This window comes from Myxocyprinus asiaticus, unplaced genomic scaffold (genome assembly GCF_019703515.2).
Source record: "Myxocyprinus asiaticus isolate MX2 ecotype Aquarium Trade unplaced genomic scaffold, UBuf_Myxa_2 HiC_scaffold_52, whole genome shotgun sequence".
NCBI classification, from domain to species: domain Eukaryota; kingdom Metazoa; phylum Chordata; class Actinopteri; order Cypriniformes; family Catostomidae; genus Myxocyprinus; species Myxocyprinus asiaticus.
This window is the reverse complement of record NW_026249802.1, coordinates 1-133,001: the sequence shown is the minus strand read 5'-3', so window position 1 is coordinate 133,001 and position 133,001 is coordinate 1. Positions and strand designations below refer to the sequence as shown.

The 133,001-nt window shown below is 43.1% G+C and overlaps 2 protein-coding genes across 14 annotated transcripts; one reads left to right on the top strand and one right to left on the bottom strand.

The window, feature by feature from the left end:
• Positions 1-20,406: 20,406 nt before the first annotated feature.
• On the bottom strand, positions 20,407-82,218 carry LOC127439454 (uncharacterized). 6 transcript variants are annotated; one of them, XM_051695664.1, is made up of 4 exons: positions 72,681-82,218; positions 38,803-38,935; positions 37,437-37,523; positions 20,407-21,418 (listed from the first exon to the last, which is right to left on the bottom strand). In XM_051695664.1, exon 1 carries the CDS (start codon positions 79,140-79,142, stop codon positions 77,913-77,915), a length of 1,230 nt encoding a protein of 409 aa, XP_051551624.1. In that variant the 5' UTR covers positions 79,143-82,218; the 3' UTR covers positions 20,407-21,418; positions 37,437-37,523; positions 38,803-38,935; positions 72,681-77,912. The 6 variants fall into 5 exon arrangements, with proteins under 6 accessions (XP_051551624.1, XP_051551625.1, XP_051551621.1 ...); XM_051695665.1 differs by lacking the exons at positions 37,437-37,523; positions 38,803-38,935 and adding an exon at positions 54,423-54,579; XM_051695661.1 differs by lacking the exon at positions 37,437-37,523.
• LOC127439453 (zinc finger protein 883-like) lies at positions 38,931-119,747 on the top strand. Of its 8 annotated transcripts, XM_051695658.1 has the most exons (5): positions 38,931-44,932; positions 57,599-57,712; positions 57,958-59,945; positions 114,976-115,501; positions 116,942-119,747. In XM_051695658.1, the coding sequence occupies exons 3-5, from the start codon at positions 59,892-59,894 to the stop codon at positions 118,252-118,254; spliced, it is 1,893 nt and encodes a 630-aa protein (XP_051551618.1). In that variant the 5' UTR covers positions 38,931-44,932; positions 57,599-57,712; positions 57,958-59,891; the 3' UTR covers positions 118,255-119,747. The 8 variants fall into 8 exon arrangements, 3 of the variants coding, with proteins under 3 accessions (XP_051551618.1, XP_051551619.1, XP_051551620.1); XR_007896945.1 differs by lacking the exons at positions 114,976-115,501; positions 116,942-119,747 and adding exons at positions 104,940-105,149; positions 105,243-105,922 and having other exon boundaries at positions 57,599-59,945; XR_007896942.1 differs by lacking the exons at positions 57,599-57,712; positions 57,958-59,945; positions 114,976-115,501; positions 116,942-119,747 and adding exons at positions 46,581-47,115; positions 84,134-84,230; positions 84,530-85,103 and having other exon boundaries at positions 44,918-44,932.
• Positions 119,748-133,001: the final 13,254 nt, after the last annotated feature.

Sequence of the window (133,001 nt, the reverse complement as noted above, 5' to 3'; positions counted from 1 at the left end):
CTCCATTTGTGTCCCCTGGTCCTTGTTTCTTTTTTTCAGGTCACAAAATTCCTCTAGGTCGACATTGTCAATACCTTTTAGGATTTTGAATGCTTGAATCAGATCACCGCGTAGTCTTCTTGTTCAAGACTGAATAGATTCCATTCTTTTAGCCTGTCTACATACGACATGCCTTTTAAACCTGGGATAATTCTGGTTGCTATCCTTTGCACTCTTTCTAGAGCAGCAATATCCTTTTTGTAACGAGGTGACCAGAACTGAACAAAACATTCCAGGTGAAGTCTTACTAATGCATTGTAAATTTTTAACATTACTTTCCTTGATTTAAATTCAACACTTCTCACAGTATATCCAAGCATCTTGTTGGCCTTTTTTACAGCTTCCCCACATTGTCTAGATGAAGACATTTCTGAGTCAACATAAACTTCTAGGTCTTTTTCACAGGTCTCTTCTTCAATTTCAGTATCTCCCATATGATATTTATAATGCACATTTTTATTGCCTGCATGCAATACGTTACACTTTTCTCTATTAAATGTAATTTGCCATGTGTCTACCCAGTACTGAATACTGTCTAGATCATTTTGAATGACATTTGCTGCTACAACAGTGTTTGCCACGCCTCCTATTTTTGTGTCATCTGCAAATTTAACGAGTTTGCTGACTATACCAGAATTTAAATCATTAATGTAGAATAGGAATAGCAGAGGACCTAATACTGATCCCTGTGGTACACCACTAGTTACCTCACTGCATTTTGAGGTTTCTCCTCTAATCAGTACTTTCTGTTTTCTACATGTTAACCACTCCCTAATCCATGTGCATGCATTTCCTTGAATCCCTACTGCTTTCAGTTTGAGAATTAATCTTTTATGCGGTACTTTATCAAAAGCTTTTTGGAAATCTAAATCCAATTGTGTAATTCTTCAGTAAATTCATCGTCTCAGCTGATACACAGCACTGTATCCAGCCCCTCCTCTCTCTGGCTCTTTAATGAGTTCAGAGTGAGGGGGAGATCAGTGATGTGCCCAGCCTGGGCTCTGGGAGAAGCTTGGAGCTTCAGCCCCTTTTGTGTTGGTCTGGTGGAGGTTCAGCACCAGACAGCTCCCTCTGACTCATTCCCTGGGAGAAGCTCAGGGAGGAGAGGAAGGATGAATGATAAGATTGAAGCCCTTCAGCATGTGTATCTAACACTAACCGACAAATAAATAAGATCAACAACAGATTAAAAGAGAATATTTAAAAGAAAAACAGCTAGCTGTATCATCTTTTTATCTATAAACAAAGGACATCTATGCCTAATAATTATGGAATCCAGTCTCAGAATCCCAGACCTTTTTCTAATACAGAAATCATAAAATACGGTGAATTAGGGAGTCAGGATATTCTGGCACTGTAATTTATTGTGCAGTATCAAATGAAACATAACAATGAATCACAATACAATACATATCTGTTTGATCGCTATACAATCAATATGTTGTGTAGGCTAAATTGTATAAATAAATGTCTGGAAACATTCAAATCCAAACACGTAAAAAAAATTAAATAGAGCGGAATAGAAACAAAGAAGGTTTTGTCCTCGATGTAATTGGAACACGCAACCGTCTGATCTGGAGACAGAGGCACTACCATTGCGGCACAAGGTCCTGGCATACTGTGTGTCTGTTATGCAATGCTAGAGTGCAAGCATGCCAAACATGACGCTGATACTAGGAAAACACTCCGTATCACCAGGGTCATAGGAAACAGCTGACTCAATACGTGTTCATAGCCAGCAGGGCTAGTGTGTTTGATTCTCAGCTTTAAAAGTAAAGAAAACATAAAACAATGCGATTTGCTTTTAGAATGTTCATTATTTGAAACGTGGGCATACATTTGCCTCATTCTGTTTAACAATAAAGACTAAACAAGTCTCAAATGTTCTAGATATGTCTAAGCTGTCAATTTAATTACAGTGGTGTGAAAAAGTGTTTGCCCCCTTCCTGATTTCTTATTTTTTTGCATGTTTGTCACACTTAAATGTTTCAGATCATCAAACAAGTTTAAATATTAGTCAAAGATAACACAAGTAAACACAAAATGCAGTTTTTAAATGAAGGTTGTTATTATTAAGGGAAAACAAAATCCAAACCTACATGGCCCTATGTGAAAAAGTGATTGCCCCCTAAACCTAATAACTGGTTGGGCCACCCTTAGCAGCAACAACTGCAATCAAGCGTTTGCGATAACTTGCAATGAGTTTTTACCGTGCTGTGGAGGAATTTTGGCCCACTCATCTTTGCAGAATTGTTGTAATTCAGCCACATTGGAGGGTTTTCGAGCATGAACTGCCTTTTTAAGGTCATGCCACAGCATCTCAATAGGATTCAGGTCAGGACTTTGACTAGGCCACTCCAAAGTCTTCATTTTGTTTTTCTTCAGCCATTCAGAGGTGGACTTGCTGGTGTGTTTTGGATCATTGTCCTGCTGCAGAACCCAAGTTCGCTTCAGCTTGAGGTCACGAACAGATGGCCGGACATTCTCCTTCAGGATTTTTTGGTAGACAGCAGAATTCATGGTTCCATTTATCACAGCAAGTCTTCCAGGTCCTGAAGCAGCAAAACAGCCCCAGACCATCACACTACCACCACCATATTTTACTGTTGGTATGATGTTCTTTTTCTGAAATGCGGTGTTACTTTTACGCCAGATGTAATGGGACACACACCTTCCAAAAAGTTCAACTTTTGTCTCGTCAGTCCACAGAGTATTTTCCCAAAAGTCTTGGGGATCATCAAGATGTTTTCTGGCAAAAATGAGACGAGCCTTAATGTTCTTTTTGCTCAGCAGTGGTTTTCATCTTGGAACTCTGCCATGCAGGCCATTTTTGCCCAGTCTCTTTCTTATGGTGGAGTCATGAACACTGACCTTAACTGAGGCAAGTGAGGCCTGCAGTTCTTTGGATGTTGTTGTGGGGTCTTTTGTGACCTCTTGGATGAGTCGTCGCTGCGCTCTTGGGGTAATTTTGGTCGGCTGGCCACTCCTGGGAAGGTTCACCACTGTTCCATGTTTTCGCCATTTGTGGATAATGGCTCTCACTGTGGTTCTCTGGAGTCCCAAAGCTTTAGAAATGGCTTTATAACCTTTTCCAGACTGATAGATCTCAATTACTTTCTTTCTCATTTGTTCCTGAATTTCTTTGGATCTCGGCATGATGTCTAGCTTTTGAAGATCTTTTGGTCTACTTCACTTTGTCAGGCAGGTCCTATTTAAGTGATTTCTTGATTGAGAACAGGTGTGGCAGTAATCAGGCCTGGGTGTGGCTAGAGAAATTGAACTCAGGTGTGATAAACCACAGTTAAGTTATGTTTTAACAGGTGGGGCAAACACTTTTTCACACAGGGCCATGTAGGTTTGGATTTTGTTTTCCCTTAATAATAATAACCTTCATTTAAAAACTGCATTTTGTGTTTACTTGTGTTATCTTTGACTAATATTTAAACTTGTTTGATGATCTGTAACATTTAAGTGTGACAAACATGCAAAAAAATACAAAATCAGGAAGGGGGCAAACACTTTTTCACACCACTGTATATATAGCACATACAGTAATAAGTAGTGGTCAATCCAGGGGCTACAGTGTTATACGTTATTAATAAGATAATGTAATCAGTATTTGTTTAACAATAAAGACTAAACAAGTTTAAAATGTTCCAGACATGTCTAAGCCAAAGTCACACACACATTGGGGATGATGAGTGGATGTACCGTCTTTGGCAGCTTGCCAGCACAGGGGTTTGGCCTTCTGAAGCTGGCAACAGACCTGCCCCCCATCAGAAGAAATGGTTTGACCTCTTTCAGAGGGTATGTGTTGACAAAATTTAATAAGAAAATGTGCATAAAGCCATGTAACATAACCTAGAGGTCTTTTTTGTTACAGATAGATAAATGTCCAATGCAGGTCTGTGGCCAGGCAGCGTTTTTGGTGGACCTCAGAAATGCATTTATGGATCCACCCTCCTAAGGTATGCATTTCAGACTTTCAGGTAATTATCTGTTTCATGTGATGTCAATGTGCTGTGGGATGCGGCAATAGTGGTTGGCATTTTTATTTCTATTTATAAAGCTTCAAACTAGACGCATCCTCAGATTATGATGCACTGCTTTTATTTATGACCTCATAATACATGTAAATACAGCAAGTAAGAAACAAAAATGATTGAATTGGACACATTTTTTTAAAATTGCCTTTAAAACCCAAAGAGACAAGTTATTACTGATATTATATTTTTTGAGCGGTATATTTATACAGGTTCTCCCTAATACTTCTGCCCTCAGACCCTCGCTGGTGTACAGAGATGGATTAAATATATATAAATGGCCATGAATGTTACATTTTGTAATGTCTGTTCTTACTTTAGATCTGCACAAATATTTTCATGGACTTGGTATGGTATGGATCAAAACCAATGATAGACGTTTTTACTTTTTGGATATTTTTTTATTCACTACCATTACTTTCCCCCGCTGATGGTCATAAAGATGGCAGATGCACAGAAAAAGTCACGTGACTGAAACCGATATAAATAAAGCAGGTTTTTCTCATTCTTGATTATTCATTTACCAGGCCACAAGTGCTTCAACTGCCTCCAGTCCTGCCCCTGTCCCGGCCTCTACCTCTGTCCAGACCTCTACCTCTGCCCCGGTCATTAGATGGCCTGCAATTAATGTATCAATGGTAACACATTATTTTAATTTGAGTAGATTACCTACCCCTGCAGCCCTTTAGTGGTTTGGTATAGCAGAGATGTGTAATTCACCACAGTTTGGGGAGTGACAGTGCGCATGGGGGATTTCTATCTTCATTTGTTCATGAATATTTATATCTTCAACTTTCCAACATATATATGATTTTACATGAATGCCAATCTGTTCTGTAATCCCCCACTTTTAGTTTACAAAGCCACGGTTTGGAGGGTCACTTAGTACTGCTGCCAAACCCAACCTAAATGTACCAAGGCGGGTTCAGGTAATTTAAAAAGACCTTAACATGTTTTATTATCATCATCATGATGTTTATGTTAATTATGTACAATATGTGTCTGTAGAGCCGAGGAGGGCGGGGCCGGGCTGGAATGATGCATGCCCGGTCCCCAATCAGCCTGTTGGGGTGCGCGAGGGATAAAGGCGGCCGGGGCCGACAGTTTGAGAGAGAGAGAATTACAGGCAGCTGTACTGTGTGTGTTTACGGTTGTGTGTTTTTGTTTAAGTTGTTCATTAAATTATTATTTAAGTTGTCAAGCCGGTTCTCGCCTCCTCCTTTCCACTGAACCCCATTACAGTGTCCTTACAGCCTGGTAGTCACAATCCTTCTCCTGAAGCCAGTCCCGCTCTTACGGCCTCTGTGAGTGCCAGACTCTCTTTTGCGGCATCTGTAAGTACCTGTGTGTGTAGTATAAATGCAAACTTGAGAGAAATAAAATTGCAATGGTTATATTACATCTCTAATCTTTCATTGCTTTAGAATCAGGAGCATGTTGCCTCTTCTGTGCCCGGCCCTACTCTTACACATGCACCCAGCCCTGCTCCTGCACATGTATCATCCCTGTTCCTGCACCTGAGCCAGATCAGTTTTGGCTGCTCTTTCATGAGGCCAGACTTCAGCCAGACTTGAAGCTCTGGTATGAGCCACCAGTCCCTTCCTGCATCTACCACCAGGCTCCATCACCAGACCGGTTTTTCAACCACAGGCTTCTGGTATGGATGCCCTACCACTTGTGGAAGTTTAGAATGTTCTGTCCTGCATGTGGGAAGCAGCTCACTGGCTATGGCATTCACAAGAGGGCACGGAAGGTCCTGGACTTCGACAGGTACTACCTTATGGTTACAGAGACTCTCAGGTGTACTGTTTGCCGCCTCTTTAAAAAGACATTCCGTGTGTGCGCTCTTTTAGAGAAATATACTCTTTTAGAGGGGAAAAATGCTCTTTCAGAAAATATACTCTCTAGTTTTTCTGCCGAAGCGCCCAGGGGCGTTCTCTGCAGTTCACCAGTGCAGAGGAGGGAGAAGCCGCTGAAATGCACCGTCAGATCCAGCAGAGGTGAATGAACAGTGATATTCAGCTCAATGAGCATGACCGCTCGGCTCCGAAGAGAAAATCTGAATGAGTGGTTGCATACCAGCTCCTTTTATATCCGTATGTCCGGGGGAGTGGCATGCAAATACCACTCGCCAATTTTCATTGGCCTTTTATCAAAGACCAGAGGTGTCTCGGGCTCCCAAGAGTGACCCCTAGTGTCACTACATCGACACAGTGTCGAGTGAGTGACAGATAGGGAACCAGATCTATGTAGGACTGTACCCGGATCCTAAGTACTTACCTAAGTACCTAAGTACTAAGTACCAGATGATGGCCAAAGACCGTCAGGATTTTTATGCATGGTATGTGACCATTAAGGATGGAGTGTTTGATTTAAAAAAGGAGACGGTGTTTTACTGTAAGAATGATGTTGAGATTTTAAAAGAAGCATATATTCAATTCAAAACAGAAGTTTACAAAGTAGGCGAGATTGACCCCTTACAATGCACTACAATTGCCTTCTTGTGCATGGCTATGTACAGGACAGTACAAATTCCTGCCTCAGAAAGCAATAGGTATTGTACCTGCTGATAATTATGCAAAGCAGCAGAAGAGTTTTTCAAATGCTTCAATACAGTGGCTGTTGTATGTTGCTGAAACAGATTGAGACACCCCTCCTGAAAAAATCTTGATCGAAGGGACTCAAATTCACAAAAATAAAAAAGAGTTTCAGCTAGAAAATAGACCACATTGGAAAACTTTTCAGACTGTGTACAAAAAGAGAGTATTGAAGTCTGACTACACCACATTGCCCTATGGATACTGAAGGAGGTTTCAATGTACGTCTTCCATTCCCTTTTGCAGCAATCGTATCAGGACCCTCTAGTTCAGGGAAAAGCTTTTTTGTGAAAAAACTTTTAGAAAACTCTTCACAGATTCTGTCACAAATTCCTGAGAATATAATATACTGTTATAGTGGCTTGCAAAAATTATACAATGAATTAGCTTGTAAATTTCCCAATTTAAAATTTGTTGAAGGTATACCTGCCTCTCTCTGTGATGATTACTTACTCCCCCCTAACAAAGTCAATTTAATCATTATTGAATACAGTATACTGGATAATGTAGCAGCAAAATTAACAGTAATTCCAGTATAAGTTATCAGTAGAAAAGAAGCTTTTTTTTTTTTTTTTTTTTTTTTTTTTTGCTAAATTTTTTTCAACTTGTATCTGGACTTTAAAGGATTCAGATCTCTTTTTTTGTTCAATTTAGTTGTAGGATATCAGCTCACTTTTCATTCACAGTTATTTTTTGGAACCCATTCAACTTAAATATTATTATCATTTGTAAACAAATGATAATAATCATATATTATAATAGTAATATATCTCAATCATGCACCTTTTGTCACGGATCCACCGGTCTCTCTCTCTCTTTCTTCCTCCCTGCCATCACAGCGCTCATGCTCCCCGGATTTCTGATTACACACACCTGCATATCATTAGTGGCTAATCAAGGACTGCATATATACTTCATCTATAGTATCTCTGAGACTCCAGACCTTTCTACTATGTCAAACATACATGTGTCTTCATTATTGCCTGCAAGTATCATAAGACTGTTGTGAGTTATCTGTTCATCGTGTCTATACTCTGTCTGGATATTACTCACCTGCTGTTTGCCACTCTGCTCAGCTGGATTTACTCACAATGTTTACATCACTGTTTCAATCATCTGTTCAATAAACCCTGCTACTGAGTTCATATCTCTGCCTCCGTGAGTCTCTCTGTGACACCTTTAACTTTTAAACCCTCACGCTTTTATTTTGACATTTTGAACTCACCAGGAAGTCCTGTATGTGTCTGTTAGTATGAAAGTTCACAGTAGTTTAATTCACTTCTTATTCAAATTCTGGTAAAAATGCTCCACCGGTGCCGTTCTAAATGCATATAAGTGAACCAAACTACTGAGCATCTACATCTGAGATGTTGTTCGTGAGAAGCGCTCAAATATTGCACACCATGTGAAGGCTAAAAATAGCCGCAGATGTGTGTAAACAGAGCAGTGCCATTCAATAACGCACTGGAGCAGCATTTGATATATTTACTTATAAAACACAGCCTTTTGTGATTCACAGAGCTATCGCACGTCTTCAAGTGACTTTGAATAAAATGCATGAGTCTTATGAACTACTTTGTGTTTTAATGGTTCTTTTATGTCATTTTTTTTTTTTTAGCTTCACCGTAACAAACCTGACTAACACACAGTATCGGATTTGGATCGGGCTTGTCGGACCGATACCCGATCCGTTTAAAAACGTCAGTATCGGAGCCGATACCGATCCAGGTATCGGATCAGTGCATCCCTAATTATATCTAGTACAAAATTTGTTTTTTCAGGGTAAAATGAGTCATATTTAAACTTAAATGCTAATTACATGATTCTTTTTAAAAATCCCAGAGACAAGCTGCAGATTAACACCCTAGCGAGACAGATGTACCTACGAAAGTCTAATTTATTTTTCAAAGCTTTTGAAGATGCAACAAAACAACTGTACCGCTATCTCTTGGTAGTTTTAAAAGCACAGACCCCTGAAGATTATTGGTTACAAATAGGTTGTTCTAATCTGATTGGCCTGCTACCTATATTATGAAAAAACCTAAGGCCAAGAGGTTATAAAGGGCTGTAGATGTTTAAAAAATATTATTTTATCAACAGCTGACATGTCAGCTAGAATAAAAAGGAACCTCCCCCTCTTAAAAAGTTTAGTCAGCGGCTCTTCTCCCCAGAGAAGAATCATTTTACAAGAGGCCACTGATGATTTTATCAAATCTATAGTTGAAATAGCCATAAACACTTTAAGGGGTAATATTCCTTTGACCAAGGCCCAATTAAAAGGACCTAAAAAAGAAAAGTTGTAATAAAGAAGTTATGAAATACGAAACAACCTCCAAAAAGGAAGGCAAAAACAGTAAACCAAAAAGGAGGTTTTAAAGGTTATTTGTTAGGCATTGCCATCCCTTTTTTATCAGATCTTTTAACAGCAAGACGTTAAATGTATGGAGTATGCTCAGAAAATGTACCTCGTACCCCAACAACAGATTGACAGACTACGACAAGCCCCTCTCCTGAACCTATTAGAAAAGCAGTGTAAAGTTGCCTTGATAACGATATGAAAAGTGTGTTACTGAGAACTGATATTAGCGATTATGAATTTTTTTTTACTATATACTGCTTTTTTACAAAGATATCTGACCTTGATTAAACAGGATGAAAAAGAAACTTCTACTTTAACATTGTTAACCCCTCCTAATAATGCCGTCACTGATAATACAACTGGGCCCCAGGCCCTTCCTCAAGAGGGACAGAGTCAGGCCTGGTTCCAGATCAAAATCACTGAGGGTGCTTCTGAAAATAGTGGGGGTGCTCTGTATAAAGTGGAGATGTATCATAATTTCACATTTTTTAATAGATTAAATCATGTTTAAATGCTACTTACGTAAAGAAAAGTTTGTTTTTTTAATGTACAAAACATTTATTGCTTCATTTTTTTCACCATGATCTGTCACTGAAAATGACAGCAAAATTCTGCGCCTGCAGATTAGGACATACTGATTTGCACAATCATACACGTTTATAAGTTTTGATGCAGCAATAGTGTGTTCACAAACTGCAGGGATTTTTGTGTGTTTGATGGGATTCAAGAAAATCTGCTTGCCAATTTACAGTATTAGACTTACATATTCAATTGAACAGGGGTGTGCAATTATTTTGGTACAGGGGCCACATCAGCCGTTAAGTAGAACATGAAACAGAGAAGATAAAAAGTTCTGCTTAGTTTTATCTTTTAAGCCCAGACATGCACTCAATGAATGATGCACAATTTTCTGAAGTGTATACTGATGCGACCATTCTGCGATTGATTGAAGTTTTGCTGCTATACTTTCTATCATGTGGTAGTAAAACTGAATAAAGGCTGAATAAAATTATTAATTGATTGCAGTGGTAATTTAGTATACAATTTAACACTCTATATCAGGAGTCTGGTTTAAAAGTCAAATAAAATATTCGGGAAAGAGATTCTAAAAGCTTATATTAATGTTGGCTGCAAAGTGGACCCGTTTACTTGTTTTATTCTCAGAACATTATCAACCTGTTTACATGCTTATGGGTCATGATGAGGGTCTTGTCAATATTTGGCACCCCATTCAGCACACCACTGAATAAAACAGGCTGCATGACACTGAGAAATGATTACTGAGTAACATTCACATACAGGTGTAAGGGACTTCAGCATTTCACAAATAACACAAAGAATTAATTTATTCCTCTCTCACTTGGTTTACTCACGTGTCCCCTATGTGCATTACTGAGCGCTAAGTTGTTGTTTGTTTGTTTTTGCAGAGAGAAAGCGCATGTACTCCTGCATGTATGGTTGCCAGATTGCATAAATTAAGTATGACATAAGGTGAAATATTTCCAATTTGTGCAAATGTACATCTCTGATTGGGGTGTTGAGTCTATTATCTGGCAAACCTGAGCATATTAAAAGCTTGTGGATGTGCGATAGGTCCAAAAGCCAGATAAATGAAAGATAGAATAAAAAACGTTCATGATAAATCGACCCGTGGGCAGTAGTTTGCCCTGGTCTGCAATTGAGGGCGCTCTAAGATTCGTTTGAGGGTGCTTAGCACCCTCAATCACCCCTGTAGAACCGGGACTGGACAGAGTACCGCTCAAGAGAAAGTTTCTCAGATAGAGGATTATGTTATGAGAAGCGTCCCTCACAGATCTAAGAGGAATACTGAATTTATTTTACAGGCCATGACCCAGCAATCTAGTACTACTTCGTGGAATGATCAAGGAGAGTTTATTTTAAGGGGTAATGTGGTGAGAGGAACCCATATGGTTGATTTAATTAAAACAGCTACCGGGGTCAGTAATGTTACAGATCGAAGGGCCCCAGCAGGTTGGGATGAATTCCTAGAGGGTCTAGCATGCATAAATATCCCTAATTCTGTGATCCCTAATGCCCAGACCTGCAGCCGTGTGCTGGCCTATACAATTACACCTCTTAAGAGCTCAAGGAGGAGGAAAAAGAGAAAAAATGACTGGGAAGACTATTCATTTGTAAATCTTTTTTTTTTTTCTTGTGTATTTTCAATGTTTGCTTTTTATGTACATATGCATGTGTGAAATGCATACATTCAATAAAAAATATATTGTTTAAGGATTTATTGTCTCAAACAGCATTTTTATTTAACATTTAAAACATTTGCTTTTAAAAGCCTGGCAGGAATTTACACACTGCACACATACATATATTTTGATTTAGAGGGATACATTTTTTTAATGAAACTGTAGACATATAATTGTTTTTATCAAACTTTTCACTATATAGTTTCAGGATTACACAGTAGGCAAGACCTTTAGAATGGTGATATAAGAAAAAAACATGATGATGGCCACATGTAGTGGTCTTTGGTCCTTGTAGCTGTTGGATAACCAAGATGGCGGTGCATGCACAACGCGAAGCTCAACGTCTCTCCAGTTTTTGCAAATTAGTTATTATTTACCTAGTTATTTTCAGCTCAGTTGTTCGTCACAACTTCGCATTAACTTCATACAGCTGTCACACACTATTGGACATCAAACTTCGCTGCACAAACACCGCAGTGGATACAACATTAGACCTCCATCTGCTACCTCCAGAGTTACTCCGGTCCCCGGACTCGAGTGAGCCTGCCAATCCGACAGGAAGTGCCCGTCGCCGGCACCGCGAGCGTAAACAAAGACGGGGTAAGCGGGCGGCCTGCAGGCTAAGCTAAAGCTCAACCCACATCACCCAGCACTTCCGAGCATCTTCCTCGCTAATGTATGGTCTCTGGCTAATAAGATCGACAAACTACGGCTCCGAATTACTCAGCAAATGTTTTTGGACTGCAAGTTATGGTTTTCACGGAAACTTGGCTCAACAGCACCATTCCAACCAGTGCGATTGAGCTGGATGGGTGCAAAATATCTATAGAGTTAACAGAACGGCTGTGGACTCTGGTAAAAGCAAAGGTGGGGTGTTTGCATCTATGTAAACAAAACTTGGTGCACCGATGCTTTTATTACCAAATCCCACTGTTCTGCTGATATTAAGTACCTCTTAATCAAGTGCAGACCCTTTTATCTGCCCTGTGAATTTACATTTACTATAATCGCTGCAGTATATGTACCCCCGGATGGTAATGCTAAGCTAGCAATGAAGGAACTCTCTTCTGTTGTTAGTAAACTGCAAACAATGCATCCGGACAGAGCTTTTATCATTGCTGGGGATTTCAATCATGCCAATTTGAGGACAGCACTCCCCAAATTTTATCAAAACGTTTCTTTCCCTACAAGAGACAACACTCTTGATCATGTTTATACAAACATCTCTGATGCCTACAAAGCCATCCCCCTCCCCCATGTTGGACAATCTGATCACTTATACCTGTTCCTACTCCCCAAATACACCCCCATCATCAAACGTGGGAAACCCACAGTGAGGACTGTAAAAGTATGGCTGGAAGGAGCAGACTTTTCACTGCAGCATGAGTTCCAGAACACAGACTGGAATGCGTTTGCTTCTCAGGCCAACCTGGACTCACACACGGACATTAATATCTACACAAATTCTGTTCTGCAGCACATCAACAGGTGTGTTGACAAGGTAACCACCCATAAAACAATTAAAACATACCCCAATCAGAAACCCTGGATGAACAAGGAAGTCTGACTCCTGCTGAAGGCACGTGATGCTGCTTTCAGATCTGGTGACCAGGAAGCCTACAATTTATCCAGGGCCAATCTGAAGAGGGGAATTAAAGCAGCCAAACACAATTACAAACTGTGGATTGAGGACAAATTTAAGAACAACGACCCCCGACGTATGTGGACAGGCATCCATGCCCTCACAGATTACAAACCAGCGAACAGCACCCCTCCAACCATTAATGCCACCCTCCCAGATGAACTGAACACCTTTTATGCTCGCTTTGATTGTGGAAACACAGAACCACCCATAAAAGCTGAGCTCCCACCTGATGATCTGCTGCTCATATTTTCTACCAGAGACGTGTGCTCCACCCTGAGCAGAGTGAATGCACATAAAGCTGCTAGCCCTGATGGCATCCTTGGCCGAGTGCTCAGGGCCTGCGCAGAACAGCTGGCTGACGTCTTCACCAACATTTTCAACCTCTTCTTGGCCCAGGCCATCATCCCCACCTGCTTCAAAACAGCCACCATTGTACCAGTACCAAAACTCCCATCATCTCCAAGTTTTGGACTTGGACTTTTTCACTAACAGACCACAGTCTGTTAGGATCAGCAACCACAACTCCTTCACCCTCACTTCAACACTGGCGCACCACAGGGCTGTGCGCTGAGTCCAATCCTCTACTCCCTCTTCACCCACGACTGCATACCTGAGCATGGCTCCAACTCCATAATCAAGTTTGCAGATGACACCACGGTGGTAGGCCTGATCAGCGGCGACGATGAGACGGCCTACAGGGAAGAGGGACAGCACCTGGCAGTGTGGTGTGCCAACAACAATCTCAAACTCAACACCCAGAGGACCAAGGAGCTGATTGTGGACTACCGGAGGTCTAGGAAGGGCCACACATACACTCCCATCTACAGCTGTGCTCAAAAGTTTTCATACCCTGGCAGAAATTGTGAAATTTTGGCATTGATTTTGAAAATATGACTGATCATGCAAAAAAACTGTCTTTTATTTAAGGATAGTGATCATATGAAGCCATTTATTATCACATAGTTGTTTGGCTCCTTTTTAAATCATAATGATAACAGAAATCACCCAAATGGCCCTGATCAAACATTTACATACCCTTGAATGTTTGGCCATGTTACAGACACACAAGGTGACACACACAGGTTTAAATGGCAATTAAAGGTTAATTTCCCACACCTGTGGCTTTTTAAATTGCAATTAGCGTCTGTGTATAAATAGTCAATGAGTTTGTTATCTCTCATGTGGATGCACTGAGCAGGCTAGATACTGAGCCATGGGGAGCAGAAAAGAACTGTCAAAAGACCTGCATAACAAGGTAATGGAACTTTATAAAGATGGAAAAGGATATAAAAAGATATCCAAAGCCTTGAAAATGCCAGTCAGTACTGTTCAATCACTTATTAAGAAGTGGAAAATACAGGGATCTCTTGATACCAAGTCAAGGTCAGGTAGACCAAGAAAGATTTCAGCCACAACTGCCAGAAGAATTGTTCGGGATACAAAGAAAAACCCACAGGTAACCTCAGGAGAAATACAGGCTGCTCTGGAAAAAGACGGTGTGGTTGTTTCAAGGAGAACAGTATGACGATACTTGAACAAAAATGAGCTGCATGGTCAAGTTGCCAGAAAGAAGCCTTTACTGTGCAAATGCCACAAAAAAGTCTGGTTATAATATGCCCGACAACACCTTGACACGCCTCAGCTTCTGGCACACTGTAATTTGGAGTGACGAGACCAAAATAGAGCTTTATGGTCACAACCATAAGCACTATGTTTGGAGAGGGGTCAACAAGGCCTATAATGAAAAGAATACCATCCCCACTGTGAAGCATGGTGGTGGCTCACTGATGTTTTAGGGGTGTGTGAGCTCTAAAGGCACAGGGAGTCTTGTGAAAATTGATGGCAAGATGAATGCAGCATGTTATCAGAAAATACTGGCAGACAATTTGCATTCTTCTGCGCGAAAGCTGCGCATGGAACACTCTTGGACATTCCAGCATGACAATGACCCTAAGCACAAGGCCGAGTTGACCCTCCAGTGGTTACATCAGAAAAAGGTGAAGGTTTTGGAGTGGCCATCACAGTCTCCTGACCTTAATATCAATGAGCCACTCTGGGGAGATCTCAAACGTGGGGTTCATGCAAGACGACCAAAGACTTTGCATGACCTGGAGGCATTTTGCCAAGATGAACGGGCAGCTATACCACCTGCAAGAATTTGGGGCATCATAGACACCTATTACAAAAGACTGCACGCTCTCATTGATGCTAAAGGGGGAAATACACATTATTAAGAACTAAGGGTATACAGACTTTTGAACAGGGGTCATTTAATTTTTTTCTTTGTTGCCATGTTTTGTTTTATGATTGTGCCATTCTATTATAACCCACAGTTGATATGAATCCCATAAGAAATAAAAGAAATGTTTTTGCCTGCTCACTCATGTTTTCTTTAAAAATGGTACATATATTACCAATTCTCCAAGGGTATGCAAACTTTTGAGCACAACTGTACATCGATGGGGACGAAGTGGTGCGTGTGACTAGCTTCAAGTTCCTGGGTGTCCATATCTCTGAGGATCTTTCCTGGACCTACAACACCTCCACTCTGATCAAAAAGGCACAACAGTGCCTTTACTTCCTCAGGAAGCTAAGGAAAGCTCACCTGTCCCCCCACATCCTGCTGAACTTTTACTGCTGCACTATTGAAAGTATCTTAACAAACTGCATCACAGTGTGGTATGAAAACTGCACTGTCTCAGACCAGAAGGCCCTCCAGAGGGTGGTGAAAACTACCCAATACATCACTGTTGTTCAGCTACCCTCCATCAAAGACATTCACCACAAATGCTGCCTAAGGAGGGTGAGAAGCATTATCAAAGACACCTCTCACCCCAACCATGGTCTGTTTACTCCTCTCCCATCTGGGAGATGCTATAGGAGTCTTTGCTGTCACACCAGCACACTCAGGAACAGTTTCTTTCCCTCAGCTGTCAGCCTACTGAACTCTAAACTCAGGCGCTGAACACTACATCCCACTCGGACTACACATTTTTTTTTTTTTTTTTTTTTTGCACATTCCCTTGCACATTCCTTTTCACATGATTTCTACCTCTTGATGCCACTTGCACTGTTATGGTCTCTGACCAAATATATATATATATATATATATATATATATATATATATATATATATATATATATATATATATTTATACTTCACTCTGTACAATGCACCTTCAGTGTTTATACTCCTTCATTTGCACCTTGTACTGTATTTATAGACATTTGCATTGAGCTGGTCTCTGCTTCTCTACCTCATAACTTTGCAATCCATAAAATCTTTATTGTATATACTCATATATATTTATATATATATATATATATTACATATACATATTGCTATTTGCACCTCTGGTTAGATGCTAACTGCATTTCATTGGCTCTGTACCTGTACTCTGCACAATGACAATAAAGTTGAATCTAATCTAATCTAATCTAAAACAGCATTTTTATTTAACATTTAAAATTTTTGCTTTTAAAAGCCTGGCAGGAATTTACACACTGCACACATACATCGTCACACATGTATTTTTATTTAGAGGGATATATTTTCTGAATGAAAATGTAGACCATATAATCATTTTTATCAACATTTTCACTATATAGTTTCAGGATTACACGGTAGGCAAGACCTTTAGAACGGTGATATAAGAAAAAAACACAATGATGGCCATATGTAGCGGACTTTGGTCCTTGTAGCTGTTGGTTGTTGAATACAGTCTGTGTAGAGTTTTTGAATAAAAATTCCAGAATAGTTTTAGGAAAATAGCCGAAATCCGGGGGGGTAACCGTATGAGTCAAAAAATTCACCATTCCCATCTTTTAAATAAAGTCCCAGCCAGTGTTCCCCTGGATAATTCTGAGGATGGGTGTTCATGGTGATCAAAGCAGGATTTGTATTTATTTTCCCCTTAGGCAGTTGGTCACATGCTAAAACCCCATAAAAACTATTTTGTTTAAAATGGTTACTAGTTAGTATTGAGGTAAGTTGTAAAGTATTCATGGTCACACTCAATTTCATTCAATCAGTAATCAAAGAGAACAACTCTTTGTTGGGAAACCTACACAGCATAGATGAGTAGGTTTACAGTGTCCAGCAGTGGGGCAGAATAGCGCATTTCAATACGCATGTTTCCTGTTTTAACTAGAGAAAAGTGATCCCCTGCTTCTTGGTTGGAGGTTAAATCAACAGCATATCAGGTTTGTCTTTCAGATGTCTTCCAGTGGCCTGTATTAAACTATAATACTACCTAACAGAGTTTATTTGGGTTGAAAAGGTTTTGAGGGTATTTGTTCTCCATCAACTGCTATAAAATTGGCATCAAAATGTTTAAAGTTAAAGGATTTCTTACATAATCACCACTAAAGGCATCGTTATCTGTTAAACCTATGACTACAAATTTAGGCAGTTGCCTCAGAAACATGTTTTCTTGATTACTAATTCTGAGCCCTCTAGGGATACTATAAACCTTGACTGCGACACTTTCAATAGGATATGTAGCATTTGAAGTCATCAAGGCCTGAGCATGTCCTATTTTCACATCCGGAGACACTTTAACTTTCTTGACATAAAGAGAGGCTTCTAAAAGATGACATTTGTACTGGCTTGAATCGCCTGCCGGCGTTTTTATTTTTCTTACTGCAGCACATACACACTCGCAGGGCTTTATGTTGTTGGAAAACACAGTCTAAAAAATATCCACAAACTAGCTTACACAATAAACTCTCAGCTTTGCAATTTTAACAACTTATAACTTCATCGTCCATGCCCAGGCTCTCTCTCTCGTCTGAGTGCTGCGTGGCCCTATTTATGCCGCTCTCCCCGTGCTCACTGAAATTAGAGACAGGTGTTAGACATAATTTAGCTCAGGTGTAAGCGCCCTTACCGCTTTCTCTCTCTCCGGAGAGATGCTTGACCATGCCCCCGCTTCCACAATGAGGTTTAGCTTTATCAAAACTTCTTCTAAGTAAAGGTATAGCTTTTCTAAAAAGCCCTCTGAATATGCCCCCGATCTCTGCCCCGTACATTACCGGAGCCCCAGTAAACCCTGGCATCCCATTTCCAGCTTGATTTGTATAATATTGTATATACAGGTTAGAATCTCCTTAGACCCAAATTTTTATACTCTTTTCAATCATATATAAAGAGACTGTTTAACAGGTCTGAAGTGGACCTTCACTATGACCTTCCCAAAACGAAATGGAACAAGACTGTTTTGATCCATCTTAAGTTGCAAATTTATAGTGTCAAAAGTATTCTTACTGACAGCTACATTAATGAGGTCAGTCATAAGTTATTGTTACTATTTCATTGGGGGATCCATTAATAGGAACACATCTTAGAAGGTGGATACAGCTATCCCCCACTGCTTGATGGGTTATTATGTCAGTGTACACATACAAAGTGTAAAATCCTGCTCTAATGTCTGCAGGATAAAACTCCCTCTTATATGCTTTATCAGTGGCGGCTTCATAGAACCCCAAGATCCTTCCTAATTGACCCTCTGTATACAGGTACAATTTGGCATCTCCATGTATATAAACTTTTCTTTCTACAGATTTGTATAATAACTCTATGTCGATCAATCTATCTTGAAAAGCATTATTCATAGCATTTATTAATTCCTTTACAGAATCATAATAACTGGCGGCTATTTTAAATACTGTTTTAACATACGTATCTATATTACGGGTAAAAAATCTATTCTCTGCATCACTTATATTTTCCCACGTATAAGGGTATTGGATCTCTGCTAATCCAACTTCCCATTTTCCTTGTAGATTCACAGGTTTGGATAACCATATAGTAAAATTGGCTATAGTGTTTGTTTGTTTTTTCACCCAATTTGTAATGCCCAATTCCCAGTGTGCTTTTTAAGTCCTTGTGGTCGCATAGTGATTTGCCTCAATCTGGGTGGCGGTGGATGAATCCCAGTTGCCTCTGCATCTGAGACCATAAACCCATGCATCTTATCACTTGGCTTGTTGAGCGCGTTGCCACAGAGACATAGCGTGTGGAGGTTTCATGCCATCCACTGTGGCATCTGTGCTCAACTCACCATGCGCCCCACCAAGAACAAACCACATTATAGCGACCACAAGGAGGTTACCCCATGTGACTCTACCCTCCCTAGCAACCAGGCCAATTTGGTTACTTAGGAGACCTGGCTGGAGTCACTCAGCATGCCCTGGGATTTGAACTAGTGAACTCCATGTGTGGTAGCCAGCGTCTTTTACCACTGAGCTACCCAGGCCCCCCAGCTATATGCTTTGAGGCGTTACTGGGTAGAGTCACATAAAAGGAGGTTTGAGCCATCTTGTCAGGAGCCTTGGTGTAATGAAATCTACATTGATGGAGTCCCCTTAATATTCTGCAACTGCTTTGCCTCGATCCAGCCATTAAATTTGTCCAGCAAACCCCGCCACTTTATAAGACAATACCTTTTACCTTTTTCTTTTTTCTTGGCTAAGATTTTCTCTACCGACCCCTTTATCTTCTGTAATTCAAACTCGTAGAAGGTCCCATTTATTTTCTCTCCATCGTAATCCTTCAGCCTGTATACAGGGGGTTTCCTAGGCAATTGTTTGTATTAAAAATGTCATCCGTGTATGTCTGCTCATAACCTTTTATAAAGGGGGTCCTAGGTTTTGATACTCTAACAGCATCTCCAATCTGAAACTTTAATTTACGTGGTTTGTATGGAAATTCCTGAGTATATAGATTCTTAAACTTTAAAGGAACTGTCTTCATTAACTTCCGAAGGTTTCATTTTAATACTTCTATGGTAAGAATTATTATAAGTGCGAACAATTTCTTTTAGCTTATCTAAATACTTATGATTTGTTTGTTTCTTTGTTTCTTTCATTTTTACGCCATGCCAGTTTCTATGGCTATATTCTATGAGTGTTGAAGGCTGTAAAATATTTCCACATTTTTGTCTTTAGAGTCCTATTATACCTTTCAACAACAGAGGCTTTTAATTCATTACCAGTTGTTATAGTGCACTATATTTTTTAACAAGTTTTGAAAAGGAATGTTTTAAAAATTCTTGACCTTTATCATTTTGCAACTTTTTGGGTGAATGACCGCTTTTAAGGTTTTTCTTGAAAGCCTTTGTCACACACCCCGCTGTTTTGTTTTTTAGAGGTTGAACCTATGCAAATTTGGATAAAACATCTATGCATGTTAACAAACATGTTGCTGTTATTTTTCTTTGACAGACTAGACATACTGTATCTACTAAATCAGCCTGCCATTGATTGTCAATATTAGATAAAAATACGCAGTTTCTTTTAAAGTTTATTCTAGAGGTGTAATTGTCTTGTTCAGATAACCATTCAGCTAAATCCTTATCACTAACCCTACACCCCTCCTCCCTAAGAACTCTCTGTAGAGACTGTCGACCTCCAAACCCCCTGGATTTGAAACATCATAGTAAATTCATTTCATTTGCTCAAGAGTCATCCCTTCAGAAATAAAGTCAACCAAATGCGGCGATTGTAAAGTACAAAAGGGTTTATTCATCCAGTTTACAGATTAACAATTATAATTGGATACTTTAAACAATGCATAAACAGGCGACATTGCCTTTCATAGTAATGCATTAAAAAGATACAGTATCTTTTACAGCTCTAGAGATATCTGTATTCAGACCATTGACGAGATGATAAAGACAGGCTTCAGACATGTATGTATACAACACAAGTAAATACTCCCATTTACAGGGGTACACAGTGTAAAACATTTCAGGGATCAGCGACGTTAGAAAAACATTTAAAGGTTCTTCACATTTTACAGAATCAGCAATCATTTCACCCCAATATTTAGGATCCACCAAAGGTGTGCATTTCAAGCGTAGCTCCTTTTAGCTCAGTGAAAGGTTTTGCATCGAGAGACAAAGGGTTTTTAAAGTGGGCCCGGCAAGCCAATTTGTCAACTACGAGTTAAAACAGAAGGCCCTTCAACTCAACTCTGCATTCAGTCTCGAGTCATGCGGTTCCCCATCTTCAAAGTCAAAAGCAACATAATAAGTCAGAGGAGCCTGGGGTTCTGTAAAGTTTCTGTGATAGAAAGATCTAGTTATCTTGTTAACCACTTCTTGAGTCCTTTCGTCCAGGTCCTGTTGCAGCTGCTTGAGCTTTTCTTTTATGTATGGTTCAGGTCTCAGTTCAATTAAACAATCCTCAACCAGCTTCTGAATCTTTCTCCAGAGGTAGGAAAAAAATCGAGTAGATGAAGAGTCTTAGAAACCAGAATCTTTAACCAAGGTACGTGTATTTTAGCTATTATTTCTTCAAACCTCCTGCTGAAACAACCGTAGTCCACTTCAAAGGGACAGCTATGACATCTTTGGCTGGGGTGGTCCACAGCGCAACTGGCACAATTTTTCTGCAGATCCCGGTCTATGATCACTCCCAGCAGAGAGGCCAGAAGGCCTTGGCAATCTTGAGGATTCTTGTGAAGGTCACTCCGTAAAGGCTGTCGGGGTCATCATGATCCTCCGGGGGTTCTGTAGGAAGAGCATGAGACAATGGTATAAAGACAGGTTCGTTTGGAACCTCCGGCTCCGCAGGAGGGGTGGTAGGAAGGCAGATCGTAAGAAGGTAGAAAACACAATTTTTCAGATTCACACCATTGCCACGGCGCCTCTGGATCTTCAGCATCCCTATTCTCAGGAACTTAAAGTCAAACCACACGTCGCGAGAGCTGTCTGAAATATATCCAAATGCTGCAGAAGCTATGCTGCCAATTCTTCTCTTTTAAGCAGTATGAACCTTGAATAAGAAACTCCTTTTTATTAGAAACCTGAAACACGCCCCTTCCCTTAGATAGCATCATACCCTACAACATGTCCAAACATGCCAGTGCTCTACCCACTCTCCACAATGAGGATGTGGGGGGTCGAAGTCCTCCACTGGCTAACATTTTTCTAAATTACATTTTCATATGTTATTTTATAAACACCCCAAAAATAGGAGTTTTGTTTCAAATACAAAAACATGTCATTAGACTTAAGATCTAATGCGTGACCAAACCTCACAGGTTCGAATCCTGTCGACAGTAATTGGAATATTTTTATTTTTAAATATATATATATAGCACTACAATACAACTTGTTTTCTCTTCTTTCTTTCTTTCTTTCATTCTGTCTTTTCTTTGTAATAGTCTATAAACTAAAGGTACAACAGGCGCCTTTTTTTAGGGGAGGACTATTTTTGACGGATGTCCGAAAAAAAGGGACGGGGTCATAAATCACTCAAAAGCGTGGGAAAAGGGGCGAGGCTTTAGAGCCATAAATCACTCAAAGCGTGACAATGGTGGATGGTCATGTTCTCATTGCCAGAATATGTCCATGGCAACGTTGCGGTCACGGCTCGCCTTCATAAGAAAGCAAGCCACCCCAGAGGCTCCCACCTCGGTCCTTTTACCCACGGGTATGAGGCCAGCGCGGCTAGCACTGGGGGCGATTTGGGGACCCCAATGGGACCGCCTCCACCAGGTATCCCCCCGTGGACCTCCCATTCCCCAGCATGCTCGTCTGCCCTGATCGGGCTTCTGGATGAGTCTGCCGGCTCGTCTCACGGCGAGTTCATCCTCTTATTCGGAGCCCGCAAAAGTGATGAGCTCTCAAGCGCAGCATCGGAGAGTGGGCTCGTCCAGTCGGAAGCCTCAGCCGGGCTCCTCCCTTCGGGGTCGATTGCCCAGTCACAGGCTGACGCGGAGATGACGACATGCTTTCCCGGGCAGCCGCAAGCGTCGGCTAGAGTGGAACTCACTGCTCTTCCCTGAACCCTCATGGCTCGGTGATTGGTTCCTGGGCTTGCGGCACCGCTCAAAGCCACGCCCCGCCCCCGTTCCTTTCTTCCCGGAAGTGCATGAAGAGCTGACAAGGTCGCGGGAGGCACTTTTTACTGCCCGGTCCCGATCTTTTCAGCTTCCCCGCCCTCACTACCCTCGATGGAGGGGCGGCCAAGGGCTATTCGGCAATCCCCTGGAGGATAAAGGCGCTCGCGGTGCACCTATGCCCACAGAGCGTCGCCACCTGGCGCGGGTGCCCAAAGCCCCCGTCCAAGGTCTGTAGGTTTACGTCGTCTCTGATGGCCAAGGCCTACGGTGCCTCTGGACAAGCCACCTCTGCCCTGCATGCCATGGCTCTCCTGCAAGTCCACCAAGGCGCTAAAGGAACTGCACGAGGGTAGTTCCGCCCCTGGATTGATTCAGGAACTGCACTCGGCGACCGACCTCGCTCTCCGAGCAACGGAGGTCACGGCGCGGTCTCTCGGGCGGACGATGGCCACACTAGTGGTCCAGGAGCGCCACTTTTGGCTAAATCTGGTCGAGATGGGTGAGGCTGACAAGACACGATTCCTTGCTGCCCCCATTTCCCAGGCGGGCCTATTCAGCGATACCGTCAAGGACTTTTCCCAGCAGTTTTCGATGGTAGAGCAGTAGATTGATGCTAGCCAGCATAACCTGCCCCGGTGCGGCTCAAGATTCCGCACCCCGTCTACTCATTGCCAAGGGCGTTCACCTGCGGTGAATGCATCGGCTCCTCCGCAGCCCGCCTGCAGGAAGCAGACGCCACCCGTCTCGTGGCCACCCAGAACCCGTGAAAGGATTCAAAGCGCCCTTGAAATTGGCGACCCAGGGACAACGAAACCCGCTGCTCTGGAGCTGGTAAGCAGATCTCCATCTTTTTGTTACCTTTTGCATTTAATTGCACTGCATGCCCAAGTGGCTGCAGTACTCAAGAGCTCAGCAAAAGCGGTTTCCTTGTTCTCTGGGTCACGTATCCGGTGTGCACGGCCGTCATCACGACCGCCGTCCACCACTCTATTTGGCAGGTTTGGCGCTCCAGCGGCAGTCTCCCGCCCCTGAGTGCCCAGCTGTGGCACACATCCACCCCCGATGTGACAATCTCCATGGGTCACGAGGACAGGCCTCTTCCTCCCGCGTCCCAGGCTGTTCTGGGGGTGGTCACAAGGAGCCAGGTAAGTGCTTCAATGTCCTTAGACTCAGCATGGCCACGACGTGGTGTGGCACCTCGAGCTCCCCCCGCAACAAGGCCCAACCTGCCGGTACGTCCAATGACGTTGGCCCTTTGGTCCCCCTTGCGCGGAACTTGGACGCATGGCTTGCGCTTTCCAATCCGTCGCGAGGGCTGGTCCGGACCGTCCGACTCGATGGTGAAAGACGAAAACGCTGCTAACTTGCGCGGAGATCGCTACCCTCCTACGGAAAGGCACGATAGAACCTGTCCCTCCAGCCGAGATGAAGAAGGGGTTTTTCAGCCTCTACTTCATCGTACCGAAAAAAGGCGGTGGGTTGCGGCCAATCTTGGACCTGTGAGTTCTGAACTAGGCTTTACACAGACTCCCGTTCAAGATGCTGACACGAAAATGCATTCTGGCGAGCGTCCGGCATCAAGATTGGTTCGCGGCGGTAGACATGAAGGATGCGTACTTCCACGTCTCGATCATTTCTCGACACAGACCCTTCCTGCGGTTTGCGTCCGAGAGTCAGGCGTATCAGTACAAAGTCTTCCCTTTCGGCCTGTCTCTGTCTCCTTGCGTCTTTACGAAGGTCGCAGAGGCTGCCCTTGCCCTGTTAAGGGAGGTGGGCATTCGCGTTCTCAACTATCTCGACGACTGGCTAATCCTAGCTCATTCTCGATACATGTTGTGCGCACACAGAGACCTGGTGCTCTCACACCTCAGCCAACTAGGGCTTCGGGTCAGCTAGGAAAAGAGCAAGCTCCTCCCGGTCAGAGCATTTCTTTTCTCGGTTTGAAGTTGGACTCAGTCTCCATGATGGCGCACCTTACGAACGAGCGCGCCCAGTCGGTGCTGGCCTGTTTGAAGGCATTCAAACAGAAAACAGTGGTTCCACTGAAACTTTCTCAGAGGCTCCTGGGGCATATGGCATCCTTGGCGGTGGCCACCCCACTCGGGTTGATGCATATGAGGCCGCTTCAGCACTGGCTCCAGACTCGAGTCCCGAGATGGGCATGGCGCCACGGGACACATCCTGTAGTCATCACGCCGGTCTGTCACCATCTTTTCAGCCCTTGGACCGACCTCTCGTTTCTACGGGCAGGTGTTCCAGGACCATCGTGGTCATGACAGACGTCTCCAAAACGGGCTGGTGTGCTGTTTGCAATGGGCACACAGCCGCCGGCCTCTGGACAGGTCTGCGACTGCATTGGCACATCAACTGCCTCGAGTTGTTGGCAATTCTGCTCGCCCTGCGGAGGTTTCGGCCGTTGATCCAGGGTAAGCACGTGTTAGTTCAGACAGACAACATGACAATGGTAGCATATGTCAACCACCAAGGCAGTTTGCACTCTCATTGTATGTCACAACTCGCCCACCGTCTCCTCCTCTGGAGTCAGCAGCACTTCAAGTCGCTGCAAGCAACTCACATCCCGGGCAACCTCAACACTACAGCGGACGCGCTGTCATGACAGGTTGCCCTCAGGGGAGAGTGGAGACTCCACCCTCAGGTGGTCCAGCTGATTTGGAGTCGATTCAACAGGCACAGGTGCACCTGTTCGCCTCCCAAGAATCCTCCCCACTGCCCGCTCTGGTACGCCCTGACCGAGGCCCCCTCGGCACAGATGCGCTGGCACACAGCTGGCCCCCTAGCATGCGCAAATACGCATTTCCCCCAGTGATCCTGCTTGAACAGACCCTGTGCAAGGTCAGGGAGGACGAGGAGCAGGTCGTCCTGGTAGCACCCTACTGGCCCACCCAGATCTGGTGCTCGGACCTCACGCTCCTCGCGATAGCTCCCCCTGGTGAATTCCCCTGAGGAAGGACCTTCTTTCTCAGGGACGGGGCACCATCTGGCACCCGTGCCCAGACCTCTGGAATCTCCATGTCTGGCCCCTGGATGGGATGCGGAAGACCAAAGCAGTCTACCATCTGTGGTGGTGGACACAATCACTCAGGCTAGGGCCCCCTCTATGAGGCACCTGTGTGCCTTTAAGTGGTGTCTGTTCGCTAAGTGGTGTTCTTCCCGTCGGGAAGACCCCCAGAGAGGCGCAGTCAGATCAGTGCTTTCCTTCCTGCAGGAGAGGTTGGAAGGGAGGCTGTCCCCTTCCACCTTGAAGGTGTACATTGCCGCCATAGCAGCACACCACGACACAGTCGACGGTAAGTCCTTAGGGAAGCATGACCTGATCATCAGGTTCCTAAGAGGCACCAGGAGGCTGAATCCCTCCAGACCACACCTCGTTCCCTCATCGGACATCTGTTTTTCTTCAGGGTCTACAAAGAACACCCTTTGATACTTTGCAGTCAGCCGAGCTTAAGGCACTCTCCTTGAAGACTGCCCTCCTGACTGCGCTCACTTCCATCAAGAGGGTAGGTGACCTGCAAGCATTCTCTGTCAGCGAAACATGCCTGGAGTTTGATCCAGGTTACTCTCACATGATCCTGAGACCCTGACCGGGCTATGTGCCCAAGGTTCCCACCACCCCTTTAGGGACCAGGTGGTGAACCTGCAAGCACTGCCCCAGGAGGAGGCAGACCCAGCCCTGTCGTCGCTGTGTCCGGTGTGCGCTTTACGCATCTATTTGGATTGCACGCAGAGCTTTAGAATCTCTGAGCAGCTCTTTGTCTGCTTTGGTGCAGAGCGGAAAGGAAGCGCTGTCTCCAAGCAGAGGATCCCCCACTGGCTCATTGATGCCATAACTATGGCATATGTCGCCTAGGACATGCCGCCCCAGGTAGGGCTACCAGCCCATTCTACCAGGGGTGTAGCGGCTCCCTGGGCCCTGGCCAGGGGTGCCTCTCTAACAGACATTTGCAGAGCAGCGGGCTGGGCAACACCCAACACCTGTGCAAGGTTCTACAACCTCCGGGTGGAACCGGTTTCGTCCCAGATAGTAGTGGCACGCAACACAAGCGGATAATTCCAGGATAGCTGGCCGGGTGTATCGCTTGCACATAGCGCCTTCCACCTCCCTTGGAGCTGAAGACGTGCGCCATTAATTCCCAGTAGTGTTCACAAACTTTGTTCCCTGGTTGACTTCCTCCGAGCCCTGTGGCAGTCGAGTTTTCTGAGGGACTTGCTGCTGGCCCAGTACAGACACTAAGAGCCCTGTTCTGGGGTAGGTGCTCCGCATGTGGTGGTTCCCTGTAAGGCTAACCCCATGCGATCTATATCTTCTGCTAGTTCATTTCCCTGCTGGCAAACTGCATCTTACTTGGGCAGAGCCCCTCTGTCCCAGTCTCCATGTTTGTAGTAACTCCTCCCCCATTGGGCAGGATCTACCTTGAAGGCTCTCCACATGGTTGGAAAGACTGTGTGATGTATTCTCCCACTTAAATATCCCCCCCTCTCTTTGGGCGAGGTGTGGTCTCTGCGGTGTCTTCTCCTTGGGAGGGACACCCCCCGACTGCACCTGGCGGCCCAGTCGGATAATCCTCCTTCTTTTTTAGGGAGTGGAAAAAGGGAAGGGGAAAAGAGGCCACGACTGGGTTAAGCCTGTCTCTATCTTTGGGTAGTCGACTTGTCCCCAAAAAGGGCCATTCGACACTCATAACTATGTTGGGGGAGGTTACGTGTCGACCTGGTGTGCTGGCTATGAGGCACACAGCAGTCTGCCCACCACACACCGCCAGTTCACGTAACACAGTTCAGCCAGTTGTGGCGTTTCGTATAGCGACCCCTAGTGTCACTACATCAACACAATGTCGAATGAGTGACAGATAGGGAACGTCATGGTTACTGGTGTAACCTCCATTCCCTGATGGAGGGAACGAGACGATGTGTCCCTCCTGCCACAACGCAGAACTACCCGCTGAAATGGCCGGACCTTATATCGGCTCCTCAGCGTAAAACCTGAATGAGTGGTTGCATACCAGCTCCTTTTATACCCATATGTCCAGGGGAGTGGCATGCAAATACCACTCGCCAAGTTTCATTGGCCTTTTATCAAAGACCAGAGGTGTCTCGGGCTCCCAAGAGTGACCCCTAGTGTCACTACATCGACACAACGTGTCGTTCCCTCCATCAGGAAACGGAGGTTACACCAGTAACCATGACGTTTTCTGCTTAACAGTGATGTTTGCCACTTTGCTCACTGATGCACTTGATGTCGCCATTTTTACAGTTCACTCTCTCTTCGATGTAAGCCTTCACTCTTAACTGCTCAATTACAACAAACTGAATTGTCTGAGCTACACCGCTACAAGTGTCTGCTATGTGCTTAGTGTATGGCTGTCTGCAACACCATGCTATGCAGCTGTATTTTTAGCACATCGCATACTTTTTTGAAAATGTTACACTAAAGGGAATTTTCATGAAGTCACGGACATCTCTTAATCATGGAATACGCGACTTCCATGACAGAATCGTAGCCTTACCCATAAGCCACTGCACTGGTCATGTCAATATCCTGTGTGCACTAGCTGCTGTTTACAGTTAAACAGCGATCATGAGCAAATTTAAAAACTAAACATTTAATAAAAATACAGCGAGAGAGATGCTGCCGATGAATAATGCAGTGCCACACAACTAGTAGTACAACTGTTGAAACTTAAGCATGATGTGAATGCAGCTTATTCAAATACACAGTGCAGTACTACTGTCAGCAGTATGCAAAACATGCAAACCCTGTTCAGAATGCGTGACTGTAAAATAAGAGCATTATTAAATGTCAGAAGAAAGCATTTTATGGTAAGTTTCTCTTAATCTACCATTATTACACTGCACTGTTCTGCATGCTACCTTTATTTCCTGCAAGGTGTGGTTTAGTTATTCTTACATAAAATGTCCGTACATGACCAATGGTATAGTAATTTTACAGCAGTGCTTTTTGGCATTTGTTTTTTCCCCTTCAACATTTGTTTTATAATTACACACTTAAAAAAAAATGTTTTAAGTGAGAAAAGTTGACCTTTTAGTTATTAGCTGATCTATATTTAAGCAAACTGACATTTCACAGCTAGTACTCAGTTCCTGATTTCATAGTGTGTGTGTGTGTGTCAGTAACAGAAATCATGTGGAAAGGTTTCCCTGTTTCACTCCTCTGAGTGTCTCAGGTCAAAAGTTGAATACCACTCTTCAGTTATAGAATGTTTTTTGTTTCATTTGTAGGGTTTTACTGGTTGTTTAGATCAGTGTTACTATCAGAAATAATTAATAATTATTTCTTTAGTTATTAATTAGATTCAATTAATTAATTTTAATATTAACTCATTAAAACCTCATATGGGGCTCCAGTAAATGTAGTGTGCTACGTTTAGGAGAGGGTTTGGTTATTAGCAATAATTAATAATTATCAAAGATAATTATTAATTATTAAAATCAATAGAACATTGATGAGAATCAATGTTAGCTTTTTTATCCTTTAAATCAACAATTATCAAAGATAATTGTTAATTGTTAACATCGATGAAACATTAATTAAAATTAACACTAGCTTATTGATCATTCAAATTCAACAATCATCAAAGATAATTATCAATTATTAAAAATCAATAGAATATTAATAAGGATTAACATTGACGGGGCACCACCCTGGAATCAGGGACTAATAACCAGATAGTAAAACAGTCTCAATATTAGATTGTTTTCTTAGGGAAATCGACATCTGAAGAATATCGATTTTCGGAAAAAAATACAATGAATGAAGGCTTGAATCCGAGCACTGACAACCCGTCAGCATGACACAGGTGTATGCAAAACAAACCAAAACACTTCTCTTTGTAATATAAACAAAGTTTATTTATGCAGTAATATCAATTAATAATTAATACAATGCAGTCAATAAACTTCTGACTTACAACTACAAACTAAACAGTGATATGATTAGATATGGAAATAAAAATAATCCTATAACACATAAGGTGTGTGTGTGTGTGTGTGTGTGTGTGGTTAGTACGAGAGAGAGAGAGAGAGAGAGAATTAAGTGACGGCCCTAAAGCCGATTTTGCGATTGTGGGAGAGAAAGCAGCTGTTAGTTTATCACTCAGAGACACGTGGACGGCTCGTAAAAGTCCCGCGTTCTTTGACACTTTAATGGATAACTCAGTTTGCCGGTTTCACCCGCAATGGCGAAAATGCACAACAGTCCAATCTGGTTGGACCACAATACAGCAAAACAAATTCGTGATAATTAATACCCTGAGTATTAATAATGAGTGGACATGGCGGTCCGTAAACTGTACAAGCAAAAGAAAACCTTGAAACACAAGAATAACACACTATAATATTCTATCTCTGCCCAGACATAAACCTCTTACTTGAATCGCATGAGGACACAGGTAGAATATTTGTCCCATCCTCCTTCAACTCCGACCCGGTTCTTTGTGGCTTGTGTGATAATGGGAGGCCGTTTCCTTGCTCTGTTGGCGGGCACGGCTGTTGATTCTCGGCGGGCTGGCGGAGAACTTCAGAAATGTCGACTTCATTGAAGATGGAAGAGAAATCTTTAATCTCTTCACTTCTGCAGGCAAATGGATGAAGATGCAGACTGCTCGGCGGTCTCCTTCAGATCCGTTAGAGTGTTCGGTTTAACACAGAGTAATCTCAACTCGTCCAGCGAGATGGAGATTGTATGGCCACAGTTTCAAGTTGGACGTTACTTCCTTGTGCCACGAGGTTGCACCTGAGTGCAGCGATGAGCTGCATCTACACACTGCAAACAAAGTTGCTGGAAGCAAATCCCGGAAGCATTTCAGAGGTATTTCTACTCCTGATGGTGTCATGGTTTGAAGTGCGTTCTGTTGTGTGCCTCATCCAATAGGAGTTGAGAGTTCAATCCTTTAGTGAGCAAGGCTTCATGGGATTTGTAGTCTGTTTTGGACTCCCTTTGTTTGATTTTGGCGTGATTTTTATCAGTATAATTTATGACTTGGAATGTGGGGGCTTGACTTAGGTTTTTACGACTGTGTTAGGCCTGCCTTTGTCTTCTATCTGAATACATGAGGCCCAACATTCCCCCCTTTGGTCTGAAGAGCTGGTTGTTGTCCAGCATCTTTAGAGCAACTGAAGGGCCGAACAGTTCTTGTCGGTTCACAGTAACCTGTGGGTTACGCCATCCATGTATTCCTGATAGGAAAGAAAATGGTTGCACAGTCTATACAGTTCATTAGAGTTCACAGAGGCTTTATCGTCTGGACAGAGATTGAGGCACATCTGGGCATAGAACTTCTAGCTAAATCTAAAACTATATTCATCACACATAAACATTTCAAGTTATTGGAAGGCACAGCATTAACCATAACGCAATCCTTTGTTGTTCTTTGGCCATAACACAAAATCAAAGTAGAACCTGACATTGGTTACTAGGAACAAAATGTTAGAGGAAAGGAGGGTTAAAGGTTAAAAGTCTTATCCTTGGAAATGATGGGGTTAACCTGTGGGATGGGCTCAGACTGGTGTGTAAAACGCGGCTATATGAGAAGTGAGTCCAGTCTGGCCTGTAGGTGTTGAATGTACCTTTACATGGCGTGTGCAATAATTGCGATGATGATCCAACCACTAAGGTGGAGTCAGAGGGCAACCAAACTGATAGGGTGTTCTTGGTAAGATGACGATCTGCTTATGTGACTAGGAAATATAGTGGTCAAGCCAGTCGGTTTGAGACTGAACTTCACTAATTTCATCCCTTCAGCCTGAAGCTGCTGTTGAAGGGTGTCATCAACAGTGAGGCTGTGACCTCTAAATGCGTCCATGATCTCAATTTCTGCGTCATGTTTGTCGACGTTGAGATAATGGAGGACAATATTGTCAATGTGCACGGTGGCTCCTTGGGGAACCATTAAGAACACCATTTGGTTTTGTAGCCTTAGTTTAGTGGCTGTATCATGGCTGTTGTATGACATTGGGACTTCGGTGGCTGGTGTGTTAACGAGCCAGCAATTGCCTGCTCACTCTACCTTTGTCTCTGTTCCTTCATCTTTGATGGACATGCTACCATGACACTTGTTCAGGGAGGTAGTTAGTCACCTCTCTAACAAAGGGGTTGCGTTTTGACAAACCCAATGAATGTACTTTGTCTTGGTACACATGTTTAGGTTAGGGATAAGGTAGAGCGAGGGGTCCTCATCATGGTAGGCGAGTGTTGGTGGTGTTTTGAGGTGAATGTGTGCATTACCTCTCTGAAAACCAACATTAAATACAGATTTTAGTCTATATATATATTCTGCCTATGACGGTAGATTGAGGATAAATCCTATTTTGAGGTTCTGAGGATTTACATGGATTGGAATTTCAATGCCAAAACTATATGCCAGGTGTATCTGTGAAGGTTGCACAATGGAGATAGTAGCAGATCTAAGGATTTGTTCGACAAGGTCTAGGGAGACCAGGTAAGCTGGAATCCTTCCACCACTTAGACTGTTGACTGAGTAGCTAATTTCCTTGAGGTCCTGCATTAGATCTCTAACGATACACGCATAAGTTGTTTTCTCTGACAAAGTCCCTAAAGCGTGCAAAGTGTTATTGATAAGAACGGAGTGCAAATTTACAGTGACTATAGTACCCTGAAGGGTTTTACCCAGGCCCTGTAATTGTTCTTATTGGAGTCGTCGTCTCTGCTGGATTTTTGGACGATGGCGACGTGCATCTGAAGCTGGCGAACTGTTTTCTGGACCAAGTGGTCTCGGTATGTCAACCTGAGCCCATGTGTCCTCGACGGCAGTCAATGAGCAGAGCCAATCAGTTCAGTAGGTCCTGGCCAACTAACAGTGGTTCCATACTAATGGGACATATGTAAACAGGGTCTATTAGCATCATCCCTTGAAAGGTGTCAAACCAGGCCCGTTTTATGATAGACGACCTAACTTGCGTGTAGCTTGTGATGCTTACGTTGCAGGTCTCTGTCCATAACGGTTTGCCAAGGGAGAGCTTTGCTCTAGCCACCTCTGCGAAGGTGTTGGAACCCATTAGACTTATTTCGGAACCGGTGTTGAGTAGTGCGTGGGAGTTGAATGACCCATGTGTCAGGCATTGCCCTTACGGTACAGATCGCCCAAGAAGGTCAGAAAAGGAGGGTGTGGCATGTTAGGAGTGACTGTTTTGGGGAGCAACTTGGACACTGTTCCCCTTTTCCCGACCTACAAAGTAAACTTTGGCGTTAACGGGAAGGGGGTACATTGTCTAGTCATACTGACGTGGTTTCAGTGCCGTGTTCCTTTGAGGAAGTCAACGGACCTGGTGAACAACGGAGCACGTCAAGCTTAGTTACTAACTCAGTCAAGCATCTCCTTATGTCCTCCATTTCTTTTCTCAAATCTTGTTCTCTGAGGGGATTTGAAACCTTTTCTACCCACTCACCTTCTTGTTTGGGTTTTCATTTGAACCACACCTTTTCTTTCTGCTGGCGAACGTTTTGTTGTTTAGGCCTGCCATGACCCTGGGGGTGTGTCTGGTTACCACCCCCTGGTTCTGTTGCCTACCCTGCTGGCGGGGTGATCGGCGTCTCTGCGTTCCAGTTCTAGCATTCACCTTAACGCGAGGCATTTTGTTGCCTTCAAGCGCTAGGTCTGCATATTCTGAGGCTTGGATCCCCAGGGCTCTGGCATCACCTTCGTGACCTCGGGCAGGGCGCACGCGTGTCTCCCATGCCAGTTGCGCATATCTTCTGATTTCCTGCATGGTGGGGTTGCCCATTCTGCAGTGCATCGTGACGTCATATCGCACGCACTCGTGGAGGTTATGAAGGAAAAGAGACTTGAAAGCTCGTTCCTCCTCCAGACCTGGTGCGTTACTTCCTTGGAAGTACGTGGCTCTCAGGCGTCTATAATACTCACACAGAGGCTTGTGCCTCTTCTGGGTGATGGGGAAAGCAGCTATGGTAGCGGAGGCTTCGTCGATATACAGCGAATATTCCTTGCGTAGGGCTTTACACAGAGCTGAGTAGCGGTTTTGTGTACCAGTCGGTAGCATTTCCATGAACGCATGGACACTCCTTACCGTGGTCTTCCATATGAGCTTGAGTTTTTCACATGACGAAGCATAAGGCAAATCAGTCAGGCAGTGCTCAATTTCCCTAAGATAATTGTCGATGTTTGAATCTCGATTATTTGGGTCAAAGCGTTCTATGTCCCCTGCGAGGGACTCGAGTTGTCGGATATGCAAGCGTTGGTGTCGGTATGACCACGGGTCGTCCGAGTCATCCAAAACACCATAGTCACTCGGATCGCTATAGCGATGAGGACGACTTCCTCCCCTTCATGGTGGGGAAGGAGTCCAGTCGACGCATGGGCGTGGACCCCGGGTTGCGTACAGCTCCCTGGCTAATGGGATATTCGAGCCGCTTACACCACCCTGGGCTTGAAAATAATCATCCCCCCTCCATGGTGTGGAATCAGTCGGTTTGAAACGCAAGGTGGCATGACTGAAAACTGACTGGGGGGGCCAACTATAAGGAGGGGCACCTGCATCCACCAGTGGGCCGCTGTAGGAGTTTGAAAGGTGTCTTGGAGGACGAAGTCAGAGACTGTACCACTAGGGGCAGCTCGGCTCCTAGCATGTGTCCCTGGGTTTCTCAGGGGCACATTTCTACATGTATCGCTAAAAAGGGGGCCCTCTTCTATGTCAGATGTTGTGCTGTGCGTTTCAGCTGCACTTACCTTATCTGACTCTGCTTTTAGCTGGGTAGCTTGAAGCTGCCTGCGCAGGATTTCGTTTTCCTCCTGCATCCGGGCATTATCTTTCTGTGCCTGGACTTTCTCAGCTTGAGGGCACCTAACGTCTTGGTGCAGGCTGAGATTTTACTTCTGCACCGCTTGGTAGCTGCTCTGCAGTGCTCTGCGGTTTGCAGTTGGGTTCTGCGGTGATGAAGAAGGAACATTTGGCCCACAAGGTCCAGGATTGTGCGCATTGGCTTCCCGACCAGATTGTTTACATAATCAACTAGTTCCTGCAATGCTTCATCACAACGACTAATATTGTAGCCATTAAGGTTATCTCTCTCCTCTATGGAGAGACGGAGGACAGCAGCAACTACATCTTGCAGTGCTGGGTCGACTAACATCTGTGGAGCTTCAGCTCCAGTCACGCAGGGCGATTGGTGACTCATTTTACTGGGGCAGTAAAAATTCTTGTGACAGTGGCTCTGATAGCTTGTTGTTTTACAGTTGATATAATGCTAGCACGAACGTACAGGTGAGAGGCTTCGACCTGTGGCTTACGGTCCACTGTTATGTAATGTGCGAATTTCACTGTGTTCTCTCTTTGGTGGATGTCAATGAAGTGACTTGGCACCTCTCTGTAACATTTAGATGAAAGCGTTAGGAGTTAAATAACAACAACAGCAGATTTTAAGCAGACTATAGTAAATTTACCAACCCCTAATTCACTCTTAAGAGCACTTTCACACCACACTGGCTTATGTTTGGCAAGTTGTGAGAAGTAAATTGTCAAACAGAACGAAACTTTGAAGTAATGATTCAAGTTATTACTTTGGATTCTTATGCATACACACCATGACAGAACTGGCACGTAGGATTCCTCACACGGGGCACCAATTATTATGTAGGGCTTTACTGGTTGTTTAGATCAGTGTTACTATCAGAAATAATTAATAAGTATTTCTTTAGTTATTAATTAGTATTTAAATTAATTAATTGAATCTAACTCATTAAAACCTCATATGGGGCTCCAGTAAATGTAGTGTGCTACGTTTAGGAGAGGGTTTGGTTATTAGCAATAATTAATAATTATCAGAGATAATTATTAATTATTAAAATCAATAGAACATTGATGAGAATCAATGTTAGCTTTTTTAATCCTGTAAATCAACAATTATCAAAGATAATTGTTAATTGTTAACATCGATGAAACATTAATTAAAATTAACACTAGCTTATTGATCATTCAAATTCAACAATCATCAAAGATAATTATCAATTATCAAAAATCAATGGAATATTAATAAGGATTAACATTGACGGGGCACCACCCTGAAATAAGGGACTAATAATCAGATAGTAAAACAGTCTCAATATTAGATTGTTTTCTTAGGAAAATCGACATCCGAAGAATATCGTTTTTGGAAAAAAAAAAAACAATGAATGAAGGCTTGAATCCGAGCACTGACATCCCGTCAGCATGACACAGGTGTATGCAAAACAAACCAAAACACTTCTCTTTGTAATATAAACAAAGTTTATTTATGCAGTAATATCAATTAATAATTAATACAATGCAGTCAATAAACTTTTGACTTACAACTACAAACTAAACAGTGATATGATTAGATATGGATATAAAAATAATCCTATAACACATAAGGTGTATGTATGTGTGTGTGTGTGTGTGTGTGTGTGTGTGTGTGTGTGTGTGTGTGTGTGTGGTTAGTACGAGAGAGAGAGAGAAAATTAAGTGACGGCCCTAAAGCCGATTTCGCGATCGTGGTAGAGAAAACAGCTGTTAGTTTATCACTCAGAGACACGGTGGACGGCTCGTAAAAGTCCCGCGTTCTTTGACTCTTTAATGGATAACTCAGTTTGCCGGTTTCACCCGCGATGGCGAAAATGCACAACAGTCCAATTTGGTTGGACCACAATACAGCAAAACAAATTCGTGATAATTAATACCCTGAGTATTAATAATGAGCGGACATAGCGGTCCGTAAACTGTACAAGCAAAAGAAAACCTTGAAACACAAGAATAACACACTATAATATTCTATCTCTGCCCAGATGTAAACCTCTTACTTCAATCACATGAGGACACAGGTAGAATGTTTGTCCCTCCATCCTTTAACTCCGACCCGGTTCCTTGAGGCTCGTGTGATAACGGGAGGCCGTTTCCTCGCTCTGTTGGTGGGCACGGCTGTTGATTCTCGGCGGGCTGGCGGAGAACTTCAGAAATGTCGACTTCATTGAAGATGGAAGAGAAATCTTTAATCTCTTCACTTCTGCAGGCAAACGGATGAAGATGCAGACTGCTCGGTGGTCTCCTTCGGATCCGTTAGAGTGTTCGGTTGAACACAGAGTAATCTCAACTCGTCCAGCGAGATGGAGATTGTATGGCCACAGTTTCAAGTTGGACGTTACTTCCTTGTGCCACGAGGTTGCACCTGTGAGCAGCGATGAGCTGCGTCTACACACTGCAAACAAAGTTGCTGGAAGCAAATCCCGGAAGCATTTCAGAGGCATTTCTACTCCTGATGATGTCATGGTTTGAGGTGCGTTCTGTTGTGTGCCTCATCCAATAGGAGTTGAGAGTTCAATCCTTTAGTGAGCAAGGCTTCATGGGATTTGTAGTCTGTTTTGGACTCCCTTATTTGATTTTGGCGTGATTTTTATCAGTATAATTTACGACTTGGAATGTGGGGGCTTGACTTAGGTTTTTACGACTGTGTTAGGCCTGCCTTTGTCTTCTATCTGAATACATGAGGCCCAACATATTTACATAATTAATGCAGAATCTTTATGTATGTCTTTCCAAATAGGGTGATGGTTGATCTCATTGGATAATGTAATTAATGTACTGCTTTTCCTGTTCTTGCAAAGATAAATAATGCTGTGCTGAAAAATAAAGTATGAGAAATCTCTGATGCATACTTAAATGTCTGTGTCAATCATTTCTCCCCTTGAGGATCTGGGTCGAGACAGTGACTGCAGACCTGACTTGATACTCAGGGACCAATCCTGAAAAATTCCTTACAGTTAGACAAGTGGACAAAGCCAAAAAAAAAAAAAAATTTAAAAAAAATTGGAAATTGTCAAGTAAGACCGTCACTGAGCTTTTCGTTCACCCGTGTTCTGACCAGGCTTTCCAGCACACACTGCTGAACTGTGACAGTAGGTGAGTTCACTTCACACATGTATTTTTATTTGAGTCAAAAGTGGGGCTCAACAAGTCGGTGCGATTTGTGATTTTTAATCTGGCGAATGCGAATCATTTGTGAGAGGATGTATAAAAGCGTTTTGTCCCAACAGTCATGCGAACAAGAAAAAGAAGAAAAAAAAAACAGCGAGTTATACACAGAATGACTAAAAAGCAAGTCAAAGGTTTTAATTCTTTCTATTATAACACATAGCATTATTGTTACTTAGTCAGTGTATGCAATCTATTACTTTACCCTACTGTGATTGCCCATTCTCATTTTATTTAACCTTTATTTAGCCAGGTAATTCATTGAGAACCAGTTCTTGTTTACAATGGAGACCTGGCCAAGAGGCAGGCATAATAGAGCAAAAGAAAGAAAGAAAGAAAGAAAACAGAGTCGAGAAAACACAACCACAAAAAAAAAGAACACACATCAGCAAGCACATGTATTGGTAAATACAGCATTCAGTTTTAGCTTAAACACATTGATTTTTGGATTTTTTCCCCTTTTTCTCCCAATTTGGAATGCCCAATTCCCAATGTGCTTCTAAGTCCTTGTGGTCATGTAGTGATTTGCCTCAATCTGGGTGGTGGAGGATGAATCCCAGTTGCCTCTGCATCTGAGATTGTCAATCCACGCATCTTATCACGTGGCTTGTTGAGTGTGTTGCCACGGAGACATAGGGCTTCACGCCATCCACCGCGGCAACCACGCTCAACTCACCACGCGCCCCACCGAGAACTAACCACATTATAGCGACCACAAGGAGGTTACCCCATGTGACTCTACCCTCCCTAGCAACCAAGCCAATTTGGTTGCTTAGGAGACCTGGCTGGAGTCACTCAGCATGCCCTGGATTCGAACTAGCGAACTCCAGGGGTGATAGCCAGTGTCTTTTACCACTGAGCTACCCAAGGCCCCCTTAAACACATTGATTGAAATAAAACTAGTCTCATCTAGCAAGACTACATAAAAGTCTGAGCCACAGACATGGAGAGCAGGGACCACCGGGGCTGGAGTTTAGAAGCACAAATTGAATTTATTCAATTAAATTCACTGATAACCGGTGTTCACAGGCAGCACAGTGGCATACTCACGATCAGCTTTCCTTCGTGTTCTTCCACGCGGTGCAGTTTGCAGGTAAATCTTCTTTCGTTTACACGCCACCAGAGATACTCAGGGCTTTGTCCTGGTCAGCAGGCTCTCATGTGTTATCTGAGTCTGAATACACTGCGGACACCAGCAGTTTTATTAAACGGCGTGGTATTAAAACTAGCATTTTGGTTACTAATAAAAGTACAAGATATATACTTTTCTTATTTTAACTTGTGAAATCAGCATTTCACACTCGTGTTGTCTAAACCTTCCAGCATTCTCTCGCTCATAAACAAAGAGCCCCCCAAACTCCATAAGGTGTCATCAAACTGGATCTAAAGTTGTTTTAAAAATAAACAGGCTACTTACACAGTTTAAGGCTGTTCAAATGAAAGACGTTTTTTATATCAACCCCACAAAAAAAGTAGACTAATAACAAAACAACCGTATATCCGCTCTGAATGAATACTATTGGCTAGAACAAAAGAGCTTTTACCCACCCTGAATGAATACTATTGGCTACAAGAGGAGCCGCTACCCGCTCTGAATGAATACTATTGGCTACAAGAGGAGCCGCTACCTGCCCTGAATAAATACTATTGGTTACAAGAGGAGCCACTACCCACTCTGAATGAATACAATTGGCTAGAACAAAGGAGCCGTTACCCGGTCTGAATGAATACTACTGGCTACAAGAGGAGCCGTTACCCACCCTGAATGAATACTATTGGCTACAAGAGGAGCCGCTACCCGCCCTGAATGAATACTATTGGTTACAAGAGGAGCCGCTACCCACCCTGAATGAATACTATTGGTTACAAGAGGAGCCGTTACCCGCTCTGAATGAATACTATTGGCTACAAGAGGAGCCGCTACCTGCTGTGAATGAATACTATTGGCTAGAACAAAGGAGCCGTTACCTGCTCTGAATGAATACTATTGGCTACAAGAGGAGCCACTACCCGCTCTGAGTGAATAATATTGGCTACAAGAGGAGCCGCTAACCTTCTTGCAGTACTTTGTTCAATACGGGAAAATCCACGTCTACGCTGAAGGTATATCTGGTGGCAATTTCAGTGTGCCACGATAAAATTTACTCTGTGTCCCCTGGGGCACGTTTCTTGGCTGTGCAGTTTCTTAAGGGAGCTCATAGGCTTTGTCCTCCTATGAAGAGTATGGTCTGCAAGTGGGACCGGGATGGTACTATGGGGCCTTATGGGTCCCCCTTTTGAGCCCATGGTGTCAGCGCTTTGTTTCATTGAAGGTGGCATTCTTGATAGCCATTACGTCTGCCAGACAAGTAAGTGAGGTTCATGCACTGTCTATTGATGACACATCCAAACTTTCTACCAAAGGTGGTCTCATCATTCCATATTAACTAGCCAGTGGTTTTGGATACTTTTAGACCTCACCCGCATGAGTCAGATGAGGATCGTAAACAGCACACGCTTTGCCCGGTCCGGGCTTTGCACTGCTACCTGGATAAGACAGAGTCCTGGAAACAGTCCAACCAGCTGTTTGTCTGCTATGAATCCCAATCTAGAGGTCAGGCTCTATCGAAGCAATGTCTAGCACACTGGGTTGCAGATGCCATACGCATTGCATATGAACAGATGGACTCCTCCGTGCCGGGGGGCATTACGGCCCTCTCTACCAGGGGCCAAACGACTTCATGGGCTCTGCTTCATGGTGCCTCTCTGAATGAGCTCTGCAATGCTGCTACATGGACAGGTAGTCAGACATTTGCACGTTTTGCAAACTGAGGGAGGCCCTCTCTGGGCTCTAGGGTGTTGCAGGCGGCATGCCCTTAGGTGTCATGGGGGCTCTGAGGCTATCACCATGAGGCTGTACTGCCAGTAATCTGGAGACACGACAGCTTTGGTACAGCTTCCCATTCGCTAATGGTTGTCATTCAATTGAAAGGGAACGTTAGGTTATTACCATAACCCTGGTTCCTTTAAATAAAGAATGACAACCATTACCCTTTGAGGTCGTGTCCCCAGCTGACCTCCTATTCAAAAGAAGATGCTGATATGCTACTGTGAGGATGCCCCTCTTCAGCCAGAGGTGGGAGGGACTTCCACCTCACAACAGGGCCCCAATAGGGCAGATTTTTTATATATGCTCAGTGATTAGCGGTCAGAGACACACTCTCTATTCAGAGAGGATGTCCTTCTACAGGTCAGACTATTTCAAAGGTTGTTAGGACGGATGGTAATGGTTGTCATTCTGTATTTCAGGGAACCAGGGTTATGGTAATAACATAATGTGTTGTTTCCACACCCCACACATTTCATTTCCTGGAAACGTTGTTGGTTCTGGGAATTCGTAGTCAGCATCCGAGTTGGAATCTGAATAACTGTCATTTTCAGAATCTGTTTCTGAAACCTTAGGAATAGCACAGTCAAGCAAAAACATTGGAAATGATTCACACGAAGCCAACATCTTATTTTATGCAATTTAAATGCAGGTATATATCTTCAGCTTCACAAGTTGAGTAGCCAGGTAGTTTTGTACAGAGGAAAACATAAAAAAATGAACACATTCAGTTCAATCTGTTTCAGTTTGTTGTGTCGAAATAGAAACAGGAGTGTCAGTATGAAAGTGAAAGTGTGCTTTGCCAGTGCGTGAATAACTTTCGGTTATCTTTTAAAGCTATAGTCACAGACTACGTTTCTTTGAGCAAATAAGAATCTGTGATGCTTTAAATAGTTATTGTTATAGATTTTTTAATAGTTATTGTTTATATTTTTTCACCTCAACAGTCTAATTAAGAGTGAAAAAAGCATGATTATTTTATTCAACATGCTGTTTGACCTTTTATGCATGCCCTTATGCAATGTAATTTTCTCATATGACGGTATTGTAATATTATTAGTAGTAATTTCTTAGCAAGAATTATTATTATTTACATACAGTTATTCATTTACTGTATTACTGGAGCAGTAAAGTACCTTCCTCAAGGTACAACAGCAGTGTCCCCCACCTGGGTGGACTGAACCCCAACCCACTGGTCAGGAGTCCAGAGCCCTAACCACAACTCCACACTGCTGCCCTGTGTATTAGCAATAATTTATTGACTGTATATTGTATTATTCTATTGAGTAAATACTTTATCCATGTGTAAATAGGGAGGTATAAAACCTTCAGTGTAATAGACTTATCAATGTACAAATTCGGCTATTTCTTTTAAAGTGATTTATACTTAAACGGTTATAATAATGAATGGATGGGTGGACAAACATATGCTACATTTTATCAGCAAATTACGTTATGTAATATGTTTGCTTAATTAAAAATCTCTGTATTATTTATAATCAATGTATAATCTCTGTATAATCAATGATCTCTGTATTATTTCCCCACAATGTAGGTTTTTTTATTATTATTATTGGCACAAGGACGTTTCTGTTTGTTTTTTTTTCTTGTTTTGTAATTTTCTATTTTGTAAAAAAAAAAAAAAAAGAAGCATTACAAACAAGTATACAGTTAATACATTATTAATACATGAATCATTTCTTTACCCAGCAATATATTTATTTACAGGACCAGTATAGCCATAGTGTTGGCCAATCTGACTGTTAATGCCTCTGACGCATATGCCTTTTTCAGCATGGCATCAATAGTCCTGCACTGCTTGGATGGACAGGTAGGGTCTTTGTGCCCTCTGGTGAAGGTGAAACCTTGTACCAGCACTGTGACCATGTCCCCAATCGTGGGGAACATACCCAAGCCAACTTCTTGGGCTCCTGCAGTGTGTAGCAGGGACTCCGCTGTTCTGGAGCCTGAAGGGGCGGAAGCCGGGTTGCTCCAGGATGAGCACACTAGCTCCACAAAATCCTGGCATAAGGGAAGGGCTTGTTGTGGATTTTCTTTCTTGTCTTGTTGGCCAGGGAACCATGGCAGCAGCTGCACACTGCATAAGAGCCCGGAACTCCTCCCTTTGCGATACATGTGGTAGGGGTGGTAAGGAGTCCCCCGATGTGGCCTATCCAACTGGCATGTCAGGGTCAGGCACATCCGACCTAGATGCCATAATTGACAGCACATCCCAAGCTTGGGCGCCTCTGTGGTAACTTCGTGGGAGGACGCTGACATCTACACGGGGAAGGCGAGCGGTACCTTAGCAGCGACCACCTGCCTGCCCTACCCTCCCCTTGAATGGCGTCACCTTGGGGGTGACCAGTTCGCCTCCTGTGAGAGGTGCCTGCACCTCTGCACCAGTGGTGGAGAGTGAGAGGGGGACCCAGGGTTCCGTGGGCACTCTCTGGAACCAGTAGCGGGAGGGGTTTTCATGGACCTTTGTGAAGGGCCTTGGAGTACCGATCTCAATCTCACCTGGTCATAGGAGAGAGACTCCGCTGGGGAGAGCGCTGCTCTCCTGCGTTTAGTTCTCCTCGAGAACTTCCCACACGGAGAGCAATCGAGGTCACCCGCCAATGCCCTGGCTATATGGTCAGGCCCTAGGCATTTGGCACAGGAGGAATGCTTGTCCTGTCTGGGGAGCTTCGCTGGACACTGGTCACACTGGTGAAAACCAGCTGATGACCCTGTGGAGCGCATTGACATGGCATAGGTGTCAGTGTCGAGCTTCTATCACGCAGGTGGGATTGGTGTCGAGTGTATCGGTGCCACGGGTCGACGATAAGCACAGCTGCGCTAGGAAAGCCCGAGGCTTTGAAGGAGCACGTGGGCCCGAGCTGTAAGGTAGCTGAAGCCGAGTAAATTGGCATAGGGGATGGCACCGCGAGCACGCAGGGTCACCCTACAGTACCACAATAGCTCAACACAGTATTTACTAACAAGCTTGTTAGTGGAACAGAGAATAATGGCCGCTGGCCAATCTCAAAAGAGGTGTTGAAACCAGCTCTACTCAGTAAAAACTGATGCAAGACTAAGGCAAGAGCAATCTCAAAAACACTCAAAAGTGTATTTTAATGTGATACACTGTAATTGTAGGTTTAAATTCAGCCACATTCCAGAACAAAGATGCACGAAGACATCTGTGGTCTGACTCAGTGGAAGTAAGAGAGAAAATGGTGATATGCTACGTCACTCTCACACAAAGTGTGCCAATATTGTAAACAGAGACGTCCTCCCTACACGTGTATTTCAAAATACAGTCTGCTCATTTGTAATATTCCCCAGACTGAAAAACTCCAGCGCGCCCTCCATTGCATGTCTTCAGAGAAGCAAATAGGGAAGTCTTTTTTTTTAGCAGTGGAAGTTATTTGAGTATAGATATACATGGCTTAAAGTTTGCTTGAATTTCTAACGTGTTTATAATGAAATTTCAGTTTTAGTGGTTCACTTCTACCAATCATCGTATCGTACTGTTGCGTGTTCAGGATTTTGCTCCCCGGCTTCCCATATGGTCTAGTGGTTAGGACTCCTGGTTTTCACCCAGGCGACCCGGTTTCCAATCCTGGTATGGGAACGTCTATTGTTTATTGTCTTTTAGTTATAAAAGTGTTGTCACGTGTAATGTATTTTCTTTAGGATAATAAAGCCACATTTACTTGAAATATGAGTATGTTCAAAAATGTACAGACTTAATTTTAAATACATGTCATTCGATTTTTGTATTATTATTATTTGTATTGAGGCAGGGAGTTTGCAGTTGTCTCTAAGCAACAAGGAATCTGGAATAACATTCTCATGATCCCTGTCATATGACTCTGAAGTCATTGTATTGTTTCTTCCTCTTAATTGTAATACTCGTACTGTGATTCCTGAAATGTATTTTGTTTACGACTGTAAGTCGCCCTGGATAAGGGCGTCTGCTAAGAAATAAATAATAATCAAAGGTGTTTCTGATGACGTCCAGTGGATTATATTTTGCATCTTTGGGTACTGTCGTTGTCGTTTATGGCATTTTCTCCAATGATGACAAGTTCATAGCTCAGTTGGTTAGAGTGAAAGAAACTTCCACCCGGCTAGCTCAGTTGGTAGCGCATGAGATTCTTAATCTCAGGGTCGTGAGTTCAACCCTGTGTTGTAGTAGGAATTCGAGATTGATCAGGCACCGGACACCAGGAACGAAGATTTCTTCAAAAAGCTTTGTTACGATGTGCACAAAGGAATCAGCAGAACATTAATCCCACTGGTCAGCTGGCTGACTTAAAGTTACAAGTAAGTGCATTCTATTTTATACGTACATTTACGTCACATTGAATGTTCTATAGGGTTTCATCACAGATCACAAGACAGGTTGTTATTCATTACTGACAGTTCACCTGCAGTTTAGTTTTAACCAACTGAACACAAGACCCTTTCCCCCAGTCATGCTAGATCAGCGGTTCTCAAACTATGAGGCGGAGGAAAGTGTCAATGGAGGCATGAGCTCTGTCCTTTTTTTTGGAGGACAGTTTGGATTATTTAAATAAAATACATTATTACATATTTAAAAATGTATTAAACTTAAAAATAACTCAATTAAAAATAACACAAAAAGATTTTGTTTAACATGCTAATGTTCCTTAGCAACTGTGACATGATTTTTCCGCCGAGAAGTAAACTGTTATCAGCAGCACGCTTAGAGAGAAACAGCTTAAGTGAGAAGTGGACAGTTTTGTGACAAAGGGAGAAAAACGTACAACACAAGCCAAAGTGAGGACAGCCGTGGAAGTTCCAGCAAAACGCAGAAGCCAAAAACATGACGAAGCTTATTTAAAAAAGGGCTTTACGTGGAGCAGGTCCAGCGATGCACCGAGGCCTCAATGTGTTGTATGCGCGAACTACTGGCAAACGATAGTATGCGGCCCTGCAAGCTACGGCGGCATCTTGAAACAAGGCACCCTACCTTTAGTATCTAAACCTGTAGAGTTTCAGAGGAAGCTCAACGGGTTAACAGGACAAAAAAAGTTGTTGAAGTCTACAGCACTGTTAACATGAAGGCTACGGAGGCTTCTTACTTCGTGGCTTTATGCATTACCAAAGTTGGGAAGCTGCACAACATAGGTGAGAAACTACTACTTCCAGCTGCAAAGGATATGTGCTCGGTGATGATAGGAGAGAAAGCAGCATCACAGCTAGACGTGATCCCACTTTCAAACGACACAGTTTCACGTCGTAGATGGCCACTGATGTAAAAGAGCAGCTCTAGAAAGTGTTTGTTAGAGCCCATATTTTTCAATTCAGATAGATGAGTTTACTGATATATCCAATGCTGCACAGCTACTGGAGTGTATTTATTTTGCTACAGCAATAGAATTGAAAGAGGAATTATTGTTTTGGAATTTGCAGTGATGGAGCACAGTCTATGACAGGACGGCATATGAGGCTTGTGACAAGTGTACAAGAAGTGGCCCCCACAGCAACCTGGAATCATTGTATGATCCACAGACAGGCATTGGCTGCTAAGAAGATGCCAGAGGAGTTTAGCAATGTTCTTTCTGTTGCATCGAAAATTTTAAATGGTATAAAGTCACACCCATTTAATTAAAGGATTTTTGCCATTTTATGCAAAGAGATGGGGGAAAACTTCACACAGTTGTTGTTACACGCAGAAGTCCGTTGGCTGTCCAGGGGTAAGGTGCTGACAAGACTATGTGAAATGTCAGAGGAAGTACGTATTTTGTTTGCAGACAATAACTCTCCACTTTTAAAGCATGTCAGTGACACTCGTTGGATATCGTTGTTGTCATATCTCTCTGACCTATTTGAGCGACTGAATTCTCTGAATGTGTCACTTCAGGGACGAGATGCAAATGTTTTCATTGCTAATGATCGGATAGAAGCATTCATTAACAAACTTAAACTGTGGTCTTCATGTATGCAGCAGGGATCTGTTTGTATGTTTTCAACACTGGAGGATGTTGTGGAACAGTGTGCTGATCTGTCAGTTGACAGTATCAAGGACATAATTGTTGAGCCCTTAGGGGGCCTGCAGGAGCAGTTTTGTGAAAACTTTCCTGAAGTGGGAAAAGACAAATGTAACCAGTGGATCAGGAACCCATTCACCTTTAAGCCGAAACCCACAGATGTGCTGTCTTCAAAAGAAGAGGAAAGCCTTATTGACCTGTCAAGTGACAAGGAACTGCAGCAGAGATTTTCACAAATGCCAGTCGCAGACTTTTGGTTATCAGTGGGATCTAAGTTTCTTGAGTTAACAGAGCGGGCCCTGAAATCCCTCATTCCGTTTTCATCCACCTACCTATATGAGTCCAGATTCTCAGCATTAACTGCAATCAAACCCTAGCATTGCTCCCGGATTTCTGTTGAAGATGACTTACATCTCTTCCTTTCTACACTGTAACCCCGAATTCTACTGCTTTGTACAGCAAGAAAACAAACACACCCCTCCCACTGATAAGGTAGGAATGATGGATATTATACCAAATTAGTCTATCAATGTGTGTGTGTTGCCATATTTCTTAAAATGTTTGTGAAGTTTTATTTCAGCTGCTTCCATTTTTATTGATTTTGAACTTAAGATTAATATTTCTGAAACTCATACTGATCTACATTGATCATATCCCCTCTACTTTTTATTCATTATGTTGTAACATACAGTAGGATTTCCAGTTCCCTATCTGTCACTCACTCGACGTTGTGTCAATGCAGTGACACTAGGGGTCACTCTTGGGAGCCCGAGACACCTCTGGTCTTTGATAAAAGGCCAATGAAAATTGGCGAGTGGTATTTGCCTGCCACTGCCCCGGACATACAGGTGTAAAAGGAGCTGGTATGCAACCACTCATTCAGATTTTCTCTTCTGAGCCGAACGGTCATGCTCACTACTACTGTTCATTCACCTCTGCTGGATCTGACGGCGCATTTCAGCAGCTTCTACCCCCTCTGCACTGGTGCACTGCAGAGAATGCCCCTGGGCGCTTCGGCAGAAATAAAAGAGTATATTTCTCTAAAAAAGCGAGATGAGTCCACCGGTTCGTCTCACAGCGAGTTCAACCTCTTATTCGGAGCCCGCGAAAGTGATGAGCTCTCGAGCGCAGCATCGGAGAGCAGGTTCGTCCAGTCGGAAGCCTCAGCTGGGCTCCTCCCTTCGGGGATGATTGCCCAGTCACAGGCTGACGCGGAGATGATGACATGCTTTCCCGGGCAGCCACGAGCGTCGGCTAGAGTGGAACCCTCTGCTCTCCCTGAACCCTCACGGCTCAGTGATTGGTTCCTGGGCTCGCGGCGCCGCTCAAAGCCACGCCCCGCCCCCCGTTCCTTTCTTCCCGGAAGTGCATGAAGAGCTGACAAGGTCTAGAAAGGCACTTTTTACTGCCCGGTCCAGATCTTTTCAGCTTCCCCACCCTCACTACCCTCGATGGTGGGGTGGCCAAGGGCTATTCGGCAATCCCCCGGTAGATAAAGGCACTCATGGTGCACCTATGCCCGCAGAGCGCAGCCACCTGGCGCGGGTGCCAAAAGCCCCCGTCCAAGGCCTGTAGGTTTACGTTGTCTCTGACGGCCAAGGCCTACGGTGCTGCTGGACAAGCCGCCTCCGCCCTGCATGCCATGGCTCTCATGCAAGTCCGCCAAGGCGCTAAAGGAACTGCACGAGTGTAGTTCTGCCCCGGGATTGATGCAGGAACTGCGCTCAGAGACCGACCTCGCTCTCCGAGTGACTCGAGTGGACAATGGCCACACTAGTGGTCCAGGAGCGCCACCTTTGGCTCAACCTGGTCGAGATGGGCGAGGCCGACAAGACACGGTTCCTTGCTGCCCCCATTTCCCAGGCGGGCCTATTCGGTGACACCGTCGTGGACTTTGCCCAGCAGTTCTCGATGGTGGAGCAGTAGACAGATGCTAGCCAGCATATCCTGCCCCGGCGCGGCTCAAGATCCCGCACCCCGTCTACTCATCGCCAAGGGTGTCCCCCTGTGGTGACTGCACCGGCTCAGCCGCAGCCCGTCCCTTCGGCCCCAGCGTGGAGCCCACCACAGGAAGCAGATGCCACCCATCTCGCGGCCGCCCAGAACCCGTGAAAGGCTTCAAAGCGCCCATGAGACGGGCGACCCAGAGACAACGAAACCCACTGCTCTGGAGCTGGTAAGCAGATCTCTCCGTTTTTTTGTTACCTTTTGCATTTAATTGCACTGCATGCCCAAGTGGCTGCAGTACTCAAGAGCTCAGCAAGAGCGGTGTCCTTGTCCCTGGGTCACGAATCCGGTGTGCACGGCCGTCATCACAACCACCGTCCACCACTCTATTTTGCAGGTTTGGTGCTCCAGCAGCGGTCTCCCGTCCCTGAGCGCCCAGCTGTGGCACAAATTCGCCCCCGATGTGACAGTCTCCACAGGTCACGAGGACAGACCTCTTCCTCCCCTGTCCCAGGCTGTTCCGGGGGTGGTTACAAGGAGCCAGGTAAGTGCTTCGATGTCCTTAGACTCAGCACGGCCACGACGTGGTGTGGCACCTTGAGCTCCGCCCCGCCGTGAGGCCCCACCTGCCGGTACGTCCAATGACATTGTCCCTTTGGTCCCCCTTGCGTGGAAATTGGACGCATGGCTTGCGCCTTCCAATCCGTCGCGAGGGATGGTCCGCCCAGGTTCGGCGCTGCTACCTTGCGCGGAGATCGCTACCCTCCTACGGAAGGGATTTTTCAGCCCCTACTTCATCGTACCGAAAAAAGGCAGTGGGTTGCGGCCAATCTTGGACTTGTGAGTTCTGAACTAGGCTTTACACAGACTCCCGTTCAAGATGCTAACGCAAAAACACATTCTGGCGAGCGTCCGGCATCAAGATTGGTTCACGGCGGTAGACCTGAAGGATGCATACTTCCACGTCTCGATCCTTCCTCGACACAGACCCTTCCTGCGGTTTGTGTCCGAGAGTCAGGCATATCAGTACAAAGTCCTCCCTTTCGGCCTATCCCTGTCTCCTTGCATCTTTACGAAGGTCGCAGAGGCTGCCCTTGCCCCGTTAAGAGAGGTGGGCATTCGCATTCTAAACTATCTCGAGACATGTTGTGTGCACAGAGGAACCTGGTGCTCTCACACCTCAGCCAACTAGGCCTTCGGGTCAACTGGGAAAAGAGCAAGCTCCTCCCGGTTCAGAGCATCTCTTTTCTTGGTTTGGAGTTGGACTCTGTCTCCTCGATGGTGCGCCTTACGAACTAGCATGCCCAGTCGGTGCTGGCCTGTTTGAAGGCGTTCAAACAGAAAACAGCGGTTCCACTGAAACTTTTTCAGAGGCTACTGGGGCATATGGCATCCTCGGCGGTGGCCACCCCGCTCGGGTTAATGCATATGAGGCCACTTCAGCACTGGCTCCAGACTCGAGTCCCGAGATGGGCATGGCGCCATGGGACATGTCGCGTGGTCATCACGCCGGTCTGTCACCATCTTTTCAGCCCTTGGACTGACCTCTCGTTTCTACGGGCAGATGTTCCTCTAGAACTGGTCTCCAGGCGCGTCGTGGTCATGACAGACGCCTCCAAAACGGGCTGGGGCACTGTTTGCAATGGGCACGTAGCCACTGGCCTCCGGATGGGTCCGCGACTGCATTGGCACATCAACTGCCTCGAGTTGTTGGCAATTCTGCTCGCCCTGCGGAGGTTTCGGCCGTTGATCCAGGGCAAGCACGTGTTAGTTCAGACAGACAACACGACAATGGTAGCATATGTCAACCACCAAGGCGGTCTGCGCTCTCATTTTATGTCACAACTCGCCCGCCATCTCCGACTCTGGAGTCAGCAGCACTTCAAGTCGCTGCAAGCCACTCACATCCCGGGCAACCTCAACACTTCAGAGGATGCGCTGTCACGACAGGTTACCCTCAGGGGAGAGTGGAGACTCCACCCTCAGGTGGTCCAGCTGATTTGGAGTCAATTCGACAGGCACAGGTGCACCTGTTCGCCTCCCAAGAATCCTCCCCACTGCCCACTCTGGTACGCCCTGACCAAGGCCCCCCTCAGCATAGACGCGCTGGCACACAGCTGGCTCCCTGGCATGCGCAAATATGCGTTTCCCCCAGTGAGCCTGCATGCACAGACCCTGTGCAATGTCAGGGAGGATGGGGAGCACCTTACTGGCCCACCCAGACGTGGTGCTCGGACCTCACGCTCCTCGCGATAGCTCCCCCCTGGCGAATTCCCCTGAGGAAGGACCTTCTTTCTCAGGGACGGGGCACCATCTGGCACCCGTGCCCAGACCTCTGGAATCTCCATGTCTGGCCCCTGGATCACTCAGGCTAGGGCCCCCTCTATGAGGCGCCTGTATGCCTTTTAAGTGGCATCTGTTCGCTAAGTGGTGTTCTTCCTGTCGGGAAGACCCCCAGAGATGCGCAGTCAGATCAGTGCTTTCCTTCCTGCAGGAGAGGTTGGAAGGGAGGCTATCCCCTTCCACCTTGAAGGTGTACGTTGCCGCCATAGCAGCACACCACGTCACAGTCGACGGTAAGTCCTTAGGGAAGCACGACCTGATTATCAGGTTCCTAAGAGGCACCAGGAGGCTGAATCCCTCCAGACCACACCTCGTTCCCTCATTGGACCTCTCTATAGTTCTTCAGGGTCTACAGAGAGCCCCCTTTGAGCCTTTGCAGTCAGCCGAGCTTAAGGCACTCTCCTTGAAGACTGCCCTCCTGACTGTGCTCACTTCCATCAAGAGGGTAGGTGACCTGCAAGCGTTCTCTGTCAGCGAAACGTGCCTGGAGTTCGGTCCAGGTTACTCTCACATGATCCTGAGACCCTGACCAGGCTATGTGCCCAAGGTTCCCACCACCCCTTTAGGGACCAGGTGATGAACCTGCAAGCGCTGCCCCAGGAGGAGGCAGACCCAGCCCTGTTGTTGCTGTGTCCGATGTGCGCTTTACGCATCTATTTGGATCGCACGCAGAGCTTTAGGATCTCTGAGCAGCTCTTTGTCTGCTTTGGTGCACAACGGAAAGGAAGTGCTGTCTCCAAGCAGAGGATCATCCACTGGCTCATTGACGCCATAACAATGGCATATGTCGCCTAGCACATGCCACCCCCGGTAGGGCTACAAGCCCATTCTACCAGGTGTGTAGCGGCTCCCTGGACCTTGGCCAGGGGTGCCTCTCTAACAGACATTTGCAGAGCAGCGGGCTGGGCAACACCCAACACCTGTGCAAGGTTCTACAACCTCCAGGTGGAACTGGTTTCGTCCCAGGTAGTGGCACGCAACACAAGCGGATAAGCCCGGGATAGCTGGCCGGGTGTATCGCTTGCACATAGCACTTTCCACCTCCCTGTGAGCTGAAGACATGCGCCATTAATTCCCAGTAGTGTCACAAACTTTGTTCCCTGGTTGACTTCCTCCGAGCCCTGTGGCAGTCGAGTTTTTGGAGAGACTCGCTGCTGGCCCAGTACACGCGCTAAGAGCCCTGTTCTGGGGTAGGTGCTTCGCATGTGGCAGTTCCCTTTAAGGCTAACCCCGTGCGATTATATATCTTCCGCTAATTCGTTTCCCTGTTGGCAAACTGCGTCTTCCTTGGGCAGAGCCCCTCTGCCCCAGTTTCCATGTTTGTAGTAACTCCTCCCCCATTGGGCAGGATCTACCTTGAAGACTCCCCAAATGGTTTGAAAGACCATGTGATGTATTTTTCCACTTAAATACCCCCCCCCCCCTTTGGGCGAGGTGTGGTCTCCGTGGTGTCTTCCCCTTGGGAGGGACACCCCCCGACTAGACCTGGCTGCCCAGTCGGATAATCCCCCTTCTTTTTTAGGGAGTGGAAAAAAAGAAGGGGAAAAGAGGCCACGACTGGGTCAAGCCTGTCTCTATCTTTTGGGTAGTCGACTTGTCCCCAAAAAGGGCCGTTCGACACTCATAAATATGTTGGGGGAGGTTACGTGTCGACCTGGTGTGCTGGCTATGAGGCACAAAGTAGTCTGCCCACCACACACCGCCAGTTCACATAACACAGTTCCGCCAATTGTGGCGTTTCGTATTGGGACCCCTAGTGTCACTACATCAACACAACGTCGAGTGAGTGACAGATAGGGAATGTCATGGTTACTTGTGTAACCTCCGTTCCCTGATGGAGGTAATGAGACTTTGTGTCCCTCCTGCCACAACGCTGAACTACCCGCTGAAATGGCCGGACCTTATATCGGCTCCTCAGCATAAAACCTGAATGAGTGGTTGCATACCAGCTCCTTTTATACCCGTATGTCCAGGGGAGTGGCATGCAAATACCACTCGCCAATTTTCATTGGCCTTTTATCAAAGACCAGAGGTGTCTCGGGCTCCCAAGAGTGACCCCTAGTGTCACTACATCGACACAACGACTCGTTCCCTCCATCAGGGAACGGAGGTTACACAAGTAACCATGACATTTGGTGTATTGTTTTAGTAAACTGGGGAGGTGTAGTAATTTTATTTATAGCTCAGGGAGGCTCACTATGACAAAGTTTGATAACCCCTGTGCTAGATCGACAAAAAGCATATGCTTGCGGTTGGAACATAGTGTAAGTTCCTCTTTCTTAGGAACTGAATTTGTGTTTCCTCATTTATTGAGTAAAAGTTGGTAAGTGCATGATAAAAATGAAATGGGGCTTGATGCAATACACAACCCTAGTCTGTGCTGAAGAAAATAATACGGTTTTCTACTGGAGCAACCACAGTTTGTCAGGATGTGAGTGGTCTAAGTTGCCAGACTCAAAGACTCTGCTTTTCCAAAGAATTGGGTGTTCTAGTCTCCGAATGGAGGCATGGGTTCAAATCTGACTTCTGACAGTTAAACTTCACTTATTTTAATAGGAATAAATGTGTTCATTTTACTATAAAAGATTGTTTCAATGAAATCAAAAATTGTGCAGTCGATTTGTTCCTACCAAGTGCCCTTTAACTTACCAGGAGCCAGTAAATGCAGAACAATCAAAAAGATGGTTTTGTCACCTTGTGTGCGCAGTCTAACAGCTCGGCCAGCATGAAGCAGTGCTTCATCTTTAATGGACTGGCAGACATTAAAAAGAAAGAAATGCTCTACAGAGTACTAGAATGTATTCCTACAGAATAAGGTGAGAAAAGGATTTGAAATACTTGTTTGAAGCAGACATTCTCTAAAGCAAACAAGCAGCAGTGTGCTAATTCACATAAAGAGATGTATCAGTTGATCCCCAAATCTTGTCACACACTCAAGTTTACCATTTAATTTGCATTTTAAATCGGACCAAAATATCTTTCTCAACACAGATTGCATTATTGTTTATGTAAACAGACTACTTGTTGAATTCACTTAAAAATATTTTGAATCCAAACATGTGTTACAGTATTTAACTTAAGATGGTTTTAATATTGCCGACAACATATAACTTTGCAAAACCTGTACATCGGCCACTGGATCATGGTCTCAGGCTGGGATGTGGACCATTGAGAACAGTAAATGATCTATTTACTGGAAGTAGCTCAAATGTGAAGTGCCCTCATTTAACATGCTATAGCAGGATCGACTCCAACTGCTGTTTACATTTCCTAAAGCATTATGAGGACGAATACAAAGTTTGACACTTTCCTTGTAACTGGGAGAAAAGACAAGTTCTTTTCACATGTAATGCCTTTATTTAAGCTCAGCAGAGTGCAAATAACATGACTAGATTTTGATATTAGCCATGCCCTAATTAAAGTGTTTCTAAATTTTTTTAAGATGATCAGTGATCAATTTGAAATTTGATTATTGATTTAAACAAACAACTGAACGCTTGTAGGCCTACTTTGATGGTTTCTTGTTTTTCTGCATTTCCACCAGTAATGAGATACCCACTCAGAATGTGTACCCTTCTTCCAGTTTCTTGTGTGATAGAAAAGTAAGTTTAGGCATTTCCATTGCCTGCCTCGTCAAGCAAACTCGAGCCACAACACACAGCGCAGCTGCATGGGGACACAGAGGTGGAATTTTAAAAGCGACTCAATTAACAACCTAACACTAGTTTTTGAAGAAATTCAAAACATACCTTTAGTCAAAACATTTGCTATTTATTTCATTCATATATTTTTTGAATTTGCAAATGGCTACACTGCCGATAAAATAACTCAATAGGACACTTGAACACTAGTATCAACCAACAAAATAACCGATGAGAACAGAAGGATCCCTTGCAGGGGATTTAGCTCAAATGGTAGAGCACTCCCATAGCATGTGAGACATAGCGGGGTCAATGCCTGCATTCTCTAAACAGTCTTAATGTACAGACGTATTAATTACCAATGCTTTATGGAGAGATATTCAAAGTGTGCCAAAGTTTTGTAAACAGAGATGCCCTCCCTACACGTGTATTTCAAAGTAGAGTCTGCTAATTTGTAATATTCCCCAGACTCCATTGCATGTCTTCAGAGAAGCAAAAAGGCAGGTGTTTTTTTTTTTTAGCAATGGAAGTTGTTATTTGAGAATAAATATACATGGCTTGAAGGTTGCTTGCATTTCTAGTGTTTGTAATAAAACATTTTAGTTCACTTTTACCAATCATTGTACTGTATACTACCTACTGTTGCATGTTCAGGACTTAGTTGCACTGATTGCCATATGGTCTAGCTGTTAGGATTCCTGTTTTTCCTGGGAACATCTATTGTTTATTGTCTTTTAGTTGCAAAAGTGTTGTCACGTGTAATGTGTTTTCTTTATGATAATAAATCCACATTTCTTGAAATATGAGTATGTTAAAAAATGTACAGACTTCATTTTAAATACGTGTCATTCGATTTTTGTATTATTATTATTTGTTTTGAGGCAGGGAGTTTGCAGTTGTTTCTAAACGACAAGGAATCTGAAATAACATTCTTAGGGTCTGTGTCATATGACTTTGTGTCATCAAAGGTGTTTCTGGCGACGTGCAGTGAATTATATTTTGAATCTTTGGGTACTGTCGTTGACGCTTGCAGAAGTTTCCTCCAATAATATGACTAGTTCATAGCTCAGTTTGTTAGACTCTTAATCTCAGGGTAGTGAGTTCGAGCCCCACATTGGGCATCCTTTTTAAATTCAAATTGTGGATGTTTCTTAGAGGCAACGGAGCAATGCATGAGTCTGTTCACATTTTGTGTAGTTTTGCAACAAAATTACTTATTTGTCTTTGTCTGATAGGAACTGCTATTGTAAAATGTGTAGATCGTTTATAGAAATAATGATACGTATTACATATTGAAATAAATAATCGTACTTTTTTGGGTGATCTTCAGTCCTTTCCTTTTTTTTTTTACAGTTGTCATTACATCATTTATTGAGCAAAAGTTGGTTAGTGCATGATAAAAATGAACCGGGGCTTGATGCAATACACAGCCCTAGTCTATGCTGAAACAAATAATATGGTTTTCTACTGGAGTAAACACAGCTTGTCAGGATTGCTGAGTGGTCTAAGGTGCCAGACTCAAGGACTCTGTCTTTCCAAATAATTGGGTGTTTTGGTCTCCGAATGGAGATGAGGGTTCAAATCCCACTTCTGACCTTTTGACTTTACTTATTGTCAGGACCATTTCTAGCTTTTTGGGGGCCCTAAGCAGGATTTGATTTGCCCTCCCCCCTCCTCACTGTAGCCCACTCCACTTGGCACAACTTCAAATGGCATTTATAATTAAAGTTCAGGAGGAGGGGCATGCACCAATCTCCACATCTCCAAATTGAATCATTCAATTTCCACGTCAGCAATTAATACCCGAAAACAATTAAAATACCTTCTCCACTTAACCCACGTATGCGTTCTGATTCATTATAACCCACCACCTTCCCCATCTCCACCTTTTAATATTAGATTACTCTCCTATGGGGGTTCTGCCTCGTCCACGGCCAGGCGTGAGTCCTCAAACCAAGTTAGGTTTGATGCCAAATTAATGTACATTCGTAAGTCATGTACTGCTATTACTAGCACAGCTATCACATACCCCGCATTTCTTCAATAAATAGTTCAACTAAATATATTGTGTAATTGGTGATTTGTCCCGAACTACTGTACGTAGTCTTAAGCCTACTGTCTTGTAAACATTTGTATGAGCACACATCTGTACGAGTAAACATACAATGTACAAATAAACATTTAGATTTTTACCGAGGCAAAAAATAAATAAAAGTTGAACAAACCTCTTGCAGATTCTGTTCATGTTACAAAGGTAAACGTTATCATCTTATAAAGCCTGGCGACTGTTCATGCAAACTGCAAAGCAATATTAAGTCCCTTGGATGATGTTAATGTTAAAATTTGATGACCCAAAATTATTTCAAAACCACATCAACCTAAAACGACCATATTCACACAGTCAGAAATATGTGATTTTAAAAGGACGAGAATATAACATCAATATCAATAAGTAGATGGGTTCATAACTGTTACTGACTTGCATTTGATTCACTGCTACTTAAGTTGCTTTACACTGCTGGGACTGGTGCTGACACTGACTCATGCATTGATCGAGTTTAGCACACAGTTTCTCACTCAAATCTTTTGTAAATATAACTTGACGATAGGAAACAGTACAGTACTTCAGATGGGGGAAACTGGTCACGGAGGTCCTGGTCGTTATAGATGCAAATACACAGCCACTATGCTATAATAAAATGCTATGCTATGGCAGGCACGGTGATACTTGGACGAGCTGAGTGTCCAGTTAAAGTGACGAGAAAATTAAAAAAAATTAAACCATATGGCCAGCTGTCCCGGTTTAGCTACACATTTAATGTCATCATAAAAACAGGTACTTGGATTTTTGCTGTGCTGGCGTCAAAACATTCCACATGAAACCATTTTTTTTTATCAAAACATTTTTCAGCTAAACATCACACTGCGCAGGGGAAAAACAACAGTATAAATGATTCACTTAACATTGATTCTTACCAAGAGTTGGCTTCTTCATAAAGAAATGTATAATTTTTTTTTCTTTTTTTTTCTCTGTTTCATGTTAGTGCTGCACTGTAAACCAGAGTACAGAATAACTTGGGAAACGGACTAATGAGAAACGTCTTTGTGGTGTGAATTTGACAAACACCAGTGTCTGTACAGCTCGAAATCACAGCAATGTGAATACATTTTTTATATATATTCTTTGATTTTTATATATGTTATATGTTTTTTGATATTTTTTATATGTTCTTTGATATATGGTATATGATTTTTGATATATGGTATATGTTTTTTTGATATTTGGTATATGTTTTTTGATAAATGGTATATGTTTTTGATATATTTTCTCAGTTTATTTATGTGTTATATGTTTTTTTTATGTATGTTATGGTTTTTGATATATGTTTTTGTGTCCCAAAAGTGCCCCAGCCTGTTTTGGAGGCATCCGTCATGACCACAATGTGCCTGGAGACCAGTTCTAGGGGAACACCTGCCCGTAGAAACGAGAGGTCGGTCCAAGGGCTGAAAAGATGGTGACAGACCAGCGTGATGACCACGTGATGTGTCCCGTGGCGCCATGCCCATCTCGGGACTCGAGTCTGAAGCCAGTGCTGAAGTGGTCTCATATGCATCAACCCGAGTGGGGTGGCCACCGCTGAGGATGCCATATGCCCCAGGAGCCTCTGAAAAAGTTTCAGTGGAACCGCTGTTTTCTGTTTGAATGCCTTCAAATGGCCAACACTGACTAGGCGCACTCGTTCGTGAGGCATGCTGTCAAAGAGACTGAGTCAACTCCAAACCGAGAAAAGAGATGCTCTGAACCGGGATGAGCTTGCTCTTTTCCCAGTTGACCCGAAGCCCTAGTCGGCTGAGGTGTGAGAGCACCAAGTCCCTGTGTGCGCACAACATGTCCTGAGAGTGAGCTAAGATTAGCCAGTCGTCAAGATATTTGAGAATGCGAATGCCCACCTCCCTTAACGGGGCAAGGGCTGCCTCTGCGATCTTCGTGAAGATGCAAGGAGACAGGGACAGGCCGAAAAGGAGGACCTTGTACTGATACACCTTACCCTCTGTAAGGAAGGGTCTGTGTCGAGGAAGAATCGAGACATGGAAGTACACGTCCTTCAGGTCTACCGCCGTGAACCAATCTTGATGCCGTATGCTCGCCAGAATGCATTTTTGCATCAGCATCTTGAACAGAAGTCTGTGTAAAGCCTGGTTCAGTACTCGCAGGTCCAAGATTGTCTGCAACCCACCGCATTTTTTTCGGTACGATGAAGTAGGGGCTGTAAAACCCCTTCTTCATCTCGGCCGGAGGGACAGGTTCTATCGTGCCCTTCCGTAGGAGGTAGCGATCTCCGCACGCAAGGTAGCAGCATTTTCGTCTTTCAACAAGGTGAAGTGGATACCGCTGAACCTGGGCGGATGCCTGGTGAACTGAATCACGTAGCCGAGTCGGACGGTCCGGACCAGCCATTGCGACGGATTGGAAAGCACAAGTCATGTGTCCAAGTTCTGTGCAAGGGGGACCAAAGGGACAACGTCGTCGGACGTACTGGCAGGTGAGTCTAGGGACATCGAAGCACTTACCTGGCTCCTTGTGACCACCCCCAGAACAGCCTGGGATGGGGGAGGAAGAGGCCTGTCCTCGTGACCCGTGGAGACTGTCACATCGGGGGCGGATTTGTGCCACAGCTGGGCGCTCAGGGGCGGGAGCCCACCGCTGGAGCACCAAACCTGCCAAATAGAGAGGTGGATGGTGGTCGTGATGATGGCTGTGCACACCGGATACGTGACCCAGGTGTAGGGCGTAAGGAGAGACATTGAACTCAGTTTCCCAAGGTCCTTCACAAATTCACAACTGGATGCGAAGTCCCGCCCACGGACCCAGGCTTAAACGCCATTGGTCGAGTGGCCTACGACCGATGACGTCATCTCGTCAACAAAACCCGCGGACAGATGAATTTCGCTCTCTCTGTGCTAAGCTCTGCCTGGCTCTAAAGGGACATCTGTACTGTGCACGTACTGAAGGAGTTTTCCCTCCGTTTGGACTGAGAACAAAGAGACCACGTTTTTCTAACCTCGCCATTTGGCCACGGTAGAGTAAGATTAACTTAGCTTTGTTCAAGTCTTATAGTATACTTATATCAACCGGTTCAGTTTCACTGTAAAGCAACAGTGAATTTATTTTGAAAAACGGAAAGGCGACCAGTTTCCCTTCTCCCTCTTTTTCATTCAACGTTGACTATCTGCATTCTTCCCCACCGCTGGATCCGAAGAATAAAGCAGAGACGCGTCTTTCCGCTGACGAGCGTAAGACAAGGAACCATCCAGACCGTTTCTCCTGACCGCTCAATGCAACAGGAATTCCAACGGACAAACCTACTGAAATCACACAGGATTTCCCAAGTAAGGCTTGATATCTGGGCAGATTTAGTTTAGAAACTGTGATTTTTCTTGTGAATCTAAATCGTATTTTTGATTCTAAATGCTGATGTTTTGAATATATATATATATTTGTATGTTAAACTCTGCTCGCTGTTTCAAGTGGGGATATTTGTTTTAGTTTCTTTTGGGGTTACGTTTGTTTTGTTGAGTGATTTGAACTAGTAATTCAGTCCCGCTGTTACGAGCGGTTACCCTTAACTAAACTGCATGCATTTTTCCTCGCTCCCGCTCGCTCTCACTCTCTCTCTCTCTCTCTCTCTCTCATTGATATTCATTGAGTGAGCGGCGCCTCAGTTCATGTTCGACTCAGGCTGGTGAACCAAATTCTCCCGCCTGTTTCGTCAGTTCCTTTGTGTGTCTGCTCATTTCCATTCGCACATGGGATCAGCTCCATTTTGGACTTAACCCTCCATTCTGAACCTGATCCTCCATTTTTTGATTCCTTTGTTACCACACCTGGACACACACACACACACACACACACACTATCATATAGCTCCACTGTTATCTTAGGATATCATTGATTTTATTTTTGGATTATATTCAGATAGTATTGGCTGTGTTCACTGGCTGGCTGCCAAATTCTCCCGCCTGTTCCGTCAGTCCCTTAGTGTGTCCGCTCATTTCCACCCGCACGTGGTATTAGCTCCATTTTGGATTTAACCCTCCATTTTGAACCTGATCCTCCATTTTGATTCCTTTGTTACCACACCGGGACACACACACACACACACACACTAGCATATAGCTCCACTGTTAGCTTAGGATATCATTGATTTTAACTGGATTATATTCGGATAGCATTGGCTGTGTTCACTACTGCTTGTTTATAATAAATCTTGTTATATTATAAGTACTCCTGTTTGTTTTTGTTTGAATGTTGTGTTGAAGCCAACCTCTGCCACGTGAAGAACTCCCAAGTTACCTCAGAGTACTATTATGTTGTTGGTATTAGAAACTAACTGTAACTAGATTACTGTTGGATTTGTGTATCAAAATAATTGAACTAGGTTTCCCCTTTGATTATTTTGATTAACAATTAAGATACTCAACCTACAGGGTAGATTTTATTCTATGAGACTCAGTCAGTAACTTGCTATCATTTTTCTCTTTTCAAAGAGTGGTGCCCCGAGAATAGAGTTTAATGAATTAAATTCTATTTAATTACCATTTAGCTATTTGACTACCTTCGTGCAGTTCCTTTATCGCCATGGTGGACTTGCAGGAGAGCCATGGCGTGCAGGGAGGAGGCGGACTGTCCAGTGGCACCGTAGGCCTTGGCCATCAGAGACGATGTAAACCTACAGGCCTTGGACGGGGGCTTTGGGCACCCACGCCAGGTGGCGGCGCTCTGCGGGCATAGGTTCACCGTGAGCGCCTTTATCCACCGGGGATTGCCGAATAGCCCTTTGCTGCCCCACCAACGAGGGTAGTGAGGGCGGGGAAGCTGAAATGATCGGGACCGGGCAGTAAAACTGTACCTCCCATGACCTTGTCAGCTCTTCGTGCACTTCCGGGAAGAAAGGAACGGGGACGGGGCGTGGCTTTGAGTGGCGCCGCGAGCCCAGGAACCAATCATCAAGCCACGAGGGTTCAGGGAAGAGCGGAGGGTTCCACTCTAGCCGATGCTCGCGGCTGCCCGGGAAAGCATGTCGTCATCGCCGCACCAGCCTGTGACTGGGCAATCATCCCCGAAGGGAGGAGCCCAGCTGAGGCTTCCGCGTCCGACTGGATGAGCCCGCTCTCCGATGCTGCGCTTGAGAGCTCATCACTTTTGCAGGCTCCAAATAAGTGGTCGAACTCGCCGTGAGACGAGCCGGCAGACTCATCCGGAAGCCCGATCGAGGCAGACGAGCCTGCTGGGAAATGGGAGGTCTGCGGGGGGATAACCGCCGGAGGCGGTCCCATTGTGGTTCCCAAATTGCCCCCAGTGCTAGCCGCGCTGGCCTCACACCCGTGGGTAAAAGGACCGAGGTGGGGAGCCTCTGGGGTGGCTTGCTTTCTTACGAAGGCGAGCCGCAACCGCATCGTTGCCATGGACATGTCCTCGCAATGAGTACATGACCATCCACGACGCTGTCTCCGCATGAGCAGTGCCCATACACAATAGACAGTGATCGTGACCGTCAGAAGGCGAGAGATAATGAGCACAACCAGGAATAACACACAAAGGAAAGGCATCTTTAAAAAGACGCGTCTTTAAAAAGACTTTCCGTGTATGCCGCACTTTTAGAGAAATATACTCTTTTAGAGAAATATACTCTTTTATTTCTACCGAAGCGCCCAGGGGCATTCTCTGCAGTGCACCAGTGCAGAGGAGGGAGAAGCCGCTGAAATGCACCGTCAGATCCAGCAGAGGTGAATGAACAGTCATGGGAATTAAGCTCAGTGAGCATGACCGTTCGGCTCTGAAGAGAAAATCTGAATGAGTGGTTGCATACCAGCTCCTTTTATACCCGTATGTCCGGGGGAGTGGCATGCAAATACCACTCGCCAATTTTCATTGGCTTTTTATCAAAGACCAGAGGTGTCTCGGCCTCCCAAGAGTGACCCCTAGTGTCACTACATTGACACAACGTCGAGTGAGTGACAGATAGGGAAGTAATGTTTTGGTGGTATTTTGGTGCGACTGATTTGAGAATGGCTTTGTTAAAGTCCCCGATCACAATGAATGCGGCCTCGGGGTGCGCGGTTTCCTGCTTGCTTATAATCCCGTACAGTTCCTTGAGTGCCCGGTCTGTGTCGGCTTGTGGCGGGATGTACACAGCAGCGATAATGACCGCTGTGATTTCGCTCGGTAGCCAGAATGGTCAACACAGAAGCATGAGAAATTCCAGATCAGGAGAGCAGAAAGACTTGATAGAATGTACGTTCCTCTGATCACACCAGGATTTGTTGATCATAAAACATACACCACCACCTCTGCTTATACCTGAGAGGTTTTTCGCTCTGTCCGCTCGGTGCACGGAGAACCCCGCAGGTTCAGTGGCTGAATCTGGAATCTCCGCAGACATCCAAGTTTCTGTAAGGCAGATAATGCAGCAGTCTCTCATCTCTTGTTGGAAAGAGATCCGCGCTCTCATCTCATTATCCAGAGACTGAACATTTGTCAGTAGAATACTGGATAGCGGGGGTCGATTTGCACGACGTCTTACTCTGATGAGAATGCCAGCTCTGTTTCCCCTTTTCTTTTTGCGTTTCCGCGGCCGGGAAGCCCAGACAAAGGGCTCCGGCGTGTTTGTAAACAGCAGGTCGGCATCGAGGATTTTGAAGTCCGGTTTACGGTGTGTAATTGCAGAACCAATGTCCAAAAGTGTTTGTCTGTCATAGACAAAAAGGCAGACAACATCCAAGACAAAAAACATAAGAATTGTAAACAAAACAAACAAAAAGCTACAATGTTGTGTCGGAGCTCGCAACGCAGCAGCAATACTCGGCGCCATCTTGAGTCCAAAATTTAAAAAATAAATCAAAATAAAATAATGCAATCTGTGTTAATAAAGATATTTTGGTCCAATTTAAAATGCAAATTAAATGGTAAACTTGAGTGTGTGACAAGATTTGGGGATCAATTGATAGATCTCTTTATGTGAATTACTGCTGCTTGTTTGCTTTAGAGAATGTCTGCTTCAGACAAGTATTTCAAATCCTTTTCTCACCTTATTCAGTAGAAATATATTCTAATCCTCTGTACAGCATTTCTTTCTTTTTAATGTCTGCCAGTTCATTAAAGATGAAACACTGCTTCATGCTGGCCGAGCTGGTAGTCACAAAAAGTGAAAAAACTGCCTTTCTGATTGTTCTGCATTTACTGGCTCCTGGTAAGTTAAAGGGCATAGGAACAAATCGACCTCACAATTTTTGATTTCATTGAAACAATCTTTTATAGTAAAATGAACATATTTATCTCTATTAAGATAAATAAAGTTTAACTGTCAGAAGTCAGATTTGAACCCACGCTTCCATTCGGAGACCAGAACACCCAATTATTTGGAAAAGCAGAGTCTTCGAGTCTAGCACCTTAGACAACTCGGCCATCCTGACAAACTGTGGTTGCTCCAGTAGAAAACCATATTATTTTCTTCAACACAGACTAGAGTTGTGTATTGCATCAAGCCCCCTTTCATTTTTATCATGCACTTACCAACTTTTACTCAATAAATGAGGAAACACAAATTCAGTTCCTAAGAAAGAGGAACTTACACCATGTTCCAACCGCATGCATATGCTTTTGTCAATCTAGCACAGGGCTCAAACTTTGTCATAGTGAGCCTCCCTGAGCTATACAAAAATGACTAAGCCTGCCCAGTTTACTAAAACAATACAACAAACTGGAAATCCTACTGTATGTTGCAACATAATGACTAAAAAGTAGAGGGGATATGATCAATGTAGATCAGTATGAGTTTCAGAAGTATTAATCTTAAGTTCAAAAAATGATAAAAACGGAAGCAGCTGAAATAAAACTTCACAAACATTTTAAGAAATATGGCACCACACACACAATGATAGACTAATTCTGTATAATATCCATCATGCCTAACTTATCAGTGGGAGGGATGTGTTTTTTCCTCACTGTACAAACCAGTAGAATTGCAGTGTAGAAAGGAAGAGATGTAAGTCATCTTCAAAAGAAAGCCGGGAGCGATACTTTGTTTTGATTGCTGTTAATGCTGAGAATCTGGACTCGCATAGGTAAGTGGATGAAAACGGAATGAGGGATTTCAGGGCCTTGTCTGTTAACTCAAGAAACGTCCTGGTTACTTGCGTAACCTCCGTTCCCTGATGGAGGGAACGAGACGTTGTGTCGATGTAGTGACACTAGGAGTCACTCTTGGGAGACCGAAACACTTTGATAAAAGGCCAATAAAAAATGGTGAGTGGTATTTGCATGCCACTCCCCCGGACATACGGGTATAAAAGGAACTGGTATGCAACCACTCATTCAGGTTTTATGCTGAGGAGCTGAGACAAGGTCCGGCCATTTCAGCAGGTAGTTCAGCATTGTGGCAGGAGGGACACAATGTCTCATTCCCTCCATCAGGGAACGGAGGTTACGCAAGTAACCAGGATGTTCCCTATCTGTCACTCATTCGACGTTGTGTTGATGTAGTGACACTATGGGTCCCTATCCAAAACGCCGCAACTGGCTGAACTGTGTTATGTGAACTGGCAGTGTGTGACGGGCAGACGACTGTGTGCCTCATAGCCAGCGCACCAGGCTGACATGTAACCTCCCCCAACATAGTTATGATTGTCGAACAGCCCTTGGGGACAAGTCAACTACCCAAAAGATAGAGACAGTGTAACCCAGTTGTGGCCTCTTTTCCACTTCTTTTTTTCCACTCCCTAAAAAAGAAGGGGGATTATTCAACTTTGCCGTCAGGTCTAGTCAGGGGGTGTCCCTCCCAAGGGGAGGACACCACGAAGACCAAACCTCGCCCAAAGAGAGGGGGATATTTAAGTGGAAAAATACATCACATGGTCTTACCGACCATGTGGAGAGTCTCATGGTAGATCCTACCCAACAGGGGAGGAGTTACTACCAACATGGAGACTGTGGCAGAGGGAGCTCTGTCCAAGGAAGACGCAGTTTGCCAACAGGGAAATGAATTAGCGGAAGATATACATCGCATGGGGTTAACATACGGGGAACCGCCACATGCGGAGCACCTAACCCAGAACAGGGCTCTTAGTTAGCACGTATACTAGGCCGGCAGCGAGTCTCTCCGAAAACTCGTCTGCCACAGGACTTGGAGGAAATCATCCAGGGAACACAGTTTGTGAACACTACTGGGAATTAATGGCGCACGTCTTCAGCTCAAAGGGAGGTGGAAAGTGCTATGTGCAAGCGATACACCCGGCCAGCTATCCCGGGCTTATCCGCTTGTGTTGCGTGCCACTACCTGGGATGAAACCAGTTCCACCTGGAGGTTGTAGAACCTTGCACAGGTGTTGGGTGTTGCCCAGCACGCTGCTCTGCAAATGTCTGTTAGAGAGGTGCCACTGGTCAAGGCCCAGGAGGCCACAACACTCCTGGTAGAATGGGCTTGTAGCCCTGCCGGGGGCAGCTCATCCTGGGCGTGATATGCCATTGTTATGGTGTCAATGAGCCAGTGGGCGATCCTCTGCTTGGAGACAGCGCTTCCTTTCCGCTGTCCACCAAAGCAGACAAAGAGCTGCTCAGAGATTCTAAAGCTCTGTGTGCGATCCAAATAGATGCGTAAAATGCGCACTGGACACAGCAACATCAGGGCTGGGTCTGCCTCCTCCTGGGGCAGCATTTGCAGGTTCACCACCTGGTCCCTAAAATGGGTCATGGGCACATAGCCAGGTCGGGGTCTCAGGATCACATGAGAGTAGCTCAGACCGAACTCCAGGCAAGTTTCGCTGACAGAGAATGCTTGCAGTCTCCTACCCTCTTGATGGCAGTGTGCGCAGTCAGGAGGGCAGTCTTTAAAGAGAGTGCCTTAAGCTCAGCTTACAGCAGGGGCTCAAAGGGGGCTCTCCGTAGACCCTGAAGAACTACAGAGAGGTCCCATGAGGGAATGAGGTGCGGTCTGAAGGGATTCAACCTCCTGGTGCCTCTCAGGAACCTGATGATCAGGTCATGCTTTCCTAAGGACTTACTGTCCACTGTGTCGCGGTGTGCCGCTATGGCGGCTACATACACCTTCAAGGTGGAGGGGGACAGCCGCCCTTCCATCCTCTCCTGCAGGAAGGAAAGCACCGATCCGACTGCGCATCTCTGGGGGTCTTCGCGTCAGGATGAACACCACTTAGAGAACAGATGCCACTTCAAGGCATACAAGCGCCTCATAGAGGGGGCCCTAGCCTGAGTGATTGTGTCTAACACCACAGATGATAGGCCACTCAAGTCTTCCACATCCCATTCAGGGGCCACACATGGAGATTCCAGAGGTCTGGTCGCGGGTGCCAGATGGTGCCCCGTCCCTGAGAAAGAAGGTCCTTCCTCAGGGGAATTCGCCTTTGTCGCGAGGACCGTGAGGTCTGAGAACCATTTCTGGGTGGGCCAATAGGGTGCTACCAGGATGACCTGCTCCTCATCCTCCCTGACCTTGCACAGGGTTTGTGCAAGTAGGCTTACTGGGGAAAACGCATATTTGCATAGTCCAGGGGGCCAGCTGTGTGCCAGCACGTCTATACCGAGAGGTGCCTCGGTCAGGGTGTACCAGAGCGGGCAGTGGGAGGATTCTTGGGAAGCGAACAGATCTACCTGTGCCTGCCTGAATCGACTCCAAATCAGCTGGACCACCTGAGGGTGGAGTCTCTACTCTTCCCTGAGGGTAACCTGTCGTGACAGAACATCTGCTGCAGTGTTGAGGTTTCCCGGGATATGAGTGGCTCGCAGCGACTTGAGGTGCTACTGACTCCAGAGGAGGAGACGGCGGGCGAGTTGTGACATTCAACGGGAGCATAAACCTCCTTGACAGTTGATGTATGCCACCATTGCCGTGTTGTCTATCCGAACTAACACATGCTCTGGATCAATGGCAGAAACCTCCACAGGGCAAGCAGAATTGCCAACAACTCGAGGCAGTTGATGTGCCAACGTAGCCGCGGGCCCGTCCAGGAGCCGGCGGCTACGTGCCCATTGCATACAGCGCCCCAGCCTGTTTTGGAGGTGTCTGTCGTAACCACAATGCGCCTGGAGACCTGCTCTAGGGAAACGCTTGTGAGGTCGGTCCAAGGGCTGAAGAGGCGGTGACAGACCGGCGTGATGGCCACGCGATGTGTCCCGCGGTGCCATGCCCATCTCGGGACTCGAGTCTGGAGCTAGTGCTGAAGCGGTCTGAATGCCATATGCCCCAGGAGCCTCTGAAAAAGTTTGAACACCTTCAAAAAGGTCAGCACAGACTGTGCGCACTCGTTCGTGAGGCGCGCCGTCTTCGAGACTGAGTCTAACTCCAAGCTGAGAAAAGAGATGCTCTTAACCAGGAGGAGCTTGCTCTTTCCCCAGTTGACCCGAAGCCCTAGCCGGCTGAGGTACGAGAGCACCAGGTCCCTGTGTGCACACAACACATCCCGAGAGTGAGCTAGGATTAGCCAATCATCAAGATAGTTGAGGATGCGAATGCCCACTTCCCTTAATGGGGCAGGGGCTGCCTCAACAACCGCAACCAGGAATAACACACAAATGGAAAGGCATCTTTACAAAGACGCGTCTTTAAAAAGATGTGCTGTGTGGCTGCTCTTTTAGAGAAATATACTCTTTTTTAGAATATACTCTTTTATTTCTGCTGAAGCGCCCAGGGGCGTTCTCTACAGTGCACCAGTGCAGAGGGGGAGAAGCCGCTGAAATGCGCCGTCAGATCCAGCAGAGGTGAATGAACAGCCATGGGAATTCAGCTCAGTAAGCATGGACTGTTCGGCTCCAAAGAGAAAATCCTTTTATCCTTTTATCCTTTATCCTTTTTTCGCCAATTTTCAATGGCCTTTTTTCAAAGACCAGAGGTGTTTCGGGCTCCCAAGAGTGACCCCTAGTGTCAATACATCGACACAACGTCAAGTGAGTGACAGATAGGGAACTAGAGGAAATATACTCCAGTACTCTTGGACTGACAGAGTACTGCAATTCTATTACAATGGCTGAGTTTCCATGTGTGGTTTGAATTTACTCAAGACATTTCGCTTCAGCCAAATAAAAAATGCCCTCCCTATCCATGTGTACAGGTCTGGAGCTGTTTAATATGCATATTATCCATGAATACATGTCTGGAGCTGTTTAATATTCATTTTATCAATGCATACAGGTCTGGAGCTGTTTAATATGCATATTATCCATGCGTACAGGTCTGGAGCTGTATTGTATTAAAAAGAATCCATCAGCAAATCAGATATTTCATTCCAATTTATTTAATTCACAGTTCTATGCTTATGTAAGTAATATTTTGGGGACTTTCACACTAAAAGGCACAAGAATCATGGCCTTACCGTGACAGACTTAAATATGATGCCCTCTCCAACTTTCCTTGCTTTGCATAGCATTCAGGGGAAGGTAGGTGTTCCCAGGAAAATGAAAACGCAACAAAGTAACAAATTCACGTTACTTAACGATACATGACTGTAAATCAAGCCAGTGAGGTATAACCAATATATCCTAACCACCTGAGGAAACAAACTGGACTGAACTGACACTGAACACCCTTATTTTATTATACAAATATCATATATACATACTTGCAGTTGCTTACATAGGAAAAATTAAAAACAAAATAATAGGCATGCTGTTGGGTTAGTGTTACCTTTGCAGCTTTTAGGAATGGCTTTGGCAGCATTTATAACTAGTTAAAGTTATTCCATAATTTTTGAAATATTTGCTAACCGAATACAATATTCAAATATTTCTATTAATTGATTAAATTAATCATTTTATATGAGGCATTGTTCAGGAAAAAAACATTCATACAATGGTCATTCAAACTGGTTTGCAGGCATTTGTATTGGTTTAATGTGGCATACTGTATGCCACTGAACCAATAGATATGCCACAGTAAGCCAATAGATATGCCACTGAACAAATACACATGCCACAGTAAACCCACAGATATGCCAGTAAAGCAATAGATATGCCAGCAAACCAATACATAAGGCCTTGCTTTTTAGCATGAAAAGCCCCAAAATATTGCTTACATGAGCAGAGAACAGTCTTGTGAGAAAGAATCCGTGTCACTGTGAATGCAGTAAACTGGAATGAAATATCTGATTTGCTGATGGATTCTTTTTAACTCTAAAGTTGTAAGTCTGCTGTTGTCAGCCACACTGCTTTTAATTTCACACATAGACCTTTTGATTAACTGCATTGCTGTGTCTCCTGCATTTCTCTTGATTTGACCGATATACTGTGTGAATGTGATTTGTAAGGTCTATAAGATATTTTGGGCATTTTTGAGTAAAAGCTGGCAGACACTTTCACTTTTTTTTTGTTAATCTTTTTGGAATGGTCAATTATTTATTTTTTTTACCCCCATTTTCTTCCAATTTGGATTATCCAATTTTTTTTTTTTTTTTAAGATCTTGTGTCAGTGTTGCAACTCCTGCGCGTATGGTGGGCCATTCAATTAAAAAATGGCAAACTAAATATATAATGTAGCAAAATCGATATAGTGTATATCAAAAAACATATAACACATATCAAAACCATATAACCTATATCAAAATACTTATACCATATATCAAAAACATATAACATATAAAAAAACATAACATATATCAAAAAACATATAACATATCCAAAAACATATAAAATATATCAAAAACATATACCATATATCAAAAAACATATATAAAAAAAACATATACCATATATAAAAAAATAAATAAACCAAATATCAAAAAACATATACCATATATCAAAAACATATAACAAATATCAAAGAACATATAAAATATATCAAAAAACATATAACATATATAAAAAACAAAGAATATATATATATATATAAATGTATTCACATTGCTGTGATTTTGAGCTGTACAGACACTGGTGTTTGTCAAATTTGTGCCACAAAGACGTTTCTCATTAGTCCGTTTCCCAAGTTATTCTGTACTCTGGTTTACAGTGCAGCACTAACATGAAACGGAGAAAAAAAAACAACCAATTACACATTTCTTTATGAAGAAGCCAACTCTTGGTAAGAATCATTGTTGAATTGAAGTGAATTTATAATTTATATTGTTGTTTTTCCCCTGCGCAGTGTGATGTTTAGCTGAAAAACGTTTTGATAAATCTTTTTTTTTCATGTGGAATGTTTTGACGCCAACACAGCAAAAATCCAAGTACCTGTTTTTATGATGACATTAAATGTGTAGCTAAACTGGGATAGCTGGCTGTATGGTTTTATTTATTTTTACTTTCTCGTCACTTTAACTGGACAGTCAGCTCGTCCAAGTATCACCGTGCCTGCCATAGCATAGCATTTTATAATCATAGTGGCTGTGTATTTGCATCTATAGCGACCCGGCCTGTGCGCTAGGCAGGACCAGGACCTCTGCGACCGGTTTCCCCCATCCATCTGAAATACTGTACTGCTTCCTATCGTCGAATTATATTGACAAAAGATTAGAACTGAGTGAGAAACTGTGTGCTAAACTCGATCAGTGCATGAGTCAGTGTCAGCACCAGTCCCAGCAGTGTAAAGCAACTTAAGTAGCAGTGAATCAAATGCAAGTCAGTAACAGTTATGAACCCATCTACTTATTGATATTGATGTTATATTCTTGTACTTTTAAAATCACATATTTCTGACCATGTGAATATGGTCATTTTAGGTTGATGTAGTTTTGCTGGAAGACAATTAATTTTAATCTTTGAAATAATATCAAATCAAATTGTAACATTAACATCATCATCCAGGGGACTTAATATTGCTTTGCAGTTTGCATGAACAATTGCCAGGCTTTATAAGATGATAACGTTTACCTTTGTAACATGAACAGAATCTGCAAGAGGTTTGTTCAACTTTTTTTTTTTTTTTTGCCTCAGTAAAAATCTAAATGTTTATTTGTACATTGTTTGTTTGCTCGTACAGATGTGTGCTCATACAAATGTTTACAAGACAGTAGGCTAAAGACTATGTACAGTAGTTCGGGAAAAACACCAATCACACAATATGTTTATTTGAACTATTTATTGAAGAAATGCAGGGTATTCGATAGCTGTGGAAGTAATAGCAGTACATGACTTACGAAGGTACATTACTTTGGCATCAAACCTAACTTGGTTCGAGGACTCACGCCTGGCCGTGGACAAGGCAGAACCCCCTATAGAAGAGTAATCTAATTTTAAAAGGTGGAGATGGGGAAGGTGGTGGGTTACAATGAATCAAAACGCATACGCATACGATATTTAAATTGTTTGTGGGTATTAATTGCTGACGTGGAAATTGAATGATTGAATTTGGAGACGTGGAGATTGGTGCATGCCCCTCCTCCTAATTATAAATTCCATTTGGTTTGATGTTGTGCCAAGTGGAGTGGGCTACAGTGAGAGGGGAGGGGGGCAAATCAAATCCTGCTTAGGGCCCCCAAAAGGCAAGAAACGGCCCTGACAATAAGTAAAGTTGAACTGTCAGAAGTGGGATTTGAACCCACATCTCCATTTGGAGACCAGAACACCCAATTATTTGAAAAGACAGAGTCCTTGAGTCTGGCATCTTAAACCACTCAACCATCCTGTGGTTACTGTAGTAAAAAAAAAACGTATTATTTACTTCAGCACAGACTAGGGTTGTGTATTGCATCAAGCCCCCTTTCATTTTTATCATGCACTTACCAACTTTTACTCAATAAATGAGGAAACACAAGTTCAGTTCCTAAGAAAGAGGAACTTACACCATGTTCCAACTGCAAGCATATGCTTTTGTCGATCTAGCACAGGGGTTATCAGACTTTGTCATAGTGAGCCTCCCTGAGCTATACAAAAATGACTACGCCTCCCCAGTTTACTAAAACAATACAACAAACTGGAAATCCTACTGTATGTTGCAACATAATGACTAAAAAGTAGAGGGGATATGGTCAATGTAGATTAGTATGAGATTCAGAAGTATTAATCTTAAGTTCAAAAACAATAAAAACGGAAGCAGCTGAAATAAAACTTCACAAACATTTTAAGAAATATGACACCACACACACAATGATAGACTAATTCAGTAGAATATCCATCATTCCTACCTTATCAGTGGGAGGAGTGTGTTTGTTTCCTCACTGTACAAAGCATTAGAGCAGGAGCGATGTTGTTTTGATTGCAGTTAATGCTGAGAATCTGGACTCGCATAGGTAGGTGGATGAAAATGGAATGAGGGATTACAGGGCCCGGTCTGTCAACTCAAGAAACTCAGATCCCACTGATAACCAAAAGACTCTGCTGAAGTTCATTGTCGCTTGACAGGTCGATAAGGCTTTCCTCTTCTTTTGAAGACAGCACATCTGTGGGTTTCGGCTTAAAGGTGAATGGGTTCCTGATCCACTAGTTACATTTGTCTTTTCCCACTTCAGGAAAGTTTTCACGAAACTGCTCCTGCAGGCCCCCTAAGTGCTCAACAATTATGTCCTTGATACTGTCAACTGACAGATCAGCACACTGTTCCACAACATCCTCCAGTGTTGAAAATATACAAACAGATCCCTCCTGCATACATGAAGACCACAGTTTAAGTTTGTTAATGAATGCTTCTATCCAATCACCTTTCCTCTGGACAGCCAATGGACTTCTGCATGTAACAACAACTTTGTGAAGTTTGCTCCCATCTCTTCGCATAGAATGGCAAAAATCCTTGAATTAACCGGGTGTGACTTTATAAAGTTTACAATTTTCACTGCAACAGAAAGTACATTACTAAGCTCCTCTGGCATCTTCTTAGCAGCCAATGCCTGTCTGTGGATCATACAATGATTCCAGGTTGCTGTGGGGGCCACTTCTTGTACCCTTGTCACAAGCCCCCTATGCCGTCCTGTCATAGACTGTGCTCCATCACTGCAAATTCCAAAACAACATCCCCAATCAAGCCAGTGTCTTGGACAAAATCATTCAATAGTTTAAAAAGCTCTTCACCGGTTTTTCCTGTTGGAAGTGGTCGGCAAAACAGAAATTCCTCTTTTAATTCTATTGCTGTAGCAAAACGAATATACTCTAGTAGCTGTGCAGCATTGGATATATCGGTAGACTCATCTATCTGAAATGAAAAATATGGGTTCTGACAAACACTTTCTAGAGCTGCTCTTTTACATCAGTGGCCATCTCCTCAATACAGCGTGAAACTGTGTAGTTTGAAAGTGGGATCACATCTAGCTGTGATGCTGCTTTCTCTCCTATCATCATGAGCACATATCCATTGCAGCTGGAAGTAGTAGTTTCTCACCTATCTTGTGCAGCTTTCCAGCTTTGGCAATGCGTAAAGCCACACGGTAAGACGCCTCCGTAGCCTCCATGTTAACAGTGCTGTAGACTTCGACAACTTTTTTGTCCTGATAACCCATTGAGCTTCCTCTGAAACTCTACAGTTTTAGACACTAAGGAATGGTGCCTTGTTTCAAGATGCCGTTGTAGCTTGCAGGGCTGCATATTATTGTTTGCCAGTAGTTCGCTGCATACAACACATTGAGGCCTCGGTGCATCGCTGGACCTGCTCCACGTAAAGCCCTTTTTTAAATAAGCTTCATCATATTTTTGGCTTCTGCATTTTGCTGGAACTTCCACGGCTGTCCTCACTTCGCTTTGTGATGTACGTTTTTCTCCCTTTGTCACAAAACTGTCCATTTCTCACTTGAGCTGTTTCTCTCTAAGCGCGCAGCTCATAACAGTTTACTACTTGCCAGAAAAAAATCACGTCACAGTTGCTAAGGAACATTAGCACATTAAACAAAATCTTTTTGTGTTATTTTTAATGTAGTTATTTTTAAGTTTAATAGATTTTTCAATATGTAATAATTTTATTTAAATCATCCAAACTGTCCAAAAAAAAGGACAGAGCTCGCGCCTCCATTGACATATTCCTGAGCGTCCCTTGAGAGGTGCGCCCCATAATTTGAGAACCGCTGATCTAGCATGACTAGGGGAAAGTGTCTTGTGTTCAGCTGGTTAAAACTAAACTGCAGGTGAACTGTCAGTAATGAATAACAACCTGTCTTGTGATCTGTGATGAAACCCTATAGAACATTCGATGTGACGTAAATGTATGTATAAAATACAATGCACTTGATCAGTGGGATTACTGTTCTGCTGATTCCTTTGAGCACATTTTAATAAAGCTTTTTGAAGAAATCTTCGTTCCTGGTGTCCGGTGCCTGGTCAATCTCAAATACCTACTACAACGCAGGGTTGAACCCACGACCCTAAGATTAAGAATCTCATGCGCTACCAACTGAGCTAGCCGGGTGAAAGTTTCTTTCAATCTAACCAACTGAGCTATGAACTTGTCATCATTGAAGAAAATGGCGTAAGCAACAACTACAGTACCCAAAGATGCAAAATATAATCCACTGGATGTCGTCAGAAACACCTTTGATTATTATTATTTATTTCTTAGCCGACACCCTTATCCAGGGTGATTTACAGTCGTAAACAAAATACATTTCAGGAATCACAGTACAAGTATTACAATTAAGAGGAAGAAAAAATACAATGACTTCAGAGTCATATGACAGGGACCTTGAGAATGTTATTCCAGATTCCTTGTCGCTTAGAAACAAATGCAAACTCCCTGCCTCAATACAAGTAATAATAATAATACAAAAATCGTATTACATGTATTTAAAATGAAGTCTGTACATTCTTTAACATACTCATATTTCAAGTAAATGTGGCTTTATTATCCTAAAGAAAACACATTACACATGACAACACTTTTGCAACTAAAAGACAATAAACAATAGACGTTCCCATACCAGGAGTGGAAACCAGATCGCCTGGGTGAAAACGTTGTAGTTGCTTGTGTAACCTCCGTTCCCTGATGGAGGGAACGAGATGTTGTGTCGATGTAGTGACACTAGGAGTCACTCTTGGGAGACCGAGACACCTCTGGTCTTTGATAAAAGGCCAATGAAAATTGGCGAGTGGTATTTGCATGCCACTCCCCCGGACATACGGGTATAAAAGGAGCTGGTATGCAACCACTCATTCAGGTTTTATGCTGAGGAGCCGAGACAAGGTCCAGCCATTTCAGCGGGTAGTTCAGCATTGTGGCAGGTGGGACACAATGTCTCGTTCCCTCCATCAGGGAACGGAGGTTATGCAAGCAACCACAACATTCCCTATCTGTCACTCACTCGATGTTGTGTCGATGAAGTGACACTAGGGATCCCTAATCGAAATGCCACAACTGGCTGAACTGTGTTACGTGAACTGGCGGTGTGTGGTGGGCAGACTACTGTGTGCCTCTTAGCCAGCACACCAGGTCGACACGTAACCTCCCCCAACACAGTTATGAGTGTTGAATGGCCCATTGGGGACAAGTCGCCTATCCAAAAGATAGAGACAGGCTGAACCCAGTTGTGGCCTCTTTTCCCCTCTTTTTCCACTCCCTAAAAAAGAAGGGGGATTATCCGACTGGGCCGCCAGGTCTAGTCAGGGGGTGTCCCTCCCAAGGGGAAGAAACCGTAGAGACAAAACCTCGCCCAAAGAGATAGGGGGATATTTAAGTGGAAGAATACGTCACATGGTCTTTCCGACCATGTGGTGAGTCTTCAAGGTAGATCCTACCCAATGGGGGAGGAGTTACTACAAACACGGAGAATGGGGCAGAGGGGCTCTGCCCAAGGAAGATGCAGTTTGCCAACAGGGAAACTAATTAGCGGAAGATATATATCACATGGGGTTAGCCTTACAGGGAACGCCACATGCGGAGCACCTACCCCAAACAGGACTCTTAGTTAGCACGTGTACTGGGCCGGCAGCGAGTCTCTCCGAAAACTCGACTGCCACAGGGATCGGAGGAAGTCAACCAGGGAACAAAGCTTGTGAACACTACTGGGAATTAATGGCGCATGTCTTCAGCTCAAAAGGAGGTGGAAGGCGCTATGTGCAAGCAATACTCCCGGCTGGCTATCCCGAGCTTATCCGCTTGTATTGTGTGCCACTACCTGGGATGAAACCGGTTCCACCCGGAGGTTGTAGAACCTTGCAAATGTGTTGGGTGTTGCCCAGCCTGCTGCTCTGCAAATGTCTGTTAGAGAGGCACCCCTGGCCAGAGCCCAGGAAGCCGCTACAACCCTGGTAGAATGGGCTAGTAGCCCTACAGGGGGCCAGTGGGCGATCCTCTGCTTGGAGACAGCGCTTCCTTTCCACTGTGCACCAAAGCAGACAAAGCGCTGCTCAGAGATCCTAAAGCTCTGCGTGTGATCCAAATTGATGCGTAAAGCGCGCATCGGACACAGCAACAACAGGGCTGGGTCTGCCTCCTCCTGGGGCAGCGCTTGCAGGTTCACCACCTGGTCCCTAAAAGGGGTCGTGGGAACCTTGGGCACATAGCCTGGTCGGGGTCTCAGGATCATGTGACAGGGGCCCGGACCGAACTCCAGGCATGTTTCACTGCCAGAGAACACTTGCAGGTATCCTACCCTCTTGATGGAAGTGAGCACGGTCAGGAGGGCAGTCTTCAAGGAGAGTGCCTTAAGTTCAGCTGACTGCAAAGGCTCAAAGGGGGTTCTCTGTAGACCCTGAAGAACTACAGAGAGGTCCCATGAGGGAACGAGGTGTGGTCTGGAGGGATTCAGCCTCCTGGTGCCTCTTAGGAACCTGATGATCAGGTCGTGCTTCCCTAAGGACTTTCCGTTGACTGCGTCGTGGTGTGCTGCTATGGCGGCAACGTACACCTTCAAGGTGGAGGGGGACAGCCTCCCTTCCAACCTCTCCTGCAGGAAGGAAAGCACTGATCTGACTGTGCATCTCTGGGGGTCTTCCCATCGGGAAGAACACCACTTAGCGAACAGATGCCACTTAAAGGCATACAGGTGCCTCGTAGAGGGGGCCCTAGCCTGAGTGATCGTATCTACCACCGCAGGTGGTAGACCGCTTAGGTCTTCCACGTCCCGTCTAGGGGCCAGACATCGAGATTCCAGAGGTCTGGTCACAGGTGCCAGATGGTGCCCTATCCCTGAGAAAGAAGGTCCTTCCTCAGGGGAATTTGCCAGGGGGCTGTCACGAGGAGCATGAGGTCCAAGAACCACGTCTGGGTGGGGCAGTAGGGTGCTACCAGGATGACTTGCTCCTTGTCTTCCCTGACCTTGCACAGGGTCTGTGCAAGTAGGCTAACTGGGGGAATGCATATTTGCGCAGGCCAGAGGGCCAGCTGTGTGCCAGCGTGTCTATGCCGAGGGGGGCCTTGGTGAGGGCATACCAGAGCAGGCAGTGGGAGGATTCTTGGGAGGCGAACAGGTCCACTTGTGCCCATCTGAATCAACTCCAAATCAGCTGGACCACCTGAGGGTGGAGTCTCCACTCTCCCCTGAGGGTAACCTGCCATGACAGTGTGTCCGCTGTAGTATTGAGGTTGCCTGGGATGTGAGTGGCTCGCAGCGACTGTGCTGCTGTCTCCAGAGGAGGAGACGGCGGGTGAGTTGTGACATACAACGAGAATGCAGACCACCTTGGCGGTTGACATATGCTACCATTGCTGTGTTGTCTGTCCTAACTAACACGTGCTTGCCCTGGATCAACGGCCAAAACCTCTGCAGGGTGAGCAGAATTGCCAACAACTCGAGGCAGTTGATCTGCCAATGCAGTCGCGTGCCCATTGCAAATTTCGCCCCAGCCTGTTTTGGAGGTGTCCGTCGTGACACGGCGTACCTGGAGACCAGTTCTAGGGGAACACCTGCCCTTAGAAATGAGAGGTCGGTCCAAGGGCTGAAAAGATGGTGACAGACCAGCGTGATGAGCACACGATGTGTCCCGTGGCACCATGCCCATCTCGGGACTCGAGTCTGAAGCCAGTGCTGAAGCAGTCTCATATGCATCAATCCGAGTGGGGTGGCTACCACTGAGGATGCCATAAGCCCCAGAAGCCTCTGAAAAAGTTTCAGTGGAACCGCTGTTTTCTGTTTGAATGCCTTCAAACAGGCCAGCACCGACTGGGTACGCTCGTTCGTAAGGCGCACTGTCAAAGAGACTGAGTCCAGCTCCAATCCGAGAAAAGAGATGCTTTGAACCGGGAGGAGCTTGCTCTTTTCCCAGTTGACCCGAAGCCCTAGTCGGCTGAGGTGTGAGAGCACCAAGTCCCTGTGTGAACACAACATGTCCCGAGAGTGAGCTAGTATTAGCCAGTCGTTGAGATAGTTGAGAATGCGAATGCCCACCTCCCTTAACGGGGCAAGGGCTGCCTCTGCGACCTTCATGAAGACAAGAGGAGACAGGGACAGGCCGAAAGGGAGGACTTTATACTGATACGCCTGACCCTCGAATGCAAACCACAGGAAGGGTCTGTGTCGAGAAAGGAACGAGAAGTGGAAGAACGTGTCCTTCAGGTCTACCGCCGCAAAGCAATCTTGATGCCGGACGCTCGCCAGAATGCATTTTTGCATCAGCATCTTGAATGGGAGTCTGTGTAAGGCCTGGTTCAGTACTCGCAGATCCAAGATTGGCTGCAACCCACCGCCTTTTTTCGGAACGATGAAGTAGGGGCTGTAAAACCCCTTCTTCATCTTGGCCGGAGGGACAGGTTCTATTGCGGCCTTCCATAGGAGGGTAGCGATCTCCGTGTGCAAGGTAGCAGCGTCCTTCACCAAGGTGAAGTGGAACCTGGGTGGGCGCCTGGTGAACTGAATTGCATAGCCGAGTCGGACAGTCCAGATCAGCCATCACGACAGATTGGAAAGCGCAAGCCATGCATCCAAGTTCCGCGCAAGGGGGACCAAGGGGACAACTTCGTCGGACATACCGGCAGGTGGGACCTCGCGGCGGGGCAGAGCTCGAGGTGCCACACCATGTCATGGCCGTGCTGAGTCTAGGGACATCGAAGCACTTACCTGGCTAATTGTGACCACCCCCGGAACAGCCTGGGACGGGGGAGGAAGAGGCCTGTCCTCATAACCCATGGAGACTGCCACATCAGGGGCGGCTGTGTGCCACAGCTGGGCACTCAGGGGCGGAAAGACCACCGCTGGAGCGCCAATCCTGCAAGGAAAAACCCGTGGACGGTAGTCGTGATGGCGACCATGCACACAGGGTATGTGACCCAGGGAGGAAGGAAACCGCTCTTTTGCTGAATTTCTGTGTACCGCAGCCACTTGAGCATGCGGTGAAATCAAACAAAAAGGCAACAAAAGATTTTCCACCCGGCCCTCCACCGGGGGATGGAGTGGTCTTCTTACCAGCTCCAGGTGAGTGGGTTTCTTCATCACTGGGTTGCCTGTCTCAGGGGCGCTTTGACGACCTCCATGGGTTCTTAGCAGCCGACTGTGAGACGGGTGGCGTCTGCTTCCTGCAGTGGGCTCCACGCCGGGGCCGGGCCGAAGGGGCGGGCTGCGGCGGAGCCGGTGCAGTCACTGCAGGGGGACGCCCTTGGCGTTGAGCAGACGGGGTGTGGGATCTTAAGCCGCACCGGGGCAGGATGTGCCGGATAGCCTCCGTCTGCTGCTTCACCGCCGAGAACTGCTGGGCAAAGTCCTCGACGGTGTCGCCGAATAGGCCAGCCTGGGAAATGGGGGCAGCAAGAAACCATGTCTTGTCAGCCTCACACATCTCAATCAGGTTGAGCCAAAAGTGGCACTCTTGGACCACTAATGTGGCCATTGTCCGCCCGAGAGACCGCGCCGTGACCTTCGTCGCTCGGAGAGCGAGGTCGGTCTCCGAGCACAGTTCCTGCATCAAATCTGGGTCAGAACTACCCTCGTGCAGTTCTTTCAATGCCTTGGCTTGGTGGACCTGCAGGAGAGCCATGGTGTGCAGGGCAGAGGTGGCTTGTACAGCAGCACTGTAGGTTTTAGCTGTCAGGGATGACGTGAACCTACAGGGCTTGGACAGAAGCTTAGGGCGTCCGCGCCAGGTGGTGGCACTCTGCGGGCATAGGTGCACCTCGAGTGCCGTATAGCCCCTGGCTTCCCCGCCATCGAGGGTAGTGAGGGCAGGGGAACTTCGGAATCGGGGCCGGGCAGTAAAAGTTGCCTCCCATGATTTCGTCAGCTCCTCATGCACTTCTGGGAAGAAAGGCACTGGAGCGGGGCGTGGCTGCTTTGAGCGGCGCCGCGAGCCCAGGAACCAATCATCAAGCCACGAGGGTTCAGGGGTGAGCAGAGGGTTCCACTCTGACCCGACGCTCACGGCCGCCTGGGAAAGCATGTCCGTCATTTCGGCATCAGCCTGTGACTGGGCAGTCATCCCTGGGGGGGAGCCCAGCTGAGGCTTCTGCATCCGACTGGACAAGCCCGCTCTCTGATGCTGCGCTCAAGAGCTCATCATCTTCGCGAGCTCCGAACAAGAGGCCAGACTTGCCGTGAGACGAGCCGGCAGACTCATACGGAAGCCCGACTGGGGCAGACGAGTGTGCTGGGGAATGGGCGGTCTGCGGGGGGATACCCAGCGGAGGCGATCCCATTGGGTTCCCCAAATCGCCTCCAGTGCTAGCCAAGCTGGCCTCAAAACCATTGGTAGAAGGACCGAGGCGGGGAGCCGTTGGAGTGGCTTTCTTACAAAAGCAAGCCGTGACCACAACGTTGCCATGGTCATATTCTCGCAATGAGAACATGAGCCATCCACAAACGCTGCCTCCATGTGTGTCACGCCCAGACACGAAAGACAGCGATCATGACCATCCGAAGTTGAGAGATAACGACCGCGACCAGGAATAACACACAATCGGTAATACATCTTTAAAAAGACGTATCTTTAAAAAGACGTTCCATGTGTGCCGCTCTTTTAGAGAAATATACTCTTTTAGAGGAAAAGGCTCTATCAGAAAATATACTCTCTTTTTTTTTCTGCCAAAGCGCCCAGGGGCGTTCTCTGCAGTGCACCAGTGCAGAGGAGGGAGAAGCCGCTGAAATTCGCCATCAGATCCAGCAGAGGTGAATGAACAGTAGAGTTTAGCTCAGTGAGCGTGACCATTCGGCTCTGAAGAGAAAATCTGAATGAGTGGTTGCATGTCTGGGGGAGTGGCATGCAAATACCACTCGCCAATTTTCATTGGCCTTTTATCAAAGACCAGAGGTGTCTCGGGCTCCCAAGAGTGACCCCTAGTGTCACTACATCGACACAATGTCGAGTGAGTGACAGATAGGGAACAAGGAATCCTAACGACTAGACCATATGGGAAGCCGGGGAGCAAAATCCTGATCATGCAACATTACGGTACGTTGATTGGTACAGAACAATGACTGGTAAAAGTGAACCACTAAAACTGAAATTTCATTACAAACACATTAGAAGTGCAAGCAAACTTCAAGCCATGTATATTTATTCTCAAATAACTTCCATTGCTAAAAACAAAAAGACCTCCTTTTTTGCTTCTCTGAAGACATGCAATGGAGGGCACGCTGGAGTTTTTCAGTCTGGGGAATATTAGCAGACTGTATTTTGAAATACACGTGTAGGGAAGGCGTCTCTGTTTACAAAACTTTGGCACACTTTGTATTTCTCTCCATAATGCATTGGTAAAAAATACATGAAGACTGTTTAGAGTATGCAGGCATTGACCCCACTATGTCTCACATGCTAAGAGAGCGCTCTACCATTTGAGTTAAATCCCCTGCAAGGGATCCTTCTGTTCTCATCGGTTATATCGTAAGTTGATACTAGTGTTCAAGTGTCCTACTGAGTTATTTTATCGGCAGTGTAGTCTGCCATTTGCAAATTCAAAAAATATATGAACTAAATAGCAAATGTTTTGACTAAAGGTATGTTTTGAATTTCTTCAAAAAGTAGTGTCAGGTCGTTAATTGAGTCGCTTATAAAATTCCACTTCTGTGTCCCCATGCAGCTGCGCTGTGTGCTGTGGCTCGAGTTTGCTTGATGAGGCAGGCAATGGAAATGCCTAAAAGTAATTTTCTATCAAACGAGAAACTGGAAGAAGGGTACACATTCTGAGTGCATATCTCATTACTGGTAGAAACGCAGAAAAACAAGAAACCATCAAAGTAGGCCTACAAGTGTTCAGTTGTTTGTTTAAATCAACAATTAAATTTCAAATTGATCATTGGTACTCTTAAAACAATTTAGGTACACTTTAATTAGCATGTGGCTAATATAAAAATCTAGTCATGTGATTTGCACTCCGCTGAGCTTAAATAAAGGCATTACATGTTAAAAGAACTTGTCTTTATTCCCACTCACAAGGAAAGTGTCAAACTTTGTATTCGTCCTCATAATGCTTTAGGAAATGTAAACAGCAGTTGGAGTCGATCCTGCTATAGCATGTTAAATGAGGGCACTTTACATTTGAGCTGCTTCCAGTGAATAGATCATTTACTGTTCTCAATGGTCCACATCCCAGCCTAAATGACCACGATCCAGTGGCCGATGTACAGGTTTTTCAAAATAATATATTGTCGGCAATATTAAAACCATCTTAAGTTAAATACTGTAACATGTTTGGATTCAAAATATTTTTCAGTGAATTCAACAAGTAGTCTGTTTACATAAACAATAATGCAATCTGTTTTAAGAAAGATATTTTGGTCTGATTTAAAATGCAAATTAAATGGTAAACTTGAGTGTGTGACAAGATTTGGGGATCAATCTCTTTGGGGACATCTCTTTATGTGAATTACTGCTGCTTGTTTGCTTTAGAGAATGTCTGCTTCAAACAAGTATTTCAAATCCTTTTCTCACCTTATTCCTAGGAATATATTCTAATCCTCTGTAGAGCATTTCTTACTTTTTAATGTCTGCCAGTCCATTAAAGATGAAGCACTGCTTCATGCTGGCCAACCTGGTAGTCTGCGCACACAAGGTGACAAAACCATCTTTCTGATTGTTCTGCATTTACTGGCTAAATAAGTAAAGTTTAACTGTCAGAAGTCAGATTTGAGCCCACGCCTCCATTCGGACACCAGAACCAATTCTTTGGAAAAGCAGAGTCTTGAGTCTGGCACCTTAGACCACTCACATCCTGACAAACTGTGGTTGCTCCAGTAGAAAACCATATTATTTACTTCAGCACAGACTAGGGTTGTGTATTGCATCAAGCCCCCTTTCATTTTTATCATGCACTTACCAACTTTTACTCAATAAATGAGGAAACACAGATTCAGTTCCTAAGAAAGAGGAACTTACACCATGTTCCAACTGCAAGCATATGCTTCTTGTCGATCTAGTACAGGGGTTATCAAACTTTGTCATAGTGAGCCTCCCTGAGCTATAAAAAAATGACTACGCCTCCCCAGTTTACTAAAACAATACAACAAACTGGAAATCCTACTGTATGTTGCAACATAATGAATAAAAAGTAGAGGGGATATGATGTATATCACAGGTTTGGTTATGAGTGTTTATTGTGGAGTGAACATCATATTATGTCAAAATTGAAAAGCATGTTAATGCAAATAAATTGCCAGAATAAGAGGTGAAGCTGACTTCAGCTTAGTGTAAAATGAGATGAACAAATAAATGGTGCATAACCACAGATCAATGATTTCTAAGAAGTTCCATCCCTGACACCCTTCCTATTGGTTGTTGGGGCTGAACGTTTTGTATAAAGATGGAGCTCGACCTGCGATCACCACCTGCTCCTGAACTGAAGATACCTTGAGACCAGAGGCTGTGTTCAACAAGAGTCTGCTGATCTTATCCAGTTGGTAAATACTGTATTGATTTTACTTTAGTTTTGTAGTTTAGGACCAAGTCTATGAAAGACAAATGCCTTGATTCTTAAAGTAATGAGCTATGGAGTCGTCTACCAGATGTTATGCCTTTGTTTAATCAAGAATTGACAACTGTAATGCACTCTTTAAAATGTTTGTGTGTGTGTGTGTGTCACTGTACATAATGTGTGTGTGTGTCAGTGTACAGTTGTGTATGTGTGTGTGTGTGTGTCACTGTACAGTAATGTGTGTATGTGTCACAGTAATGTGCAGTGTGTCTCACTATGTTACAGGTGTTGCTAAAGATGATGATGATGATGAAGATACTCATCCTGGTGGTTGTGGTGGGATGCTGCAGCCAGCTCTGTGCTGCTTACTTTGAAGATGATCATATACTTAAAAGAGCAGACCAAAACAAAGACTGTACCGTGTTAATGAATGAGAAGAACTTGACACATAAACCTTTTAACACATTTATTATTGCTTCATATCGCACTGTAAAAGCATTGTGTAGAAATAGGATGGGACAAGTCACAAGCGATACAGAATTTTCTGTTATTAATTGTAGGCGCAATAGATCAAATCAAAATGAATACTTTACAGAACGTGCTAACAGGCGTATTATAATTGTATGTGATAGAGGCAGTCCATTTCATTTAACGGGCACTGTATAAAGACCTCTCAATTATATTGCTGCTGGTGCAAACAATCATCTCTCCATTGCAATCAATGAGGTGATTTAAATGATTGTCTAACAAAGGCTTCTTTACAATGAATGTCTAACTTGAACTCGAAACAGAATATCAAGGAAAATGACTGTTGTAACACAAATAAAAGTACTTATTGTGGCAGACAGCCACCTGCCAATGCTTGTTAAGTCACATTCATATTTGAAGCAAAAATGATCTGTGGTTCCAGAAAGACATTATGGGCTGCATGTTTCCAAGTTGTGTTGAAACTGTTTTTATTTCCAGTTAAAAAGATCAGTTTAAATGTCTTTACAGAGAAATAGGTAAACAGGTATGGCTATTAAATCAAGATGTTACAATTGAACAGGTCACACAGCATCACTGCTGTAGAATAGAAAACTAGAAGAAACATACTCCAGTACTCTTGGAATGACAGAGTACTGCAATTCTATTACAATGGCTGAGTTTCCATGTGTGGTTTGAATTTACTCAAGACATTTCACTTCAGCCAAATAAAAAATGCCCTCATTATCCATGCGTACAGGTCTGGAGCTGTTTAATATTCATATTAACCATGAGTACAGGTCTGGAGCTGTTTAATATGCATACTATCCATGCATACAGGTCTGGAGCTGTATTGTATTAAAAAGAATCCATCAGCAAATCAGATATTTCATTCCAATTTATTTAATTCACAGTTCTATTCTTATGTAAGTAATATTTTGGGGACTTTCACACTAAAAGGCACAAGAATCATGGCCTTACCGTGACAGACTTAAATATGATGCCCTCTCCCACTTTCCTTGATTTGCATAACATTCGGGGGAAAGCAGGTGTTCCCAGGAAAATGAAAATGCAACAAAATACCAAATCCACGTTACTTAACGATACATGACTGTAAATCAAGCCAATGAGGTATAACCAATATATCCTAACCACAAGAACAGTCTTGTGAGAAAGAATCCGTGTCACTGTGAATGCAGTAAACTCTAAAGTTGTAAGTCTGCTGTTGTCAGCCACACTGCTTTTAATTTCACACATAGACCTTTTGATTAACTGCATTGCTGTGTTTCCTGCATTTCTCTTCATTTGACCGATATACTGTGTGAATGTGATTTGTAAGGTCTATAAGATAGTTTGGGCATTTTTGAGTAAAAGCTGGCAGACACTTTTACTTTTTTTTTTGTTAATCTTTTTGGAATGGTCAATTATTTATTTTTTTTTACCCCCATTTTCTTCCAATATGGATTTTTCCAATTGTTTTTTTTTTTTTTTAAATGGCAAAATGTAGCAAAATGGATATAGTGTATATCAAAAAACTTATAACATGTAAAAAAAAAAACAAAAAAAAACATAACATATATTAAAAACATATATAAAAAAACATAACATATATAAAAAAAACAAAGCATATATATATATATATATATATATATATATATATATATATATATATATATATATATATATATATATATATATATATATATATATATATATATATATATATATATATATAATTATATTCACATTGCTGTGATTTTGAGCTGTACAGACACTGGTGTTTGTCAAATTCACACCACAAAGACGTTTCTCATTAGTCCGTTTCCCAAGTTATTCTGTACTGTGGTTTACAGTGCAGCACTAACATGAAACAGAGAAAAAAGAAAAAAAAAATTATACATTTCTTTATGAAGAAGCCAACTCTTGGTAAGAATCAATGTTAAGTGAATTTATCATTTATATTGTTGTTTTTCTCCTGCTCAGTGTGATGTTTAGCTGCAAAACGTTTTGATAAATCTTTTTTTTTTTCATGTGGAATGTTTTGACGCCAGCACAGCAAAAATCCAAGTACCTGTTTTTATGATGACATTAAATGTGTAGCTAAACCGGGATAGCTGGCTGTATGGTTTTATTTATTTTTATTTTCTCGTCACTTTAACTGGACAGTCAGCTCGTCCAAGTATCACCGTGCCTGCCATAGCATAGCATTTTATAATCATAGTGGCTGTGTATTTGCATCTATAGCAACCCGGCCTGTGCGCTAGGCAGGACCAGGACCTCCGCGGCAGTTTCCCCCATCTGAAATACTGTACTGCTTCCTATCGTCGAGTTATATTGACAAAAGATAAGAATTAAGTTAGAAACTGTGTGCTAAACTCGATCAGTGCATGAGTCAGTGTCAGCACCAGTCCCAGCAGTGTAAAGCAACTAAAGTAGCAGTGAATCAAATGCAAGTCAGTAACAGTTATGAACTCTACTTATTAGGTTGACTTGAGAAAGCCAACCTAATGAAATTCTATTTAAACTTATTATTATTATTATTATTATTATTATTCTGAGACTAAAATTTCTGACTCTAACTCCTCCTAGAGCTTTTAAGCTACACGCACCAAACTCGGCACAGACCTTCAGACTAATCCCAAATAGTGTGCTATATCTTTTCTAAATGATCGGACTTATGGTTTTCCCACAGTGGATGATCAAACATCGGAAAAATCCCCATTCACTTACACTGATGGAATGTTCAGACTATTCAAACTCCAACTGTCAAAAATTCAAAAGTATACAGCCACACAGAAGGCCTTTAATATGCCTTTAGCTGCTCTATCTAATTTACCACTCATATCTATCTATATATCACTCCATCACTTTCTTTTCTGTCTCTACATCACACCACTCTTTTTATTCTATCTTTCACTCTATCACTTTAACACCCAAGCAACTGCATACAACCTAGCAACCATTTAGTGCACATTAGCAACCAAAACCCATTGACTGCCATTCAAAATGGCTTACATGGATATCTCCGGATCAGAATGACATATAGTCTTCCGGTTTGACTCATTACACTCAGTCCAGCAAGCAGCCTTTTTAGGATCACCATGGCAACTTCCTAGCAACCAGATGGGGTTACCCTAGCAGCCAAGTAACAAATCACATATCTCTGCACCATAAAATCGTAGAGACTTCCGGGTTGACTTATTTCACTCAGGATAGCAAGGAGCCTCATTAAGTATCACTCTGGTAACTGCCTAGCAACCAGATGGGGTTACCCTAGCAACCAAGTAACAAATCACATATCTCTGCACCAGAACATCATAGAGATTCTGGTTTCGTTCATTGGACTCAGGGTAGCAAGGAGGCTTTTGAGTATCACCCTGGTAACTGCGTAGCAACCAAATTAGCTCACCCTAGCAACCAAGTAGAAAAACACATCTATCTATCTATCTATCTATCTATCTATCTATCTGATAGACTGAATGGTCTTATAATTTATAAACTTTGAACTTTTAAAACTACTACTTAAACTTATAACTACTTCAAATTTAAAACCTTCAAACTTCAAGCTTTTACAACTACTTCAAACTTTCAGGCTAGGCTTTCTCAAGCCAATCTAAAGTTTGTCCACAAACTTTTCAGTCTAGTTATTAGGTTGGCTTGAGAAAGCCAACCTACTGAAATCCTATTTAAACATTATTATCATTATTATTATTATTATTATTTGTTTTTTTATTCTGAGACTAAAATTTCTGAATCTAACTCCTCCTAGAGCTTTTAAGCTACATGCACCAAACTCGGCACAGACCTTCAGACTAATCCCAAATAGTGTGCTATATCTTTTCTAAATGATCGGAATTACGATATTCCAGTATCGGACTTCTGAATGGGCCTCATGTCTCTTTGACTTCCATTCAAGGTATGAAAACTTTTTCCTGTAATAACTCCTTTAGAGGATTCAAGCTACATCCCATAACTCCACCACTCATACTTTCTATCTATCACTCCATCACTTTCTTTTTATATCTTTACATCACTCTTTTTATTCTTTCTTTCACTCTATCACTTTAACACCCTAGCAACTGCATACAAGCTAGCAACCATTTAGTGCACCCTAGCAACCAAAACCAATTGACTGCCATTCAAAATGGCTTAGATGGATATCTCCAGATCAGAATGTCCTACAGACTGAATGTCCTACAGACACCATTCAGTTGGCTTGTTTGAATTGGGTGAGCAATCCGTCTTCAAGTATCATCATGGAAACTACTTAGCCATGCCCTAGCAACCATTTAGAGCACCCTAGCAACCACATGGGTATCTCAGGATCAGAATGTCATAGAGACTTCCGGGTTGACTTATTTCACTCAGGATAGCAAGAAGCCTTGTTAAGTATCACCTTGGTAACTGCCAAGCAACCATATGGGGTTACCCTAACAACTAAGTAACAAATCACATATCTCTGCACCAGAAAATTGTAGAGACTTCCGGGTTGACTTATTTCACTCAGGATAGCAAGAAGCCTCATTAAGTATCACTCTGGTAACTGCCTAGCAACCACATGGGGTTACCCTAGCAACCAAGTAACAAATCACATATCTCTGCACCAGAATATCATAGAGACTTCTGGGTTGACTTATTTCACTCAGGATGGCAAGAAGCCTTGATAAGTATCACCCTGGTAACTTCCTAGCAACCAGATGGGGTTACCCTAGCAACCTAGCTACCAAGTAACAAATCACATATCTCTGCACCAGAACATCATAGGGACTTCCGGGTTGACTTATTTCACTCAGGATAGCAAGAAGCCTTGTTAAGTATCACCTTGGTAACTACCTAGCAACCAAATGATCTATCTATCTATCTATCTAAACTTTGAACATTTAAAACTACTACTTAAACTTATAACTACAAACTTAAAACCTTCAAATTTCAAGCTTTTACAACTACTTCAAACTTTCAGGCTAGGCTTTCTCAAGCCAACCTAAAGTTTGTCCACAAACTTTTCAATCTAGTTAATATTGATGTTATATTCTCGTCCTTTTAAAATCACATATTTCTGACCATGTGAATATGGTCATTTTAGGTTGATGTGGTTTTGAAATAATTTTGGGTCATCAAATTGTAACATTAACATCATCATCCAAGGGACTTTGCAGTTTGCATGAACAGTCGCCAGGCTTTATAAGATGATAACGTTTACCTTTGTAACATTAACAGAATCTGCAAGAGGTTTAATCAACTTTATTTATTTTTTTGCCTCAGTAAATATCTAAATGTTTATTTGTACATTGTATGTTTGCTCATACAGATGTGTGCTCATACAAATGTTTACAAGACAGTAGGCTTAAGACCATGTACAGTGGTTTGGGACAAAACACCAATCACACAATATATTTAGTTGGACTATTTATTGAAGAAATGCTGGGTATGTGATAGCTGTGCAAGTAATAGCAGTACATGATTTACAAAGGTACATTACTTTGGCATCAAACCTAACTTGGTTCGAGGACTCATGCCTGGCCATGGACGAGGCAGAACCCCCCATAGAAGAGTAATCTAATTTTAAAAGGTGGAGATGGGGAAGGTGGTGGGTTACAATTAATCAAAACGCATAGGTGGGGTAAGTGGAGAAACTGTGAAATCCTGCTTAGGGTCCCCAAAAGGCTAGAAACAGCCCTGACAATAAGTAAAGTTGAACTGTCAGAAGTGGGATTTGAACCCACATCTCCATTCGGAGACCAGAACACCCAATTATTTGGAAAGACAGAGCCCTTGAGTCTGGCACCTTAGAATAATGGGCCATCCTGACAAGCTGTGTTTACTCTAGTAGAAAACCTTATTATTTATTTCAGCATAGACTAGGGCTGTGTATTGCATCAAGTCCCGGTTAATTTTTATCATGCACTTACCAACTTTTGCTCAATAAATGATGTAATGACAACTGTAAAAAAAGGAAAGGATTGAAGATAACCCAAAAAAGTACGATTATTTATTTCAATATTTTAATACTTATCATTATTTCTATAAACGATCTACACATTTTACAATAGCAATTCCTATCAGACAAAGACAAATAAGTAATTTTGTTGCAATACTGCATAAAATGTGAACAGATTCATGCATTGCTCCATTGCCTCTAAGAAACATCTACAATTTGAATTTAAAAAGGATGCACAATGTGGGGCTTGAACCCATTACCCTGAGATTAAGTCTCATGCACTACCAACTGAGCTAGCCAGGCTGACTGATGGTGAATTATTTTCACTCTAACCAACTGAGATATGAACTTGTTTTATTATTGGAGAAAATGCCGTAAGTGACAACAACAGTACCCAAAGATTCAAAATATAATTCACTGCACGTCACCAGAAACAACTTTGATGACACAAAGTCATATGACACAGACCCTAAAAATGTTATTCCAGATTTCTTGTCACTTAGAAACAACTGCAAACTCCCTGCCTCAAAACAAATAATAATAATACAAAAATCGAATGACGTATTAAGACAATAAACAATAGATGTTCCCATCCTGGGAGTCGAACTAGGGCTGCCTGCCTGAAAACCAGGAACCCTAACAGCTAGACCATATGGCAATCAGTGCAGCTAAGTCCTGAACATGCAACAGTAGGTAGTATAGAGTACAATGATTGGTAAAAGTGAACTAAAACATTTCATTGCAAACACGTTAGAAATGCAAGCAACCTTCAAGCCATGTATATTTATTCTAAAATAACAACTTCCATTGCTTAAAATAAAAGACCTGCTTTTTTGCTTCTCTGAAGACATGCAATGGAGGGCGCGCTGGAGTTTTTCAGTCTGGGGAATATTACAAATTAGCAGACTGTATTTTGAAATACATGTGTAGGGAGGGCGTCTCTGTTTACAAAACTTTGGCACACTTTGTATTTCTCTCCATAACGCATTGGTAATTAATACGGCCATACATTAAGACTGTTTAGAGAATGGGGGCATCGACCCCGCTACGTCTCACATGCTAAGGGAGCGCTCTACCATTCGAACTAAATCCCCTGCAAGGGATCCTTCTGTTCTCATCGGTTATATCGCAAGTTGATATGAGTGTTCAAGTGTCCTACTGAGTTATTTTATCGGCATTGTAGTCTGCCATTTGCAATTCAAAAAACATATGAATTAACTAAATAGCAAATGTTTCGATTAGAGGTATGTTTTGAATTTCTTCAAAAAGTAGTGTCAGGTCATTAATTGAGTCGTTTTTAAAATTCCACCTCTTTGTCCCCATGCAGCTGCGTAGTGTGCTGTGGCTTGAGTATATTTGACACAGCAGCAATGGAAATGCCTTAACTTACTTTTCTATCACAAAAGAAACTGGAAGGGTACACATTCTGAGTGCATATCTCATTACTGGTGGAAATGCAGAAAAACAATCAAAGTAGGCCTACAAGTGTTCAGTTGTTTGTTTAAATCAACAATCAAATTTCAAATTGATCATTGGTACTCTTAAAACAATTTAGGAACACTTTAATTAGGGCGTGGCTAATATCAAAATCTAGTCATGTGATTTGCACTCCACTGAGCTTAAATAAAGGCATTACATGTGAAAAGAACTTGTCTTTACTCCCAGTTACAAGGAAAGTGTCAAACTTTGTATTCGTCCTCATAATGCTTTAGGAAATGTAAACAGCAGTTGGAGTCGATCCCGCTATAGCATGTTAAATGAGGGCACTTCACATTTGAGCTACTTCCAGTAAATAGATCATTTACTGTTCTCAATGGTCCACATCCCAGCCTAAATGACCACGATCCAGTGGCCGACGTACAGGTTTTTCAAAGTAATATGTTGTCTGCAATATTAAAAGCATCTTAAGTTAAATACTGTAACACATGTTTGGATTCAAAATATTTTTCAGTGAATTCAACAAGTAGTCTGTTTACATAAACAATAATGCAATCTGTGTTAAGAAATATATTTTCGTCTGATTTAAAATGCAAATTAAATGGTAAACTTGAGTGTGTGACAAGATTTGGGGATCAATTGATAGATCTGTTTATGTGAATTACTGCTGCATGTTTGCTTTAGAGAATGTCTGCTTCAAACAAGTATTTCAAATGCTTTTCTCACCTTATTCAGTAGGAATATATTCTAATCCTTTGTAGAGCATTTCTTTCTTTTTAATGTCTGCCAGTCCATTAAAGATGAAGCACTGCTTCATGCTGGCCGAGCTGGTAGTCTGCGCACACAAGGTGACAAAACCACCTTTCTGATTGTTCTGCATTTACTGGCTCCTGGTAATTTAAAGGGCACTTCGTAAGAACAAATCAACTGCACAATTTTTTATTTCATTGAAACAATCTTTTATAGTAAAATGAACACATTTATTCCTATTAAAATAAGTAAAGTTTAACTGTTAGAAGTCAGATTTGAACCCACACCTCCATTTGGACACCAGAACCAATTCTTTGGAAAACCAGAGTCTTTGAGTCTGGTACATTAGACCACTTGGCCATCCTGAGGTTGCTCCAGTAGAAAACCATATTATTTACTTATATTTACATTTACATTTATTCATTTGGCAGACGCTTTTATCCAAAGTGACTTACAAAAGAGGAAAACATAAGCGAATCATCTTAGGAGACAGTGGTATGAAAAGTGCTGTATTACAAAGTATCACTAGCATCATAATAGTATTCAAAACAGAATAAAGTGCAACAGGATTTTTTTTTTTTTTAATGACTGGTTAAGTGCTCATGAAACAGATGTGTTTTTAGTCATTTTTTGAAGACTGAGAGTGAGTCAGCTTCACGGATGGAGTTGGGAAGGTTGTTCCACCAATGTGGTACGATGAAGCTGAAAGTCCGGGAAAGTGTTTTGGTGCCTCTTGGTACAACAAGGCGACGTTCCTTAGCCGAACGCAGGCTTCTAGTGGGTGCGTAGCTCTGCATAAATGATTTTAGGTATGCTGGAGCAGACCCAGTGACTGTTCTGTATGCCAGCATCAGAGCCTTGAATTTGATATGTGCATCAACTGGCAGCCAGTGGAGAGAAACAAGGAGTAGTGTAACATACGCTCTCTTTGGTTCATTAAAGGTCAGACGTGCTGCTGCATTCTGGATCATTCTGGAGAGGGAGGCCTGCAGTGAGAGCGTTACAGTAGTCCAGTCTAGTTATGACAAGTGACTGAACAAGCAGTTGTGTGGCATGTTCAGAGAGGAAGGGTCTTATCTTCCTGATATTGTAGAGTGTAAATCTACATGATCTTGAAAATTACGATTATTTATTTCAATATGTACTATGTCTGCTTATATCTATAAATGATCTACACATTTTACAATAGTAATTCATATCTGACAAAGACAAATATGTAATTTTGTTGCAATACTGCATAAAATGTGAGCAGACTCAGACATTGCTCCATTGCCTCTAAGAAACATCTACAATTTGAATTTAAAAATGATTCCTGTGAGAGTGAGATTCAGGATGTGTGTTCAGTTGTGTGTTCTGTGATATGCTAAGTTTTGAGATTACTTTATAATGCTATGTTTTGAGCTATTGTATCAGTAAATGATTAATACAGTAAATGATTAAATATGCTTTCCAAAACTATAAGCAATGTTTTAAGAAAAGGAAACACAAATTCAGTTCCTAAGAAAGAGGAACTTAAACCATGTTCCAACTGCAAGCATATGCTTTTTGTCGATCTAGCACAGGGGTTCTCAAACTTTGTCATAGTGAGCCTCCCTGAGTTATAAAAAATGACTACACCTCCCCTGTTTACTAAAACAATACAACAAACTGGAAATCTTACTGTATGTTACAACATAATGAATAAAAGGTGGAGGGGATATGATCAGTGTAGATCAGTATGAGTTTCAGAAATATTAATCTTAAATTCAAAAACAATAAAAATGGAAGCAGCTGAAATAAAACTTCACAAACATTTTAAGAAATATGGCACCACACACACAATGATAGACTAATTCTGTAACATCCATTATTCCTACCTTATCAGTGGGAGGGGTGTGTTTGTTTCCTCGCTGTATAAAGCAGTAGAATTCGGGGTTGCAGTGTAGAAAGGAAGAGACGCAAGTCATCTTCAACAGAAAGCCGGGAGCGATGCTTTGTTTTGATTGCAGTTAATGCTGAGAATCTGGACTCGCATAGGTATGTGGATGAAAACAGAATGAGGGATTTCAGGGCCCGCTCTGTTAACTCAAGAAACTCAGATCCCACTGATAACCAAAAGTCTGCAACTGGCATTTGTGAAAATCTCTGCTGCAGCTCCTTGACGCTTGACAAGTCGATAAGGCTTTCCTCTTCTTTTGAAGACAGCACATCTGTGGGTTTCGGCTTAAAGGTAAATGGGTTCCTGATCCACTGATTACATTTGTCTTTTCCCACTTCAGGAAAGTTTGCATGAAACTGCTCCTGCAGGTCCCCTAAGCGCTCAACAATTATGTCCTTGATACTGTCAACTGACAGATCAGCACACTGTTCCACAACATCCTCCAGTGTTGAAAATATACAAACAGATCTCTGCTGCATACGTGAAGACCACAGTTTAAGTTTGTTAATGAATGCTTCTATCCGATCATTAGCAATGAAAACATTTGCATCTCGTCCCTGAAGTGACACATTCAGAGAATTCAGTCGCTCAAATAGGTCAGATAGATATGACAACAAGGATATCAAACGAGTGTCACTGACATGCTGTAAAAGTGGAGAGTTATTGTCTGCGAGAAAAATACGTACTTCCTCGGGCATTTCACATAGACTTGTCAGCACCTTACCCCTGGACAGCCAATGGACTTCTGCATGTAACAACAATTGGGTGCAGATTTCCCCCATCTCTTCGCATAAAATGGCAAAAATCCTTGAATTAACTGGGTGTGACTTTATAACGTTTACAATTTTCACTGCAACAGAAAGTACATTGCTAAGCTCCTCTGGCATCTTTTTAGCAGCCAATGCCTGTCTGTGGATCATACAATGATTCCAGGTTGCTGTGGGGGCCACTTCTTGTACACTTGTCACAAGCCCCCTATGCTGTCCTGTCATAGACTGTGCTCCATCACTGCAAATTCCAAAACAACGTCCCAAATCAAGGCCAGTGTCTTGGACAAAACCATTCAATAGTTTAAAAAACTCTTCACCGGTTGTTCGTGTTGAAAGTGGTCGGCAAAACAGAAATTTCTCTTTTAATTCTATTGCTGTAGCAAAATGAATATACTCCAGTAGCTATGCAGCATTAGATATATAAGTAAATTCATCTATCTGAACTGAAAAATATGGGCTCTGACAAACACTTTCTAGAGCTGCTCTTTTACATCAGTGGCCATCTCCTCAATACAATGTGAAACTGTGTCGTTTGAAAGTGGGATCACGTCTACTGTGATGCTGCTTTCTCTCCTATCATCACCGAGCACATATCCATTGCAGCTGGAAGTAGTAGTTTCTCACCTATGTAGTGCAGCTTCCCAGCTTTGGTAATGCATAAAGCCACACAGTAAGAAGCCTCTGTAGCCTCCATGTTAACAGTGCTGTAGACTTCAACAACTTTTTTTGTCCTGTTAACCCACTGAGCTTCCTCTGAAACTCTACAGGTTTAGATACTAAAGGTAGGGTGCCTTGTTTCAAGATGCTGCCGTAGCTTGCAGAGCCACATACTATCGTTTGCCAGTAGTTTACCGCATACAACACATCGAGGCCTCAGTGCATAGCCCTTTTTAAATAAGCTTCATCATATTTTCGGCTTCTGCGTTTTGCTGGAACTTCCACGGCTTTGGCACAAGGCTATCCCTTTGTCACAAAACTGTCCACTTCTCACTTAAGCTGTTTCACTCTAAGCGTGCTGCTGATAACAGTTAACTTCTCGGCGGAAAAATCACATCACAGTTGCTAAGGAACATTATTAGCATGTTAAACAAAATCTTTTTGTGTTATTTTTAATTTTGTTATTTTTAAGTTTAAAACATTTTTAAATATGTAATAATTTATTTTATTTAAATAATCCAAACTGTCCTCCAAAAAAAAAAAGGACAGAGATCGTGCCTCCATTGACACATTCCTGCGCCCCATAGTTTGAGAACCATTGATCTAGCATGACTTGGGGAAAGGGTCTTGTGTTCAGTTGGTTAAAACTAAACTGCAGGTGAACTGTCAGTAATGAATAACAACCTGCTTGTGATCTGTGATGAAACCCTAGAGAACATTCAATGTGACGTAAATGTATGTATAAAATAGAATGCACTTGCTTGTAACTTTAAGTCAGCCAGCTGATCATTGGGATTAATGTTCTGCTGATTCCTTTGTGCACATTATAATCAAGCTTTTTGAAGAAATCTTTGTTCCTGGTGTCCGGTGCCTGGTCAATCTCGAATTCCTACTACAACGCAGGGTTGAACCCATGACCCTGAGATTAAGAATCTCATGCGCTACCAACTGAGCTAGCCGGGTGGAAGTTTCTTTCACTCTAACCAACTGAGCTATGAACTTGTCATCATTGGAGAAAAATGTCGTAAGTGACAACGACAGTAACCAAAGATGCAAAATATAATCCACTGGACGTCATCAGAAACACCTTTGATTATTATTTATTTCTTAGCAGATGCCCTTATCCAGGGCGACTTACAAGTCGTAAACAAAATACATTTCAGGAATCACAGTACAAGTATTACAATTAAGAGGAAGAAACAATACAATGACTTCAGAGTCATATGACAGGGACCCTAAGAATGTTATTCCAGATTCCTTGTCGCTTAGAAACTACTGCAAACTCCCTGCCTCAATACAAATAATAATAATACAAAAATCGAATGACATGTATTTAAAATGAAGTCTGTAAATTTTTTTAACATACTCATATTTCAAGTAAATGTGGCTTTATTATCCTAAAGAAAATACATTACACGTGACAACACTTTTGTAACTAAAAGACAATAAAAAATAGATGTTCCCATACCAGGAGTGTAAACCAGTTTGCCTGGGTGAAAACCAGGAATCCTAACCACTAGACCACATGGGAAGCAAAATCCTGAACACGCAACAGTACAGTACGATGATAAGTACGGTACAATGATTGGTAGAAGTGAACCACTAAAACTGAAATTTCATTATTAACACATTAGAAATTCAAGCAAACTTTAAGCCATGTATATTTATTCTCAAATAACTTCCACTTTTCTTTTTGCTTCTCTGAAGACATGCAATGGAGAGCGCGCTGGAGTTTTTCAGTCTGGGGAATATTACAAATTAGCACACTGTATTTTGGAATACACATGTAGGGAGGACATCTCTGTTTACAAAACAATGGCACACTTTGTGTGAGAGGGACGTAGCATATCACCATTTTCTCTCTCACTTCCACTGAGTCAGACCACAGATGTCTTCATGCATCTTTGTTCTGGAATTTGGCTGAATTTAAACCTACAATTACATTGTGACACAGTAAAATACACTTTTGTGTGTTTTTGAGATTGTTCTTGCCTTAGTCTCGCATCAGTTTTTACTGAGTAGAGCCGGTTTTGACACCTCTTTTGAGATTGGCAAGCAGCCATTATTCTCTGTTCCACTAACAAGCTTGTTAGTAAATACTGTGTTGAGCTATTGTGGTACTGTAGGGTGACCCTGCGGGCTCGCGGCGCCATCCCCTATGCCAATTTACTCGGCTTCAGCTACCTTACAGCTCGGGCCCACGTGCTCCTTCCAAGCCTCGGGCTTTCCTAGTGCAGCTGTGCTTACTGTCGACATGCGGCACTGATACACTCGGCACCGATCCCGCCTGCATTATAGAAGCTCGACACTGACGCCCACGCCATGTCAGTGTGCTCCACAGGGTCATCAGCTGGTTTTCACCAGTGTGACCAGTGTCCAGCGAAGCTCCCCAGACAGGACAAGCATTCCCCTGTGCCAAATGCCTTGGGCCTGACCATGTAGCCAGGGCACTGGCGGGTGACCTTGATTGCTCTCCGTGCGGGAAGTTCTCAAGGAGAACTAAATGCAGGAGAGCAGCGCTCTCCCCAGTGGAGTCTCTCTCCTATGACCAGGGGAGATTGAGCTCGGTGGTCCAAGGACCTTCACAAAGGTCCATGAAGACCCCTCCCGCTACTGGTTCCAGAGAGCGCCCATGGAACCCTGGGTCCCCCTCTCCCTCTCCACCACTGGTGCAGAGGCGCAGGCACCTCTCACAGGAGGCGAACTGGTCGCCCCCAAGGCGACGCCATTCAAGGGGAGGGTAGGGCAGGCAGGTGGTCGCTGCTAACGTACCGCTCGCCTTCCCCACGTAGACATCAGCGTCCTCCCACAAAGTCACCACAGAAGTGCCCAAGCTTTGGATGTGCTGTCATTTATGGCATCTAGGTCGGACGTGTCTGACCCTGACATGCCAGTTGGATAGGCCACAGCGGGGGACTCCTTACCGCCCCTACCACATGTATCGCAAAGGGAGGAGTTCCGGGCTCTTCTGCAGTGTGCAGCTGCTGCCACGGACGTTCCCTGGCTGATAGGACAGGAGGAGAAAAATATTCCACAACAAGCCCTTCCCTTATGCCAGGATTTTGTGGAGCTAGTGCGCTCATCCTGGAGCAACCCGGCTTCCACCCCTTCAGGCTCCAGAACAGCGGAGTGCCTACTACACACTGCTGGAGCCCAAGAAGCTGGCTTGGGTACGTTCCCCACGATTGGGGACACGGTCACAGTGCTGGCACAAGGTTTCACCTTCACCAGTGGGGACAAGGACCCTACCTGTCCATCCAAGCAGTGCAGGACTATTGATGCCATGCTAAAAAAGGCATATGCGTCAGAGGCATTAACAGTCAGATTGGCCAACACTATGGCTATGCTGGTCCTGTATCAGACGCAGCTGACTGACAGACTACAGGATCGGGTAACAGAGGCAGACACAGGGAAGCTACAACTGCTCAATAGAATAATACAATATGGACTCTGGACTCCTGACCAGTGGGTTGAGGTTCAGTTCACCCAGGTGGGGGACACTGCTGTTGTACCCTTGAGGAAGGTACTTTACTGCTCCAGTAATACATGAATAATTGTATGTAAATAATAATAATAATACTTGCTAAGAAATTACTACTAATAATATTACAATACCAACATATGAGAAAATTACATTGCATAAGGGCATGCGTAAAAGGTCAAACAGCATGTTGAATAAAATAACCGTGCTTTTTTCACTCTTAATTAGATCGTTGAGGTAAAACAATTTATTTTATTGGAAATCTATGATAATATCTATTTAAAGCATCACAGATGCATATTTGATCAAAAGGAACGTAGTCTGTGACTGTAGCTTTAAAGGATAACCGAAAGTTATTCACGCACTGGCAAAGCACACTTTCACTTTCATACTGACACTTCTGTTTCTATTTCGACACAACAAACTGAAACAGATTGAACTGAATGTGTTCATTTTTTCATGTTTTACCTCTGTACTAAACTGCCTGGTTACTCAACTTGTGAAGCTGAAGATATATACCTGCGTTTAAATTGCATAAAATAAGATGTTGTCTTCGTGTGAATCATTTCCAATGTTTTTGCTTGATTGTGCTATTCCTAAGGTTTCAGAAACAGATTCTGAAAATGACAGTTATTCAGATTCCAACTCGGATACTGACTACGAATTCCCAGAACCAACAACGTTTCCAGGAAATGAAAAGTGTGGGGTGTGGAAAAAAAACGTTATGTTATTACCATAACCCTGGTTCCCTGAAATACAGAATGACAACCATTACCATCCGTCCTAACAACCTTTGAAATAGTCTGACCTGTAGATGGACATCCTCTCTGAATAGTATTCATTCATAGCGGGTAACGGCTCCTCTCGTAGCCAATAGTATACATTCAGAGTGGGTAACGGCTCCTCTTGTAACCAATAGTATTCATTCAGGGCGGGTAGCGGCTCCTCTTGTAACCAATAGTATTCATTCAGGGCGGGTAGCGGCTCCACTTGTAGCCAATAGTATTCATTCAGGGCGGGAAACGGCTCCTCTTGTAGCCAATAGTATTCATTCAGGGTGGGTAACGGCTGCTCTTGTAGCCAGTAGTATTCATTCAGACCAGGTAACGGCTCCTTTGTTCTAGCCAATAGTATTCATTCAGAGTGGGTAGCGGCTCCTCTTGTAGCCAATAGTATTCATTCAGGGCGGGTAAAGGCTCCTTTGTTCTAGCCAATAGTATTCATTCAGAGCGGATATACGGTTGTTTTGCTATTAGTCTACTTTTTTTGTGGGGCTGATATAAAATGTCTTTCATTTGAACAGCCTTAAACCGTGTAAGTAGCCTGTTTGTCGTATTTTTAAAACAACTTTAGATCCGATGACAACGATGATCCTTCGGATCCGTTAGAGTGTTCGGTGGAACACAGAGTAATCTCAACTCGTCCAGCGAGATGGAGATTGTATGGCCACAGTTTCAAGTCGGACGTTACTTCCTTGTGCCACGAGGCTGCACCTGAGAGCAGCGATGAGCTGCGTCTACACACGGTGAGCAAAGTTGCTGGAAGCAAATCCCGGAAGCACTTCAGAGGTATTTCTACTCCTGATGATGTTCTGCATGTTACCATTGTTGGGCCTCATGTATTCATGGATTATAAGCGAAAATCAAGCTGTGACAAACATATGGAAACGGCTTTGCATAAATGCACAAGGCCTTGAATGGACAGTAGGCGAGACTGCTAAAGTACAAAAAATGATGAGCGAGCTGTTTAATGTAAAGACTGAAGAACAGTTGCAGCGTTGGACAGAATTATATCAATTTACAGAGGCTATCTGCTCCAGTAATATTCCACTTCATGTCCTTGACAACCCTGCTATGAAAAGCAATCTGGAAAACTCACTAAAAACATTGGGGTTATACCTAGCTTGGGTCAGCTCAGAAAAACGTACTTGCCGAAGCTTTTTGAAAGACATGTAATCATGACAAAAACATGTTATCTGAAAAAAATTCTAGAATTGGAGTCTTTTTTAATAGTGTGTGTTTGTTTGGAGATGGTAAACTTTAAAACTGAGTCAAGCAGTGGTGGAAACAGTTTAGAAATACGGAATTCCTTTTGATAAAGTGACTGCTTTTGTTACAGACAATGCTGAATATATGAACAAAACGTCTCAAAGCACTGTTTGTGAATGCAGTGCACGTAACATGCACTGCACATCTCCTCAACTAAGTGGGTGATACCTGGAGAAAAACATTTGTAAAAGTAAATTAACTGTAAAACATGCGTTTACTGCCTGCCCTGCCTGCAGAGCACAGTTCCGTCAATCACTGCAGGAAAAAGGGAAAGCATTTTTTGGTTGATTTAAAAGATCGCTTTCCAAATGTAATAGCTCTGAGAAGTTTATCAGTGCCAGCCAACAGTGCGGACTGCAAGAGATCATTTTCGTCTTACAAAGATATCTTGTGAGATGACTGTAGTAATTTTTACTCAATTCACCGATGACATAGTGATTTTAGATCACGTGTCACTTAAGTTGTGGTCATCTGATACACTCATAACCCCTCCCCCTTTGCAATAAGGGGCACCAGTTAAGAATACTATCTTAACAATTTAGGAACACTCCCAAAAGAGCTGTTTGATAATTTAGAATTAATGTAAACTAGAGAGTTGGTCAGCTGATTTATCTGAAGGATTTGTGAGAGTTTGGACAACTAGTAGAGTCTCTGATCATCAACACAGTGAAGACACAGTTGTAATAAAATTAATGAAATTTATTAACAATAGATATGCATGAGTAAATACGACGATTAATAATGCTAATAATGAATATGCACCGCTAAAGGATAATAAACTAATAACCCAAAAGGAACGTACTGAATTAAACCAAACAAATAAATGATTTGAACACAGAGTGGATAAATGCAATGCTGTTGAACTGAATGTAGCAATGGGAAAGAATTGTATGGGAATGCTCCTTATGGGAAACCACCTAATGGCTCTGGCGAAATGGTGGTAAATAATGCTTATTTATCATTAAACAAATAATATGCCTATTATTTGTAACAAGCTGATCCCAGGTAACTTATCTAAGCAAGTTAGAAAAACATATGCTGCAGGTATAAACTAATGCCAAGGTCTCTAGAAAGAGGTTTGGTAAGTTTATATTTATGTTCCACACAGTCGGGTGATCAGTCCGGCAATAGAGACGTCTTCCACTGGCGAGGCGTGTAGCGTGCAGTGGGCAGGGTGCAGAGTTGCGATCCAGTAGTCATTGCCATGCTGGGCTGGAGGATGCTGAACTTCGGTTGTGCCAAGAGGGTCCTTAAAGAGTGGACTGGGCAGCTGGGTCAGTTGAATCTTCACAGGGTCGTTTGCAGGCTGGCTGCGTCACTGAGGAGCCATGTGGGACAGGCAATGTCTGCCGATGCAGAGGTCATTTGTGGACTGGGCTGTGCTGCTGGAGGGGCCGTAAGGGTCAGATAAGGTCCCTCAATGCTGGGACCCTTTTTCAGCTAGAGTGCAGCAATAAAGCAATATAAAAGGTTTTGCTCGCAAAAGCTTAACCTCAACTATTTTGTAGCCTCTTTCCTCGTCAGGTCAGAAACTCAGGACGTGTAATGTCTCCTTCTCCGTCGAGCTGGAAACGCAGGACAAGGGTGTGTCTACCCGGGGGACATTTTTATCCCTTTCTGATGAGGAGGAGACTGAAATCTGGTGCCTTTCCGATCCTGGAGTGTGATTGGCCAATGGTGTCTGAAATAGCCACAGTGTTGCCCACCCTCATGTGGAACTCATTTGCATAGCATAAAGCACAGTGTTAAAATAGTGTCTTTAACATTTTACCCATGCATTATTTCTTTACCAAACATCTTTCAAATTATTAAATGCATTGTATGGAACAGATAGAGACCAAACACGATAAGAAATGGTTAAGTCATCGTCCATGCATTCGTTTATCTGTTAATAGGTCTGTCCCGTGAACTGTTGTGTTAACAGTCAATAACCGTTCATGCTTTGCATGAAGATGGAGTGGATGTTTTGCAGTTTATGTTAATTTAAGACATCCAAACCTATAGATCTATAGAATAGATCTCTGTGGCCCTCACTGTTGTGTATCAGGGAGGTCCTGAAGGAATTTATGGCAGTTAGGAATGAGTTTGGAGGGTGCAGAAGGTTCCCCCTTCCTGCCCTGTAAGAGGTGCCTGGCAGTTGTCTTAGCATTTTATCTGATGTTGCTGAGCATTTGTTTAGGTTCATTCACCAATGGTCCAATCACAGTGTGGCACATCTTCTTCCACACCGGCAGTTAGAGAGGGGCCCTGCCATAAACTGGTCCCTGGAATGCCATCTTAACTGATGTTCACCACATGACAGACACTCAATCAAAGAAGACAACCTGGTGATGTACAACAGTAATAAAGGCACGACAGCATCTGTCACTTTTCTAAGCCCTGCCCCTTTGATTTATGACCCTAAGCCCCACGCCTTTCCCACATTTTGATTTATGGCTCTAAAGCCTCGCCCTTTTTCCCACGCTTTTGAGTGATTTATGACCCCGTCCCTTTTCATCCGTCAAAAATAGTCCTCCCCTAAAAAAGGTGCCTGTTGTACCCTATAGACTATTACAAAAAAAAGACAGAATGAAAGAAAGAAAGAAGAGAAAGCAAGTTGTATTGTAGTGCTATATATATATATATATATATATGTATATATATTTAAAAATAAAAATGTTCCAATTACTGTCGACAGGATTTGAACATGTGAGGGTTGGTCACCCGTTAGATCTTAAGTCTAATGCCATGTTTTTGTATTTTAAACAAAACTCCTATTTTTGGGGTGTTTATAAAATACCGTATGAAAATGTCATTTAGAAAAGTGTTAGCCAGTGGAGGACTTCGACCCCCCCACGTCCTCATTGTGGAGAGTGGGTAGAGCACTGGCATGTTTGGACATGTTGTAGGGTATGATGCTATCTAAGGGAAGGGGCGTGTTTCAGGGTTCTAATAAAAAGCAGTTTCTTATTCAAGGTTCATACTGCTTAAAAGAGAAGAACTGGCAGCATAGCTTCCGCAGCATTTGGATATATTTCAGACAGCTCTCGCGATGAGTGGTTTGACTTTAAGTTCCTGAGAATAGGGATGCTGAAGATCCAGAGGCACCGTGGCAATGGTGTGAATCTGAAAAAGTGTGTTTTCTACCTTCTTACGATCTGTCGAACCAGAGTCTTCCTACCACCCCTCCTGCGGAGCCGGAGGTTCCAAACGAACCTGTCTTTATACCGTTGTCTCACGCTCTTCCTACAGAACCCCCGGAGGATCACGATGACCCTGAAAGCCTTTACGGAGTGACCTTCACAAGAATCCTCAAGATTGCCAAGGCCTTCTGGCCTCTCTGCTGGGAGTGATCATAGACTGGGATCTGCAGAAAAATTGTGCCAGTTGCGCTGTGGACCACCCCAGCCAAAGATGTCATAGCTGTCTCTTTGAAGTGGACTACGGTTATTTCAGCAGAAGGTTTGAAGAAATAATAGCTAAAATACACATACCTTGGTTAAAGATTCTGCTTTCTAAGGCTCTTCATCTACTCAATTTTTTTTCTACCTCTAGACAAGATTCAGAAGCTGGTTGAGGATTATTTAATTGAACTGAGACCTGAAACGTACATAAAAGAAAAGCTCAAACAGCTGCAACAGGACCTGGACAAAAGGACTCAAGAAGTGGTTAACAAGATAACTAGATCATTCTATCACAGAAACTTTACAGAATCCCAGGCTCCTCTGACTTATTATGGTGCTTTTGACTTTGAAGATGGGGAACTGCATGACTCGAGACAGAATGCAGAGTTGAGTTGAAGGGCCTTCTGTTTTAACTCGTAGTTGACAAATTGGCTTGCCGGGCCCACTTTAAAAACCCCTTGTCTGTCGATGCAAAACCTTTCACTGAGCTAAAAAGAGCTACGCTTGAAATGCACACCTTGGTGGATCCTAAATATTGGGGTGAAATGATTGCTGATTCTGTAAAATGTGAAATACCTTTAAATGTTTTTCTAACGTCACTGATCCCTGAAATGTTTTACACTGTCTACCCCTGTAAATGGGAGTATTTACTTGTGTTGTATACATACGTGTCTGAAGCCTGTCTTTATCATCTCGTCAATGGTCTGAATACAGATATCTCTAGAGCTGTAAAAGATACTGTATCTTGTTTAATGCATTACTATGAAAGGGAATGTCGCCTGTTTATGCATTGTTTAGAGTATCCAATTATAATTGTTAATCTGTAAACTGGGTGAATAAACCCTTTTGTATTTTACAATTGCGCATTTGTTTGACTTTTTTTCTGAAGGGATGACTCTTAAGCAAATGAAACAAATTTACTATGATGTTTCAAATCCAGGGGAGTTTGGAGGTCGACAGTCTCTACAGAGAGTTCTTAGGGAGGAGGGGTGTAGGGTTAGTGATAAGGATTTAGCTGAATGGTTATCTGAACAAGACAATTACACCTCTAGAATAAACTTTAAAAGAAACATATTTGTATCTAATATTGATGATCAATGGCAGGCTGATTTAGTAGATATGTCTAGTCTGTCAAATAAAAATAACAGCAACAAGTTTGTTAACATGCATAGATGTTTTATCCAAATTTGCATAGGTTCAACCTCTAAAAAACAAAACAGCGGGGTGTGTGACAAAGGCTTTCAAGAAAAACCTGAAAAGCAGTCATTCACCCAAAAAGTTGCAAACTGATAAAGGTCAAGAATTTTTAAACAAGTCCTTTTCAAAACTTGTTAAAAAAATATAGTGCACTTTACAACTGGTAATGAATTAAAAGCCTCTGTTGTTGAAAGGTATAATAGGACTCTAAAGACTAAAATGTGGAAATATTTTACAGCCTTCAACACTCATAGAATATAGCCATAGAAGCTGGCATGGCGTAAAAAATAAAAGAAAGAAAGAAAGAAACAAATCAACACTCATAAGTATTTAGATAAGCTAAAAGAAATGGTTCACACTTATAATCATTCTTACCATAGAAGTATTAAAATGAAACCTTCGGAAGTTAATGAAGACAGTTCCTTTAAAGTTTAAGAATCTATATACTCAGGAATTTCCATACAAACCACCTAAATTAAAGTTTCAAGTTGGAGATGCTGTTAAAGTATCAAAACTAAGGGCCCCCTTTATAAAAGGTTATGAGCAGACATACACGTATGACGTTTTTAATACAAACAATTGCCTAGGAAACCCCCTGTATACAGGCTGAAGGATTACGACGGAGAGAAAATAAATGGGACCTTCTACGAGCTTGAATTACAGAAGATAAAAGGGTCGGTAGAGAAAATCTTAGCCAAGAAAAAAAGAAAAAGGTAAAAGGTATTGTCTTATAAAGTGGCGGGTTGGCTGGACAAATTTAATGGCTGGATCGAGGCTAAGCAGTTGCAGAATATTAAGGGGACTCCATCATTGTAGATTTCATTACACCGAGGCTCCTGACAAGATGGATGAAACCTCCTTTTATGTGACTCTACCCAGTAACGCCTCAAAGGATATATTTCCAAAGAACACTATAGCCAGGGGGCCTAGGTAGCTCAGTGGTAAAAGACGCTGGCTACCACCCATGGAGTTCACTAGTTCAAATCCCAGGGTGTGCTGAGTGACTCCAGCTGGGTCTCCTAAGCAACCAAATTGGCCCGGTTGCTAGGGAGGGTAGAGTCACTTGGGGTAACCTCCTTGTGGTCGCTATAATGTGGTTCGTTCTCAGTGGGGCACATGGTGAGTTGAGCACAGATGCCACGGTGGATGGCATGAAGCCTCCACGCACTATGTCTCTATGGCAACGCACTCAACAAGTCACATGATAAGATGCGTGGGTTGATGGTCTCAGACACGGAGGCAACTGGGATTCATCCACCACCACCCAGATTGAGGCAAATCACTATGCAACCACAATAATTTAAAAAGTGCACTGGGAATAAAAAAATATAAAAAAACACTATAGCCAATTTTACTATACAGTTATCAAAGCCTGTGAATGGGAAGTTGGATAAGCAGAGATCCAATACCCTTATACGTGGGAAAATATAAGTGATGCAGAGAATAGATTGTTTTACCCGTAATATAGATATGTAGGCCTTGTTGACCCCTCTCCAAACATAGTGCTTATGGTTGTGACCATAAAGCTCTATTTTAGTCTCGTCACTCCAAATTACAGTGTGCCAGAAGCTGTGAGGCATGTCAAGGTGTTGTCGGGCATATTGTAACCGGGCTTTTTTGTGGCATTTGCACAGTAAAGGCTTCTTTCTGGCAACTTGACCATTTTTGTTCAAGTATCGTCATATTGTGCTTCTTGAAACAACCACACCGTCTTTTTCCAGAGCAGCCTGTATTTCTCCTGAGGTTACCTGTGGGTTTTTCTTTGTATCCCGAACAATTCTTCTGGCAGTTGTGGCTGAAATCTTTCTTGGTCTACCTGACCCTGGCTTGGTATCAAGAGATCCCCAAATTTTCCACTTCTTAATAAGTGATTGAACAGTACTGAGTGGCATTTTCAAGGCTTTGGATATCTTTTTATATCCTTTTCCATCTTTATAAAGTTCCATTACCTTGTTATGCAGGTCTTTTGACAGTTCTTTTCTGCTCCCCATGGCTCAGTATCTAGCTTGCTAAGTGCATCCACGTGAGAGCTAACAAACTCATTGAGTGTTTATACACAGACACTAATTGCAATTTAAAAAGCCACAGGTGTGGGAAATTAACCTTTATTGCCATTTAAGCCTGTGTGTGTCACCTTGTGTGTCTGTAACAAGGCCAAACATTCAAGGATATGTAAACTTTTGATCAGGGCCATTTGGGTGATTTCTGTTATCATTATGATTTAAAAAGGAGCCAAACAACTATGTGATAATAAATGGCTTCATATGATCACTATCCTTAAATAAAAGACAGTGTTTTTGCATGATCAGTCACATTTTCAAAATCAGTGCCAAAATTTCACAATTTCTACCAGGGTACGCAAACTTTTGAGCACAACTGTAGATGGGAGTGTATGTGTGGCCATTCCTAGTCCTCCGGTAGTCCACAGTCAGCTCCTTGGTCTTCTGGGTGTTGAGTGTGAGATTGTTGTTGGCACACCACACTGCCAGGTGCTGTACCTCTTCCCTGTAGGCCATCTCATAGTCGCCGCTGATCAGGCCTACCACCGTGGTGTCATCTGTGAACTTGATTATGGAATTTGAGCCATGCTCAGGTATGCAGTCGTGGGTGAAGAGGGAGTAGAGGATTGGACTCAGCACACAGCCCTGTGGTGCACCAGTGTTCAAAATGAGGGTGGAAGAGTTGTGGTTGCTGATCCTAACAGACTGTGGTCTGTTAGAGAAAAAGTCCAAGTCCAACACTTGGCGATGATGGGAGTAAGACCAATGGGGCGGAAATCATTGAGGGCCACTGCAGCAGCATGTTTTGGTACTGGTACAATGGTGGCTGTTTTGAAGCAGGTGGGGACGATGGCCTGGGCCAAGGAGAGGTTGAAAATGTTGTTGAAGACGTCAGCCAGCTGTTCTGCGCAGGCCCTGAGCACTCGGCCAGGGATGCCATCAGGGCCAGCAACTTTATGTGCATTCACTCTGCTCAGGGTGGAGCACACTTCACTGGTGTTAAAACCAAGTGAGAGAGGAATATATTAATTCTTTGTGTTATTTGTGAAATGCTGAAGTCCCTCACACCTGTATGTGAATGTTACTCTGGCAGTAATCATTTATCAGTGTCATGCAGCCTATTTTATTAAGTGGTGTGCTGAATGGGGTGCCAAATATTGACAAGACCCACATCATGACAACAAGGCGACTTTAGTGCATTGTAAGGGGTCAATCTCACCTACATTTGTAAACTTCTGTTTTGAATCGAATACATGCTTCTTTTAAAATCTCAACATCGTTCTTACAGTAAAACACCATCTCCTTTATGAAATCAAACACTCCATCCTTAACGGTCACATACCATGCATAAAAATCCTCACGGCCTTTGGCCATCATCTGGTGAATACCGGAGTACTTAGGATCCGGGTACAGTCCTACATAGGTCTGGTTTTCAGCAGTATTGAAGAAATGTGGGAAATACCCTTTAGAGGCCTCAAATCCCGTCGCTTTAGGCATAGCGCTCAGACGCATAGGTAAAAAGTTCAAAGAATCAATATACCTCATATTGAACGTTTTGTCAATGAAACACATCAGTTTGCTGCCCTGAGATAATATCTGAGGGGTAATGGCAATGTGTACTAGATGATTCATGAGCAGCTAACCATATTAACCTTTTCAGTTATGCGCTATAAAAGTATAGTGCTTATACTTGTAATTACGGTATCTCTGAAAGAATGCCTTCACACAATCCTCTCCATCCAAAGACCATTCGACACCATCCAAACGGATGCAATGCAGATAATTGGGTACATGAACACCATCCTCCTGTCTACATTCAAAATCATAGAAGACATAATTCGTAGACACTTCAGGGGCCCTGAGAGGAGTTATGAATTGCTTTTTTTTTGGGTTTATCAGGGTTGATAGTGACTAACCTACAACAAGCTTCACACATTTTCAAAGGTATCAAAGTGTGAAAACCTCAGATCTAAAGTAACAGTGGAAGGGGTCCAAGCAGATTTATGAGAATCATAACAAGATTGTGAAGGACAATTTCTATGACACTCATCACATTTAACTTTACCCCGAGGATCCGGAACACAGTGTTTATATATATATATATATATATATATACACACACACACAGAGAGAGAGAGAGAGAGAGAGAGAGAGAGAGAGACATTAAAAACTCTGGAAAAAAAAAAAAAAAGGTTCTACTAAAGCCTCTAACTCCGCCACTACAATACATTCTTGACTGGGGGTACACATTATCGACCAGGAAATGGAATGAATCATCAGCTGCTGAAGCCTCAGAGGAATATTTAGCTGTCAAAATAAATAAATAAAATAAGTTGAAAGGGCCTTTAGAAAAAATAAATAAATAAAAAGATTTACTAATATCGCTGATAATTTCTGAAAATATTTCATAATCTTGGGAGGCTGTACAGAGAGAACCGGTCAGGAAATCACACGATGCAGCTGAGAAATCTGAAGGTGATTGTGTTATAAGAAAAGTGTTAAAATAGAAAGAAAGAAAGAAATATAGGATTTAAAATGTTCACAATATTGAGATATCTGTAAGGGGCTTAAGAAGTGTAATTTGAAAAATCCCTCCGACTGTTACAAGTATTTCAATTGAAAAAAGAGCATCGGACATCTTGGGGTGGTCATAATATAACACTTCAAAACAAAGAGATTCAATAAGCACTAATCCATTTAAATAACCTTTATAAACTATAAACATCTTTTTTAGATATTTATTTGTCAATATTATAATATTAAAAAACCTGGGTCTTCAAAAAGCACAAGTGCTCACACACACACACACACACGCACACCCCGTAAAAAACAAAACAAAAAAAAGTAGGACCCAGAGATTTCAAACGGGGCTTCAAAAAGCACATACCCACTCGCACATGTAAGCGTAAGAGCACACACCCCTAGAGTACGGCTCAGAGATTCGAACAGGGATACCCGATGTAAAAACGTTTAAACAGCTCTTATAAAAAAGAAAAGCGTTTTTTAGACTATTATTTAACATGTGTATATATAACACTCTGCCAGAGATTCAAACAGAGTCATTCAGAACACACATAGTACCCGTAACAAAAAATAACAAAACAAAAACAGCATTTTTAACATCTCGCGATCTAAAGTATTTAAGACACACAATCTTATATCTAAATAGACGGACGAGCGAGTACTAAGTAGCCAAAAACAATTTTTAAACATCAGACAACAAACTGTATTAAACAAGCACATTTGATACAATTTAAAAATAAGCACACTTACCTAAATTGTTGTCGAAGTAATCCATTATATTTTAGAGAGTACAAAGCACACAATATTTTCCAACGCAGATCAGGCAGTCAGGTGAGTTGTATAGTTTGATCCAAAATGAAGTTTTCTCAGATAATGCTTCCTGCAAGGTTTAAATACTGTTACCTGAAGGAGGCATAAATAGATAAGCCATTAAACAACCCTTACAGCTTTTGATTCTTTGTTTCAAAGAGATGTCTACCCCATTTGCATACAGTACAGCATAACTATCAATTAGACGTTACCTTGTTACAGAGTCCTGTAGGTAACAAAAATACTTTATTCATATTAAAACATTAGTTTTCGCTTTCAAACATGCTTTTTTTACAATATATATATTTTTAAATAATTAGAAACCGATGCTGGTATATTAAAAAGGAGCTACAGACAGAAGTATGTGGTAATGCTAATCCTACCTCATTTATACAGTTTAACAGAAAAAGAGGATTCTTAGTCCTAAACACGTCATGTGTGGTGTTAAAATAACCCCATTAAGTCAAATAATATTGTGTTAACATTTATCAGTGTCTAAAATACATTTGAAACTGTTTTTTTAGAGGACCTTACACATATCCAGGTCGTAGCCCCTGCAATATTCAATTCAACTAGATGGCAGTAGGTGGCATGATTAATACTGCAGCATTTATACCGTTTTTTAACAGAAAAAATATTGTTCTTATACCTAACCACATCTTGTATGGTCTTAAAATAAACACATTAAGACAAAGAACATAGTGGCACTCTTTTTTTTAGGGTTCTCTGTAATGTTAATAGAAACCAGTATGCAAAACGGCATTATGGGTAGTCTCCTAAAAAACCCTAAATCCTTTACAATTAAGCCTGTGTTAACCTTTATTGTATTCAAAAACAACTTTAAATTGTTTTTTAGAACACGTTGTAATATTAAAATCAACCAGATGGAAACGTGTATTATGGAATTGACACAGCTACCTACCACGGCCTGGAAATCCAAACGAAATGTAGGGCCCGGCACATTTGAGGCTTGCCATTATGGGTTAATTTTCTGTGTAATATGTGTATAATATACTGATTATGAGACTCTTTCATATGTTTATGGACTCTCTGTATGTTAATGACCCCGGTTATTGTTACGGAGAGTCTCGAACATTGTAAAAAAAAACAAAAAAAACAATGCACTTCAATACTACATGCTTTCTCTTCTTTCTTTCTTTCTTTCTGTCTTTTCTTTGTAATAGTCTATAAACTAAGGATACAACAGGCGCCATTTTTAGGGGAGGGCTAGTTTTGACGGACGTCCGGTAAAAAGGGACGGGGTTATAAATCATTCAAAAGCCTGGGGGAAAAGGGAGGAGCTTAAGGGCCATAAATCAAAGCATGGGGAAAGGGGGAGGGTCTTAAGGGTCATAAATCACTCAGAGGCGTGGAGAGGGGCAGGACTTCAGGTCATAAATCAGCCAATAGGGGCGGGGTTTAGTGTCATAAATCGATCAAATGATGTGAAAGGGGCGGGTCTTAGGGTCATATATCAATCAAAGGGTCGGGGCTTAGAAAAGTGACAGACGCTGTCGTGCCTTTATTACTTAAAACGTTCTTTTTCAGAACCGAGGAAAGCTCTAACTGTATGTAAATGGACATTTTACACTCGACAATAATTCTTGTCAGTAAACTATATTATAACGTTTAAGAGGTAATTTAAAATCGTCTTTGATGCAGCGAAAAGAGTATTGCATGTGTACATTTTTGTGATTTATTGTTTATTGCCTGTGACCAGTCTGTGATTTTTGCTATAATTCCCCATGCCAAAATCGTAGCCTTATGGGATATCGAACTTTCTTAAAGTGATGGTGGTTTTTTTTTTTTTATATTTGTCAGTAGGTTATTCCTTCTACCCCAGAAGCAGCCTGTCGCCATTAATACTGGCACTGTCATTTTCAGTTCACGTGTGCGTCAAGGTTTTTGGTCCAGGCCCAAGTGGCAGGCATGAGTTCATACATTTCTTTAACAGCACTGCAGCCATCAACGCATTGGTGATTACAGGAAATATAGTCTTTGGATAAAAAAAGTAGCCTATGCACAGTGTCTTTTTATTTTCTTCCGTAAGATTTTTGTCTAAAATAAAGTGGAAAACCATGGCTAAAATAAACAAAGTCTGACTTAAAATACCTACTATTCTAGGTATTGCATTTTGTTATCTACACAGATTTATACTTTGTGGGGACAGCTTGGCATGCTTTCATTACTGTGCTGTTTGAGTACTGTGTGGACGCAGTATGGAAATAAAATTCCTGGAAATGAGGTAACATTAGTAATTTATCAGACAGTCTTTGATTCTGTGTTTTTTTTTCCTATTTTTTTTTTTATCCGTGTCTAAGGTACAGATTGATGCATAATTACGAGAGAGAGATTGAGGGAGTGTTGTGGTTTGGGGGAATCACATTGTTGTCGTAAGGACATTGACCACCTGTTGGAAACCTGTCGCCCACCAGTACTGGTACACATACAGTACCACAGGTAGAAATCCAATGGTCTAACCTGTCCTATCCATTGACCTGCTGCTATTAAATTGGCATAGACTGGAAGGCCATCACCTTTAAAGTTTAGGCAGCCCCTCAGTTGGAACAAAAACCAGCAGAACACAGACAGACAAGATTACAGTGACAGAAATAACAAAGCTAATATGAGGCCCAACCATTTTAACAAGGCCTCCATTAAAAAAAAAAAAAAAAACTTATGGAACCAATGGGCCTCTTTAGTGTGACGTCACATCCGTTCCTGTGTTGCTCTAAACAAGCAGGCGAGTCGGTGGTAAAAGTCATGAGTCCGTTTTGAAACCTCTGTGTATTAAATGATGAGGCCTTTTTATAAAATAATATAAACCATAAAAGAGTAAACAGTATGGTAGTGTTGTGTTGTGTGGTAGTGAAACTGCAGTTTCTTCAGTCGAGTTTCAGTATTGCTGATTCCTAAGTGGGAAGATATGCCGGCTTGTAGGAAACTATCCGAATAATAGGCTACTAATAAAAAATAAACACTGCAATTTGTGTATAGACTTGTCATTTGATCATGTTCATTGTTATTATATTACTGCCTACTACAAATATTTCCTTTTACAATGGCGCTGAGTGGTTATAGTCAACCTATAGAGCATGCGCTTTAATAATTTTTTTCTGTTAGCACGAATGATCTGCAAACCAGAAAATCTAGAGTTGACTGCATATGGCTTATGGGAATGTTCACAGCCTTCAAAAAAAAAAAAAAAATCATTCCAACAGTGAGTTTGCAGAAAACACTTTGAGTATTGAGGCCATCAAAATGAGGAGATCTGTTCTTTAAACCTCTTTGATTTGAGCACTTTTAATCAACTTTTATTCTTTTAATCATTTTTCTTTTATTCTTTTTCTATAGCAGCTACTAAGCAGAGCCGCCCCCCTGTTTGATGCTGTGGACATTGTAAGGATGGAATCTGTCACGATAAAAGAGGAGCTCCTTGAAAATGAAATGGCCCCCATTAGACTGGAGTTCTCTGGACTGGTTTCCCTCCCCATTAAACAGGAGCTCTGTGAGATCATACCATGTGACAGCAATAAGCCAAAGGTGTCTGCTGGGATTAAAGCTGAGTGCAATGAATTGGAGATCCCCCAGACAGAAGAACCAGATCCCATGAAAGAAGCAGTGCTGGAAGTGGTATGTAATAAACTGGAGCAGCCCCTGAAAGTGCAGTTTGAACACTCAGAACCAGGGAGGGAAGAATGTGAGGACTTTGAAGTTCTCCCCCGTGGGCAGGGTCCTGTACGCCTGCGGGAGTGTAGCGTGGTGCTGGAGAGAATCTGCGTGAGAGAGCTAGGAGCTGCAAAGGAAGTCTCTCCCAACAGCTTGCAAGGAGGTGGAGAGGAAGATAAGGGGAGCTCTTATTCAGAGGGCAGTCCAGCAGGTGAGTGACTCCCTTGAGCTGTGACATTGTTATTCTACACTGTGTGAGTGATATTATCCACTGTGGCACTACAGAGAGAGAGGCACAGAGCAGATTACTAGGGGTCTGATTTTCACTCCAACCTGTTCAAAAATACTCGCTTCCAGTAGAGAACTTAAAGGGGAACTGAAGTTGTTGTGTTACATGTTCCCATATGTTTGAGTTAGATGTGTGTGTATTTTATTTATTATTATTTTTTTTTTATCTACCATTGAACAGTTTGTTTTACCTAAGAGTATACAAATTTGGTTTTCAAGATCCAGAATGCTTACTGAGCCAAAATATTATTGGGAATATAACAGGTAAAACCTCTTCATCATGCCTCAAAAAAGGTAAAAACACACCAGTCAAAAAATCAAGATCATAGAACTTATTTATGAAATTCTTTCAGATCCTAGTTCCTGAGTGTTTTGACTATTTTTGTTACTTTTCAAGTAGGAGGCCAGTAAATGTCACTTTTGAGAACATTTCTAAAGAAAAAAGTATTTGTGAATTTAAAAAGCTTTTTTCAAGCATTCAAACTGGGTTGTTATAGGTTATACTTAATCATATAGTTAAATGATGTATCTTAATGATCCTCAGGCTCTCAGCCTATAGAAAGGTATAATAAAGTCATGTCAGTTGGCCCTCAAAATGAATAGAATTCTCAGTCTGAAAAGTGTTAATACAGGTTTGACTGTATTACGATTGTCTGACTTAGTCATCTGCAGTTTTTAATTGGATATCTGAATAAGATGCTCTGCTGTAAAGTTTCATGTATCTCGCAGGTAGCATCAGATATGTGCTACATTAACAGCTTGCTTTAACCCTATGTCGCCTTTGGGGGAATGACCATAATTGAGCATGCATACGACAGCTTTCTGTTTTTAGTGCTTGTAGTTCAATAACCATAAATCACAAATTAAAACCCAAAACATCAAACATCAACAGAAAAGTAATAAGTACACCTTTCCAATGATGTCATCATATGTTTTGTTGTGGGATGTATTCTAGATTTCTTTCTTACAAACCACCCTGCCAAGAAATATTGAAAAATGTATCATAATAAATAATATTTCTGAAACATGCACATTTTTCCAAGCAGTGTAGAAAAGAGTATATGGGAGCCGTGCAATTTTATGAAAATGTCAATTGAAAAAGCTTGTAAAGTCAAAATGGTGGATGTAGAACTGAATGTGAAACTGAAGACAACTGACTACTGTTCTACAGAATGTATTTTAAACTACAAGGGGGTTTGTGGCAATGTTGCCCCCCCTGTGTGGACTACGCTACAGTGTTGTGTTTGCATCTGTGCAAAACCCAACATAGAATAAGCTCATGAAACCAACGAGGAAGATACAATTGCTGCGTTTCTCTATTAAAACAGTCTCTCTGACTTTCTCTCCTGTTTGTATTTTCCAGGTTCCAGACCAGCAGCTAAAGTGAGGGCATGCGGTGGAGAACATTCTGACTGTGGGAACAATGTTGCCCAGTTAGGAGATTTTAAAATACTCCAGCGAACTCCCAGAGGAAAGAAACTGTATCACTGTTCTGACTGCGGGAAAAGTTTCAGTTGGGCAAATTCCCTTGTAATACACAAGCGAACTCACACAGGAGAGAAACCACATTGCTGCACTAACTGTGGGAAGAGTTTCAGTCGGTTACATTCCCTTATAGTACACCAGCGAACTCACACAGGAGAAAAACCATATCACTGTTCTCACTGTGGGAAGAGTTTCAGTCAGCAAGCACACCTTGTTTCACATGAGCGAATTCACACAGGAGAGAAACCGTATTGCTGCTCTGACTGTGGGAAGAGTTTTAGTAACTCAGGACACCTTGTTTCACACCAGCGAATTCACACAGGAGAGAAACCGTATTGCTGCTCTGACTGTGGGAAGAGTTTTAGTAACTCAGGACACCTTGTTTCACACCAGCGTGTTCACACAGGAGAGAAACCGTATTGCTGCTCTGACTGTGGGAAGAGTTTCAGTCGGTCAGAACACCTTGTTTCACACCAGCGAATTCACACAGGAGAGAAACCTTATCATTGTTTTAACTGTGGCAAGAGTTTCAGGGTGTCAGGAGACCTTATTTTACACCAGCGAATTCACACAGGAGAGAAACCTTATCATTGTTTTGACTGTGGGAAGAGTTTCAGGGAGTCAGGAGCCCTTTTAACACACCAGCGAATTCACACAGGAGAGAAACCTTATCATTGTTTTGACTGTGGCAAGAGTTTCAGGGTGTCAGGAGACCTTATTTTACACCAGCGAATTCACACAGGAGAGAAACCTTATCATTGTTTTGACTGTGGGAAGAGTTTCAGGGAGTCAGGATCTCTTGTAAAACACCGGAGAATTCACACAGGAGAGAAACCGCATTGCTGCACTGTCTGTGGAAAGGGTTTCTGTCAGTCAGGAGAACTTGTTTTACACCAGAGAATTCATACAGGAGAGAAACCGTATCACTGCTCTGACTGCGGGAAGAGTTTCAGTCAGTCAGGATCTCTCGTTTCACACCAGCGAATTCACACAGGAGAGAAACCATATCACTGCTCTGACTGTGGGAAGAGTTTCAGGGACTCGGGAGACCTTGGAAAACACCAGAGAATTCACACAGGAGAGAAACCGTTTTGCTGCTCTGACTGCGGGAAGAGTTTCAGGCTGTCAGGACACCTTGTTTCACACAAGCAAAGTCACACAGGAGACAAAAAAACAAACAAACAAACATGACATTTCAGTGACTTTCCTGCATTAAAAAGCAAGCCGAGGAGACCGACAGACACGCTTCCAGAAAACCTTTCATTAAATGTAGTCGCTTTTTGAACCTGAACTCCCATTTTGTTGTAATAAATAATAGATGGCTTATAGAATTCTTTTATTTTTTATTTTTTGTTATTTGTATTTTGTTCTGATTAACAGATCAATTAAGTAATGAATTGTATATGTGCACATTCATGTAGATTCTCAATATGTGCACCTTCATGTAGATTCTCAATATGTGCATCTTTATATAGATTTTCAGTATGTGCATCTTTATTTAGATTCTCAATATATGCATCTTTATATAGATTTTTAGGTTTTGTTTTTTTTTACAGATACTAATATCCATGTATTATGAATAAATAACGTGTTTAAGTGTTGTAATTTGTATTCATTTTCTGAAGAACAAGTCCATGAATATTAATGATAGTACATTACAATGTTGAATATCTAACCCACTGTGGACTGGGGCATAGAAGAAAAATGTGAAAGTTGGGTCTGTGAACATCTATAGAAAATACCTACTTATGCAGCTTGTATAAATGTTAAGTGGACAAAACCAACGCAAAACTGGTTTAAACAACATTTTGCACTTCAAAAAAATCTAACAAATGTAAACCAGAGTAATTACGAATACAGTACTGTATATTGTTATGCAGTTTACTGTACAAGCCATCTCCACACAGTATTGTACATTGCAGAATGATTACCCCCTGAATTAAATATATGAAAATTCATCAATAAAGGGGAAAGGGCAAAGCCCTTTAAGATAATTAGATCCACAATAAATACACTTTAGAAAAAAAGGAATGTCCTCCAATTTATTTGGCAAATAATAATTATTACTGTTTGTGACAGAGATCGAACGATACTTGGTGTTAGATCTCCTTCCCAAACTCTGAGGGCACGATGTAAAAGGAAGTTGGTCATTTAAGAAGGGGACTGGGCTACAGCACCCAAGCTCAGTGACTTAGAAGGGAGATGGCGTGGCATCCAAGGATTGGAGGAGCGGATGTGCTCGTTAACCTGGGGTCATGAGCGAGGGTATAAATAGGGGGCATAGTGAAAGTGATCTTTTCCTTTGTATATGGTTAGCAACAGCCTAGAAGGAGTTCCCGTTATTTGTGATAGAAACCATGAGTGTTTGTTAGTTTTGTCTTGTAACGCTGTTGTATTGTCTGTTTCAAGATTACCAACACGATCCAGAGCTGCAGCTGCAGGCTCCCAGATCTCACTTTTCACTGATGAACTGTCTTTACACCACGAACATGTCATTCACGCATTGTAGAATCTGTGTTTTTGTTTTGTGTGGGTCACAAAAGTCTGGATTTTTGGTTTCGGGTCAAACCCGTTGGGTTTACAAACAAGTGATACACGTCGCTGTACCAGTTCCATCGTCATTATTGTTTACAGGTTTGGCCATAAGGCACTGGACATTCTAATCAGTAATAAACACCCTTGAACCTGTGAATCAATCGTCTGTGTGATTATTCCACTGCACCACCTGCACGTACTCACCACTTTGCCACACCGTTAACCCTTTAATGCCTGGGCCCAAAATTCTGAAAATTCCATTTTGTGGCAGAATATGATATTCATATCCATATTCACATTACATTCATATCCATATAACATCACACACCTAAACTGTATATACCATATTGAAGTGAAGAACTAGGGCTTTCAAATGATAGAAATATATGTATGATTATTTAAGGCTAATCATCCTTTATCAATAAGATTTCACACAGCAATTTTTACAAAAATCTTCTTCGGCCACCATACTTCATCAGACAACTGCATTTTCAACCATTTTAATTACAAGCTAGAGGGAAACTTAGAGTGTATGAAATATACTTAATTTTGTGGCCAATGTAGCATAACAGACAGATTAGAAATATAATCTATTGTTTAAAAGTTATGACCATTCTAGTGATTAGTGGGAAAACGGGATAAAACAAATATTTAGAATGTTAAGATACAATACACATGACCACTCCTCAAATACTCCTTTTGAGCACCTGTAATAATAAATTGAGATTGCATCCGAAATTGAAGCACACAAACACTGAAATATACATTTTATGTGTTCAATAAAACACACACTTTATTTAATTTGAACATTAGAATTACACAGCAAAACATACTAAATCAAACTTTAGAACTATCTTCAGTAAATATATTGTTAAGAAAGAGTGCAGGAACAGAATATATATAAATTCATAAATACTCAAAAACTGCAATAACTGTGGAGAGAAGAGAGGGAGAAAAGGGGGAGGGGGAGGACAACAACATCAGTAAACATGGCTGGGGATCAGGTTCCATCTCATCCTCCATTTCCTTGTGGTCTGGGTCTTCCTGCAGTAGTTCCTGGTCCAGTAGATCTTCCTCCTGTGTTCTCATGCCCTCATGAGCCATGTCCTCCTCTGCTATTAACCTAAGCTCATCAGCAGCCAGCTGCCTCCTCCTCTTGAGGGTGCTGAGCAGGGAGCCGTAGTCTCTATCCATCTCTACAACAGAAAAATGTACAACAATTGGTAGCCAGCAGTGTGTTCTTCACAAATCCGTACACTGAATAGTCACCAAAGACTTGCAGACTAACCAGAATGTCCAATTGCAGACAGCCCTCTCACACTTTCCTTGTGAACAGGAAGCTACACACAACCTAAAATCATGTCTGTGTGATGGATGGGTAAGGCTGTCTGCTAAATTATAGAAAGATATCTACCTTTTTTTATTACATGGGAAAATCAACAAGCTAGATAACTTCTCTAACTAGCAGGCCAGTTTCTAGGCAGGTCTGAACAGCATCTGCTCTCTGCCTCACATTACTTCAGGCGGATTTTTCACAAGCGACAGAATTGGCCAAAAAAGTTATTGATATTTAGCTAAAAATTTACATAGTATTGCTAGCTAATGTTTATTTAGAAAGTTTCACAGAAATTTGCTTAAAAATAGAGGCTAGCTGCCTGTCCGATGAACGCCGACGGTCATGACATTTTTTCAAGAAATAACTAGCATTACTCCTACAAATAAATGCTTCGTAACTAAAACATTTTGACTTTCAATACTGACAACACATGTTAAATAACTTGTCTTACCTCAAAAGACCACCTCAGTTTTCAATTTGAAGCAGTAAATCCAACACTGGAGGTAATCTCCCTGTATATCCTCTCTGGCTCCGCCCAGGCAAATGGAGGATGACGTGGATGACGATACATTTATTATTCACACCCAGTAACACCTTAACCAATCATATGTGCTTTTAGCTTATATTGTCAAGAGTATCTGGCAGTTTTCAGAAATAAAATCGTTGATTGGACGGTGAAGATACGGAGACAGGAACCATGGGAATAATTGTTCCCAAATTTGAACGCTCAGGCTGCTGGATTAACCCTTACCAGCCGATCTCGGCGCCAGCAAGAAGCGCCAGCAAACCGAAGAGCCAGCAACAAAAGAGCCGGGAGTCTAGCTGTGGGAGTCCAGCAAGGGGAGACCTGCACCGAGACGCTGTTTGAATAGATTTGAACCTAACAGCTCTGGTAGAGGCCATCTACTACTCAGGTCTGTACCCTCCACCCCACTGTCTGTCCTGCTATGAATATCTCTCACATCCCTGTTATGTCCTCTCATCCTCATCCGCTGCCCTCTCTACGCTGCTGCTCCTCCAACCCCTCTAACCTCATCCCTCTGCCTCTCCCCCCCTCCCACACACTCTCTGGTGCATTCTGGAACTGTCACTCTTCTGCTAACAAAACTGATTTCATCTCTGCCTTTGCCTCCCACCTCTCTCTCGATTTCCTTGCTCTCACTGAAACCTGGCTGTCCCCTGATAACACTGTAACTCCTGCTGCCCTGTCGTCTCTCTACTTTCTGTCCCATACCCCACATCTCACTGGACGGGGAGGTGGGACTGGTCTTCTCCTCTCTCCCTCCTTACTCTTTTCTGTCCCCCCCCCCCCCGATCTCTCCTCACTCTCTATTAATACCTTTGAATTTCATGCCGTCCAACTAACCTCTCCCTGTCAACTCATGCTAATTGTATTATACCTCCCCTCATGGGCCTCTCTCTCACTTTCTGGATGAACTCGACTATCTACTCTCCTCCCTCTCCTTCACTCCTTCGACTTCTGTCTCTCTCCATTCCCTCCTACCTACAAAGCTGACCGTCAACTGGACCTCACCTTCTCCAGGGCCTGCTGCCTCTCCACCCTCTCCGTCACCCCCCTGGACCTCTCTGATCACTATTTCATCTATTTTTCTCCGTCTCTCGCCTCTCTCCCTGCTCCCCCTACCCCCACTGTCACCTCTCGTCGTAACCTCCGCTCTCTCTCCCCCCCGTCCTTACCTCCACTGCTCTCTCTCACCTCCCTCCTATTGACTCCTTTTCACAATTCTCCGTATACTCTGTTACCTCCACCCTCTTCTCTTCCCTTACCTTCTCCATCGACTCCCTCACCTCCCAACCTGCTTGCCCCTCCCCTTCCCAACCCTGGCTCTCCTCTGTGCTCCGATCAGCAAGAATCACACTGCGATCTGCTGAAAAGAAATGGAAGAGAACCAAACTCCCTGCTGCCCTAGACCTTTACCACACTCTCCTCTCATCCTTCTCCTCTACTCTCTCCTCTGCTAAATTTACTTATTTCCAATCTGTAATCCAAGCCTCCACTAATGACGGAAACTATTCTCTACCCTCCCCCCTCCTCCTCCCTCCTCTATCTTCCCTGATGACTTTGCTTCCTTCTTCTCTTCTAAAATCCGCAAACTCTTTAACACCTCTCCCTCCCCGCACCCCCTCCTTCTCCAACCCTTACACCCACTGCATCCCCTACTAACTCACCCTCCTTCGCCACCTTCTTGCCCCTCTCAGACTCTGACCTCTCCTCAATGCTCCAGGGTCACAAACCCACCACGTGTGCTCTGGACCCACTCATCTCTTTCAAGCTGTTTCTCCTGCTCTACTTCCCTTCATCTCCTCCCTTCTCCACCTCCCTCCAGAGCTACTGTCCTGTCTCCCTCCTACCCTTCCTCTACAAAACCCTCGAGTGGACTGTACACCACCAGCTCTCTGCTTTTCTGTCCAACCACTCTCTGCTCGACCCTCTCCAATCTGGCTTCCGCTCTGCTCACTCCACTGAAACTGCCCTCCTGTCTGTCACCAACTCACTGAAGTCTGACCGAGCTGCCTCTCTCTCCTCTGTCCTAATTCCATATCTATGTTGATGATGCTCAGATTTTCCTCTCCTTCGCCACCTCTGACTCCATCATCTCCTCCCGTATCTCTACCTGTCTGTCTGTTATTTCCTCCTGGATGCACTCGCATCACCTCAAACTCAACCTTTCTAAATCTGACCTGCATTTCTTTCCCTCCTCCTCCCCCTCCTCTGATCTCTCTATCTCTGTTCCTCTGGAATCTACCACATCCTCTCCCTCCACTAAGAATCTCGGAGTCACGCTCGACCCCTGCCTCTCTTATTCCCAGCACTTCTCCACTCTGGCACGCACTTGCCGATTCTTCCTGAGCAACATCTGAAGAATCCAACCCTTCCTCACCAAATACACAATCCAGCTCCTGGTCTAGGCCTTGGTACTCTCCTGCCTAGACTAATGCTACTCCCTCCTGGCCGCCACCCGTCTGCTCCAGCTCATCCAGAACTCTGCTGCCCGCATGGTGTTCTCTCTGCCTCGCTGGTGTTCTCCTCACACAACTCCGCTCACTCCACTGGCTACTGATCACCACTTGCATCCAGTTCAAGACTCTTGTACTAGCCTACAGATGCCTTGACCAGACTGCACCCAGCTACCTCAGATAGTCATGTTTTATATGGAACACATATAGGAAGTCATATGTGCTCTATAAAAAAAAATGTCATCACTCATAACCTTTGACCTCTGGTTCAAAACCCATAAATTGGCCTATAGCTCCTCAGCTGTATCTAACACAGATCAGTGCACTTAAACTTCAGTGTAAGATTATGCTCTGTACACGATACAACTTAAGTAGCCCATTAACTAATTATAAGAAATGTAGCGAGCTGTATCAGCGATTATTTGTGATGATTGAACCATGTTTTCTTATACATAGCAGGCCTGCCAATTCTAACACTATTTGCGGATAACCTGTCATATGTGAACATTAAGAAAAGACAGGAAATGAAAATACAGCAACACATAAACAATAACCCCCCCCCCCCCCCACTCAGCGGTGAGCCTACATACCCAAACCAAACAGAATAAAGCAGGTACAAACAATTGATAAATAAGTCCAGATGTTCAATTCCAAAGTTAAAAAAAAAACACATTACCAAAATAAAGTGCACCGAATGTCCATTCATAAAACAATCACAGAAATAACAATTAAAAATGGTTAAATCTCACCAGATGGCTGAGATGGAGACTGTGTAGTCCTCCGGAATCGTCCACTGCAATCTGCCGATGAAATACTGTTCCAGGAAGCCACCAAAACAAACTGACAACAATGACTGAAAAACCTGGATATGCTGATCTGGTGAATTGCGTCAAAATAGTCGATCATAGCCAGACTACTAATACTGAAAGCCTAACAGGGACTGCCACAAAGTCCCCCCACTTCTGGAAGCACATTGCATTTAGTTCTGAAATAGGGTTTTCAATTTACTACATGGAGTGTATCCACTTTGTTACTAGGATCACTCCATTGGATTCTATAGTTGATAGGGCCTAACTTTTTATCACAACTGCTGGCCCAGACCATTTAGCAGCCAATTTTGCCAAAAATTTGGCAGAGGCATTGGATAATGGGTGCACTCTAACCCATACCCAGTCCGAGGGAAAGACCCCATCAGATCCACTCCCAGCATCTCCCCTACTTCTGATACAGACATAGACTGGAGAAATCCTGTGGGTTTCTGATTACCAGGTTTATATTTTTGACAGACTTCACACTCCTTAATATGTTTCCAGGTGTCCTTGTGAATCGATGGCCACCAGGCTACCTTTAGCTTGCTCTTAAATGTATTCATTGTACTGTGACTCTTGAAATGTACTTTGCTTTTAACTGTAAGTCGCCCTGGATAAGGGCGTCTGCTAAGAAATAAATAATAATAAATAATAATAATAACGAGAGTCTTGTAACTTCCCAGATGTCCTCCTAAAGGATTATTGTGGAAGTAACACAGTGAGTCTGGTGTCAGTGAGTGCACAAAACATTAGGAACACCTGCTCTTTCCATGAAATAGACTGACAAGGTGAATCCAGGTGAAAGCTATGATCCTTATTGATGTGACCTGTTAAATCCACTTCAATCAGTGTAGATGAAGAGAAGACAGGTTAAAGAAGGATTTTTAAGCCTTGACACAATTGAGACATGGATTGTGTATATGTGCCATTCAGATGGTAAATGGGAAAGACAAAAGATTTAAGTGATTTAAGTTACATGAGATCTGAGCCGTGAGCACCAGTGGGGCTTCATAGGGTTGGGCCACTTTTACTGTTTTCTTCTATTTTTACCCCAGTCAAAGCTCTCAGTATATCACTGCTGTCTAATCTGTGTGTCTGTCTAAACTGACAGTAATGCTTCTGTTTGTGTCATTATTATATAATCCAATTGAGAATTAAAGGGTATGTAGTGCCCTACCCCTAACCATAGTGTTATACCTTCCCATGTGTTGCTGCTGCTGTACAAGTCATGGACCTGTAATTTTTCTTGTCATTGTTCTCATTTTGACAGCTTCTTACTCTTCTAAATGCATCATCTACTTCACTGTCTTTCACAGGCCTTTTCAAGAGGTACCTTGAACTGTCACAAGTGATGAATTTTAATGGACTCCTGTGTGTTTATTTTGTATATTTTAAATTTCATAGAATCTGCTTCTCTTAAACCCCTGCCATTTTATTTTATTTAATTTTTGCTGTGTGCTGATTCATGGACAGGGCGCTGTTCTGCCTAGCAACAGGAAGCCCCACCTGGTTAGCGCCATGGCCAATGGTGCTCCAGGTGGGACTATATAAAGCAGGGATTTGAGACATGAAAAGACAGACATGGATGCAGGAAACAGAAGATAGGACAGGGCAGGGCAGGACAGGACAGGGCAACAGGAGTGCATGGAGGCAGAAGCATGTAGCCTTGGAGGAATCATCTTGGGAATTGGACTGTTCTGTTCTTCTGGCTAGAATACTGCTGAGGAAACAATGAGTTTGTTAAAAAAAAAATGGGTTTGGAAAAATTTACTTTTTTATTACTATTTTTTGTGCAAGACAGTATAGGACGGAAGGCTGTATTTGTGGCTGTTATTATATGTGATAACCAACATAGCTATTTAAAAAAAAAAAATTTAAAAAAGGGATTTACATTAATGCTTTTTTTGATTACTTTATTGTTGATTCAATTTGGATACTTATTTTTTCTGTTTTTGTTTTTTTGTCTGCTGGTGTTTGTTACTGGACTGTTTTCTGGAACAAGCTTTTCTCCCCATGGATCTAGAAAAGGGGTTATATTTTGAGTTTTACCTGTGCTGAAAGAAATAAGAAGAAAGGATTACTTTGTGTTATTGTTTATATAGACAGACAAATTCTTAGTTTATTTTTATATTTCACAACAACAACAAGAAAACCTCCTTACCTATGCTGGTTGGGCCCCGTACCACCCTTCTAGGTGTATCTGAGTCCTACGGTGTTACTTACCTTACCAACAGGTTTCCAGTCCAGTTTCCAGGTCGGGCTTGGTGAGGTCCGAGGACGTAGCAGGAATGTGGGAGAGAGGAGAGAAACGTGAAGTGAAACACTGATCGAAGGGGAGTGACCAGAAGGATGACTAGGTGCAGTTTACTTACCTGTGGTACAGTCCCTGACGGCCCCTTTACTTTACCCCGTTTTCTGGTCACAGGTTCTTCCGGGTGGTGGTCGGTCAGCTGGGAGAGGTCCAGCAGAGAGCAGCTGTCCTATCGGCGATAAGGAGCTCGATCATGGACCGAGCGAGTCAGAAGGGGAGACTCCGGGAGCGTGGGATTTACCCCTGGATTTTTTCTTTCTGTTTCGTCCCATCTTTGTGTTATGTCCGAGACTGTTGTGTTTTATGTGGACCTTGTGTATATTTGTTTCAGAGCCAGTGACTGACAGGAGGGGATTGCCTCAGTGGGCCATGGACTTTTGCTTTTTTCTGTTTTTGGCATTCCTTGGTGTGGGCTTTTTACATTTTAGTATAGTAATCTTTTAAATGTGTTCTTAGTAACCTGTCAAGAAAAATACAATGTGTTTTACCCGATACTGTTCCATTGTGTGTGTGGGAACCTGGGGATCAAAGAACCTGAACGGGAGAGCATAATTACCATTCGGTTACTAAGGTCCTTGCCTTATCAAAAACAAGGTGGTGTAGTCGTCAGCTACATAGTTATTATCGTCAAGGTTATCCCAGGTCATCCCACCCGTGACACTGCTACCAGTGCGTTTTCATGATTTCAATCATGCTAATATTTAATAAGCCAGGGGAAAAGGTAGAAAACTCATGTAATCATTTCTTTATTGATTGAATGATGTGTGTGAAAGGGCTCTATTGCCACGGAAATCCCAGCTAACTAAGAAACACATGGCTCTTTGTGACGAGAATGAAACAAGTCCCTCTTCTAATCCTTTCCGGACTGTGCTGCATCCGGGCTGTTGAAAAGAATAGTAAAACCCACACCGACTATCATTGCTGATACCGGGTGTTTTTCACTATCCACTGAAGTCTCGTGGTTTTATAATAAAATATTATATTATAATAAAACCGGTAAACCAGTTTTATTATACAGTCACATGAATGGGGCTAAAATCCCCATTCATAAAAGCCTCGTGCAGAAGGTGGCCTTCTACCGAGTTGATTCATTGATTAATTGTTGCTAATCGGGAGATGTCATCTGCATAAAAGACTGCATCTTTCTGCACTCATGGAGAGTGTCTAGAACTGGAGTGAGGAGGTAAATTAAAAACAGTAATTTGAAAGAAACAATTGCTATACGTGTTGGCTCAAGACCAGCACAATACTTGCTTGTTGTCAGTTTATTCGTTTGGCTAACACACCTTTTTGTTTGTGTAGTCTTGTGTTTGTTTAAATCTTTTATTTTCTATTGTTTAATAAAGCACTGAGCGCTGCTGCGCCTCAGATTCACCCGCATTCATTGTTTTGGTTTCTGTTCTGACGTCACCTCTGCAAAGCCATCAATTTCACATGCATGCACTCCTTTTCCAGTAGGCTCCATAGTTTGGAACACTCCCTGTTTTTCACAGGACAGGACAGGAATAGAAGCCTCTAATAACCTGTTCTTTAGAGCATGATTATGCACATTTACTTGCAGTAAAGAGCATAATTGTATTACTCTCTCTGTGTAGTGCAGTCTGTGTTGATAAAGATTCACTTAGCATAAGAGACTATCTGAACTTACTGTGAATATTTAAAAAAAGTAAAGAACATGAGAAATTCCTCTAAATTATGTATTAAACTGTGTTTTAAATGATTGAATCAGCCCTCCTTTTTTCTTTTATCTAGATTAAAGCTGGAAAATGCTTCCAGTAGCTGCAGCAGAAGACTGCATGCATCTCATGCAAGGATGTGAGAAGAGAAAAGAGTAGGGATGAAACAGAGGAACAGAGAGCAGCAGAAAGCATGCAAGTGGAGTATAGGGAGGAAGAAAAGGGAAGCACAAAAGAACAAAGAAACAATGAGAAAGTGACATGACATGAAACACAACCACAACTTAATGACAATCATTTGAAAACTCACCGTCAATGTTCTCTTATCAGCTCAGATACGCAGGAAGGCAGTAAATGGAGTAAACCGGGCACTTCCAAAGAGCCCTAGGAAGAAAAGTGTAGTGCTAAAGAAACTGGCAACTCAATTGAGATTGATTGTGTGTCCCGTCAGCTGCCTGGATAAAAAGACTGCATCACTATCAGAAGTGAGGATGCACAAAAACAAACAAAAAAAAAATGCAAAGACCTTGCTGGTTCTATCAATCAGGTAAAACAGGGCAATGATAATGAAGATACAATTGTACACTACTACCAATAGATGTCTAACAATAAAAAGGAACTGCTTGAGTCAACATTACACGATGCCAAGGAGGAGCTCAAACCCAGCGGACCATTCTGGAGAGGCACAGTTTTATTACCAAGATGCAACTTCACCAAATCAAGACACTGAAGATGAATTGAAATTAATGTGAAGCTATACTTCAGGAAGATTTCTCATAACACTTTCCTATAAAGCAGCAAGCTGAAATAGTTTGAGCTCCCTGGATCACAGAAGGAGTGCCTCTGTTTCCAGCAGTTCTCACAGCTCAGTCTGTTAGTACTTCTAATGTTGTGCCCAGTGATGAACGGCAACATGACACATTTGCAGTTGTTTGCTACAATCGGGCTATTCTTGATGAAGCCTCAACTTCAGCCAACATCTCTAACTTGCAAACTTTTCTGATGGTGCTGCGAGCCAATTTAAAAACAGATTCATCTTGTCCCCCCTTACCATGCTGAGCAATGTACTCTGTAGTCTGCATTGAGCTGATTGGAGCTTTTTTGCCACAGCACACAGCGAAGGGCCAGTTGCTGGAGTTGCAGGTAAAGTGCGCAGTTTGGAGGCGCATTCTGCAAAAGCATGCTGTTGTCAACACATCAGAAGAATTTGCTAAGAAAACTGCTACCAGGTTTGTGGAAAATTTGTGGAAAAATAAAGGTAATTGTCACATGAATTATTGTATGTTCTGACATTTTGTTCTTTTAGAAAAACAGTGACAAACTTTAAGAAAACAAACTATAAGGAGTTGAAAACTCAGCAGCAACAAACTTTAGACTGAACAACACAAAAACTCCATAACACCTTCCTGATGTGTACACAGATGTTAATTTGCCGGAAATGTACAGTACAAGTGATATGGGTGTATGTTTGTAAGTCCAAGTTTATACAGTCAACAGTTTAACTTTAACTTGCAAGAGTTGGGTCCTGGATGGGATCTCTATCTCATATGTCACAGGGCCCTCCTTCTGCTTTATTTGATAGGGGCCCTGCCACCTAGCCAACAGTTTATGCTCACTCATTGGTAACAACAACAAGACCTTCTCACCTGGCTCAAATGTATGGGATCTGGCTGTTCGGTCGTACCACACTTTTTGGCGTGCTTGAGACTGCAGGAGGTTTTCTCGTGCAAGGGCTGTTGTCTTCTGCAGATGCTCTCTCATCTTTAGCACAAGGAGAGAATGTTTTTCTTGTCTGGTTTATCAGTGGCCTCCCAACTCTCCCTCAGTACAGCCAGAGGCCCTCTGACTGGGTGAGCATACAGCAGTTCAAATGGCGAGAACCCTGTAGATGCCTGAGGCACCTCCCTATATGCAAACAGGAGGAATGGAAGCCATTTGTCCCAGTCCTTGCCCGTGTCAGAAACATACTTCCTCAGCATGGTTTTCAAGGTCTGCTTGAAACGTTCAACCAGACCATCAGTCTAAGGATGGTAAGGGGTGGTTCGCACTCTCTTTATGCCCAACAATTGATATACTTTTTGTAGGGTGTGGCTCATGAAGTTTGGGCCCTAATCTGTGAGCACATCTCGAGGTATGCCAACCTGCGAGAAAAATAATAGGAGTACAGTGGCTATTTGCTTAGCTGTGACCTCTCATAGTTGGTATGCCTCAGGGTACCTGGTAGCATAATCGCAAATAACCAAGATAAATCTGTTCCCTCTCTGACTCTTCTCCACAGGCCCAACTATGTCAACTCCTATTCGCTCAAAAGGAGTGTCAACTACAGGAAGTGGTATGAGTGGTGCATAGGCAGGGGTACGGCTAGTAGTGAGCTGGCATTCTGGACATGATTTACAGAACTACTGAACCTCACTGTACATCTTTGGCCAGTAAAATCTTTTGGCAATTCACATTAATGTCTTCATAAAAGCCAAGTAACCTGCCCAGGGAATAGAATGCCCAAGTTCTAATACCTCCTTCCTGTATGCCTCAGGTACTATCAGCTGCAGTTCGTCTTCCTTACTCTGTCTGTTCAAAGACCAGTTTGCACCACAAAAGTTTCACCAAGCAAAGACACAACACCATCATTTTCCTCAGCCTGTTTAAAACATTCAGTTAAAGTTGAGTCCTCACGCTGAAGCTGGGCTAGGTTACCAGGGACAACTATGTCTGCTTCAGTGAGTTCGGGTTCTTCTGCCCCTTCCTCAGCTTGCTCTGATGTTTCCAACAACCCTTCAACCCACTCCCTACGTTTCTGCAGCCTTTCCTGCTCTGTAGGCCTTGACTCACCTAAGCTAGTCTCAGAGCTGAAGGGCATTTCTTACAGTGTGTCTGGGTTTGTTTCTTGGTGCTGTGGAACCTGAGTAAGTTGCTTTGCTTGGGCTCTCATGACGATGCCACACCATGCGGCCTCTTGCACCAAATCAGCTAGGACAGGGAAATCAGTACCTAACAGGACAGGATAGGACAGCTTGGTAGCAACACCAACATTCATCATATATGACTGATTACAGACCTCAATATAAACCTCAGCAGTAGGCAACTCAGTGCTATCCCCATGCACACAACAAACTGTTACTGTGTCTCCTTCACTCCAGGAATCTCTGGGTATATATTAGGCCTTTACCAGCGTATGGGAACAACCTGTGTCCACCAAAGCTGAAAGAGGTTTACCATTTAACTGTACAGTGATGACTGGCTCCCGATCGAGCTGTATTTTTAACTGTTCTGGCCGGGGCACATAACAAAGACCAGTTGTCTTGGGCTTTTTAAGTGGGTTAAGGGGCCTAGTATGACCTGGCTCACCACAGTTAAAACATACAACACTCTCTCCCTTAACTGTTTTCTGGGGAAATGTGGCAGATGTTGGGGGTTTAGAATGAATGGGCTTAAGGATCTTAGGGCCACTTTGAGAGTTTGAACCCACCCCCAACCCTTCAGACTTACCCTTTGAAGAGTGGAGGATGCCAGCATATCGAGTGGTTCCTGGTCCCTTGCGTGCGGCAATGTAGGCCTCAACCAGTGTTGCAACATCCGCAGCAGTGTCAGGATCTCTTTCCTTTACCCAAGTCCTCACCTCAGGGTACAACACTCGCAGGTAGTGCTCCAGCACAAGGGTCTCCATAATTTCCCTATTGTATGTCTCTGCACTGATTTCATATTTTTTTTTTAGAATTGCAGCTTTCACTTGGTCATAGTCTCTGGTTTGTGAGGGGTTCATAGCCACAAAAGCACTTCGGGCCTTGCCCGTTAACAAGGGAATGAGGCGGACGGCCCAGTCTTCCCTTGGCCATTGATACACCTCTGCAAGTCTTTCAAAAGTGGTAAGGTAGTGCTCAGTATCATCACTGTCCTCCAGCTTGGCTATTCGACACACAAACCTTTGTGGTCTATCGCCCGCATTGCAGCTCTTTCCGAAGCTCCAAGTCTTGTCCGCTCCATGTCTAGCTGCATTTGGGTGACCTGGTGGCTGAGGACCTTGTAATTTTGCTCGTGGCAAGCTGCCTCTTTCTCCTGCCTCTCATGCCGGTCCTTTTGATACTGCATGAATGACTGGAACATTTGTGCCAGCGCTGCGATGGCAGCATCTCCCCCAGTGACTGGGACTTCCGTAGGCAGCAATCGCTCCTCTGCAACACCTCCAACAATGCCTTGGTCCATCTCTGAATCTGTGCCCTCCACAGGCTGACTCCTAGTTTTGGGTGGCATGTCAGCAGGGCAGTAATTTATACAGGCACATCATTCACTGGTGA

Coding starts and splice junctions, on each gene's coding strand:
- LOC127439454 (XM_051695665.1), bottom strand. CDS start 79,142: ATGAAGAAGGGGTTTTACAGCCCCTACTTCATCGTTCCGAAAAAAGGC.
- LOC127439453 (XM_051695658.1), top strand. CDS start 59,892: ATGCAACAGGAATTCCAACGGACAAACCTACTGAAATCACACAGGATT. Junction 59,946..114,975: donor AATCACACAGGATTTCCCAA/GTAAGGCTTGAT, acceptor CTTTTTCTATAG/CAGCTACTAAGCAGAGCCGC. Junction 115,502..116,941: donor TTCAGAGGGCAGTCCAGCAG/GTGAGTGACTCC, acceptor TGTATTTTCCAG/GTTCCAGACCAGCAGCTAAA.